The sequence below is a fragment of the Chelonia mydas genome, chromosome 7 (genome assembly GCF_015237465.2).
Source record: "Chelonia mydas isolate rCheMyd1 chromosome 7, rCheMyd1.pri.v2, whole genome shotgun sequence".
NCBI classification, from domain to species: Eukaryota; Metazoa; Chordata; order Testudines; family Cheloniidae; genus Chelonia; species Chelonia mydas.
Window position 1 is genome coordinate 1,808,995 of NC_057853.1, and position 134,771 is coordinate 1,943,765.

The 134,771-nt window shown below is 43.3% G+C and overlaps 4 protein-coding genes and 1 long non-coding RNA gene across 18 annotated transcripts; 3 read left to right on the top strand and 2 right to left on the bottom strand.

The window, feature by feature from the left end:
• Positions 1 to 3,955: 3,955 nt before the first annotated feature.
• PXK (PX domain containing serine/threonine kinase like) lies at positions 3,956 to 57,993 on the top strand. Of its 5 annotated transcripts, none has more exons than XM_037905563.2 (19): positions 3,960 to 4,160; positions 12,674 to 12,724; positions 14,526 to 14,573; positions 23,064 to 23,250; positions 27,167 to 27,244; positions 27,687 to 27,760; positions 28,248 to 28,322; positions 30,887 to 30,991; positions 31,196 to 31,297; positions 33,800 to 33,961; positions 35,299 to 35,416; positions 35,890 to 35,968; positions 39,897 to 39,945; positions 40,971 to 41,048; positions 42,264 to 42,350; positions 43,068 to 43,137; positions 44,518 to 44,577; positions 51,495 to 51,524; positions 56,767 to 56,947. In XM_037905563.2, the coding sequence occupies exons 1-18, from the start codon at positions 4,059 to 4,061 to the stop codon at positions 51,509 to 51,511; spliced, it is 1,542 nt and encodes a 513-aa protein (XP_037761491.1). In that variant the 5' UTR covers positions 3,960 to 4,058; the 3' UTR covers positions 51,512 to 51,524; positions 56,767 to 56,947. The 5 variants fall into 5 exon arrangements, with proteins under 5 accessions (XP_037761489.1, XP_037761491.1, XP_037761490.1 ...); XM_037905562.2 differs by having other exon boundaries at positions 3,961 to 4,160; positions 44,515 to 44,577; XM_037905561.2 differs by lacking the exon at positions 51,495 to 51,524 and having other exon boundaries at positions 3,956 to 4,160; positions 56,767 to 57,993.
• Positions 55,062 to 65,377, bottom strand: PDHB (pyruvate dehydrogenase E1 subunit beta). Its single transcript, XM_037905565.2, has 10 exons — positions 65,244 to 65,377; positions 65,102 to 65,164; positions 64,822 to 64,929; positions 64,674 to 64,736; positions 64,558 to 64,593; positions 64,126 to 64,411; positions 62,466 to 62,576; positions 61,608 to 61,699; positions 60,344 to 60,485; positions 55,062 to 59,691 (listed from the first exon to the last, which is right to left on the bottom strand). The coding sequence occupies exons 1-10, from the start codon at positions 65,295 to 65,297 to the stop codon at positions 59,546 to 59,548; spliced, it is 1,101 nt and encodes a 366-aa protein (XP_037761493.1). The 5' UTR covers positions 65,298 to 65,377; the 3' UTR covers positions 55,062 to 59,545.
• A 5,248-nt stretch (positions 65,378 to 70,625) lies between these two features.
• Positions 70,626 to 79,183, top strand: KCTD6 (potassium channel tetramerization domain containing 6). Of its 10 annotated transcripts, none has more exons than XM_037904598.2 (4): positions 70,648 to 70,734; positions 75,537 to 75,619; positions 76,503 to 76,610; positions 77,781 to 79,183. In XM_037904598.2, the coding sequence occupies exons 3-4, from the start codon at positions 76,584 to 76,586 to the stop codon at positions 78,465 to 78,467; spliced, it is 714 nt and encodes a 237-aa protein (XP_037760526.1). In that variant the 5' UTR covers positions 70,648 to 70,734; positions 75,537 to 75,619; positions 76,503 to 76,583; the 3' UTR covers positions 78,468 to 79,183. The 10 variants fall into 10 exon arrangements, with proteins under 10 accessions (XP_037760530.1, XP_037760526.1, XP_043407968.1 ...); XM_043552033.1 differs by lacking the exons at positions 70,648 to 70,734; positions 75,537 to 75,619 and adding exons at positions 70,896 to 71,680; positions 73,778 to 73,880; XM_037904596.2 differs by lacking the exon at positions 70,648 to 70,734 and adding an exon at positions 70,897 to 75,447.
• Positions 79,184 to 80,535: 1,352 nt separating this feature from the next.
• On the bottom strand, positions 80,536 to 111,876 carry ACOX2 (acyl-CoA oxidase 2). Its single transcript, XM_027828273.3, has 15 exons — positions 111,786 to 111,876; positions 109,841 to 110,009; positions 106,994 to 107,156; positions 103,816 to 103,967; positions 102,819 to 102,926; positions 100,687 to 100,806; positions 99,999 to 100,114; positions 99,026 to 99,198; positions 97,547 to 97,709; positions 96,262 to 96,452; positions 93,359 to 93,520; positions 92,196 to 92,301; positions 88,475 to 88,692; positions 82,910 to 83,042; positions 80,536 to 81,383 (listed from the first exon to the last, which is right to left on the bottom strand). The coding sequence occupies exons 1-15, from the start codon at positions 111,801 to 111,803 to the stop codon at positions 81,321 to 81,323; spliced, it is 2,055 nt and encodes a 684-aa protein (XP_027684074.2). The 5' UTR covers positions 111,804 to 111,876; the 3' UTR covers positions 80,536 to 81,320.
• LOC122466693 lies at positions 107,470 to 117,909 on the top strand. Its single transcript, XR_006292414.1, has 3 exons — positions 107,470 to 107,601; positions 109,730 to 110,065; positions 114,914 to 117,909. It is a non-coding gene; the product is annotated as an uncharacterized LOC122466693 (long non-coding RNA).
• The last annotated feature ends 16,862 nt before the right edge of the window (positions 117,910 to 134,771 follow it).

Sequence of the window (134,771 nt, forward strand, 5' to 3'; positions counted from 1 at the left end):
GACTCTCTCCAATTTGTCCACATCCTTCCTGAAATGTGGTGCCCAGAACTGGTCACAATACTCCAGTTGAGGCCTAATCAGCGCAGAGTAGAGCAAAAGAATTACTTCTCGTGTCTTGCTTACAACACTCCTGGTAATACATCTCAGAAGGATGTTTGCTTTTTTTGAGGTCCACATCTACTAATGTTTTACTCTACATGCTCATTACACTCATTCTATAACAGTGAAATTCATCTCTGTGCAGAGGGACAGAACAAGACCTGTGCACATCTAAGCCTTGTTTTTAAGGTCTTATGTGGGACTCAAGTGGTGGATAGGTCTTGGCCTGACCAGCTGCATAGGACTGAATTTACTGTATATGCATAAAGAGATCTTCCTCTGAGTATATTAGAGATGTTCAATAATTTTATTCTTCTTTCCTACTTCTGGCTCTATGTTCCTCTACCATACTCACCCACGCCAAAAAATACCCCAACACATCCCAAAGTAGTGGATGAGCTGTTTTGATAGTGGATTCATGAGAGCTCCTGGACCGTTCCCCCCTCAAGAATTCAGATGACGTGTGTGTAAACATTACTGTTATCCTCTAGCCATGATTATTTCACCTATTTCAGTGACAAGTAAACACCAATGGCAAAGGACAACTGCTATAAGTTTAACCCGCAGCCGTGCTGAGGGGAAGGATGCTGATACACACTGCGTGATTAATTAGCAGGATTTCCTCACATGATCGACTTCATCACTTCCAGTTGGTATTGCTGCAATAGGCTATTTCCCAAATGTCCTCACTACCTTTGCCCTTTGTAACTTTGTATATAGTGCTGATCACAATCAGCCTCTATGCTAAGCTGGGGAGAGTAAATTATTGGTCTAGAGATGAGGTTTGAAGGTATTAATAAGTAAAATGCATATTGTCTTACAAAATCTAATTGTAAACAAACGACACTCAATGGTGGAATCTGTCTATTAGAACTGGAGGGAGGTGGGTTAGGGAAGGTATCAACAGAGGACCTGTTTGTCTTCAGGCTTGTTTCTTGCCTATTGTCCATAGTGTTTAGGAAGCCTTTTACACCCATGTCATGCAGGTATAAATGACAAGGCAAGGTGCAAAGCAGTGGAGAATCAGGGCCTTAAGGTTTTCTCTATCCGAGATTAATTTACGTTGCTAAACACTGTTTGCTCATCCTAAATTGATTGAAATGTGCCTGGGGTCCAGACCCACCAAGTCTTTGGTTGGTTACTAGTGGTGCTAAGCAAGGTTTCAAACAGATTAGGCTTTTGGGGAGTAAAGAGCAACTGAGCCTGAAGCATTCTAGCCTCCATTGCTTCTTTGCCGGCATGATTAGCGATGCTGTCATGAACCTTTAAAAATTACCTACCAGCACTGGTGCAATGGAGAGTGTCAGGAGAAGAACTACCAGCCCTTCTCCTCAGCTGGTGAATTTTGAATAGTTTGCTGGCTAAAAGTCCTCCGTCCCTGCCCATTATGCTATCTATGCCTTCCATAGTATCTCCCACCTCCTTGGAAATACATTTATTCACAATTAATGTAATTCATTTTGGTGACTATCCTCAACCTCAGAATGTTTTTTATTTTTCACTGTATAAATGCTTCTCCCCAGGCAGTTTAGCAAAACCCCCACGATGGTAACATATTCTGAAGGATAGATTGTCCAGATATGTTTGTGTATATTGTGAAGTGAATGGTGTTTTGTCCTTACAAAGCCGCACTGTAATGCAAAGGTAAACAAAATGAGTTTAACAAAGGAGCGAGGGCTGTAATCTGGCTCCTCAAAACTGGAGGAGGTTGGATGGGGGCAGGTGGGGGTGGACAAAGCCTTTTGTGTATTCAGCGTGATCTCATCTCAGGGGAAATGTTGAAGCTGCTTCATCTCTGCGGCAGGGGGTTTAGACTGGCCACTCCTACCACAGAACCAGCACTGACTGCCCATGACGTTCAGTTTCTTTTCCTCTGTTTGAGGCGCTTCATTTGGTTTCTTTTTTATTAACACCTTGGGCCTAACACAGTCAGCTGATGAGCCTCCTTAACTCCCAGTGAGGAGGAGTCAAGTACACTCAGGACCTCTCAGGCTCAGGCCTTCTCTGTATAACCCTGGGGAAGATTTTCAAAGGCACCCAACTCCAATTCTCCTTTTGACTTTAATTCTTTTTCCTTCTGCCTCCCTTGGTGTGCAAATTCTGTGTCCATTTGATATCATGGGTCAAGTTTGGGGGGGGAGGGTTGTTAGGTCAGAGTGGTGGCGTTGGAACAGTTTTTATAGTGGGGGTGGGTGAAAGCCATTGAACAAAACTGTAAACCCTGGATATGTTGGAAACCACTTCAAGCTAGGCAGTGCTGCTGCACCCCCAGCATTCCTAGTTCCAGCACCCCTGGCTGACAAACAGTGGGTAGTAGTTTGGGGCAGTTACCAAATCTAAATCCAGATGTTGATCGCCATAAACTGTAGGGAGTCTGGGAGCAAAACAGGTATCTCTGAAGCTAGGGTAATGGAGGGCCCTGGGCATGGGATGAAGTGGGCTTGTTCCCTGTGGATCTGGGGTTATAAATAGCAGGAAGAGAGGGGACCATTGTTGGGGTCAAGTTGGACAATGGGAGAGAGTAGGAAGGGAGCAGTGCTGCTTCAAAGAATAGCATGGTGGTGATTATTCTAAGACTATGAAGAATGCAATAACTCTACAGCCACACCTATTCATTTGGTTTTAAATTAGATCGTAAACTCTTGGGAAGAGGAATGGATCATGTCCCTCACTGTGTTTGTACAGTGCCTGGCAGAATGGGGTCGCAATCCTAAGTGGAACTTTTGAGTGCCACTGAAATCAAATAATAAATCATTTTGATGCAGCACCCTACTTAAGGTGGGGTAGTTCAGTTTGGAGCTTTAAACCTTTATAAGAAATCTCACTGCGATGGCAAAAACCAAAACTCAGAATATAAACTCTGAGTGCAGTTTGGATTTTTTTTGTGGTAGTTTGATTAAAAATAATTTGTTACAGAAAGAATAAATAGAATTGAAACCCCCCCTCCCACCCCTTCTAGCAACTTCTCCCTGGATTGTGTTGCTTTTCTTTGTACCCCTTTTGCAAAAAATCTCCAACATTTTGGGACCTGTCCTTTCTCACAGAGTTGCTCCTCGTGCTGATTCCTACAAAAGCAGTTCTACACAAGTAAATGACCTCAATAGCGTTAAGGCGGAATAACTTACCAAATGCATGGACTGGGTGCCAGCGAGGTCTGCTGACCTGTTGCTCTCCTAGCAGGAGATCAGTGTTCAGGCCCTGGGGTAGAGGGCAAGTTGTATGCAATTGGGTACATACTGGGTGGCTGGGTGTGGTGGGGTCCCTGAGGTGAGCCCCCCTGGACTGTGCTGGGTCCCCTGGCTGGGTGTGGGGGGGGGAGGGGGTGGGCCTGGCTGTGGTGGGTCTCCTGGCAGGCTGTGGAGGGGGGGAGGGCCCTGAGGTGAGCCCCCCCCGGCTGTGGTGGGTCTCCTGGCTGGGTGTGGGGTGGGGGCGAGGTGAGCGCCCCCCCCCCGCTGTCAGTTTCCTGGCTGGGTGTGGTGGGGCAGGGGGGCCGGGATGAGCGTCTGCCCTGGGCTGTCAGTCTCCTGGCTCGGTGGGGGGGGGAGGCTGAGGTAAGCGCCCGCCGGGGCTATGGTGCGGCCCCTGAGGAGAGCCCCCGCCCCCCGGGCTGGGTGTCGCGGGGGGGGGGGTCCGGCTGAGGCGCCCCCCCCCGGGCTGGGTGTCGCGGGGGGGGTCCGGCTGAGGCGCCCCCCCCCGGGCTGGGTGTCGCGGGGGGGGGTCCGGCTGAGGCGCCCCCCCCGGGCGGGGTGCCGGCTCTCGTGGCCTGACGGCAGTTCCGGGAAGCGCGGCCGGGCTGCGCGCGGGGCCGGCGGCCTCGGGCTTTAAGACCCGGCGGCGCCCGGCGCCTCCCCCGTGTTGACAGCGGCGGGCGCGGCGCGGGCGCTGCTGCGCGAGGCAGGTCGGCGGCGCGGGCTCGGCGCTCGGCTCCCGGCTCCCGGCGCGGCGCGGCCCGGCCCGGCATGGCCTTCCTGGAGAAGCCGCCGGCGGGCAAGGTGCTGCTGGACGACACGGTGCCGCTGACAGCCGGAATCGAGGCGAGCCAGAGCCTGCACTCGCACACGGTGAGCGCCGGGCCGGGTGTGTGTGTGTGTGTCGGGGGGGGAGCCGTGTGTGTGTGTGTGTGTGTGTCGGGGGGGGAGCCGTGTGTGTGTGTGTGTGTGTCGGGGGGGGAGCCGTGTGTGTGTGTGTGTGTGTGTGTCGGGGGGGGAGCCGTGTGTGTGTGTGTGTGTGTGTGTGTGTGTGTCGGGGGGGGAGCCGTGTGTGTGTGTGTGTCGGGGGGGGAGCCGTGTGTGTGTGTGTGTGTGTGTGTGTGTGTGTCGGGGGGGGAGCCGGGGTGGGGGGAGCGTCGGGGGGGGGAGCTGGGGTGGGATGTGTGTGTGGGGGGGGGTGTTGGGGCGGGGAGCCGGGGTGGGGTGTGTGTTTGGGGGGGGGGGTGTGTCGGGGGGTGGGGAGCCGGGGGTGTGTCGGGGGGAGGTCTGTGAGGGGGGAGGGAGTTTGAGACCTGGGGTATTGGGGTTGGGTGGGAAGAAGCCCCAGGGCAGCTGGCTGGGTTGCTCTGATGGCTCTGTCTCTGGGTTTTGTTTCCTGGCTTTATAGAGTGAGCCCAGTGCTGTGCAGCCCCTTCCCTTCCTCTCTGCTTGATGGATTTGCTCTATGTCATGTGCCATAACTGTACTTCTTGTTACTGTTGGTTACCTGTATTGTGCTGGTCAATAAAGTCACAATGCAAATGCACCCTCTTCTTTGGGCTTGTACATACTACCGCTTGTGTCGGTACAACTGGTGTCACTCCGGTGTGAATAAGCCACCCCACTGAGCAATGTAAGTTACAACCACTTAAGCATGGTGTGGGCAGCACTCTGGCAGACATAGCTACTGCCTCTCACTGAGGTGGTTGTTATGGCGATGGGAGAGAGCTCTGTCCCATTGGCACATCTTCACCAGATGCACGACCCTGTCACAGCTGCACCAATGTAGCTGTGTCACTGTAGCACTTCTAGTGTAGACTAGCCCTCACCCAGACCATCTCCCACTGTGTCTGCACAGTTATGCCTGCTTACTCCAGCGCCAAAGTAAGATTTTAATATTTCTTTGCTTACGTTAGCCTGGCTGATGCATCTCAATGATGGGAGTGGAGCTGGATTCTAATGTAAGTGACAACGTAGGGTTAAATTCTGCCCACACTTCCATCTGTGCAACTCCAGTGAAGACAATGAGGCTGCGCAGGTGTAACTGAGGGCAGAATGTAGCACTCAGATTATGACAAGGGGTGATTATGATGCTTTGCCAGAAAGAACCCAGTTTGACTTTCAGGTGCCAGGCTCATTTTCCTGTGACGTATTTACACCTGACACCATTTTCTTAAAAACTGAGCAGACTTTGTCTGGGGTCACTGATACCCAAGAACAACGGAATTCCATAATGCTATTTTTATAGGCCCTTTCTTGGAGTATAACTGCACTTTTAAAAACTGCGTTTACCATGGTATTATCAAGCAGTACCAAGGTACAGAATCAGAGAAAAGGAGACCTGTAATCAGGTTTCAGAGCTTTACCCACTTAGCAGGGAATGGGGATGTAAGAGATAAGGCCAGGTGTACTTCCACAGCAGCAGGTGCATTGGTAAGAGACTTTGTTTTGAACATTAAGGGGTGTGTCCTTCAGCCTCACTCATTGTTTAGGGGCACGCATATCATGACAGCAGGCTTCTGACTCATTCCTTGTGTCTGGTGAATGTTGTAACAGGAAAGATGGTAGAGGTAGATAGTGCTATATTTATAGTTAATAAGCATGCTATGCCATCAAAATTGTAACAGTACAAATAATCTGTGCTTCTGCAATGCTTTCTGTTCGAGGATCTCAGATTGGTAGTTTAATGAACTAACTTTTGTAAAACAATCTCCCTCTGAACACAGGCTTCTAAAACTATGAGGAATCTTTTAGAAGGCATCAGTGAGTTTAGAAGTTGTGACTAGTGGTTTACAAGCCCAGGGCTCTACATTCTGAGCTGTGGTCAAACTTGCATTATAACCAAAGCTATGTTAGGTATACTTTCTGACAAACCCTTTACCTGTGTCTTAATAAACTGAGATGTGTAAGAGTGTTTAGTTGCATGAGTGATTACCGTATATAATTTGTTTCCCTGTGCTACCGAGCCAGATTCTAGTTTCATTGTGAGTAGTTTCCCCCTCCCCTCATTTAACTGTTTTCAACACCATTTATTACAATCGCTTACAAGTACAAAGATAACAATAGCTTTTTGTGTCTTTTGGTTTGTTGGTTTTTCTGGTTGATTCTCTAGCAGGAACTGACTTAAAAAAAAAAAAGCGAAGAGTTCTGTTGTACAGAAAGCACTTAAAAGCAGTTTTCTATCCCAAATACTCTGTGTGATGCGACTTCCATGTGTGGGATTTCAGTAGCAAGTATTGTGACCCTTTGATCATTTGTCTTTGTACTTCCGTGTTGTTAATTCACACTGAGGAAGATTCTAATGGTAATTAATTCTGCTCTTCACCAGAAATGCACAAAAGGTCAGAATGCAGTAGCACTGTGCTTTTGATTTAAAAGCCGTTTCGGGTGCATGTATTTCTAATAGCTTTTATGGCAGAAGGACTGTCGTTAAGAATTAAAATAAAATGGTCTTGAGGTGTACATAGCACAGATAGTTTACATAGAGGCAGCGTGGGGTAATGGTTAAAACAAAATAGCAGGCACCACAGCAGTCTGGATTTCCTATTTGATGTAAAGCTACTGCCCTGTCATCTCGCATATCTGACCTTATCCCCTCATTTCTGAGCTGGGAAACTGGGTGAGAGCAGGAAGTAACTGATATATAGTGCATCTGATTTGAACTTCTATGGGGAAAATAAATTACAGGAACAGATCCCAAGTGTAGCGGTAGGATTCCCTCCCAGAAGAGGCACTTCCCAAGACATCTTGGGGGGAGGAATAGTTTCATTTTACTGTATTCCTGACATAATGAAGACACAGGGTGGTGGTGATGTTTTATTAATAGGAAGACTGAATGAAATAGGAAGACTAAATGAAAACCCCTTCAGGCTTTCAAAGAAAAGGCCCCAAAAGGAAGAAATCCTGGCTATAAATGTGTTTATCCTGTACAAATACATGGAGAGCAGAAGCTTCATAAATTAGCATTGCCCTATAGCAGACACGAAAAGGGGGCTACAAATAAACCTGTTGTTCATTTGCCAGTGATATCTTCTATCCATAATTTAAGGGGATGTGGCCATGTTAAAAATAATATTAATAGTTAAAATCCTTATCTGTGATACTGATAGCATCTAAGATTATTAAAGCAGAAAATGTGAAAAATCTGATTTTTTTTTTTTTTTTTTTTTTTTACATCTTGCATATGTGTTGGTTTGAACAATGAAAATAGATTGTTTCCTCTTTTGAATCTGAAACTACTAAGTCGCCTAGTGCTATGTCGTAATAGGTGGGCTGCAAACGCTGCGGGGATTGCTTAAAAACTTTCCATTGGATTTATCAAAAATGAAACACCCTCTTCCATAGCTCTTACAAACCAAGATCTGAGTCCAGATTTGATTTAATGTTGTTATTGTCATATGACATCCAGGCTAGGAATACTCCGTAAAGTTGTTATAGGCTCCACAAATAGTCAGAGTTTTGAATAAATCAGTGACTACAAGATAAGGGTGATGAATTGTAGGGGAAAAAATCTCTAAACATGGTAAAATACAAAATTCAAGACAAAATTAGTGATGGGGATACTTAAAATGGACTCTTCTAGTGGATTAGCCTGCTTCTGTTAAATTAGGTCAAATACAACAGTTTGGATAGTATGACATTAAAATATTGGGGAAGTGTAAATTTAATGGCATTGAATAAAATTCTACGTTTGGCAGCAGACTGATTCCTATTTCTTGTAGATGAGGAGGAAACTTCAGCATGAATAACCCACTACATATGTTTGAATTAGTCAGAAACCAAAGTGGGAATGAAATTGGTATTTGAAATATCGGACAAAAGTTTGCAGTTCATGGTAATAAATGTAACTCTCTCACTTGACAGAGAACACACACAAACCTCTTAAACTTGTACCAAGTGTTACTGTCTGTCAGAAAAATAGCTATAAAATCACTATAAAAATGACTCAGTCAGCAGACTGGCTCACCGTGTATCATAGGGTCTTTTGAGTAGATACAGTTCAGTGTCAGGTAGCACTGTGGAGCCAGTACATATGTAGGGTTCTGTTCAGCTTCATGCTGCAGCAACAAAACTGTCAGCTGACTTTTGATTTTTGAATCTTTATTGCTAGTGAAGACTGAGGAGACAGCCCCTGTCTCTCAAACAAAAACAAACCAAAAAAGAGCTTGTTCCCCCCTCCCCCCCTCCCCCCCCAAGTTTCTACACTGAAACAAAATCACAGTACATCTATGTGTAAATTGTTTGGCTTGTGGACTGATAGCACTTGATCTGGAAGTCACTAAGTAAGAATATATATGGAACACCATGATCTAATTTTTAGAGAGCTCTTTTTCTGATTAAACACAATGTAAAAATTCTGGGGTTTTTTAGCATGTATAATTGGACATAGCTAATTCCGTGTCTCAATATTTACCATGTACATATGCTTTAATTTTGAACATCATATCAATTATATTTCATATACATTTCAATGGCACTTCATATAACCCTCTGGGTATAAGGCCTGATCCTGCAACTGGATTTGATTTCATTGGGGCTTTTTAAATTCTATTCTGTGTAGGTTCTTATACCACTCTCATCACTGTAGTATCTGAGTCTCTTCTAATAGTGCATTAACCAGTGTGACTAACATGTCACATAGCTTCCTGTGAGCATAGTGGTCCAGTTGCAAGATCTGCTCTTAGCAAGTCAGACAATACTTGTGTACCAAGAGTGGATCTCATTTCTGTAGCAGGCAAAAATCTTCCTGTCCTTTAATTTCCTTTCAGTTGGAGCAGAATGGTGTCCAATGTGTTTTAAGGTAAAATACTTGTAAAAGAGGCCTAATAACAAGATACCAAGTTCTGATAGCAGAGGCCTTTTCAGCAGAAAGGCTTTAATGTGTTTCAGCTATTTAGACGTTGAGCGTTTTTACATGTCCATCTGTAGATGAGAACTTGTTTCTATAATTTGCTTTTTAAGCCTTAAATGGAAAACTAGTCTCTTTCATGATATTCTCTGCAGATCCGTGCTGCAGTAGTTGCATGCCTGGACCTGCGAGCTGCAGAACTATTTAAAGTAGTAAAACCATTAGGGGGTGTGTATGCATGTCCTCTCTGGAATAAATTCTTTCCCTGCTTGGTGTATTGTACATTGAAATTACAACAGTGAAGTGGAATTTGCCATTCCATTAGTCTGCTGCCTTAAGGTAGTCCAGAAGCTAAAAGCTGAGAGAATTCCTCAAAATATATTTTGAAAGCTTTTCTTTGATTAACAATTAATGGGAACACTGTTTTTAAAGATGTAATCATCCCTTTAGTTCATTTTAATGATTCAGATTTTTTAACTCTCTCTCTAGATCTTTATGTAGTTACAAAATCAGACTACATTTTTCTAAAGCTATAACTTTAGGAAGGGAGAGAATCTCGGTTGTTTAGAAACAGTGGTAGATCCTTGTGCCATTAATTTGGAATGAATTCAGCCTCTTCTCTAGCATTTTCCTTTGCTTTGAAACACACAATGGAATCAGCATTAAAGGTGACCATTAACTAAAAAAACTAAGTTGTGTGTGTTTTGAAGAAAACCTCAAACACAGCCCAACGTAGTATGGTCAGAGCTTAAAAGACAAGATATCTGACTGTTGAACACACAGCTTATTTTAGTGATATCAGCATGAAGGTTTCTAATAGCACTGCTAATCATTATTATTGGTATTACTGTAGCACCCAGAGGTCCCAGTGAGAATGGCAGCCAAATTATGTTGGTTGCTGTACACTCAAAGGAAGAGTCCCTGACCTGAGAGTCTACAGTGTACTTGGACTGTAACTGTTGTATACAGTCTCTGGGATCAATTCTGCAAAGTGCTGAGTTTGTCACTATGCCACTGAAGTCTGTAGGAGTCCAAGGTGCTTGGCATCTTGCCGGATTCTGTATGATCCTGTTCTAAGCACATTCTTTACAGATGTCCTCTAATAAAATTCAAAACACTTTGCATTAAGGCAAGAGAACTAGCCTGTTTGGGAAGAGGGACAGCACCTTTTCTCTGCTCTCTCCAAAGTGGTTTCCTTGTTCAGTAAATTTCAGTGAATTTCAACGTGCGTCTCTAATTTTCTTCTGCTGTGGTCATATTTTTATAAATGTATGGAATGGTGTGTACATTATAATAATAAAGATACAGCTGACATGAGCTGCATTGTTTACACTGCAGGTAGGCATCAGTATCTTAGATGAGGTGGTTTAATGATGAATTGTGTAATAGTAATCATACTTTGCCCCTTATTAAAGGAGGACCCAGGAGTCTAAGCAGCTCTCATGATTACACTGCTACTTTCCATACTAGAAGATTTCTCAAATAAGCATTTAAAAGGGGCTTTTTAGAACCCTTTATTAAAAATAGTCTCAATCCAGTGTTCTTAAACTAGTATTTTGTTGATGGTTGTTGCTTAATTAGGTTTCCAGTTTCGAGCATTAAAAAGCTGGAAGCTAGAAAAGCCTTTTTGTGCCTCTGATAAGCTTTTGGCATGAACTGAAGATGACCTGGATTTCCGTACTTTTGTCGGCTTTTCAAACCTCCTTGGTATTAAACAGATGAGGAGCGAGGAACCTGTGAAGCAGCCTCCCTTTTTTTGAGTCAGAAGTTACTGAATAGTGAGTTCATTGTGGGGATATTTCTGTCTGACCTGGTGGAGTCAGTGGATTGTGGGAGAGCTGATTGCAGTGGAAGAGGAGGCCTGATGATAAAAAAGTAGCTGGATGGGGCAAGGGGCTGTGTAAGATAATTGAGATTTTTGGATCCGAATCGATCCTCTAAGGAATTTTACTGTGGCGATGGGGATAGTGTGTTGGAAGGGAGATAAGGGAAGCTGTGGGATGAAGCTGTGCTGTTGGTATTTTATTCAGGAAAGAACAGTATTGTATTGAAAGCAATTTTATATTTTCCCAAGCAGTAATCAAATGGAAGCTGTGCCTCCATTCTGCCTGCCTGAGAACATTCCTTAGTAGTACAATGATAAGGTCAGTCCCTGTGTAAACAGTGAGCAGTAGAGGAGATTGGGCAATAACTCCACTTCCTTTAAAATACTAGTAAAGATGAATGACCAAACATCAGGAATCATCTTTAGCTGTTTCTCTGAAAGAATGTAAGGGAATGTTCCTCAGAGACTTGCTGAATAAGTGGTTACAACTTTTCCTGTCTGTGTGTATATATAAAGCAGTCTCTTCCCACTTCCTAAGGTACAGATTAGAAATCAGGAAATGGAAAAACCCAACTGTTAGCTGTGAATTAGGCATTTCAAGTGTCTGCTTAATTAATCTCTGTTACACTGGTGTAAATCAGGGTTAACTTTGTTTCCTTTCATTGTACCTGGGTTGGGGATCAGGGCTCTTCTTTGGCTTTGGGGAAAGATAACTGTAGTATAATTGGGTATATTAATAAGAGGAATGAATGGTATGGAAACCATCCCTTATGCTGATTTTATGTGGAGAGATACTGCTTGAATAGAATTCACCCATATGCTTTGCCATGTGGGAGATTTGGGTTTCTCTAGTTTTGAGAAGGGATGAGCAAAATCAGGAGATGGGGATGCACAAAGAAATATAGGTAAATACACTTTATTGTGGGATACTTTTGAAAACATTTTCAGAGACCCTATTTCAAGAGGCACGATGTAAAGATGATTATGGAAATGAAGGGAAAGAGTGACAAGAATTAAGTCCAGGAATTAAGGAATGTAAAGATGGATGGGTAAAAATCAACAATAATCAATAATTAAAATATACATGCATATATTTTGTCTGTAAGCAATGAACATGAGCTATGCATTGGAAATGAAACACTGCATCAGGAGTAATAGAAGTGTGCCAGTTATTCAAACCTATTACGCTGCGTTTAACCCCTTCATCCTCTCACCTAAGCTTGCCATAGTAATTTTTGCATTCAGCAGCAATGAGTGGTAGTAAAGTTGGGAATGATGAGCTGGAGTTCGTTCAGCTATGAAGGTGGCTGTAATTCCAGGAGATGTCTTAAAAGTTAGATCTTTGAGGAACAGATTTTTCTCCAGCTTTTACTGGCTGAGATAACAGGAGGAGACGTATTCACTATTGTCTCTCATTAAAGTAAATGAAAGTGCTTAAATGCTTCAGAAACCTGTACACTCTTAAAATTCTGTTTCATCTTTCAGTGTGTTCTAGAGATGGGTCTGAATGAGACCCCTGATCAAAACACTTTCCAGCTGGGAGGTTCTAAATCTAGATCAGAAATGGTGAAAATTCTGAGCTTTTCCAAATTTCATAGTGGTCAGTTTAAATCCATTATAAAGAGAAGGCTGACTATGCATTCACACTTCTTTGTGAGTCACTAGTTCCGGTTTCTAATAACTCTCTCCCTTCTTTTCCCCTCTCATTTCTAGGAATACATAATTCGTGTGCAGAGAGGGATTTCCATGGAAAACAGTTGGCAGGTAATCGCTCTTTAAATTTTGCGTCACTTAAACAGACAGTCTTCCTAGAGAGAGGCAGATTACAGTTTTGTGGGGCCCAGAGGAAGTGGGGGGCCCCTCCCTAACCCTTCCTCTTGGAGTCATCCCCCGACACCCGGCACTCATGCCGAGGAGTGGGGTCGGGTGCAGGGGCTTCCCCAACTCCCCAGCAGGAGCTTTAGGTGGGCTGGGGAAGTGCGGTCGGGGTGCCCATTTTTCCGGGGCCCCTGGGCACAGGCCCCCTTGGCCCAGTGGCTAATCGGCCGCTGTTCCTAGGAAAAGGCCTGGGTTCATCCTGGCTAGTCTAATTCTAGCTAGAGACCAAATGCTATTTGAGAGTGAGTCAGGAATGTGAAATGCTTGAATGTGTTTGGTCACAAACTGTTGTTTCTAGTGTCAGTATTAATTAGCATGAAGGCTTCATTTCAGTGTATAAGTCTTCCAGATAACCAATACATGTGACCTGCTTTCTTATATCCATATGACCTAAGATACAACACCAAGGCCCATTTTGTGCCAACTCTTACTACTTGTAGGCTACTTGTCCCAACAACAGTGGGCAACTTCCAGGAGTAAAGTTTGGTGAGTCAGTCCTTTAGTTTCTGTAACAGTCCTGCCAGTGGACACAGAATAAAAGTCCTCACGTTGATCTCATACACACTTTCCACTAGCATTCTTTCCTATGTATGTATGTATGTCATCAGTAGATAGAATAACCTAGGATGCTTTACATTGTTTGCTCTAGTTTTGGAAGCAAGTTTTGTTTTTGTTTTTTTTCCTGGAATAAACTTTCTATTTCCATATTTAACCAAAGCTTCTGAAAGTTGTGATTGTTAGAGGAACATTTTTGTCTGACCTCTTCATCTTAGAAGAACGACGTGGCTGTGGTAGTTACAGAAGACCTCATTGTCTTCTGCCATTGTGGATGTTCTAGGCCAAACAAAGAATAATCCTTGCAGTGTGTTCCTATTACATATATATAATATGCAGGTGTTTATAGATGGTATTTGTTTTTAAACCTAAATTATGGGGTCTGAATAGTCTGCCAGAACCTGCCTGGCTAGTAGTGGAACCACTGTCTTGTCCAGGCTGTGCTGTAATAAAAATAAGTAATGATGATGATACCCTGTGAAGAGCTGGTGAGGATCCACTGCTACCAGATAGAGATTTTTCTGGGGAAGGTCAAGTTAAATTTTTCTAAATTTTGAATGTATGATTTTGAAGTAATGTTGCTTCTAGGATGGAAGAATCAGAAGGTGTCTGCAAACACCTTCTGATGAAGCTGCTGCAATATAATGTTACAGCTAGGAAGCTGTATTGGTGGAAGTTGAAGCAAGACCAATTCAGACTGGAAACCAGGTGCACTTTTTTAATAGTGAGAGTAGTTAATCACTGGAATAACTTATTAAGCGTCGTGGTCCATTCTGTATCGTTGGCAGTTTCTAGATTGAGATTGGATGATTTTTCTAAAAGCTCTGGTCTAGGAGTTTTTTGGGGGAAGTTCTGTGGCCTGAGTTATACAGGACGACAGGCTAGATGATCAGTGGTCCCTTCTGGCCTGGGAATCTATGAATCTTGCAAGATTAGACATCACAGAGAGCAACTTCTCTCTCTTCACTTGCTGGCATAGACTCCTAGACAGCAGTGTAAACCCAGCAGTCTTGCATTTGTACAGAGAAGCTTAGTGAAACCAAGATTGCAAGTCGGAATTTTTTCCCTCATACGGTTTAGTTATTACATAAAATCTAGGGTGTTGCTTCAATACTGCTTTTATGTTTTGCAGATTGTGAGAAGATACAGTGACTTTGATTTGCTTAATAGTAGTTTACAGGTAAGATTTTTTCCTCTGATAAATAACTATAATTCTAATTAATATATTATATTGTATTTAAAATTTTCTTCTTTGTATACAACAATGAAGAGAACAGAGAAAGCATCAAACTTACATGGCTGAAAATGAAATTACTTAAATTTTAAAATTATAAACTGACACTTTTGAACAAGGAGAAATGCTGAGCTATTTTAGGTTTTACCCTGGGAAATGTTGGTTGTAATCTCTGTGACCAATTTAAATCTAAAGACAGAGATTGGCAGATACTGAATCTTTCCCTTCAGTGACGTGACTTGTTCTGGCTTGGTGCACTGTTATGACCCCTTCTTTCTTTGACTCCCACAAAACGGAGGCACATACTGACCTTCTTAATTCAGCACAGAAGTGCTATGTATCTCGTTATTTGGCTTCCTCTAAAAGCACTTCCAGATGCTGCTTATCATGTGATGGATTTCTGTATCATGGCAAAGGGTTCCTCAGTTAAACACTGAATTGGCTGGTTTTTTTTCTTTTCTTTTTTTAGGACAGTGGTTTCTTTTAGTTTGCGTAGGAAAAGGCAAAGTGTGTGTGGGATGAGGGGCAGGCAGAGACTAACATTTACAGGAAGGATGCTTGTGGTTCCAGGATTTCTTAGTTTAACACCAGACAAATAACATATGAAGTGAGCTCTATCGGTGTTTTAAGAATAGATTTTATCTGTCACTTTCTTCTCTTTTTTTTTTCCCCCTGTCACATGTAGTGTGACTGCAGGACCTTAAGGCCTTTCTGGTTTTCATTTCCTTGTTGGTTTTAAAAATCCGACTACTTGGTGAAGTCTAGTGAACAAGAACGGGCAAGTATATTGAACTGTGCTCACGATATGAGCATCATTAAATACAGAAGCAGGGATGACATTGTAGAGGGTAGAAGATAGACTTGGGACCAAATTCAGACTCAATTTAAGCAGGTGTAACTTAATTGAATTCTATGGGGTTATCCACTAGGTCTGAATTTGCACTCAAGATTTTGTGTGACCACTATTAATTGACCAACTTTACTTTCTTCTTTGTCTTCTACGGTCCAATCCTGCACTCCTTAATCAGGAAAATCTCCCACTGTTTGATCTAACTGGGAATTTTGCCTGAGTACGGAATCCAAAATTGGGCCCTTAATATACCGATACAGCATACAATGTTCATGACTACTCTGTTAGGTTGTGTATATCTTGGCATGTATTCGCCATGTTCAACCCAAACATGACTTCAGCAGGAGACGACTGGATTCCAGCAGTTTTTCAGAAGAGAATGCATATGTGGGAATGGAGCAATTTTAAAAATAACTCCCATGAGCAGGAAAAGAAAATCCTACTGAATGGACAAACCCTGTGACTTTCCTTTCTGGTCCTCTGTGTAGGTTGATAGTCACTGTTCTTTAAAATGCATACCACTTCCTAGGAGAGCGAAATGGAGCATGCTTGTGACAAAATCGCTATCTACAACACCTCTGACTGGTAAAAAGCTGGTGTAATGCATTCTACAAAACTCTAACTGAATAATTGCATCATGGGTTCACCAGAGGTAAAAAGAAAGTGCTTGTGGGAAGGAACAAGGCTGTTGAGGAATTGTAATTATTTTTTGCATTAGCGGAAACTTGTGGAATTATTATTGTGAGGTGGTGGGCAGATGCCCCAGCCAGGGCAGTCTCAGGTAAGCCCAAATGGCTCGCATTATGTTCAGCTCATCTTTCCTCAGAAGTAGTTTTAGTAAATAACAGAAGACTGCAAAGGATCAAAGTAATAAAAGATGCTTAGCAACAGACATTCCCACTATCTGTAAGCTGGGAGGAGTGAGAACATATACTCTAGGAGGCACAGCATAGAACTTGAAGCACAGCGGGAAGGCGGGCTTCCTTAAAGTGACTTTAAGCCAGTGGTCCTCAATCTTTTTTCATTTGCAGAACCCTAAAAATTTTGAATGGCGGTGCAGACCCCTTTGGATATTTTATATGTAGTCTGTGGGCCTTGATGGGTCCGTGGACAACAGATTGAGAACCATTGCTTTAAGACGTAGATTGGCTGCAGTGCTGTCAGGAATCTCCACAGTGTTGGCTGCTGTGTAGCTCTGCCCCCAACACGTCCCTTTTAGCTCCACTCTCTGTGCCAAGGTTTGAGAGGTGACACGCAGGGAAATGGGGCATGTTAAGGTTATTTTTTCTTTCTCCTGCTGGACTGAGTTATGTAAAATAACTCCAGCATTGCATACACCTGTGTACGCTTTCTGATTCTTTAAGAAGCACAGTCCCTAGTTCCTTCCAAAACTCCCAACAGCACCATCTTGTGTAGAAATGTTCAGGTCCTGTGACTGAACAAGCTTAAACCCCTCCTGTAGATATGGAAGCTAATGCAGAGTAAAATTACCTATGAAACTTTGACCTGTTCCTGGAAGAGAGAAATGAAGCTTCTCTTGGACTTAAAGCCGTAAGCCACCCATGTTCTTTACTGACTCACTTAATTCTTGACCTGCTTATTGCCTGTTTCTTCAGGAAGTTGTGCTTGGATGTCTTGCAGAGCCTGGAATTGTTGTGGATTTTTTTATGTTGTCTGTACTGCCTTGTTACCGGACACCTCTTAAAAAATAATAGTGAGGGCTGAGATTTTCAAAGCTGACTGGACTAGGGGATTTAACCACACTGCTCCCGTTGAAATTAATGGGAGACTTATGGCTAAATCTCCAAACTGCATTTGAAAATCTCAGCCAGAGTCTCCCCAAGTGTACTGGATTAAAAAGCTTCTCGCAATCCATCCTCTTTTTACTTCGAGATTATTTAGTGTAGAAGTGTGGAAATTGTATGTCATGTGATCTCCATTTTGTTGAGAGAACTCCTCAGACCATTCTCTGCTAAGAGAGCAAATGACTTGCTGTAATAAAGGCACTCTGAATTATCAACAGAGATCCCTAAGAAGAACGCTCTAGTTTGAAGATAAGAGTGTTAAAGCATTGGCCCTTCTCTGGCAAAAATCCCATTGGCTGCAGTGGGGGCTTTACTTCTCTGAGTGCTGAATTAGGGCCCAGAATAAGTATTCCCTCAGGCCCTAAAGCACGTGCATAAGCCTTCATAGGGTCAGGGCCTCACTGAGGTGCCTTTCCATAAATATGATCCCAGTCCCCCTGGCAGGTGGGGTTGCAGAAGTCCAAGGTGAAAATACTGGGCTTGCCTTAAATATTCAGATTTGTTTTTCTGAATCAAGGAGTGAAATCTTTCCAGGAGCATTTGGAGAAAGTTTGAAAATGGTCACCTAAACTAGAGCCCCTTCTCTGTAAAGCAGTGGCTAACCCTTAGGGGAAGAGCCTAATCTTAGAATCATAGAATCTCAGGGTGGGAAGGGACCTCAGGAGGTCATCTAGGTAACCCCCTGCTCAAAGCAGGACCAATCCCCAACTAAATCATCCCAGCCAGGGCTTTGTCAAGCCTGACCTTAAAAACCTCTAAGGAAGGCGATTCCACCACCTCCCTAGGTAACCCATTCCAGTGCTTCACCACCTTCCTAGTGAAATAGTGTTTCCGAATATCCAACCTAAACCTCCCGCACTGCAACTTGAGACCATTTCTGCTCGTTCTGTCATCTGCTACCACTGAGAATAGTCTAGATCCATCCTCTTTGGAACCTCCTTTCAGGTAGTTGAAAGTAGCTATCAAATCCCCCCTCATTCTTCTCTTCCGCAGACTAAACAATCCCAGTTCCCTCAGCCTCTCCTTATAAATCATGTGTTCCAGTCCCCTAATCATTTTTGTTGCCCTCCGCTGGACTCTTTCCAATTTTTCCACATCCTTCGTGTAGTGTGGGGCCAAAACTGGACACAGTACTCCAGATGAGGCCTCACCAATGTCGACTGTGATCTGACATGTTTTTCTGTTGATTGATTGCACTTCTAAACAGAAAATGCATCTGATTTCTGAAGCTTTGCTGTAATTCTTTAATCTTGTGCAGATTCTCAGACTGACGTGCTTCTGTCTGTGTTTGTGTTTGCTTAGCCTGCAGGTGAGATTTTTTTCCCCTCAAAGTAGGAGGGTGAGCGTGTGGGGAAATGCACAGTGGTTAGGATGTTTTGCATGCGTTCCAGTAACTTAAGACAGTCACATAACCTTATTTTTCCTACCAACATTTTGTCCACTACTGATTCATAAGAACGGCCAGATTGGGTCAGACCAAAGGTCCATCTAGCCTAACATCCTGTCTTCCAACAGGCCAATGCCAGGAGCCCCAGAGGGAATGAACAGAACAGGGAATCATCAAGTTGCCCATTCCCAGCTTCTGGCAAACAGAGGCTAGGGACACTATCCCTGCCCATCCTGGCTAATAGCCATTGGTGGACCTATACTGCATGAATTTATCTAGTTCTTTTTTGAACCCTGTTATAGTCTTGGCCTTCACAATATCCTCTGGCAAAGAGTTCCACAGATTGACTGCGTTGTGTGAATAAGTACTTTCTTTTGTTAGTTTTAAACCTGCTGCCTTTTAACTTCTTTGAGTGATGCCTGGTCCTTGTGTTATGTGAAGGAGTAAATAACACTTCACACCAGTCATGATTTTTATAGGCCTCTATCATATCCCCCCCCTTAGTCATCTCTTTTCCAAGCTGAAAAGTCCCAATCTTATTAATCTCTCCTCATGTGGAAGCTGTTCCATATCCCTAACCATTTTTGTTGCCCTTTTCTGAACATTTTCCAATTCTAGTATATCTCTTTTGAGATGGTGTAACTGTGCCTCAGAGCGTCACAACTGAGGATGCCAAATTCAGGACAAACTACTGAAAAATAGGGCTGATACACCCCAAGACTGGTGGCTAATCCCCCAAAAGTAAACTTCTGTTTCACCACACTGGCTAACAAGAAGTCATAAAAGTGGTTTCCCTAGGCATTCCAGTCCTTGTATTACCACCGAAAACACTACGCTTAGAGATGAGTGGTTCTTTAAAACCAGCCTCTTCAAATAAAAGGTTCTTCTGATCCCAAAGGACCAGCCACACACCCAGGTCAATATATAACTTAGATCTTACCCAAAAATCACGCCGATACCAATCCTTTAATATCTAAAATCTAATGGTTTATTCATAGAAAGAAAGAAAGAAAGGTGAGAATTAAAATTGGTTGACGGAATCAAATACATACAATAATTGCAAAGTTCTTGGTTCAGGCTTGTAGCAGTGATGAAATAAACTGCTGGCTTAAGTCAAGTCTTTGGCTGCTTCCAAATCATTGAAGGGTCTCAATTCCTTGGTTAGAATGCTTCCATTAATATAAGTTCATAGTCCAGAGGTTGGAGCAGAAAAGAGGCAAAATGGAGGGGTTTCCAGAGTCTTATATCTTCTGCCATGTGGAGGGAAACCCATTGTTTCAAACAAAGCCCCCAGCACAGCTAGTGGAAAATTACAGGTGACAAGATGGTGTTTGGAGTCACATGGGCAAGTCACGTGTCCATGCATGAAGGTTTGGACACCGTAAAAGCCATTACCTATACCCCAAACAGCACGTTTGCAGGACTGTCCATTCAGTGTAGATGGCATCTCCCATGGTTCATTGTCAGTTAAGTGTTTGTTTCTTGATGAGCCACATAATTTGAATAGTCCCTCCAAGATGTGCTGGCTAACTACCTTGTGGGCATTCCCTCAGAGCAAACGTTTGAAATCCAGGTATAGAGCCAATACTTAACTTCAAATACAAAAATGATGCATGCATACAGATAGCACAATCATAACCAGCAAATCATAACCTTTCCATAGACATCTTACATGCCACATTTTCTACAAGATTTGTTGCAAATATACAACAGTGGTTGCAACAATGATCTATATGTCATATTTTAACCAGATAACGTCACAGACGGGTGACCAGATCTGCATGCAGTATTCAAGATGTGGGTGTACCATGGATTTATATAGAGGCAATATGATATTTTCCGTCTTATTATCTATCCCTTTCTTAATGATTCCCAACGTTCTGGTCACTTTTTTGACTCTGCTGCACATTGAGTGGATGTTTTCAAAGAACTATTCACAATGACTGCAAGATCTCTTTTGTGAGTGGTAACAGCTAATTTAGACCCCACCATTTTATATGTATAGTTGGGATTGTTTTTCAATGTGCATTACTTTGCATTTATCAACATTGATAATGCCAGGGATTGGGAAGAGCTCACGTGGGTGTGGAGGGAGGAGCAGGAAAAGGGCAAGGGCATTGCCTCCTCTCTCAAAAAGTGATGGTTTCCTCCAGCTTTTTAAACTGTTCCTACTTTTCCAACTGGTGGAAGTTAGAAGTGGGGATTGTATAACCACCAAATGTTCCCACCTTCTTTCCACTTTCCAGTTTGAGCACTTGGAGGCGGTGTGGGGAAGTGTCCCCCCAGTGCCGGAACTATTTTCTTTAGAAAAGCAGCTATTGTGTACCCACAACTTTCTTTTTCTGCAACGCTGTCATACAGTCTCCTCAAGCCAAAGCGAGCCCTCACTTCGCTTTGCCGGTTAATAGGTGCACCCCAGTCCTTGATACCCCTTGGAGTCTTCCCCTGTGACATCCAGCCTGTCACTGGCTACTCACAGAAATACCAGGTTTACTATCCCCAAGCGCTATCCTTCCTCAGAGAAGGATAGAGGTGTCCTTAGGCTTTCCTTCTCCTTATAACCCCCAAAATTCATTATGTTGTTCCTAAAGTCAGGATGACCCCCTCCGGGGTTTATTCGCTGGTGTGCTGAGTTCATGTTGACTGCGTATGCAAATAGAGCTTCTGCTGTTTGATTTGCAGGTGAACTGAGGCAGACCGTTGAATACACATCCTTTGTCTGATAGAAACCGGTTTGTCAACCCTGCCTTCATTCAGACACTTTTAGGAATATATTTTGAGTGCATGCGCGCATGTCTGCAACTTCTGACACAGTATTTGTACATACATTTCACAACAATATGGATCAGTGTGATCCTGGCTTTCATTTAAGATCTTATGTGAAGTGGGTTATAGCCATGAAAGCTTATGCCCAAATAAATTTGTTAATCTCTAAGGTGCCACAAGGACTCCTCGTTGTTTTTGCGGATACAGACTAATACGCATCAGCTACCCCTCTGATAGGTGTAGTTAGTTTGTCAGGCCTGTTAGGAGTTGCTGTTACAGAACAGGGAACCCTTTGCCAGCTGGCACCATGGGCCTCTGTGACAGACACCCGGTTTCTTAAGGATTTCTCCCATGAAGGCTCAGTAACTGTGAGGCATCTGCTTTGATTTGCTGTACAGGGATGTGTTGGAAAGATGAATAATTCATTGTGTATCAATTCATATGACGCAAGTAGATATAAATACTGTGTTCAACCTACATCTTTGTTTTTCAAACACAATCTTTTGATTTCTTTAAAATAATACCTTGCCTTTCTGCAGCATCTTTCATCTGATGAGCTGTAAGTGCTTCATGAACGTTAACTAACTAAAGCCTCACGACATGTAGGTAAGGGGTATACAGTGATCCACCACTAGAACATAGTGCTTCTGGGCACAAGTGCCAACTATTCCTGGCGACGGAGGGTGCTCGCACCCCCGGCCCCACCCTGACTCCGCCCCTATCCCAGCCCCCATTCCGTCCCCGCCCTAACTCCGCCCCCTCCATGCCCCTATTGGAGCCCTCCCCAAATCCCAGCCCCACTTCCTCCCCTGAGCACGCCGCATTCCCCCTCCTCTCCCCTCCCTCCCATCGCTTGCTGCCATGAAACAGCTGTTCCGTGGTGCAAGTGCTGGGAGCTAGGGTGAGAAGCGGGTCGCGGCAGCGTGCTCAGGGGAGGAGGTGGAGGTGAGCTGGGGAAGGGTGGGGGGGCGGGGAGCTGCCAGTGGGTGCAGAGCACCCACCAATTTTTCCCTGTGGGTGCTCCAGCCCTGGAGCACCCACGGAGTCGGCGCCTGTGCTTCTGCGGTGTACATAACAGCTCTACCTGTATAATGTCACACAGCAAAAATTTTAGAATGGGATGTGAAGAATTATCTCATATAATTGAAACTGCAAGTTAAAAACTGTTACTGCTGGCTTCTTTAAGTCACAATAATGGTAGTGCATGAATTAGAAACTATTATCAATCTGTGCACAAGTTAAATGGGAGAGAAGAGAGTTTGTCAAGAGCAGACACTAGGATGCAATGTTGGTTTGTGCTATGACATAGGTATGCTGAGAAAACACCGTGCTTTATTCTCATTTTGTTAGTGTGGCTCTTGCACTTAAATCTCCTGGCACTTTTGGTGGTGGTACATATACAAATCTCTACATTCTGAGATGAGAGTACATATCAGACTATTTCAGCACTGTACAAACACAGAACTTAAGGCAAAATGCCAATATAGACTTTCTGAATATCCACTTTTTAAAAATTACCTGGTTCTTAGAACAGCGCAAAACTAGTGTTGTATGGCTCAATTATTTACCTCCATGAGATATTAAAAGAGGAAGTTTTTTGATAATATTATCTTTCCGCTCTTTTTAAGATCTCGGCTCTGAGTCTACCTCTACCTCCCAAAAAGTTGATTGGGAATATGGATCGTGAATTCATCGCTGAAAGACAGAAGGGACTTGAGAACTATCTCAACGTCATCACTTCCAATCACATACTGTCCAATTGTGAATTGGTAAAGAAATTTTTGGATCCAAACAACTATTCTGTAAACTATACTGGTAAGTGAAGGATTGTAAAACTGCATTAATAAATGATAGTTGCTGAGTGAAGGGCACAGGAGAAACTTACTTCCTCTTCCAGACACAGAGGACCAGTCTCACCTTATAAATTGTGCATTAATACTATTAAGGAGTGATACTGGGATGTAGAGGAGTGAATTTACTCTGAAGTGCCCACATGCTGTCTGTCATGAAGCAGATCTGTGCATTAATTGTACTGTTACCAAGTTTCCAGTTACAGTACCACAAAGAGTGGCCAGGACCGAGAGAATCAGTAGGAGGAAATGTAAAGAGGGGAGACATAAGACTACCTAGGGGCAGTTTAAACTATTGTAGCTGAGCTAGGGTAGTGAGCCAAGAAACACAGGGAACTAGTTCAGCTTTGCTGAGTACTTTGTGAGGCCCATGGTGCAAACTCTTCATGGTTTCTATAGAGACCCCATATATTACTGTGTACTGCTGTTATAGCTCTCAAATTCCTGCCCACTGCATCATGGGTAGCTGGCACTTTTACACTTAGCATTCTTCATGCCTAGCTTTCAGTGTTATACAGAGGTGGCACTTCTGTAGTGGGGATACTAAGGCAGAGGTTGTGATTTGTCCCAGGTCACATAGTGAGCCATTGGGAATAGAATCTTGGAATCCTGACATCCAGCCCCATGTCTCATTTGCTTTGTTTTTTAAGGTAGTCCTTTTCTAGAGTGCTGTATAGACTTTAACTCATCCTTACAGTAACACGCGGGTGAGACAAGCTTAACCCTCTAAAACTCTTCCCATTTAACCAATAAGGGTGAGTGAATTTACCTGGGGTGTCAACTTCCCTTGCTTTCCTCTTGCAAATTCCTCCTTGAAACCCACCTCCTCCAGTAATCCCTCCTGTCTTCTTCACATTAGTAGTAACTGCTACACCTTCTTTTCCTGGGCTGCTGTCCAATGTCTTGTCCCATGTGTACAGTTTGGCCTTACACATAGAGCCATGGACTGGCATTTGGGAAAAGTGGATTCTATTCTTGGTTTGGCCACTGGCCTGCTGGGTGGTCTTGGGCAGGTCACTGTACCTCTCTGTGCCTCAATTTTCTTACCTATAAACTGGGGATAATGATATTTGCCTCTTGGTAAAGCACTGTGAGATCTACTGATGAAAAGCACTGTAAAAGACTTATGTATTATTGTATTATGATTCTACTTTGATTTTAAATTCTTCAGAGCTGGGAATGTGTCCTGATCTGTGCAAAGCACTGTGTAAATTTGTGGCAATATATAAATAAGCGTGTGATGTGCTTTGATCATGCATCTTGAGAAATGTTGATACGTGCATAGTATAAATTGGGGAGGTGGAAAAATTTAAAGTGTGCATGTGCGTGTAGATTTGTTTTTAATACTAATAATAAATAATTGACCATACTGACTGTCATTCTGGGAGCTCATCCAGCTTGTTAGGAACCAATCCTCCTTCTTCAACATGTACTGCTGCTTCTGGACTTGTATGTTTTCCCCCTTTCTCCATAGTCCAGCATGTAGCAGGCAAGTATGAGAGAAGGAAGAATTTTATGGTACCTGTCCAAACAAGATTTTCCTGTTGGACTTTCTAAATGTTGTCCATACTAAAGCTGCTGGCAGTAGATCCTTTTGTAGGAGACTAGCAATTTTCTTCGGATCTTGTTGACTGAAAACTCTGTTCTTGCAGAAGATACTAAATGCAGAAGATTCTAAAAAACCAATGACAGCAGCTCTCAAACTTGTTCACGGAGCTCTTGCTGATCATCTGTGGAGGAAGCTTGCTAACCAAATGGTTCTCGTTTCTCTCCTTGGTTCAAACTTACGTTTCAGTAAAGAAAGCAGAAAGTAAATTTAAATATGCTCAATATTGCTTCCCCTTGTAACTAGTTGCTGCAGTTAGGTGGCTTTGCAGGGCGATGGGGGAGGTCCTCAGGATTGCAAGTAAGAGGAGAAATGGCTTATGTGATTGCAGCTGGAGGGGAGATGACCCAGAGGCACCCCCTCTGTTGGTGAACCCCAGACCTATAAAATGTGCCAGATTGATGTAAAGTGATAGCCTAATTCACCCCAAAAAGAAGTTTTAAACAAAGGAAGGCATTCTACAATTTATTTCTGTAGCACTAACCACTGGGAAAACCATACCAGAGATGACATATAGTGTCAACTCCCCTATAAACTGTGAAATGCAAACCTTTATGTTCATAAAAGCACAACCTAGCAAAGCAGAAACATACCGTTTACTTTCCATTTGTGTCCACTCCCCCTTTGTGAAATATCCTAGTGCAAGGGTGGCCAAACTGTGGCTCGCAAGCTGTATACAACTCTTTTACAGTTAAAGCGCAGCTCGCAGAGCCCCCTTTCCCCCCACCCCCTGCCTGCTACCCCCTTCTCCATCTATCGGGGGGGGGCGGGGGGGAGGAGAGAGCTCGGAATCTCTGCCTTGCAGCAGGGGGTAGGGTAGTGGCTTCTGCCCAGCGAGGAGGGGAATCTTGGGGCTTCAGCCCTGTGGGGCGCACCTGCTGGGGCTCAGGGCTTCACAGCAGGAGCAGGGCTGAAACCCCGAGCCTCGGCAGACACGTCCCAGCTCTCGAACTTCTGGAGATTGTCATATACAGCTCTGCGGGTCAGTAAGTTTGGCCAGCCCTGTCCTAGTGTCTGCAGTCTCTGCCTACAGTTAACTGTCTTCCCCTAAACATTCTCTGACATTTATGTTAAGCTATGGAGGAGACCTAAAATATAAGTAATACATTAAAATATTAGCTCATCTAGTTACCACTGAACAAACAGTGGTGATCCTGTAAGAAGTATTCTGACATCCATATTAATTCTGAGCAAGTTCATCAAGATTACTGTTACAGCAAGTACCAGGGGAATTAATAATGATTAAGTCACTGCCTATGATCTTGGCAGACCCCATTAATGTGGCATTACTTTAAGTCACTGTTGTACCAATAAACAATGGCTGTTGCACCATTTTCCCCTTCTCCAAGCATGTTTCCACAAATGGTCATAGGCAAATAATACACAACGGGTCAAATAAAATCTAAAACCCTGCATCCTTATTCACTTGCACTATTTGTCCCTGACAAGATCAGTGACATTAGAGAAGTTTCATTGTTTGCCTGAAAAAAGAAAAGGAGGACTTGTGGCACCTTAGAGACTAACAAATTTAATGGAGCATAAGCTTTCGTGAGCTACAGCTCACTTCATCGGATGCATTCAGTGCATTGCCTGCTTTCCCTAATGATCGATTCTAAATCACCTTGTGACTCCTAACAGAGTTGCCTTTCCAGCTGCAGGGGAGCACTGTCTGTCTCCAGTAATCTGGAATGGTTTCATTTTTTCAGAATTGCAAGCTGGAGGCTGCCAGCAGAATGTCGACAGGGGAGTAAGAGCCTTTGCACGAGGCAGCTCTTGCTGCTCAGCAGGAGCAGAGCAGCAAAGAGTGAAATAAATAGATGAATAGTTTGTACATAGTAATGGCAGAATTAAATGTCAATTAAGGTTTTAAAATTTGGCATTAAAGGTGAATGACAAAGAAATGTTCTGTTTGTGAGGCAGACTGGACATGGGGAAATTCAAACCATGAGCTTTGGATCTGGATCTGAACTGTCTCTTGGGGTGGTGTTGGATCTTGTGGCTTAGGCCCATTTCTAGTACAGCAGAAATGTTAGTTCATGAAGTTTGCGTTCCCTAAACCAGCTGATTTACACTGTTCTCTTTGAAGATCTAAACTACTTCAGGTTAAAAGCTCAGACGCTTTTTAGCCATGTTTTGTGACTTAATTTAAAAAAAAGAAACAATTTTGCTGCCTTGTTACGTGTGAAGCAAAGCCTGAATCCCTGCAGTTTGCCTCTAACTCTGACCATTCAGCAATGTGTGTATAATTAACAGACTTTTAAAAATCTCTTTGCAGAAATTGCCTTACAGCATGTTTCGATGTTCTTCCGGTCGGAGCCAAAGTGGGAGGTGGTAGAGCCACTAAAAGATATAGGTAAGAAATTGGCAATTTGGGTCTCTGGTCAAGGAGAGACATGGCTGCCATATTAATGTTCCTTGGGGGGAAATATATTGGTCAATTCTCTCTTCTTAAATGTCTCTCTTTGTGAAGGAGACTTAATTAAAATGAAGAATTATGGTGGCAGTTTGAGCCAAGTTAGAAGAGCACTATCATTATGTATATGGAACTGAATTTGATGAAGGATTTGGAGTCTTACTACTGATAATACTAAGCATTGAAGCCTTAAATTATTTATGTATCTTTCCACACTGACATAATTTTGGTGTATGTTGGTATAATGCCCCACTGATAGAGATCTTTGTAAATATAGAAGAATTTTCTTATTGGAGAAGCATAATAAAGAGTGAGCACATAAACCCTGCTATGATTCAGTAGCTTTTTTAAAAACAAAAATGAAACCTGTGTTTCCTCCTAGGCTGGAGAATCCGTAAGAGGTATTTTTTAATGAAGAGTAAGAATCAACCAAAGGAGCGACTAATGTTAAGTTGGGTATGCTTGCATCTTAAATTTCATCCTACTTTCAGGTTCTTCAAGATAGCTATATAAATGAACTGGTCCAAGCAGCATTATAAAACCCCTCTGTGTGGTTGCCTTCGTCCCCATCTGTGTGGTTGCCTTCGTCCCCAACAAAAGGAATGTTTTGAGTTCATGCTCAAGATCTTATTTTCGTGAAGCCTAGCTTCATAGTGTTTTATCAGATATTGCATGTGAATAACAGAAACATGTAAACTTGGGCGCTTGGGATCCAGCTCTAAGTGACAATGTGAACCAATTGTGAGCTAGTTTAGCTTCTAGAATTTTTCTTTCCATAATGTATAAAGCATTACCTTACATTATATTTTGCCCTCTTTTACTCTAGAGGTAAACTTTGCAGAAGCAGCTGTTTTAGTAACTTGTGAGAAAACTAAATGAAAATCCTTCCATCTTTTTCTGTATATTATTCAGCTGATGACTTACTGTTTGTATTCATTTCTAGGCTGACTTTGGCCCTGATAAATACTTGTCTGATAAAGACTTCCAGTGCGCAGTGAAACTTCTTTCTTCTTGTTCTGTGAGTGTTACCTTGATGACTCTTAAACTGAGCCAACCCAAAACTAACTCTTATGAGGACTAATCCTGAAAAAGTGTATGCAGTCTAATATAAAAATATTGTGTACTTATAAAACTGCTGTCATCTGAAGAGCTCAAAGCCTTTGTCAACACTAGTTAAGCCTCCTAAACCCTGGTGAGGTAATATGTAATCGCCCAAGAAAGTAGTAATGCCAGAAATGTCAAAGTCATGGCTGCTGTGCTTTTTCTCTTCCTATCTTTTCATAATACTTCGAGTTAGCATCAACTTTGATTGTAAATGTCCAAGATTTTCAGGCTGTCAGAATAGTGCTGTCTATAAATTTAATTGTTTAACAAATCATCAGAGATGTCCTGAGGATCTAATGGATATCAGTGAAATGTGTTTTGATTCTCTGTGCTCTGTCTGCAATCAGTCCGTAGCCTGGAGGCAGAGGCTGTGGAAATAATGGAGGCAGTGCTCTGATTTCGTATGTTCCAGGGAACACCACATGGCAGGATCCAGTAGTAGTAACTCTATCTGAATAAGGAATGGTATTTGCTGACTCCAAAGGGAACCCTGTGCGGCCTGTTTCCGCTTTGAGACTCTCACAGCAAAAAGCAAGACACCTTGGGAATAATTCTTACAGCCAAGTTTTAAATGTGTATGGTTGTTTTTTCCAATCCTGCAAGCCAAGTTGTCAGCAGAAAGTAAATAGTGCTCACTTGCACTGAGTTACTCCAGGGAGTGATATTAATTTCTGAAAAGGTTATGAAACTAGTGCTGTGAATTCTTAGCCTTGAACTACCTCATATTGTATTGCAGATCTAGGGCCTGAGCCCACAAAGCCATGAGTAACTTTATCCAGCATAAATAGAGTCACAGTGGGTGAGGTAATATATTTTATTGGACCAACTTCTGTTGGTTAGCGAGACCAGCTTCCGAGTTTACACAGAGCTCTTCTTCAGGTCTGAGAAACTTAGACCTTGTCTCTGCTACAAATTACTTCGTATAACAGATGATTAATCCACACCCCTGAGCAACATAAGTTATACTGACCTGAGCGCCAGTGTAGACAGCGCTATGTTGGCTGGAAAGCTTCTCCCCCCAACATAGCTACCGCTTCTCATGGAGGCAGGAGTCATTAAGCCGACGGGGAGAGCTCTCTCCCGTTGGCTGAGAGCATCTTCACCAGAAGCACTACAGTGGTGCAGGCTGTAAGTGCTCTCATGTAGACATAACCACATTTGGTGTCTCACAGCTAAGCACAAGATGGAACAGATTGTTTAGCATAAATAGTACGTATTTCAAGGGACCACTCAAGGTGACGTGGCCCATTAATACCCCTTTTGTCATAGGAAACATAACAGGCCACTACATCTTAAGACGTATTTCAAGGGACTGTTCAACTACTTATGCTAAACAATCTGTTCCGTCTTGTGAGACGCTTAGCTGTGAGACGCTACGGTCAGGTCTACGGTACAAATTTACGTCAGTGCAGCTGCGCTGCTGTGGAAGCGCGTCTGGTGAAGATGCTCTGAGCCGATGGGAGAGAGCTCTCCTGTCAGTTTAATAGCTCCGCAAGAGGCAGTAGCTGGGTCAGCGGAAGAAGCTGTCCCGCTGTCACAGCGTTGTCTACATGGGGGTTACGGTTGGTATAACTACAGTGCTCAAGGGTGTGGATTTTTCATGCCCCAGAGCGACAGTTATACCAGAGTGTGTAGTGTCAACCAAGTCGGAGTAAGCTTCCCAGATCTGAAGAAGAGCTCTGTGTAAGCTCGGAAGCTTGTTTCTCCCTCCAACAGAAGTGGGTCCAGTAAAAGAGATTACCTCACCCGCCTTGTCTTTCTAATATCTTGGAACTGACACAGTGGCAACAACACTTTAATGTGAGTTTAATGGGACTATGCTGTATAAAGTTACTCACATGCATGAGTGTTTACAGGCCTGGACCCTTAACCTTTTTTAGTCAACAAGCTAGTGACTTTGACTGCAGTGTAAGAGATCAGGAGGAAGAGCACAGGTAATGAGATTTGCAACCTCCTAACTTCCCCTGATGCCCACCAAATTCCCCTACACCCTGTGCTTGGTCACCTCTGGGTTAAGTGCATCTGTTTTATCATGTGTGGGCAGGGGTGTGCACAAGGGGGGGCATGGGCACCCCCCAATAATTGGTGGGGGCAGAGCAAGCTCCTCCAGTCCCAGGGCTGCGGCAGGGGCACAGAACGTGCTCCTTCAAATGCAGTCAAATTTAAATTCCTGCGCACATCCCTGTGTGAGAGTTACTAATTTAGGGCCTGATCCAGCTGTTACTGAAATTGGTATTAAGATTCCTGTCTACTTCAGTGGAAGTTGAATAAAATCCCTGCTTTGTTGGCCCTTGGTTAAGACTAAAATAATGGTCTGTTAAGCAGATGTGACTACAGACTCTGGTTTGTCATTTTGATAAACAAATCATTCAAATGCATGATATTGCTTCAGGACATATGTTCTCTGTTAAATGAATCTAGCATGAATTTACTGTAATCCACATTAAAATGTATGAATCTTCCTTCTTCTTTTGGCAGCATCCCTACATTTACAAAGTCACTTTTGCCACAGCCAATGAATCCTCAGCACTGGTAATTAGACCATTCAATGAGAAGGGAACACTAAAGGACCTGATCTATAAGGTACTGTAGATTGGCACAGATTTTTAGCAAAATGCTCTGCCATGTTTTGTTGTTCTATGGTGTTTAGAGCGTATGTTTATAATAGTAGAAAGTGCTTTTTATGTTTTACTGTTGAGTAAATCGAGTTTTTTCTTTATAATTGCTTAGTATGAACATGGCATTTTAGATGTTCATTAATAGCTGTGGACTTTTTTTTTTTTTAAGGCAAAACCCAAAGACCCATTCCTGAAGAAGTACTGCAATCCCAAAAAAATTCAAGGTCTTGAACTTCAGCAAATAAAAACATTTGGGAGACAAATACTAGAGGTAACTCCTTTTACTGTCTAACATGCATTTGTGACTAAAGGGATAATCTCTTCATAATTAACAGCTAAGATTATTATAATGGAAGGGAGTTAAGAATGTTGTATCCTTTTGCAGTTAGTTTATTTTGTACATTTGGCCACACTTTGTGTGTGTAATCAGTTCAGTGTGGTCCCCTGCATAGTTACGCCTCCATTCTGCAACTGGATCCTTGTGTGCAGACCCTTATGCTTGCATGGAGCCCTCATTGTGATGTAACTGGAGCTCTGCACAGGTGCCAGGGTCTGCCCATATGGATCCAATTGCTGCACTGGGGACTAAGTAACTACCTTTTTTTTCTTGCCGGAAAGACCCATAAATATAGACAGGAGCAGAGATACCCTTATCAGTGCTTTTATGGTAACTTTTTTTTTTTTTGAAAAAATAGGGCTAACGTACTTAAAAGGGTGCTCCATCAGAAACTGGAATTTTTCCAATTTAGTAAATTTTAAAGAAAAAATTAAAGTTAGCGGCGTCCTTTTAAATCTCTCTTACTTGCTGCAGTCTACATCACTAAATGTATTAGTCTTCCAAAAAAAGTTTTAAAACCATATTGTAGACATTTTTTTTGTTCCGTTTGACCCTTTTCTTATTTTTAAGACACAGTAAATAAACCCCTTTTATCAGCCTCTTATTCTGCTCCAAGAACCTTTCAATATTGGTGCTGTTTACATGAAAATGACTTCCAGGTTTATTGTGAGTGTTTGTTTGATCAGTGTCAACTTTCAAGATCTCTTGATTAAGATCATATTATCTATGCTGATAAGATCATAGTACAATATCTCCTCTTCTGATGTTTTCCTTAGTCCAGTCTATTTTATCCCTTTAGCACTTGGTGGTGAGAAATCATGAATCTTGGCACCAATGTTAACCAGAGCCAGAGATCCTTTTATCCAAAAGAACTTTCTCTGCTCTTGATCCTTGGTGTCCTGCCCCATCTATCCCACTGTTTCTGACATGATGCTTTGAAGCAGAGGCTTCCGGGAGTTTTCAGAAGCCCTTTTGGGAGCCCTGTAGAATTGTGGGAGAAGAGGTCAAACTCCCACAGTCTGCTAGGAAACTCCCATGAGTCCATGGGAGAAGAGCAATACAGGTGTGCATCTGTCAAGGTTCCTCCCCCACTCTGAACTCTAGGGTACAGATGTGGGGACCTGCATGAAAAACCTCCTAAGCTTATCTTTACCAGCTTAGGTCAAAACTTCCCCAAGGTACAAAATATTCCACCCTTTGTCCTTGGATTGGCCGCTACCACCACCAAACAAATACTGGTTACTGGGGAAGAGCTGTTTGGACACGTCTTTCCCCCCAAAATACTTCCCAAAACCTTGCACCCCACTTCCTGGACAAGGTTTGGTAAAAAAGCCTCACCAATTTGCCTAGGTGACTACAGACCCAGACCCTTGGATCTTAAAAACAATGAACAATCCTCCCAACACTTGCACCCCCCCGTTTCCAGGGAAATGTTGGATAAAAAGCCTCACCAATTTGCATAGGTGACCACAGACCCAAACCCTTGGATCTGAGAACAATGAAAAAGCATTCAGTTTTCTTACAAGAAGACTTTTAATAGAAATAGAAGTAATTAGAAATAAGAAATCCCCCCTGTAAAATCAGGATGGTAGATACCTTACAGGGTAATTAGATTCAAAACATAGAGAACCCCTCTAGGCAAAACCTTAAGTTACAAAAAAGATACACAGACAGAAATAGTTATTCTATTCAGCACAATTCTTTTCTCAGCCATTTAAAGAAATCATAATCTAACACATACCTAGCTAGATTACTTACTAAAAGTTCTAAGGCTTCATTCCTGGTCTATCCCCGGCAAAGACAAAATATAGACAGACACACATACCCTTTGTTTCTCTCCCTCCTCCCAGCTTTTGAAAGTATCTTGTCTCCTCATTGGTCATTTTGGTCAGGTGCCAGCGAGGTTACCTTTAGCTTCTTAACCCTTTACAGGTGAGAGGAGATTTCCTCTGGCCAGGAGGGATTTTAAAGGGGTTTACCCTTCCCTTTATATTTATGACAGCATCTCACAGGATAGTTCCTTTATGGGGGGAGACAGGATGGTTCAGATTCCAGCTACTTATGTGCAATGTTAAAAGAAACCCAAATGCAGCAGATTCTGATTGAAGTGGCTAGAGGAAACAGTTGTTAGAGAGGAATGTGAGAACGTGAACCTCTAGAGCCTAATGGGTTGGGGAAACCACCAGGTGAGGTGTAGGGATGAGTGCGATCATACATGTGGTGCCAGTCCAGTCTGTGAATGAAGAGCTGTAGAAGATGGCTTGACTCTGACAGTGTGGCTAAAAGGTGGGAGCTGAATGGGGAAAAATGAAAGACCCAGAGTTTGGGGAGCTTATCCATCCACTGTGCATTCTTTTAAGTACACTTCAAACGTTGTCTGACAATCATCCAAACAGATGTCCTCGCAGTGACACTTTTTTCTCTTTGATCTTTCAGGTATTAAAATTCTTGCATGAGAAAGGATTTCCTTATGGGCATCTACATTCCTCCAATGTGGTGTTGGATGGTGATACATGCAGGTTGCTGGATCTAGAGAATTCCTTGCTGGGACTCCCATCCTTTTATCGATCATATTTTTCACAATTTCGGAAAATTAATGTAAGTCACTTAAAATATAAAGCGACAAATAGATATTTCATATGTGAAAATTCATCATAGATGTGATAGTAAAACAATTTGTGCTTGACAATAAAATATTACAATAGTCTGTTAACCATGAAAAGTGACTTTAATGCTGTTGTAGAAAGTATGACTTCTGTAGGCATCTGCTCAAGTTAGACCATATCTCTGGAATGAAATAGAGAATGTTTTCTCTAAGATGAATGGGCTAGAGGCATTATGTAGACGTCTGGCTCTTCAAAACTCATAAACTGGGTGGGAGTTGGTGCAGATTTGCACATCACAGGACACTGTGTCTGCAGAAAAGCTAGACCTAACTTTCCCTCTGTTGGGAAATCTGCCCCGTTGTAGAACTTGCAAGCTTTTAACTGGTATGTTGCCTTGCTCTCAAGTACTCGTAATAAATTACATAAGGTATCACATGGCACAGCTGCTGACCTTGTTCAACAGTTGGACTGAGTTGCCAAAGAAACTTTCAAAAGTTCATGGCTATATTAATTATCCGTGCCATCAAAACTAACTAAAGTCTTAGCCAGTAAGTGCAGCCACATATGTGTGTCTGCTACTAAACCTAAATCTAAAAGCCAGTGAACATCCATCCTCCATTAACACTTAGGTCACTATGCTAAATTAAGCCAAATGCACTAAACTCTCTCTGGTATTTTGTACAAATAGTTCTTTCTTTGAATACTTTCCTTTTTATCTACTTACTGGCTGGTTAGAAATCTGTGATGGTGTGGGCATGTGTACTATTCCTGTTAATACATTTACATATAGTATATTAAACCTCGGTGTTTACTGTTTGAATAATATTAGAAAAATGCGCTAGCTCAAGACTTCCTTTCAGTATTATGATTTTCAAAAACCCTATATTTATTTTGTAGGAATAAGGGTTGTGTGAACAAAAAATAGTTAGGTCAATTATTAAGCTGTATTGTCACCTGCAACTGAAAATGCCAAATTGATCACTTGTGAAGGGGTTACTTTATTAGAGGAGCCATTTGGGCTGGGTGCAGTTTGTGTACATAGTAAGACTGCTCTTCCCCTCCAAATTTAGCATCTAAATAGAAAAGACAGGCAAAGCATGAGAGGATTGGGATTATGTTTATCAATGGGGAACTGAGGCATAGAGAGACAGGGACTTGCCCCAGGTCACACGGTTTGGTGGCAGAACTGGGAATTGAACCTTTATCTCCTGAGTCCCAGTCTTGTGCCCTAATCACAAGCCCATCCTTCTCTAATGGATCATTATAAATCTTGAAACTGAACTGTGCAAAATTGCTTGATTCGAGCAAGTTGGGCTTTTGTCTTCCTAGACTTTAGAAGGTGTTGATGTACATTGCTTTGGTCACTTACTGTATGAAATGACGTATGGAAGACCTCCAGATTCAATCCCAGTGGACGGCTTCCCTCCTGCTCCATCGGCATCAGTCGGTCAGTATACTATTGGGGAGGTATTAGCCTCTGTTTAAAGTAACTTCAGTTGTCAGTCTTTCTTTTAATCAAACTAAAAGGACATATTGGAATACACTAGAAACCTACTTAAAACATCTTGTGGCTTTAGAAGGAGATTTCTGAGGTTGGATAATTATTTGCTAAACTAACTACAATAAAAAAATGTACCATACCTGTACATTTCTATATTGTGAGATTCGTTTTTCCCTGAAGAAATATACACAGCACAGATACACTGAGTTGCTTTGTCATTCTTTCTTTACTACACAGTTTCTGATCACCTAGTAAAAGTAATATTTACTGCTCTTGAACTGTCTTAGTTGAAAGGTTCGTTAGGGAGCGTTACACAACAGTGCCTAATCTTTTGTCCCAAAACAAGGAAAGCAGTGTTAGCAAACGTGTTCCTGCAGTATAAAAATCTGCTCATTCTTTCTTTTCCTTCCTTTTTAAAGTGGCAGTGTTGGAATCCATACTCTCCTGTGAAGCCATAAAGAATGGTATGCCAACTGTCTCCAAGATCTTACAGATGTCGTAAGTTCTCGTTGCCTTGTTTTTTGTAGACTTTGTAGTATTGTTAGCTTTTCTCATATTAATATAATTGTCTCTGTGCTCTCATCATTCATAATAAAGGGTTTTTTGGGGGGAGGAATAATCTCTCCTCAATGAGAGCATTAATGGTCTAACTTTATTTGATGTACGTCACTTGTGAAATATGATTGATGTTCCTTAAACTATTCTGACCCTTGCTACGTTGTAGCACACAATACATTCACCCACTCGGGTGTTTGCGTTTTAATGAAGGACTGCTGATTAAAGTTGAAAACACCTGTAAAACACTGCTTATTTTATTTAAAAAAGAAAAAATTGGCATTTCAAAAAAACCCCCTGGAAATGGTTACTTGTGTCTAAGGGCTTGTCTGTGTGGAGCACTGGGGTGAGATTTCTAAAGCGCACTAATGTGCTGCATGTTAATTGGTCCATGTAGATCCTGCTGATGTACTCTAAATGTTCCCTAGTGCACTTTAACGTAGTGCTGTTTAAAGTAGTTCTACATTAAAGTATGCAAGGGAACATTGCAGGAGATAATTCATTACAGTATATATGACTGTAATGAGTAAATATATAACATTTGCATTCTATACATACTTATTTTAGGGTATACAGAGAGGGCCCTGAAAACCTCTGATTTTGGACCTCTACATAAAACTCAAATTGCTAAAAACAAATCCTGAAAAGTGGAAGGAATTAACACTGAAAAACATAAGCCCGATGTATAGAGCATGTTGCTGTGATTATTTAAAGGGCCCAGCCATCAGTTATGAACACATGCAAAAGTACATGGGGGGATGATAAGAAAACATCTAAGATGCAGAACTTTGTGGGTTGCTGTTCTTTCTAGAAGTGATCCTTAATAGATTTGACTGGTAGCGAGCCTGCGATGTGATTAACAAAGTAGATTTTATTGCTTTGTTCAACATTCGTGGTCAAAATAGGGAGTGGGCAGAAGTGTAATGTTCTGTCCTTTAGAATTGTCGACTAGTCCCACAGTGCGTAGTTTGCCATACATTTTGGGGTGTGCTATGGAGTTCCATATTCTCTGGTGGGAAAGGGTCACTGCAGTCTTGTCTTTTGTCGTCTGTCTTTTTTTATTTGAGGGGGAGCGAGGAAATGAACAGAAATCTGACAACAGGGAAATGGTATCTGTGTAAGAATTTATAAAGGTCATGAGTTAGAGAAGATAATCCATGTCCAGTCTGACCTGATGTGTACATGCAGCACGATTTGGAATGTGTAGGTTCTGGGTTCATGTATATGCCAATACAATAAAAATAAACCTTTCTCTCCTTAAATAAAATACTGTTCTGTAGAAAGAGTCTGTTTAATTTTGGCAAAGGCACATAATTAAAAAGCAGGGGAGGGGAAAAAGAAATGCACAAGTGGGTTTTAAAGGGGCTCTGACAACTTTATCACACCTTTCTCTGAATTTTCTGCCTACTATTGTTCCTGAGTGTTTGGATCTGGGATGAAAAGAAAAGGCGTACTTGTGGCACCTTAGAGACTAACAAATTTATTTGAGCACAAGCTTTCATCATCATGCATCCGATGAAGTGAGCTGTAGCTCACAAAAACTTACGCTCAAATAAATTTGTTAGTCTCTAAGGTGCCACTAGTACTCCTTTTCTTTTTGGGAATACAGACTAACATGGCTGCTACTCTGGATCTGGGATGTTGGATAAGTTCATCACTTGCGTAAACATATGGTAATCTGCAGTAGTGTCAAAATTCTAAACTATCGGTCATGGGGGATTTAACTCTGACATTTCACTGGACAACCTTTCTAGTGTGTTCTCAAAGAAATAGAAAGTAGCTAGAAATGTTATATTTCTAGTTTCAGACTAACATTGCCCTCTAGTGTACTTCCCTTGTGCTCTGAGAAGAGAGGGTTAATCATTTGCATTGTTGCTGCTGTCTAGTGGGATTGAGTGAAACATTTTTCCCTTGTTCAGTTACTTTAACTGGAGGGTTAAAATCCAGGTGGTTGTTCTGAATTTTATGGGTTAGTTATGGCTCGCCACTGATCACATCCGACCAAAAGATTTATAGGTTCTTGTCCAATTCAGACTACAGGGTCCAAGAACTCCGAGCTCTATATCAGGAGAGGACTCTTGGGGTGCTTGGCAAAAAAACTTATACTGAGGACAATACCAAATTGATAAATACTTTATTGAGATTAACAAAAGAATAATAAGTGCTATGAAACTTATGACTGCAAAACGGTAAAAGAATTCCAAAACTCCTGGTAACATTCCTATTATAAGTACCTTAACCTAACATACTCACACCCTTCCTTGAGGACCCGGTAATAGGGGGTGAAGGACTAGCCTTACTCCTGGCATGCCCAATAACACGGTGGTCCCAATAGTTCGGAATGCTGAGTTGTTATACTATACTACACAAGCTGAGCTGATAGCGTGATGGAAGATAGAATGATAGGTAGCTAAAAGGATAGTCTACAGAATATAGGAGAACAAAGAAAAGAAAAAGCTCCCTAAGATGTCCTTACATGGTATTTTATAGGATCCTGACGCTATATACTGACAGGTTTCAGAGTAACAGCCGTGTTAGTCTGTATTCGTAAAAAGAAAAGGAGTACTTGTGGCACCTTAGAGACTAACCAGTTTATTTGAGCATGAGCTTTCGTGAGCTACAGCTCACTTCATCGGTGAAGTGAGCTGTAGCTCACGAAAGCTCATGCTCAAATAAACTGGTTAGTCTCTAAGGTGCCACAAGTACTCCTTTTCTTTTGACGCTATATAATTCAGGCCCAACCTACTATACACAAATCTTGTTTCTGTACCCTAAGAAATGTATGGGTCCCCTTATCCTATATCTTAGCGGATTATGACACTTACTCTCTACATATTAAGGATTGTCTCACTCCAAAAACTGCCCACCTAGGCTCTCTTGGCGACTTCCAGGTTTTCGGTTACCAACCGGTTGCAGACGGTGGATAAATCTATTCAGGGTTGAGTGTAGTTCCTCCCCTTAGGTTCCCCAAAGTTCAGGGACCATTTCTATCTGTGCGAAAGGTTGCCATCTTTTATGCTGACTTACTCTTAACTGATCATACTTTTAGCTATTTAGCTGATCTTTAGGCTTCTTGCATTTCAGCAAAACTTATTCTATGTATAATTATTAGGAAATACCTATCATAGGCCTCAACACATCCTAATTTCATAGGAATTAATACTGATAAAATATAAGAATGATATATGAAATGGATTAATTCAGAAAGAGAAACATATTTGTTACAGCTGGCTGGATTAGTAGGATATAATTAGCAAAATAATCTTATGGGCTACAAGGTAAATGGAAATGTGAAGCTTTACTCCGATGTTTTCCATGCTCTTTAGTGTTTTGAATAATAACATATAATGACTGTACAAAGAGAGCTTCTTGTCAGAAAGAGGAGTGATCTTTTAGATGCAATGTACAAACCCCCACCAAATACCTGACCCCTGTAGTTGTTATGGCATTTTAAGCAAAGGGAGAGTTGGCTTTGGGAGATTCTATTCTGCCTAACTAAAATTACCATGTTTCAACTATCAAAGTGTTTCTCTTGGTCTCCTCCTAAAGCTGTTAGCTAGTCTTGCTATGTTCCACATCAGAGGTGGCTACGTGTCAGGGAGGATTGCTATTTGTACGTTATGACCCTTCTGGATGACAAGCACCATATAAATGCCAGTGCAAAGACCTGAAGAAGAGCTCTGTGTGAGCACGGAAGCTTTTCTCTCTCACCTGCAGAAGTTGGTCCAATAAAAGATATTACCTCACCCACTTTGTTTTAGTGCAAAGAATAAGCAGCAGTGGAGGGAGTGGTGGTAACGCTGCATTCTCTTCTTGATCCTATCTGTCTCCTGGAAATAACACACCAGCTTGAACTTTTCTTTCCTTTCAGATTATTCAGTGATATTCTCCTAACGAATTCCGAGAAACCACAGTTTAAGGTAAAAGTGAACGACGCTGGCGTATCCTGAATTGCTGCTGACTGCGTGGTTATGTGTCTGGCTTTGGGCCTTGGTGCTATCCATCCGAAATGTGGGGTTGGGTGTATGATGTGTGGGGAAGAAGACACTTGGCTGTGTTCAAGGCTGCCAAGACACCAGTGCTGCTGTTTCTTTCAGCAGCACTTCACAAGGGAGCTTGTTCGTTGGATTCCTTCATTGACATGTCCCTGGGAGCACTTGTATTTTTTTTACTCATTAGATTTTCTTAAGGATGATGGCAGTTGCTGTTCCTTACTAGGAACACTGACACAAACGTAAAGCAAACGCAGGGTTTAGGGATGGTGGGGGAGGCTACTTAGCACTGAATTCTGCAGATGCTTCAAACTGTCCCTCAGAAAAGAAGTTACTTGTACATAGTGGACAAGAGAAGTAAACAGCAAAATTTTCTTTGGTGGTTCTTGGTTATAAGATGAACAAATGTGAACTTCATAAAGTTCTGTAGGAGATTCAGGACAAACAATCTCTTCAAAGCACGAGTAACATAATATAGCTCTTGCGCCATGTCTTTTTACCAACTACTTGCCACGTGTGTTTCGACAGCAATGGCGAGAACAGACTCCTGCAGGATTGCATGGGAGAGCAATCTCCTTGCCACTGATCTAGAACCTTCCCATAAGAAATCAACAGAACCACTCTAAACCATCAGTTAGTCCACAGTCCGATCTGAAGCATCTTATATCTGAACGGCTGCTAGATTACATTGGCTTTAACTCCTCCATCATACACCATATTCTTTTCCTGTTGTTGAGGCTTGCAGCCAGGTTTGGAGGGAGCAGTGCTTGCAGAAATCCCATGTGGTCTAGGTGGATACACAGTTATCTTCATTAAACAATCAGTGTTAGAACCTGGGGCCTTATCATAGATCGAAAAATACCTCAGATTAAAAGTGGATGTTTGGCAGTGAAGCTGTGTGTTAATTCTGCTTGGCACATCCCATACCATGATTCTTCCCTTTCCTTTACCAGATTCCCACTAAGTTAAAAGAAGCATTGAAAACTGCCAAGGAGTGCATAGAAAAGAGACTAACTGAAGAACAGAAATTGGTAATATCTGCATTTCTTTATGGTTTTCCCACAGACATTCTTTTCCCTTCATCTTTTAAACCAAAGATTATATGACAAATGGTGAAATGTTAAAGATTTTCATCAGTAGATTTAATAAATCTTACTGAGGTGAAGTGTGCCTGTGAGACTATTGCAGTAGATGTAAGAAACAGTTTTAGAACAGATTCTTTTTAGACTGAATTATATTTGGGTGTCTTAAAGGTACGCTGTACAATGTAAGACAGAACATGAGAGTATTTAAAATCTAAAACAAAAACTTGTTTGTCTTTCTAGTTAACTTTATCATATTTAAAAACTATATAAGCTAAAATGGCTAACTGACAGCATGAAGCCAAACTTCCTGGCTTCTGACACTTTGGCATGAAAGAGACACACATGATAGATTTTTGTGCACTGTATTGGCTTTTGCACGTGCAGATAAATACATGGAAAAACTGGAGGACAATTTGGAAATCTGGCGATTATATTTTCTTATTAGCTTACATTTAAAAATTAAAGTGCAATTGGTGCCCTTAATCGACTGTATTATTTTGGATCCTTGAATATTAATTTAGTAGTCTTCAAAGGGCTGTTGAAATGTATGATTAGTTTGAGTCAGAAAGTCCAGATCTAAAGTTTCTGAAGTTTGGGGTGTCTGAATCAGGGTTCCCCCCCAGTGTGTTATAGGGAAGGAAACCAGGTGTAAAACTTAGGATCGGATCCAAGCTTCCCAAATTTTGGGAATGTTTTTGTCTTAGGTTTTGTTACAGGCCCACTTCTAGCTGAGGAGGAGATCAGCATGAGATGTATGATCTCTGAATGCTTTTTAGAGGAAGACTATCCAGTCCATGTGGTGGACAATAATATTGTTGGAACACAGTTGTTTTTGCAGCACATTTGATGCCCCCTCCACTCCCTAGTAAAGGAGCCATGGCCTGATTGTGCAGCTGTTGTATGCATGGATCTGCCATTGTCTTTAGGGGAATTTCCACAGTGAGTGGCTCCCAAAACGTTCCCTAAACGTTTATAAATCTAACTTTATTTTAACTCTGGTCTTTGGGCCCCAAACCAGTAGCAAAGATCTAAATATTTTTTAAAAATTCAAAGCCACTTGAGTATTTTCTCCAGTGTTTCCCCTTCTCTGAGGTTGCCAGATAAAAGTTTTGTACATTTCATGTGGGCTGTTTTGGTCTCTGTCTCTCTCATATTCTAAAGATTCACCAGCATAGAAGACTGACAAGAGCTCAGTCTCACCATGGTTCGGAGGAAGAGAAAAAGAAAAGAAAAATCTTGGCACGAAAGGTAAATGGGATTGTTTAACACGAGTTTCTGGCATGTAGAGAAGTATGTACATTCCTAGTGTAGTATGTGCTGAGGAAATGAGAGCATAATGGGGATATGCTCTCACCCCCATGACCTACAGGAACACTTCTGAGAGAGAGAGAGAACATCTGTTTTGATTGTTTTCACGTATGCAGACAGGCGATGCGCTGTGCAGCAATGTTTAAATGCTGACCGCTAGTTGATTTGCAGTAACTTTAAATGAGCTAAATAAGAAAAAACGATGAGTGGCTATATGAATGCCTAAAGTGCATAGAACAGCCTGCCCCCTTCGCGCATTCTGCCGGGGGATGGGAAAGCTATCTCCTGCATCTGCAGCGCATTTCCTGCATCTCTGGCTTTTTTTTTTTTTTTTTTTTTTTTTTTTTTTGAGGACCAGTTCCTGACCCTTGTTTTGGTTGGCAGTAGGGCCATATCGCTGCCCAAAGTGGGCAGCTGGGGATATTCCCCAGCAATGGGTGATTCCCTAGCTGCTGCAGAGTTGGCCAATAGGACTGTGACAGCAGGAGTACGCTCCGGGGAAGAGTGGATAAAGCACTGGTGATCCCTGGATGCTATAATAACCCCTTGGGGGCTGATGCAAATCCTCATGTGTCAAAGGCATCTTGGTAAGGGCCGCAGTGAAATAATGGGAAATGCTGTTTATTCCTGTCTTTTCTCTCTCCTTGATTCTTAAAGAAGTCAAAGCTCTCAGCCTTCGAAAGCGGGGAAGAACGCTCGGCAAAATACAGCAATTCAAACAATTCAGGTAACTAACAGGGTCCTTTCAACAGGTTTACAGCGCTCTCTCTTGGATTTAAAAAAAAAAATCAAATTACATGCTCGTTAGAAAACCTAAAATCACTTTGAATTTTCTACTGTATACTAACAGACTATTACAAGCTGATCCTAGTATTGGTTTCAGAGGAGCAGCCGTGTTAGTCTGTATCTGCAAAAAAACCAGGAGGACTTGTGGCACCTTAGAGACTAACAAATTTATTAGAGCATCAGCTTTCATGGGCTACAGCCCACTTCACTGGACGCATTGAATGGAACATATAGTAAGAAGATATGTATATGCATACAGAGAAGGTGGAATTTGCCATACAAACTGTAAGAGGCTAATTAATTAAGATGAGCTATTATCAGCAGGAGAAAAAAAAAATTTTGTAGTGATAATCAAGATGGCCCATTTAGACAGTTGACAAGAAGTTAAATGCTGACCGCTAGTTGATTTGCAGTAACTTTAAATGAGCTAAATAAGAAAAACCGATGAGTGGCTATATGAATGCCTAAAATACATAGAACAGTTATTGGTTATTTCATCATGGTCAAATTGTGGGTTTAAAAACATTGTCACTGGTAGTTATAGTTTTATTAATAGGTGAAAACCTCTCAGTGCTCTGAGCGTTGGATGGAAGGTGTGGGGTTGCTTACAATAGCATTGATCAGTCAATCCATTGGATACTTCGTCCTTCACATGGAAACACTCTTGACATTTATATTTCTTTATAAGAAGTTACTAAAATGAATCAATGAGCTACAGGGAAAAAAAGTTTCTGCGTCTGTGTCCAGTCCTGAAGAGGGCTCTGTGTGGTAAGCTGTCACCTGCTGAACTGTCCAGTAGTGCAGCCAGTTTCTGTTAACTAAAATGACTTGCAAGGGGAAGAAGTGCCCATCTTAAAGGGTGTAACTATTCCAGAAAGCAATTCATTGTGAAATACAGTCAGCTACCAAAGTAACTGGTGAAGCTATAGCAACTGACTAGAAAACTCTCTCCTAGAAGGAGAGATGGGGTCAGAGTCTGCAGGCAGTGGGTGGCATGCACCAAAAGGAGAGCAAAATTTAGTCTCTGAAATCCAACAGCATTTAGTCTAAACAGCCTGCCTGCTATTGAAAAGAAGTGTTCCCCATTGGGGAATTCTGAGTGTGTGTTGAGATGTTTGTCAAGCCTGGTCTGTTCATCCACACTGTGCAGCTCATCAGTTGAGACAGGTTCTGATTCTGTACCCATTCAAGTCCGTGGGAATTAAGCCATTGACTTCAGTGGAAGTAGTCAGTAAAATCAGACTGTTTCCGAAGGCCCATGTTACTGTGTTGAATCCTGAAATCACAGCTGTAGTTACTGGGTTTTTATTTTGTTTAGCAGGCTCTGGGGCCAGTTCCCCTCTGACATCTCCATCGTCCCCTACTCCACCCTCTACAGCAGGTAAGCGAAAGAGCCATTGCAGTGTTGGTCTGTCTTCTGTTGAGTTTTTCTAGGGCGGGAGATGATCTATTCTATCCTTAAGGGTGATAGAGTTTAAAGGACAAGGACTGGCCATAAAAATGTACAGATGACATTTATTTACCTTCTAGTGACAAAAGTTCAGACAGCTGGAGTCTTCTGAGCATCCTAGATAGGCTTGTAACATACAAAGCCTTCTTGTTTAACAAATTTCTCTGTAATACTTCTGTAGATAATCTGTCCACACAGTACAAATGCTTGTGTCTAAATCTGCACTACCCTAATCCTACCTTGATTGGTACTTTCCAGACATCCTCTGGACCTTGCATTATTTCACAAACGTGCTTTGCTTTCTGGTGATCCAGTCTGCTGGCTCTGGAGTGCTCTGTTTTGTGATTCAGCCGTTTTGTATCATCTTTGTACTTCCCAAGTGTTAGCTGCACGTCCAAGTATTAACCCACAATACATCACTGACATTTGAAATGTAAGTGTAAGGCTCACTGAGGAGCAGCATTATTAGAGGGTGCTAATACGATCCGTTTTCAGAAGGAAACATCGATACCGACTACCTGTGCAGTAGTGACTAGCTCACCTGATTTCTGGTCCAAGGAACCTGCTGCATTGAACGGCGTTAGCTTACATCTAGGCTACATTAATTGGTTAGGGAAGTGTGTGTGTGGTTGGTTGGTTGGTTGGTTCGTTCTAACTGACCTTCTAAAAGACACTGTAGTCCACAAACTTCAGTAAAGAGGTTTTTTCCCTGTCAAGTTCAGAATATGTTGAGAATTATTAACTATGTCCTCTCTAAGAAGGACTCGGTCTTCCAGTTCTGCTGGATTGAGGATACTGGGATGCCACTGTATGCTCTGTATTGAAGTAAATGTTGTTGTTATCCTCCAGGTGTGCCAACTTTTATTTTATGTTTTGGTTGGGGTTTTTCCCTCCAAGATTTGAATGCGTTTTTAAAAAAAAAAAAAAAAAAGGAATTAGATGAAAATGCAAGGAACAGTTCTACCTTTCCCAAATGGATAGATGTTTAGAAAATAGTTATCTTTGTTTTGTGAAATGAAGTTAGGTTTTTTTTTACTTAGATTCATGTCTTGACATTGATGTGGATTTAAACTGAAATATGCTTTGTCAGTTTCAGCATGTGTGTTTGGCTTTTGTGTCATCTCCAGTGTGAACACCCTATCATATGCCACTCATCCTTCTGACATTGTGCTCTTGGCTGCTTGATCTAGTCCATAACATATTTGATTCTATGCAAATTGTCCCTGCATTTGTGCTAATCAAAAAGTGCTGTGGCATGCAAATTGTGTTGATACTTCTGATTTGTTTCAGGCATTCTTAGTACTGCCACCATTTAAGAATGTATTTTTTGTAAACTGAATACATACAGGATGGTATAAAAAGACCATCTAATTTTGCATTAATTGGAGTGGTTAAATATAATTTTGGCACTTCAAATATTAGCTATAAAGAAAGTTAGGGGGGCTTGGGTCTCTGATTTTTCACCAGGAATATGCCTTTTCCACTTCTGTGTGCAACCAAACCATTAAATGACCTAATGGGGGGGCGGGAACCTGACACAACTGAAGAACATTGTTTAGAAAGAAGATACATGTTAGAGGCCTTATTCCTTCACCCGCTGACTTTCCTGGTCCTTCTCACATGAACAGAGAGCAACAATACCCAAAGTCCGAAGGTGCAAACAATTCGATGTTTATTGGGGTGAACTTCCAGCAAGCATGATTCCAGTTTCCTTCCTCAGTGTCCCCTTCCCAGGTCTGACACCACAGAGCCTTGCCTGTGTCCCTGTTCCCGTTCCCATTCCCCCCCCCCTTAGCAAAACATGATTCCAGTCGTCTCCCCCCCCACTTCCTGATTTGACTGCAGACTATAGAGTAAAACTTGAGTTCTGCTTTGCTATACCTTAACCAATCATTTTACTGAAATGTAACTAACCAATCCTAACATATTGTAACATGGTTATCTAACCAATTATATCACACCACCTTAATTGGTTTACACCATGGGCGGGCAAACTTTTTGGCCTGAGGGCTGCATTGGGTTTCTGAAATTGTATGGAGGGCTGGTTAGGGGAGTCTGTGCTTCCCCAAACAGCCAGGCATGGCCTGGCCCCCTTCCCCCAGACCCCCTGCCCCTAACTGCCCCTCACCACCCCATTCAACCCCCCTCTCCTTCCTGACTGCTCCCCCACCCCAGGACCCCTGCTTCCATTCAACCCCCCTTTTCCCTGCCCTCTGACCGCCCCAACCCCTATCCATGCCCTTGAACTCCCCTGCCCTCTATTCAACACCCCACTCCCTTACCGCGTGGCTTGGAGCACTGGTGGCTGGCAGCGTGGCTGCACCAGGACAGGCCGCCGCGCAGCACAGAGCACCGGGTCAGGCCGGGCTCTGCAGCCCCGCTGCCCAGAGCATTGTGCCGCGCGGTGGTGTGGCTGAGGGGGAGGGGGGCCAGCCTCCTGGGCCAGGAGCTCAGGGGCCGGGCAGGACAGTCCCATGTGCCGTAGTTTGCCCACATCTGGTTTACAACCAACAGAATTAATTATACAGCAAACAGAAACAATTAGAGAACCAGACAGATTAGCAATAGAAAAGTGGGGGCCATAAAGATAAAACATACAGAAATGAGGGTTTTCACAACCACAACTATTGAGAAGTGATTTCTTACCAGACAGGATGCTATCAAACTAAGTTTCCTTTTACATCTTTTAGGCTCTTCCCTTTATCTGGAGGTGATGGGAATACAATCCTGTCCTGATAATGATGCCTAACAGCCCACTAGCACCTTATTTCAATGTGACTAGTTTGGAATGTGAGTCTGTGGCCGGTTGCTTCCCAGCTTATGGCTGCCTCTGCTGCTTAGCCAAAGGCCTTCACTTAAGAACAAGGCGTTTAGACTATCACAGTGAGAGAAGGCCTATAAACAAGCAGACTGATTTTGATCCTTGTTTTGTACCTCTATAACTAGCTAAGTGATAAGAATACACCTAAATTCTTAGAGTATAGGCCTTTACAGACAGGCCTGAATATCTGTATCCTAACAATACAGGCTACAGAAGCAGCGTTCTGTATTCCCCATTCCCTGATTCTCGACTAAGGACAAAAGTTTCATGGGGGCACTGATTGGTGAGGTGACTGGCAGAGGTGTCAGGCTTTTCTCCTCTAGATTTCTGGTCTGGATCCTGTTCGAGTCAGTGCAGTTGTGTGATAATGTGGCATGTTGTGATGATGAGATATGCCGAGAGGAAGTGAATGGGGATGAGAGGGGAAGTGTGTCAAACATGAACCCCTGTCCCCAACAGGCCCCTTGCCAGCCAAGCAAAAGTACCGTATGTGCACATGTGGAGCTGGGAAGGGAGAGCAGAGGGAGCTGGATCCCAAGGTGTCTGACCTGAGTGAGGGCCTGATCCAAAGCCCATTAAAATCAATGGGAGTCTTTCCACTGACTTCAGTGGGTTTTGGATCAGGCCTTGAGAGGGAACGAGAGGAGTGCAGGAAACCAACACTCCACAAAACCTTTCAGAAAACTGTCCTCCTTTCAAAGCTTTCCTGGGACTCCGGCAGTTCTTTAAGGGATCCTTAAGCAAGGCATTTATTAGAGCACTGCTTGTTATGCAAGGTCTAGTGAATTAAGAGCTGTACTATGTGCCCAATTTATTTTTCTTTTTAGCATCTACATTTTATATTTCGTATCACAGAAGTACAATTCCACACATGTGGAGGAGACCATTAGTTTTATTTATTGTAAATAAGGAGTGTTTTGTTGCACATCTTTGCGAAAGCTGCCTAAAGTGTTCCAAAAACAGACCCACACTGCAGCTGACGGTCCGATCACCTTGCCATGGCTATAGCTGTGGTTGAACTTGGATTCCCTCATGGGCAAAATACAGAGCTCCGTCCTCGGGAGTATTTTCAGCAGGCTAAACTGCTCATTTAGAGAGTTTACTGGTGAATGAGAACGTCGTATAATGGTGCCTATAGTCTGAGTTGCTTTCAGAGTCGGGTCACACAGCACATAAGTTGGTCTCCTACCATTTAACAGTGTTGCCTTCAAGAGCTGCGAGACCTGCAGAACCTTTAAAATGCCACGAAGCCCAATTTCTTTGCCTCTTCATTGATTAATTTTGTGGAGGAAAATAATGATCTGGGTGAGCACTAGGATTAAGAGTCTAAATAGCTAACTCTCTTTAGACATCTCCACATGCTGTGGCTGAAGTCCTGTACTGAACCTTTTGGGGGTAGAAGTTGGTAAGTGACGTTCAGCGCTGTGCTTGGGGAATTAGCCACGTCACCGCACTACGTTAGAGGAAGTAAGGGTAGGTTGCCTTCTGTGGTGCTTTCCCATTAGCAATTAGAACGTGTAGCACTGAGCAGTGGAATGGAAACCTACCGTGTTTTTAAAATGGCCTAATCGAAGTGGCGTGAAGGACCTTGCAGTGGTGCCTAATGTGCAGCCTCTTAACTAGAGGGATTTGAATAACTTTTAATGTATTGCTTACTGAGGGGCCTGATCCTGCAAAGAGCCATATGCCTTCATCTCCCTTCACTTCATTCAGGGTTAAGGCAAATCAGTGCCCAAATATGGAAGTTCAGGCTGGTTTCTGTTTCCTAGTTTTAATATTGCCAGTGCTAAAGCTGCTAGCAAACAATAATGAGTAATGCAAACAAATATCCATGAATATTCCTCAGTGATTTCACTTTGGCTATGTTCATGACCCTTTTGTGTTTGCTTTCCAACACTTCTAGCTCAGAAAGTGAATTTCAAAGACTCATATGTGAGTTTTCACAGAGAAATTTGGACCCATAAATGTGTTTCGGTAGTGCTTGTGTGCATATCCACTCATGGAGCAGAAACCATACTATGTGACTTTAATAAATTACAACAAAGCAAGAAAACTCAAATGTCACATTTGCAATCTGTTCATAGAGCAAAAAGTTCCAAAAGATAAATCAAATAAATCGGAATAACATGTACAGAAATCATGGCTGGCTAACAGACATGCTGCTAAGAGAAGGAGGCTAAACTATTGCAAATTATTCTCTCAGCTTTACTACCAAATCTTTTTGAGATATCTTACTTAGGTGGTGGCAAATGCTGATTCTAATACAGGTTCCTATGGCTCTGAGCTTTTGGGTAGAGTGATTGTCACTTCCCCTTGCATGTTCAGTTTTCTTTTCCGACTGCATTAATTCTGCTCTCACTTAAAAATCCATTCATTTTTTGTGGTCAGAAGTTGTACGTAAAGTACATGGGATGGAGGATGCTGTAAAAGGGAAAGTATAACTCACTCTTCATTGCATGCCTCCTGACCCCAGGAAGCATTAATAAATGAGCAAGCTTCTCTAGGCAGGAAGGTAGGGGCTGAAAGAGGACATCTCTGGTCGATTCCATTTCCCTTATTAATGTGAGTGACCCCAATTGCCTTATGGGTGTTCCTTGTTCCTTAGGAACAAAGAATGTCGGCCACACATACAGGATGGGGGACTCCATCTGGGGAAGCAGTGACTCCGAAAAGGATTTGGGGTCCTTGTGCATAATAAGCTGAACATGAGCTCCCAATGTGGCACTGTGGCCAAAAGAGCTAATGTGATCCTGAGATGCATAAACGGGAATCTCAAGCAGGAATAGAAAGGTTATTTTATCTCTGTATTTGGCAGTGGTGCGACTGCTGCTGGAATACTGTATCCAGCTCTGATGGCCACCATTCAAGAAGGATGTTGAGAAATTGGAGTGGGCTCAGAGAAGAGCCGTGAGAATGATTAAAAGATTAGAAAACTTGCCTTCTAGTGTTAGACTCAAGGAGCTCAATCTATTTAGTTTAACAAAGAGAGAGTTAAGGGGTGACGTGATCAGTCTATATACCTACATGGGGAACAAATATTTAATAATGGGCTTTTCAATCTAGCAGAGAAAAGTATAACACAATCCAATGGCTGGAAGTTGAGGATGAGACAAATTCAGACTTGAATTAGGGTGTAAACTTTTAACAATAGGAGTAATTAGCCTTTGGAACAATTTCCCAACGGTCCTGGTGGATTCTCCATCACTGACCATTTTTAAATCAGGATGGGATGTTTTTCCAAAAGCTCTGGTGTAGGGATTGTTTTGGGGAAGTTCTCTGGCCTGTGTTAAGCAGCACGTCAGAGTTGATCATCATAATGGTCCCTTCTGGCCTTAGAATCTATCAGTCTTGTAAGTGGAGTTGACCCCAGGAGCAGGATTTGGACTTGACTATGGGTGTTTTTTCTTTGGCTTTAAATCCTTCAAGGAGAAAGGTGCCCTGCTGACGGTCATAGTATGCTGGTGTTCTGCCTTTTACATCACCATAAGCCAACTTCACTGCCTTAATTATTCTTCCTTTTTTGAGTGTACAGATCAGATACATTATCTAAATGTTTCAGGGTAGAAAGAAATTATTGGAATGTTACATACAAAATGAATGGATTTTATTTCCTATGGCTGCTTCTCATACAGCTTTATTATTGAATCACTCTAAGTAAGATGTACTTTAGTGTAACTAAAAGTGCTTTCAAGACCCCCCGAGTTTGACGTTTGGCATTTTTCGATGGGTGGATGTGTGTCTGTGTGAGATTACAAACATGATGTTTCATCAGTCGATAAGGATTTTAGTACAGAAAAGTGTAGTTCATTACATTACGTGCACAATTATTTGGCTTTTTTAATATAAAGGGCATTTTAAAACAGTTCAAAATCAATACATTCTAATTCATAGAAAAATGTATGAGTATAACCATTGGGTAACCTAACTAACTGTACAGCTAACAGTGTGACTGAATGACACTAGAACCAGAATAATGACTTGTATCCTCTCTCTCTGTCTCTCTTTCTCTTTCTGCTGTCTTCAATAGAGCTTACATCATTTTGAACATGAATTATCGGTAACGTAAGCTAATGCTGATTTCTCTCTTTAAAGATGTTCTGTTTCTGTATGGGAAAGCTGAACACAGACCTTGAACTTCTCATGGCATAAAAAAGGAACGAAGAAGTAGATCATAAGCTACTTCATTAATTATTTTAATTAAATATAGCATCTTTAAAAACTATCACTACAATGATTTTGTTTGCATCCCATTCTCTTAGCAACCTTTAAACATGTAATTTTCACAATTGCTGTTGCTTTAAACGCATTACTAAGGTTTTTTTTTGTTTCAAGTCAGGCTTCAGCTTTACAGTATCTGATAAACTTTCAATTTCTTGTAACAAACTCTTAACAAAAATGGCACTGTAAAAACCCTTGATAGGTGTTGGGAGTGTTCATTCATAAAATCCTAGGGATAAACAAATGATTCATTGGCCCTGAGCAGCGTCCTCCAACATATCCGTAGGGAAGGCCTCCTGCTCACCAAGCTCTTGCATCAAGTCACTTTCTCCCTGTAAATATTGTAAAGTATTTTCCTGCTGGACAGTAGCTGCAACTGCACCAAAGTATATTTAACTGCAGTGTAGACAGACCCTCACTCACCTAAACACCCATGGCTGGCCCATGTCAACTGACTCATGCTTGTGGGGCTGTAACACTTGCCATGTAGATGTTTGGGCTTGGGCTGGAGCCCAGGCTCTGGGATCCCACAATCTGGGGGGAAGGTCCCAGAGCCCGGGGTCCAGCCCCAAACATCTGCACAGCAATTTTACAGCCCTGCGAGCCTGAGTGATCAGACAAGGGTGTTTTAATTGCGGTGTAGACCTGCTCTAAGGGTAAGTTTACACTGCAGTGTAAGCCGAGCATTAGTAGAACTCAAATTAGCAGACCCTGGTTTGTTAACCTAGGGTTTGAGTGTCTACCCTCAATTATAACCTCAGGTTAGGAATCATTGAACCTCGGATCCCAACCTGGGGCTCCAGCGTCTACACGGCATTGTGTGGGCCCGAGTCCAACCACCCATATCCCTGACTTCTTGGCACCCTCTCCAGAATCCGGCCACTCCCACCCTTGTTTGTGGTGCAGTGTGGGGAAAACTGACTGTCCATCAAACTTGACTGTGCAGAGGACAAAGAAAGTTGGCCCATGGGATTGTGGCCTCCCAGAGCACGAGTCCAATGGGGCTGCATTTACACTGCAACGCAATACAGCTTGGACCCTCCACCAAGTTCTGTGCTGTTTGTATATAAATGGAAGGGTGTTAGGCCTGAGCTGGCATTCAAACCTTGGACTTACGCTGCAGTGCAGACATGCCCACAGGGTCTCCAGTCACCGATTGACTCCATCGCAGGGAGGAAGGACAGAGAGATGACTTGTTGCCTGACACTTTTATAAGATGTGCTGATTGAAATGAAATAACTGTTACATTTTATAAACTAGAGGCCAGGTCCTGCAAACCCTTAGACACCGGTCAGTAGAGACACTCACGTAAGTGTATGACGGAATGGGCCCCAGTGGAACAAATATGATGTTTGTAGGTAGTTCTCCCGCCTGACTTAGACACGGTTTCAATAGCTACATCTGTGTTAAGGCTAAATTCAGATTTAAATTGTCAGATCAACTAAAGTGCCTCCGTAATAGAGAAAAGCTGAGTTTCCCCTTACTGCACATGGGTGCTGGCAGTTCTGTTTCCAGTTCAGTCGTTACATAGTATGTAGCTCTAAGGGCTTTCTAAAAAAGTACAAAAAGTAAACTGATCTCCCCCTCCAAAACAGTAACCAGTCTAGAAACTAGATAACATTAGTGCCCTGGACTGATTTATCAATAGTGATCCATCATTAGATGTATGATGACTTTTCTACCTCTGTTCTCATCAAGTTTACACCTTTTTTTCCTTCTATGTTACTATTATCATTGTCCCTTTACAGAAGTCCAGCCTTTGTTGTTCATATGCAGTATCGGACAACTCATCTTTTTAGCCTCTTTAGTCTGTTATCTTCTCCGTTCTTTGTCTATTGTGTTCCGAGTCTTTCTCTGTCCTATCCTATCAGTTTCTCTGTTTTGTCTCTCTGCAATCTTGTTCCTTACTCAGATGCTCTTGACTCTTTTGTGGCATATCATATTAATGGCTAATTCATTTGATCACAAGTTAAACAATAAGGATGTGGGATGACTTCACCTACCCTTTTGTTCTACTCTGACCACTTCAACCTTAATGCTTACCATCCTGCCTCAGCCTTTGCTGTGGATCACCGTTTGTTCTCCCTTCTGCCATGAATTTTAAGTATCACTCGTCATAATATTGCCCCACACTCTGCTGATCATAAGTGAGCACATTAGTTAGTGAGACTCTAATGGTGGGGATAACTTTCCAATAAATGTTATTAATAAACTTAGATTTTTCAGGTCCAGTTATCTATGCTGGCATAAGGACAAATCAGATAGGCCAGTGAATTACACAGTGATGAATTTGGGCCATCTCTGATTTTCAAATATGTATTAACTTTGCTTCCAGCTCAATTACCAAAGAGAGGGATGGATTTTAAAAAAAATCTCTGCAACAGAGAGGTGGTCCCACTTTGCCCAGTGTGGGAGTCCTTCTTTGAACACTGGCATTTCTACTGGAGAGGAGGAGAGTAAAACAAAGACTTGAAACAGCCACATATTTCCATAGGAACAGGAGGATTTCCCATCAGAGGATTGTCTCCCCCTTCCCCGCCTTCCAGGAGGTGCTGGCTTGTGAGGAAGGGACGCTCTTGTCCAAGTGTCTGAAGTACAATAACCATAGGAATGCAGTGAAGTCACTGGCCAAATAAAATGCTTTTTGTATAAACATTCTCCTTTTTGAGGTAGATTTTTCCACATAGGAACAATCTTTAAAACTGACACAAATTGAAAATGTTTCAAACTAAGGTCCTTTCCTTCTAGAACTCAGCTTGTTTTATTACAGCACTTATTTTTCACCACCACTTACTAGTGCGAGACTAAGCAGCAACAAGGAAGAATGGAACAAGTTGAGAAGGAAGTGATTGCTTCAGCTGCTTTCCTTGTGGCTGAGCATTGAATAACTTTTGAATGTCGTTCTGTGTGACTTAATTTCTTACGTAGTCATTGGGAGTGTTGAGTTAATGGAAATATGGCAGCATGTGGTTCTGCTCTGGTAACTATTGCTTCCCTTAGCCTCTTATCACTTCCGTTCATTGTCCGATAATGGCAGAGTTTTCACCTCTGTGTTCTCCAGATACACTAAACCTGGCATGACTAAGTGCGATGCTGTATCTTTCACATTCCCCTCTTTCCTGTGAGTCTATTGATTAGCTCAAATCACCAAAAAGTACCTGGGTGATGGAGGTAATCAGACCTCCTCCACCCCTTGCAGAATATGTGGTGTGTGTATTGGAAAGAGTCATCCTGTTATCTGGCAGAAGAGGGCATGCTATACATAGGCTTGGCAGAATTCAATCTATATATATTTTTTTAATTTCAACTGATATCCATGTTAATTTTTAAGCATTTAATTCTTAGAGTAAAATTTTCACAGTTGTGCAAAATTATGTGTTTTTTAAGTTCTTATTTTTATTAATTTTAAATTTTCAGTGGCAGGCAAATAGGGGGGTGGCAGATAGTGGGGGAGGTCAGACAATAATTATTTAAGTAATGTTCACATTCAAAAAGTTAAGGCTTTAAACTGTTAACACACACACACACACACACACACACACACACACACACCCCGTCAGCATCACATGTCAAAAATGTAAATACCTTAAACCAAACTAGTTCTCAAGCAGCTTTTTGCCTATATGCAAATTTTGATTATCCATAGAAATATTTTTTCATCTTTGTGTATAGTGAAATTGAAGTTTACCAAGATTTACTGCTAAAAAATCAAATCCTTCCAAGCCTAACTAAATTTCCCAGCTCTGACTTTGTATGGCCATGTGATGTGGGGCTGCAAGGGAGCATATCTGAAACTCTCTGGCTCTTACGTGCCCATGTATTTTTGATGTAAGAGTGTAAAGTTGACACACTGAGTTACAGAAAGTGAAGCATATGTGTGATCTAGACCAGTGGTTCTCAACCAGGGGCCTGGGGCCCCCCATGGGGCTGTGAACAGGTTTCAGGGGGTCCTCCAAGCAGGCCAGCATTAGACTCACTGGGGCCCAGGGCAGAAAGCTGAAGCCCCACCATGTGGGACTGCAGCCCAGGGCCCCGAGCCCCACCACCTGGGGCTGAAGTCAAAGCCTGAGCAACTTAGCTTCATGGTGCCCGCTGTGGTGTGGGGCCTCAGGTGATTGCCCTGCTTGCTACCCCTGAACACCAGCCCTGGCTTTTATATGCAAAAAAACAGTTGTGGCACAGCTGGGTCAGGGAGTTTTTATAGTATATTGCAGGGCCTCAGAAAGAAAAGGATTGAGAACTGATCTAGAACCCAGAATGTAGCAACACAAGTCAAGATTTTTCAGTGCTAAAAGTGCCACTGGCCAGCACTCTGGTCTTTGTGGCCCTCGTAAGAACTTGTGATGCAGTGTAATCTATAAAAGGATGTCACTACTCAATAACTAATTTTAATAGGAACTTGCCTTTTTCTATTTCTTAGAAAATGGGTCTCTTTATACCCCTTATCAATACTTTCATGTATAGCGAATGACCTAAAAACAGAATTTATGGACTGGAAAATCTGGCTAGAGGGAAAAAAACAGACTTTACAGTGTAGCTACACCTGGGACATAGTAAGAGACTTAATGCCACAGCCCAACTATTTTATTTATTGGGTCTGGCTTTGTGAGATGGGGGCAGACTGCTTCACTTGGTGTTAGCACTAAGAAACAAACCGCAGGAATCGGAGATGAGGGGAAAGTCCTGGAAATCATTTAATTTCATCCCTCAGCCAGCGCAAGATTCTTATAATTTGTAGTTGTATGGCCCCTTGAGTCTCCAAGTAACGGGGCATCCAGGGCTTCCCTTCAAAGGTGACTTGGATGATCTCTTAGCAAGGGACTGTATAGCCTGCACTTAGAGGAGGATGGATGTGATCTCCTAGGTCTTTCTCGCATCTAATTTCTATGTCCTCCTTCTCCACAATCTGATACCTATTTGCAATACTCAAGAACTTACATATTTACTTGGGTGAATGACTTCTCTAGTTGATTTATTATTCTAGCAAGGCAGCTGCAATTATTAGATCAGCTTAGTCTCATTTTTGGTCAGCTAATCTTGTGGTGGTGGTTTCTTGTGTAATTACTGTCTCATTTTAACAGGAGTGTCAACTATGCCCCCGCCGCCGCCACCACCACCACCAGCAGCTCCTCCACTTCCTCCTCCAATGGATGGAGCAGTGCATCCTGACCCTTCGCCTGCTACCAGTGCCAGCCGAGAAGCCTTACTTAGCTCCATTCAAAACTTTCAGAAAGGAGCTTTGAAGAAAGCAGACACGTGTGACTACAGTGTTCCCAGGATCAGCTGAAGTTAACTCTTGACAGCAGGATCGGATATTTTTCCCATGAACTAATGTCCTAAGCTGAGGCATGATCAGCCACTTCATGGTGGTCTATTATTTTGCAGCTGTTTGTTCACAGCCATTTCAGCTTTTTCTAGAGAAATTTCTCCTTGTCCTTGAGTAGCAGCACTACATTGTTTGAACTGCATTGCCATATTGTGGTGATAACTCTTGACTTCAGTTATTCCAGTTAAAATGAACTTTAGTTTAGTTAAGTGATTTTTGGGGAGGGAGGGAGGTAAAGCAATATTTTTGCCATCTGAAAATAGGAACAAACATGAGGATACTGACTCAGTACATCTGATTCCACCCTACCCCTTGTTTCAAACACACCTGAAAATCTAATGTTAGTCTGCCCTATTTTCCTACAATTCCTTGTAGTTGGCACATTACATTTTTGCTGCATCAAAAACCAGCCCTTTACTTTAGATAATTTTTTTTAAAAAAAAGCACTTAATCCAAAGTGTAGTACACTGGTGAGGGAACTGTAGATTTAACTCTGTCTCTATGGCATATTCAACAGTGTAGCATGAATGCTTCTCATGCTTATATGTAACTAATGTACTGTTGGAATGACCACCCTAAACATGTAGCTGTTTCTAGTTACCACATGTGCTGGGGAAACAAACAGCCTGTTAATTCAGGCAATAAAATGGGAGTTAATTAGCACTGATTATTCAACACAAGTTCTGGATTGGGGAGTTTTCAACACAGGCAAATTTTGCATCCACATGAAATTAATCTTGTTCTTGGGGAAGTTGCAGAACACTTTGTTTTAAAATGCTGACTGAAAAGATCCTTTTATTCTATGATTTGCTTAAAACCTTAAACAAATTGCACTTTAAAGGATTATAGATAATCCATTTTAAATTCAAGTACACATCAGTGTTTACTATGCAGAGAATGTCATTGTGTATAAAGTTTCATGTAACCTGTGATATATATCAGTCATATTTTTATTAAAATAAATGTCACTGGAATTCCTCCAGTCAGAGAATGAGGGTTACTGCTTTAAAATAAGTTGGGCTGTAAAACAGAGAATCTAATGCAGCAGAAGCTTCTACACCCTGCATTTAAGTGATAAGTACTGAAATGACAGGCTAGTGCTACATCAGCTTCCTGACTGTCCATGCGAAGGGAAGGAATTCAGCTCCTTGGGTAGGTGAGTGAGGCTAATTCAGTTCCCTCCATGAAGATACAGTTTGGTACTGCATCTGACAGTGACTGATACATGGCAACAATGCTGACAGGCTGTTGTGACTATCACTAGCTTCTCCTGAAACCATTGTTCGGAGGTTTACTTACTGTTCTAGAGGGAAGCACTTTTAAAGTAACAGCACTTGTCTAGTTTCTCTAGAATGACTTCACTATTGCCTCCTTTTTTAAAAACAGCACCTTCGCTATCTACTCTCATTTCCTTATTGGGGTTAGGAGTGGTTTTACAACATCCAAACAAGGGTTCCATTATTTCTGACATTAAGACCACTTAGCAATCAAGCTCTCTAACTTCTTAATAGGAGCTGTAGCTCACAAAAGCTTATGCTCAAATAAATTGGTTAGTCTCTAAGATGCTACAAGTCCTCCTTTTCTCTCGAATATATATATTCTTTTTTTAAAAGATGTTTTATTTTACCAGGACTTGATCATGGATTACCCCTGTGGTGAAACTGAGTGGATGAATGAGGAATAATTATTAAAAACTTTTTTTGAACAGGTGCTGCTGTTGATAGTACAGTCAAAGTATTTAAACTGCTAAAAAGGGTTAAGACTCTAAATACTGATCTTCCTCTAAACTTATGTTGAGCACCTTATCTTGGATTAAACAAAAATAGTCCATACTGACTTATTTCCTCTCCACAATCAGTTTCTTATCTGACCAAGGGAAAGCTCTAGTACTGGACACCATAAAGTATGAAAGCACCTGTACAGCACAAGGATTTTCTTGAGACTGATCTTGCACATAGCTGGCAGCTCCACGATCATAATAAATTAGCATTTTTAAAGAAACTGCACCTTGAGTCCTGCAGCTCATTAGTTACAGCTGCCAAGAGCATGGGATTTGTTTTTTCTAAAAACCCACCTACACACATTCTTCTTTCCTCCACCAAACTAGGGCAACCAATGTACTGCAGCCAGCATCTCTCTTCTGTGGAACTTGGGGAGAAGCAACTCAGAGCACAGGTGACCCTTTATTTCTTTTACCATTTGTAAATGGCACAGAGGGAGGCTTATTTAGATACTGTTTTCCTTTCACCTGCTGTAATACCTAAGGCTTTTAATACAGATTCACACTTTACAGACTGAGTCTGGCACCCATACATGTAAGTGTGCTTTACTGCTTAGCTAGGTAGAAGAAAGTAGCTGAGAGGGTGACCCACTAAACACAGATTAACTACATAAATACATTTAAAAGGTCACCTGAACTTTTCCCTCAGTACAAAGAGCTCAATAGAGCTATACAACATTGAGTAAGAGTGTGTAGTCCATTCCATTAATGCTCTTAAGACACACACTTTGGAAGAGCACCATGTATATACAACCTAGATATTTAATATTTTCTTCACTGCAAATATGATATCTTTCACTTGAGGTAAGCAGTTGTCTTCCAAAATCTTTGCATAAGGCATAGGAACATCTGCACCTGTGAGACGCACAGCTGGAGCATCCAAATAGTTAAAGGCAGGTCCTGGAATAGAATAAAAAGGTCTTAGGAAAGGCCAATGTATTTTTAGCTACTCCTTTCTTCAAAGGAGTTAGGGTCGCAAAGTGATCCATGGGCCAATCCCTTTACTCCTGGAGCTGTCCTTTGATGTGTTAACCCTAAACTTAGACATTCTTGCTTAATTCTCACCATCTTCACACATTCATGATGCATCTGATGAAGTGGGTTCTAGCCCACAAAAGCTTATGCCCAAATAAATTTGTTAGTCTCTAAGGTGCCACAAGGATTCCTTGTTTTTGCACCTTCAATGAAAGTTTACAGGGGAGGAGTGGAAGATGTGTGTCCCACATGCCCTTCTAGGGCACATTACCAGGTTGCCTAACTCACTACCACCTACACAGCATCTGCAAGCTCTGGCTCTAGGGGAATAGGCCACAGTAGAATAAAGGGGCAAAGGTTTTCACTGCTATGTGCTTTTGTTAAGTTAAATGGTTAAAAGTCTAACAGAAAACCTGAACCTTGATTTGACTAAAAATTTCCTTCTTTTCCTCCCCCACAAAAACAGTTGTCTGGAGCAGCTAATGTATCATGAGAGTAGTATGTTTAAGGTTAGTGAGCTAACTTTGGAAACATACAATACAAAGTTAAATAAGCTTCAGAAGCTATTCTGACCTACCTTCCATGATCCTAGCACAAATTTCAGCTCCTACTCCAAACTGCGGCCAGCCTCCTTCCACTGTTATAAGATGATTTGTCTTCACAACACTGGCTTCTATACTTTCCACATCCATTGGTCTAATGGTACGGAGGTTTACCACCTTCGAGAGAGCGTTAAGTGTTTTTTTATTTTTGCAAGAGGTCCTTTAAGCCTATCTATAGTTGCATAAGTGAGTACTATAACCTCTAACTTCATCTTATTACTTTGTTCTTATCCTCTCAAGGACAAGTGGCTAAAGAAAGTCAACACTTCAAACTGAGATCTAGGGCTTTTCCTCCAACTGTGTGTATTCGGCAGCCATTATTTTAGCCATCTCTTTCCTCTGCAGAGGTACCTAAATTCTGTATTTCAGCTGTAGTCACACCCACAGAACAAGGAGGAGGAACTACTCACTTTGTTCTAGGATAGGATGCTTCTCCGTGCATGTAGAGGACTAATTTTAGCCACCACATCATGCTACAGACTCCTCTCTTACCCTCCAGCATGTCAGAAGTCTGACTTTCTGGTCATCCCCTCCCTTCATATAGAGGTGTAAGCAATGAGCCTTGCACACACATTCACTTGTGTTTTTCTGCTTTAAGCCTCCTTGGATCAAGGCAAACAATAGCCCTTTCACTGTCTCTACATAGTTTAAAATATGAACACACATACAGAGCACATCCGTTTACCTTAACTAATTGATTTTAAAACCAATTAGTGAAAGGGCTAGATGCTAGAATCAATATAGACTTGACCTATATCAGTATGGCTTATAGCCTGTTCCTAACAAGCTAGATCAATATAAGCCAGACTTATACTGATTTGAATGTCTACACACCCTTTGATTTAACTGAATCAGTTAAAAATAAACCCCACTTTAAACTGCTACAACTGTTTAGACAAACCCCTGGTCACCTTTTAGGAATCCCACTAAATGTCACCCTGCCTAGCTGCAGCACTACTGCCATGCATAAACAGACCATCTCAAACACAAGCTTCCCTTTTGCTTGTGATTTTGACTTACGTACATGGTATTAATTTGGCCCCAGCTCTATGATGGGAAATCAGGGGATGGCAGATACATGTAAGGAACACATTTGTCTCCATCATTGTTTAAATCAGTGATGAAAGAGTACTTCGAAGTGCAAACAGTTTACTAGGCTTAATTTTGCATAGCCTTAGTTCAATTTTAAAAACAGTAAGGAATTTCTTCACTAGAGACTGGAATCCTCCCATAACGCACCTCACACTCCACACCTTCTTTGACAAGTACAGCAGCTGCTTCCAGACAGTGTCCAACAGATCTGGAGTGTGACACTAAAGTAACATGGGTTCCTGAAACACAGAAGCTGGTGATGGATCAAGTTACATACGAGTTAACTACAGAAGTCAGGGTGTGGGAAGATCTAAGTAGCTATAAGTAGCCTTAAGAGGGCTCAAGACACAGTCCAGCTTTGAAACAGTAAGTACATAAGGACTGAACATTGATTTAAATGGACTTTTTTAGTCTATTCAGAAGTGATTTATACATTAGGAATAGCCTGAAATTCAACATCTGAACTCATCCCGAGTTTGCGTATTTGAAGTGTCCAACACTTATACTCTGCATGCAGAATGAGTAGTAGCAACTTGCCATGGTATGGCTATGAAGTTCTCATCACTGCAAACGAACTTATGTATAATAAGAAATTTAACCACTGCAAGCTTGTTCAGCACCTCAAAGGTCACTAAGATTCTAAACAAAAGTGGTTGTCTGAATGCAAGGAAGGAAGAGAAATGTGACAGATTTCACTCAGCAGCACATAGGTCTATTACCTGGTTCATTCCAGTCTTGATCCAGAATTGCACCTTTTTTCTAACAACCAAGATATTGTGACCAAAAGGATGGGACCAAGTGATGTTCTGTTTTATTAACATGAGGTTAGTGCAGTATGTTAGAAGTTGAGTTTGGACTTTAGAGTTCTGTCCCTTTAAATATTTTCCTATTCCACAGGAAGAGAGTGTTTTGTACAGGAAATACACTATTAATTAAAGCGACCCAACAGAGTAGGAGAATTTGAGGATCAGATTATGTGAAGTGTTAAGAGTATTCTGAACTTACCTTGCCTTTCTATTTTGGCTTTTCCAATAGGAACAAGAAAGTCCTTTGACTGAGCTTCTTCTGACATTTCAAAAGGGACTCCGTACATCAATTCATTTTCCAGCATCACAACTGAAAAAACATCAAGTGCTTACTTGGTTAGTTTGATGCACTTCTCCAGATGAAAGCACTATACAGCATCATCCAACCTCTCCTCCTTACTCTACCCTCCCCTCAAATTCCTAAAGCATTAGGGGGCTCCATTATGCTAAACTCAGCTTACTTACAAGAGGGTGAACAATAAATGCAATAAAAGCAGAGTTTAGGTAGCACGTTTGTATCAGCATGAAAAATGACTCAGTTAACCTGAGCAGCTAGTAGTACAGCACTGTTTTAAAAGTTTGACTAAATGATCCTGTTTGTTAACATGGTAAAAAAACAAAAAACCCCCCAAAAACCGTAAGCATTTAAGTTTGGTGATTTGAGATATTCAGTGGTAGGCAGAAGCCTAAGACCTGATCCAACCACCTTTCCTATGAGCAGTCCCATTATTCATGTGGGAAAGAATGCAGGAGACTAGTTCCTTAATAGGGCAATACAGTATTAACTCTCTTTTTCTACTTGGTCACTACAGAAATTAAACATCTGGATCTCCCTATTCTCACTCTAAATTGAATTTAAACAAGAGGAACTAAGGCCAGGAGTTTGTGTAAGATTTCTCCCTTTAAGTTCCTGGAAGTCTGCAAAAAAGAGTCATATCATGTTTTAGGAAGATTTTAAAAAAAGAGAACTTTGACATAATGGAACTCTCAACAATAGTAGTTAAACTCATTTGTATAGGAGACAGAACTTTCCCAGGAGGTGAGTCTAATACTCTGGAATGAATTCCACCAGGAACTAAAATCTATCACAAGCCGTACCGCTTTCTGCTCCAAGTGCCAGGCACATTTCTCTGACTTTGCTTTTTCTAATATAAACACAAAGTAATAGGTATTTATATATTAAAGACATGGTACCAAAACAAGGCACTCCACTGCACATGCTTCTCTCTCTGGGGAGAGGAGGAGAATCACCACCAAGTGATAGGTGCCTGCTAGCATTAAAGCCACTGTATGCAGCATGCACCCTTAAAATTCTCAAGTTCATTGTTATGGTTTTAGTCTTTAAAAATCAATGCATCAAAGGTGCCCGATACTACAGTGATTTGTGCAGTATGGTTAATGGACAGAGTAACTTTGACTTTTCTACTCTATGAATGTAGATTCAACAAGACGGCACTATTGAGTTAGTAACTAGTAATTTATAACTAGGGGAGTTAGAAGCCTGTGTGTGTGTAGTTTGTTTACCTGGGACAGCTCAACTTCAATAGTGTTAATTTTCTGTGAAGTTCTTAACCACGCACTGAAGCTGAGCTGGGAAAGGCACAAATTGATCCTATAACTTGTGTTGAAGTCAGCTGCAGATACTATATGCTAAGAAAAGTGTACAGAAAGACCCTAACTGCTCCTATAAGGGCATGGAGAATCTTTGCAATAAAGCAGTGATTTGAAACAGCCTAGGAGTTAATTAAATAGTTAAACTTGCTTTAAAAAAAAATTCATTCAGAGACTAATTGGAGAATAAGTTTAAGCAGCTAACACTTAATCATTAGATCATGGTATTTATAAAAAGTTCCATTCACCTGGATTGTCATCCCGGACTGATGCTTTAAGTAGACCTTTAGCATCCTCTGAACTCCAAGGGCTGACTACTTTCAGTCCAGGACAATGCCCATACCAAGCAGCAAAGCACTGTGAATGTTGTGCTCCTACTCCAGCTGAGGCACCATTGGGACCTCTGAAGACAACTGGGACAGGCACTATGCCTGCAGACATGTAAAGTGTCTTGGCAGCAGAATTTATAACTTGATCAATTGCTTGCATGGAGAAGTTGAAGGTCATGAATTCACAAATCGGCCTCAACCCAGCCTGTTAAATTAAGACAGCTATATTAGTAGTTAAAACACTAGTTTAACTATCATAATAACAAAGTATTTTGCATTTAACATTTTTCTGTTAAATGAATTAAACCAAGAGAAAACTGATCCCACTTCAAAGTGTCAGAAATTACTTACCATAGCAGCACCTACAGCAATTCCTGTAAAGCCCATCTTAAAAAGAAAAAGAAACGAAGGATGAGTATGACTACAAAAGACGGGGAGGCCGCGGGGGATTTCTAATTTATTCATACCTCTGATATAGGAGTATCTATTATTCTCTTGTCTCCATATTTCTTCCAGAGACCTCGGCTAATCTGCAATTAGCAAAGAAAAGCTGGGTTGCTAAGATTATATTTCCAAACATTAGTTAATTCAGTTAATAAACATGAGTCCACTCACCTTGTACGCACCATCATACTGGGCAACTTCCTCTCCCAACAAAAACACTCTCTCGTCCCTCTCCAGCTCCTCATCTAAGGCCTGATTTAACGCATCGCGGACAGTCACCTGCGGAAGACAGATCAGCCGCTCAGGGCAAGTCCCGGACAGCAGCAAACCCGCGTCTCCCGCGGAAGCTGCGGCGGCCCCGCGTGCGCGGAGAGCGGCCACCGGCGGGAACGGGGGGGGGCTGTTTCGCGGCGGCGCGGGGGGGGCTGCCCCCCCCCCGGTGACCCGTTACCTGGGCGGCGGCCGGCGCGGTCCCGTGAATCCCGCGGCGCAGCTGCAGCAGCCGCCCCAGGCCCTGCGGAGAGACGGGGACACGCGTTAACACGGAGCCGGCAGAGAGGGGGCGGGAGCGGGGGCAGCCGGCCCGGCCCTACCTGCTGGGGCCCGCATCGCACCAGCCTCCTCAGTGCCCCTGCGGCAGCCGCCATCTTGCCCCTGCCCTCTGCCTGTCGGCCCCCTACGTCACTGCGTAACTCCCTGTCTGTCCAATCAAAGCCGGGACCGCCCCGTCACTGCCCGGCAGCCGGGCGCAGGGGGCGGAGCTACTCACTGTTATCGCGAGAAGAGACAGAAGCGGCCGCAGGGGATGTCTTTGCCTCGCTTCCGCCCTTCGGTGCATTAAGCGGGTTCCGCCAACCCGCGGGCCGAACGTCCTCTTGCCCTGCGAGTACGGAGAGCGGCTTGGACCAAAACTAGTACGGAGACGCCATCCTTTACAGCTTTGCCTTCCCCGGAGGGCAGGAGCCCATGGAAGACTTGTTTCCAGCTGCTGATGTTGTCAGACTTCACTGGTTTGGCCTGAGGCTGGCCACGCTGGGTGCTGCTTCCAGCTGGTTGTGGTTATGTTGAGAGAGGGGGAAGGGGATTTCAGCCTGGTGGGTGCGGGGAACACTGCAATCTCTTTGGTCATTGGATTACAGACCTAAAAGTGACAGGTTTCAGAGTAACAGCCGTGTTAGTCTGTATTTGCAAAAAGAAAAGGAGGACTTGTGGCACCTTAGAGACAAACCAATTTATTTGAGCATAAGCTTTCGTGAGCTACAGCTCACTTCATCGGATGCCTACTGTGGAAATCGCAGAAGACATTATATACACAGACACCATGAAACAATACCTCCTCCCACCCCACTCTCCTGCTGGTAATAGCTTATCTAAAGTGATCATCAAGATGGGCCATTTCCAGCACAAATCCAGGTTTTCTCACCCTCTGCCCCCCCAGAGACAAACTCACTCTCTTGCTGGTAATAGCCCATCCAAAGTGACCACTCTCTTCACAATGTGTATGATAATCAAGGTGGGCCATTTCCTGCAGGAATCCAGGTTCTCTCACCCCCTCACCCCCCTCCAAAAACCACACACACAAACTCACTCTCCTGCTGGTAATAGCCTATCCAAAGTGACCACTCTCCTTACAACAGGTTTCAGAGTAACAGCCGTGTTAGTCTGTATTCGTAAAAAGAAAAGGTAGCTCACGAAAGCTCATGCTCAAATAAACTGGTTAGTCTCTAAGGTGCCACAAGTACTCCTTTTCTCCTTACAACCTGCATGAAAATCAAAGTGGGCCATTTCCAGCACAAATCCAGGTTTTCTCACTCCCCCACCCCCATACACACACAAACTCACTCTCCTGCTGGTAGTAGCTCATCCGAAGTGACCACTCTCCCTACAATGAGCATGATAATCAAGGTGGGCCATTTCCAGCACAAATCCAGGTTTTCTCACCCCCTCCCCCACAAACTCACTCTCCTGCTGGCAATAGCTCATCCAAACTGACCACTCTCCCCACACTGTGCATGACAATCAAGGTGGGCCACTTCCAGCATAAATCCAAGTTTAACCAGAACGTTTGGGGGGAGGGAGGGGGAGGAAAAAACAAGGGGAAATAGGCTACCTTGCATAATGACTTAGCCACTCCCAGTCTCTATTTAAGCCTAAATTAATAGTATCCAATTTGCAAATGAATTCCAATTCAGCAGTTTCTCGCTGGACTCTGGATTTGAAGTTTTTTTGTTGTAAGATAGCGACCTTCATGTCTCTGATTACGTGACCAGAGAGATTGAAGTGTTCTCCGACTGGTTTATGAATGTTATAATTCTTGACATCTGATTTGTGTCCATTTATTCTTTTACGTAGAGACTGTCCAGTTTGACCAATGTACATGGCAGAGGGGCATTGCTGGCACATGATGGCATATATCACATTGGTGGATGTGCAGGTGAACAAGCCTCTGATAGTGTGGCTGATGTTATTAGGCCCTGTGATGGTGTCCCCTGAATAGATATGTGGGCACAGTTGGCAACGGGCTTTGTTGCAAGGATAGGTTACTGGGTTAGTGGTTCTGTTGTGTGGTATGTGGTTGCTGGTGAGTATTTGCTTCAGGTTGGGGGGCTGTCTGTAGGCAAGGACTGGCCTGTCTCCCAAGATTTGTGAGAGTGTTGGGTCATCCTTCAGGATAGGTTGTAGATCCTTAATAATGCGTTGGAGGGGTTTTAGTTGGGGGCTGAAGGTGACGGCTAGTGGCGTTCTGTTATTTTCTTTGTTAGGCCTGTCCTGTAGTAGGTGACTTCTGGGAACTCTTCTGGCTCTATCAATCTGTTTCTTCACTTCCGCAGGTGGGTATTGTAGTTGTAAGAATGCTTGATCTTGTAGGTGTTTGTCTCTGTCTGAGGGGTTGGAGCAAATGCGGTTGTATCGCAGAGCTTGGCTGTAGACGATGGATCGTGTGGTGTGGTCAGGGTGAAAGCTGGAGGCATGTAGGTAGGAATAGCGGTCAGTAGGTTTCCGGTATAGGGTGGTGTTTATGTGACCATTGTTTATTAGCACTGTAGTGTCCAGGACCTAAAAGTGGCAATTCTTCAACAAAAAAAATTCAAAAACAGACTGCTGAATTGGAATTAATTTGCAAACTGGGTACAATTAACTTAGATTTGAATAGAGACTGGGAGTGGATGGGTCATTACACAAAGTAAAACTATTTCCCCATGTTTATTCCCCCCCCCCATTGTTCCTCATGTTCTTGTCAACTGCTGGAAATTGCCCACCTTGATTATCACTACAAAAGGTTCCCTCCCTCCCCGCTCTCCTGCTCGTAATAGCTCACCTTTCCTGATCACTCTTGTTACAGTGTGTATGGTAACACCCATTGTTATTTGTGCTGGAAATGGCCCAACTTGATTATCATACACATTGTAAGGAGAGTGATCACTTTAGATAAGCTATTACCAGTAGGAGAGTGGGGTGGGGGGAGGTATTTTTTCATGCTTTGTGTGTATAAAAAGATCTTCTACACTTTCCACAGTATGCATCCGATGAAGTGAGCTGTAGCTCACGAAAGCTTATGCTCAAATAAATTGGTTAGTCTCTAAGGTGCCACAAGTACTCCTGTTCTTTTTGGGGAAAAGTTGTTATCTTTGACCACGTAAAAAAATTAGAGTCAGTGTTTTTTGTTCAGAGATGTCATGCGCCCGTGCCTCGGCACAGGGATTTGAAACTTAGCAGGGTGGTTGCCGTAGCATCAGGGATGTGCCTGTGAAAATCTGCCCAAATCTGGCCACGTTATACACCTCTGTGGTTATGATAGGGACTGCAGGTTGAAAAAGTGATCTTGGCACTTGGAGTGAAAGGGACTGAGGTTTGGGATGGTCCTTACTGTCTGTGGGCACTTGTTCCACACTCTGCTGGCTCTTGAGAAAGTGCTGAGTCCTGCCCATGGGCTTCGTTCCATTAGCCTAAAGGAGCAGAGCTGCAGGCCACAGGTCTCGCCCCAGAAGATGAGAGCAGCACTTGCATCCCACTGCCCAAGGTTCAGCTGGTACTGGGGAGACTTTGGTAGTTGCCTTGCACGATTCTGGCTGCTGTGCTGTGTCCCAGTGTTTGAGTGTGGTGTCAGACAGTGAAGTCACAAGCCCACAACACTTGCACCAACACATTAATGGGGTTTCCAGACACCACCCTGGAGCCTGAAGTGGCGCCCCTGGGACTGGGCTCTGCACAGCCAGGGTGTGTCTTCTCTGTCACACAGCGCCCATGCTGCTCCACGGGGACACTGACTCCCTGTGATGTAGCCATGATGGCCCCAGAGCGCCTTGTGTCTATCTGAAAGTGAAGTTAATGAGATGGGACAGATCCATCAAAATGGGGCTGGATCGGTGTATCCAAAGCAGGGGTCAGACTAGAAAAATCAGTGCTGGCACCACTCTTTAGGTGGAGCCTGTACAGGAAGGGTGGGCTCCACCTCAACCAACATGGAACCAGACTGCTGGCACTTCACAGTGGAAGTGTTGTAGAGCAGTTTTTAAACTAATGGCTGGCAGGCACACAGATGAACATAATTTGTTGGGGAAGAGTCAGCATGGTTTCTGTAAGGGGAAATCATGCCTCACCAATCTACTAGAATTCTTTGAGGGGGTCAATAAGCATGTAGACAAGGGGGATCCAGTGGACATAGTGTACTTAGGTATTCAGAAAGCCTTTAACAAGGTCCATTGCCAAAGGCTCTTAAGCAAAGTAAGCTGTCATGGGATAAGAGGGACGGTACCTCTCATGGATTGGTAACTCAGTTAAAAGATAGGAAACACAGAGTAGGAATAAATGGTCAGTTTTCAGAATGGAGAAAGGTAAATAGTGGTGTCCCCCAGGGGTCTGTACTGGGACCATTGCTGTTCAACATATTCATAAATGATCTGGAAAAGAGGGTAAACAGTGAGGTGGCAAAATTTGCAAATGATACAAAACTACTCAAAACAGTTAAATCCCAGGCAGACTGCGAAGAGCTACAAAAGGATCTCTCAAAACTGGATAACAAAATGGCAGATGAAATTCAATGTTGATAAAGTAATGCACATTGGAAAACATAATCCCAACTATACATATAAAATGATGGGGTCTAAATTAGCTGTTACCACTGAAAAAAGAGATCTTGGAGTCATTGTGGATAGTTCTCTGATAACAAGACAGAAAATATCTGTTGCATCTATAGAAATCCATGATACACCCACATCTTGAATGCTGCCTGCAGATGTGCTCGCCCAGTCTCAAAAAAGATCTATTGGAATTGGAAAAGGTTCAGTAAACGGCAACAAAACTGAGGAGGGGTATGCAACAGCTTCTGTATGAGGAGAGATAATAAATCTGGGACTTTTCAGCTTGGAAAAGAGACGACTAAGGGGGGATATGATTGAGGTCTATAAAATCATGCCTGGTGTGGAGAAAGTAAATAAGGAAGTGTTATTTACGCCTTCTCCTAACACAGGAACTAGGGGGCACCCAATGAAATTAAGAGGCAGCAGGCTGAAAACAAACACAAGGCAGTCTTCCTTCGCACAAGGCACTGTCAACCCGTGGAACTCCTTGCCAGAGGCTGTTGAGCAGAAACCCAGCGGTGCCATACGAATTGCTGCAGGCGGGAGAGGGGCTGGCACCGGGGGGCGGGGGCGGCTGCCGCTGCACCCCCGGGCTTGAGGCGGCCCCTCACACACTTTGGGCCAGGGGCTCTCCGCACCCCCACGCGACGCCCTGCTCCGGCCCCCAGGGGCGAGCCAGCCTCTTTGCAGGGGGGATTTGACGGGACCGGAGGACGCGCGGCCGCGCCGGCTCCCCGCGTGCCTTGCGAGCGGCGGGGGAAGCGCGCAGCCCGGCGGGGCCAGGGGCGGCGAAGGCGGCAGCGGGTCGAGGCTCCAGACCCGCCCCGCGGAGCCGAGTTCCGCCGGGCCCCGGCAGCGGGGGCGGGGCCGGGGGCGGGGCCCGGGCGCGGGGCGGGGCCGGGGGCGGAGTCAGGGCCGCGCGGCAGGAACGGGGGGTTCGCGCTCGGTTGTCCCCGCTGCGGTCGCCGGCCTCTCCGCAGCCCGGGAGCCGCGAGCGCAGCCGGTGAGTGGGGCCGGACGCCTGGGTCCCGTCCCCGGCGCGGGGGAGGGGCCGGACGCCTGGGTCCCGTCCCCGGCGCTGGGAGGGGCCGGACGCCTGGGTCCCGTCCCCGGCGCTGGGGCGCGGGGGAGGGGCCGGACGCCTGGGTCCCGTCCCCGGCGCTGGGAGGGGCCGGACGCCTGGGTCCCGTCCCCGGCGCGGGGGCGCGGGAGAGGGGCCGGACGCCTGCTGGGCGGCCCCGGGAGGCTTGTGTCGCAGAGCTCGGGAGAAGCGCCGGGGGCAGGTGTCGGTTTTACCCTGGGGGGGGGGGGGCTCGTCCCTGCGCCCCGCGGGGGGAAAAGCTCCCAGCCGCGCCCCTGGGCAGCCCGGGTCTCCCTGGGCCCCAGGGGAAGCCAGGGCTACTTCTCGCAGGCTGCCCCCCCCCCCCCCCCGGGGGAGGCCTGATTTCCCTTTCCAGGCGGCCCCTTCCCCAGCAAATCGTGTTCGCCCCTGGGTCCGATCAGTCTGTTCTTTGCTGCGGTTTCAAGGGGTCGGCTGACTGGCCTGTAATTGCCAGGATCGCCCCTGGAGCCTCTTTTAAAAACTGGTGTGGCCTTAGCTCTGTCCTCCAGCCATCTGGCACAGGAGCTGATGTAAATGATAGGCTGGGGAGAGTGCAGTTCGTCCTTCTGCAGCTTCACATTTGACTTCCTTCAGAATCCCATCTCCTCCTGGTGACTTTTTACTGTTCAGTTTATCCATTGGTTCCCAGACCTCCTCTAATAACACCTTTTTGAAATGGAAAATTTTGTAGCTAAAAGAAAAGGTCTGAACGCAGCCTTTGGTTTTTTTTTTTTTTTTTTTTGACAAAAAATGTTTCATAAAGCTCTCTCCGTCAAGAGTTGAGGGTGCTGTAAATTGTAATAAAGCAATTAAGCATGCAGAGATGAAAACATTAAGACCACCTATTGTGTGTGAATTTTGTTTTCTTGTTTAAAGTTAAATAGCAAGAAAGAGAAATATTGATGGTCTGTAACCCTATTTTAGAAAAAAAATTGGTTCTGGAAATGTATAAACCATGATTCATTGTGGAGTAAAGCAAAGCAGCTGAGTTACAACCCTTGAAGGGGGTTGAATTAAGGAAAAAGTCAAGTCATCAATATTCTAGTTAAGAATAATGCTGTGCTATGATTACATTTCCATTGTGTTTGCAAATGTAGCTACTTCTTGTGCCAGCTTGGTTTTTTTTAATTCAAGTGACTGCCTTAAATTTCTTCCATCCATTTTCTATGAAAATATTATCTCTCAAACTCTGTTCTCAGCTGAGGAGCAGAGCAATTCAGGACAAGTGTAACTATCTATACTTGGAGCTAGGACATTTGTTTCATCTATATATGTCTGAATGCCAAAGACAGTGACCTATCTTAAGTGGCTCTCTGGGAGCAGCTTGAATAGCGAAATGTGTTTAACCGTGTAGTGGGAGTGCGAGCTTTGCAACCTTTGATTTTTAAACCACCATCTTTAAGATGTCTATAAATTCTTGAATGATCTAGAAAGGCAAGGTACCTACCGAAGGCACACAGCCAAGATTAATATTTTGATACTGGAGTAACCGTTAAAGACTGGAACTAGGAGTGACTTTTAGTTGATTTATTGGAGAGAAATGAGTAAGCTGTAGGCTCCAAAGCAGTTGTCTGGGGACAGTTGGTCTGCAGACAGCTGGCAGGTCACATGGTGCTGGCTGTCCTCTAGTCTAGCTGATAAATTGCAGGAAAAGATAGCTAAAGATAAGAAACGCTTTCCTAACATTGTATTATTGGGGTGAAGTTGGAACAGGGCACACTCTCTTCTAAAATGGGATCCACACAGTGAGAAAGCTTGAGAACCCTACTGGGTCAAATCTCTTCCAATCTGGCTTGAACCTTCATCCACAGTGTGGATGGTACACATGAGAATGCTCAGATGGCTCGGATTATAATTTGTACTGTCTCTACCTCCCTGCCCCCCAGCTCCATTGAAGTAATGGGACTAATGACTGTAATAAGCGCTATGCCTGATAGTAAGGTAGTATAGTAGATCTCTAGAGTCATGAAATATTAAACAACATTTACAGAAGCTGCACTGATATAAATGGGATCACACAGATTTGATATACTGGGATCACTGATCATTCATCAAACGGCCACTTGTCATCAGTCACTTGCTTTCTACTATTCGTTTGGGTTTTTTTTGTTTTGTTTTTTTGACATTGCTGAGGTAAAATGGCAAGCGTGCTTAACTGTTCTAGTGCTGTATATCTTCCCCAAAAAAGCTTATTGAGGACAGTTTTCTTTAGATGCCCTAAAATCAGCCTCAAAATGATGGCGCTCAATTAACGTTTTATTATGTGGTCAACATTCTGCACAAGAGTGGGGGAAATGGCTGTGGGCTAAATAGGGCTTAAGTGGAGTCTTATGCTAGCTTGCTGATTTTAACCCCGAGAGAATATTCATTCTCTTTAGTTGTAGATAAGTTAACCACAGAATCTTTTAAGATAAATCCCTTTAACTAAAATAATTCAATGCATTGGTTGAAAGGCAGAGCTGTCAAAGGCTTCCCTCTCCATTCTAGTCTGCCTCTAGATATTCATGATGCTTGAGTTGTACCTGACCAGAATAAATAATTAGTATACACACAGCTGCCTAAAAGAGGAACCTAGAAACTTCCAGGCTAATTCTGATAGGGAAAGTTAATTGTTTCTGAAGCACGTGGCATTTGAACTTACAATGTGATGCAGTTTTAGTACTGCATTCGAGTATTTCTAATGTGCTCCTCACTTTAATATTATCTTTGCCTAAGCAGATTTCTGTATGTCTGGTGACTTTCAAATACTACACAAAATCAATGTAGCTTATTGGATGCCCTTTATTTAATTATTTATTTGACACGTGGGCTTGTCTGAGCTAATTGCTTTCATACATTATTCACCCTGGTGTTACATAGCAGTGCTGTGATCAAGTGAAGCCTTTTACCATGGTACAGACAGGAATATGTAATCTATTTCTTTCCCTTTATGATCACCCAAAAGGGTAGCTTTTACTTGATTTAATCAATTCCCAGGGTTTGGAAGGTTGCAGTTGACTGGCATTGGCTACGTAATGAAAATTTGAAAAAGAAAATCTATTATGTCGGTGAGCATGTACTGTCTTCCTCTTCCTTTTTAAAATGTTAGTGCGGCTTCACACCTACTTCGGAGACAGGAGGATCTCTTTTCCCGTTGTTTGTTGTGCAGTTTAAGTAGCCAGCTGGCCTTGATGCTCACTGTTACCACAAGTCTGAGTGCTGCTCCTCTCCAGCGTTGTTAATGGGGAATTGATCAGAAACCCTCCCCGCTCTTTCTCCCTGTTGTAATGCAGCTGCGTGTTGCACTGTGTGCTCAGGTTGAAGGTTCTTAACAGCAAATAAAAGCTGTGAAGGCTTGTCTTCTGGACCACTAATTCCTTTACTGTGGATAAAATGCATTCTAGTATATGGCAGTCAAGGTGGTGTTCTAAGGTTGTTCCCACCTTTTAGATCAGCATTCATTTGCTACTACGCTACCCTGCGGTGCTCTCCCCCTGCACTGTGTCACTATGGGACTCCGATGTGATTAGTCATATTTAACCGGCTTGCTTTTCATAATGTGCAAAAGGTGCTAGTACCTTGTCAGCCACTTTGGTCGGGGGGAGGGAGGGAGCAGTCTCTCTACGCCCAAGTCCGTGTTCTAAACCCTTCTGTAGTTTGCCCAAAGGCCTGAGTCCATCTACTTCCCCTTGCTGATTAGGGTAGTGCAGCCTAGCAGCCGGAGTCCATACAATGCACCCCTAGGGTAGTGCAGCCCAATCGCCAGAGTCAACCTAATTCCTCTCCCCTAGTGGGGTAATGCCACCTAGTGGCCAGAGTCCATATAACTCACTGTGTGGGGCCAGCTCCTCTCAAAGGAGGGTGGCCCAGGTAGGGGGACCCGGGCCCACCCATTCCACTGGGTCCCAACCCAGGGCCCTGCAAGTGTCGAGTTCTCCTCACCAGTGGTCCGGTGGGGATCCTCCCAAAACACGCCGGCCTGAACGGTCTCAGCACCATTCCCCTTTAAGAACTCCCTGGGTCACTTCCCACCATATTCTCGGCATCTGGCCTTTGCGTCTCAGGGTGCAAGCCTCTTTTCTGCTGGAGAGAGCAACAAGCCTCCTTCCCCTCTGGTGATCCACCCTGACTGAGCAGCTCTGCATGCTTTTATACCTGACTTCCACGTGGAGCATGCCTGGGCATGGCTTCCTCCGCTAGGAGGGAAGGATTAACCACCGCTGTACCAGTGTGGGGCCAGTCCTCCCCGTCATAGTGCCGAGTTGGACACTGAAGCTCTTTCATTCTGAGATGCAGTGCGTGCTGTGGCTATATCACAGTTCTCCACGTGCCTGGCTGACCTTTTGAGAGAGAGCCATTGTGCTCTGCTACTGGGCCTATTTTGAGCAGAAAGCATTGAACGATTCCACATTCTTCTGAAGTGGGTGATATGGACCTCCTGTTTGCGAGGGAGTAAAGAGAAGAGGAGATTCTTTTTGGGTCTGAGTTGGAAGAGGTACAGAAGAATGTAGGGTTTTGTCTCAGCCAGAGCTTTGTGATTTCATTTGCTGGGTGATCGTCGATTGGAGTGCAGTAAGGAGACTGAATACTGCAGCAGATCTTATTTGCTAACAACGGGGCTTGTAAAACATGTCTGTATGTATTTGTTTTTAAAAAGCTCTCATAGGATTATTTTTGTACCAAACTGCTTATAGATTATAGAGTTTTGTTTTTGTTTTTTTAAGGCCAGAAGGGATCTCATGCAAATTCAAGGCACTAGGCTTTCACCCATCATTCCTGGAGTGGAGGCAGTCATTTCCCTGGCTGTGTGAGTGAACGCTGTTGAGGATATCTCTTAGAAAGTTATGGTTAAAACTTTTTTTCAAGCCATTCTTGTTGGAATATTGTTGAAAATGTATTCTGATTTATTTATAAAAATGCATTGAAAAGTAAAGTGCTTTGCAAGTTTCTATGGCAGCTGCGAAATCAGCTTGGGCTCTGACTTCACACTTTGTGGTTCACACTCTTGCAGCCAAGTTGCAGTCCCCTCTAATGAAGCATTAACTCCAGTGAGATTCTCACTGTTTTTTAAACACAGTGACGCCTCGTGGGTTTGTGTTTCTGTACAATTTTATGCAGAATGGCTGATTAATACCATTGAAATTATAATTATATATCTGTGTGTGTATGTACCTATAGATATAGAAGACGACCCCATATTTCACTTGGGCAAAAGAGACATGGTTTAATAAGTAGTCCCAGTTACATGAATCAGAAACTTTATTTACCCACCTATTTGGCTGAAAGTCCATCTCAATACGTGGGTAAATAAAGTTTCTGATTCATGTAACTGGGACTACTTATTAAACCATGTCTCTTTTGCCCAAGTCAAATATGTGGTCGTCTTCTCCGTTTCAATCATCTTCAAAGACAGACTTATTGTTTAACAAAACAGGAATGCTTAGGACAGCCTACAAAGTGATTACCAGTTGCTTCTAGAGACAGCAGTCTGTTGAGTAACAGTGAAGGATATGCTGGAAGGTTCAGATAGGGAAGTTCTCCTTTGTTAGATACCTGTACTGGCTTGGTTTTGTAGTTGAATGCAAGAGACCAGTTTATGGCACAAGTCTGTCTTTGATTAGAAATACTCTGCTCTGTTCTTGTAAGTACTTACAGTCTGCCACACTTTTTGCTTTTTTCCCAACCTGCAGGGGGAAATAGGAGGTGAATTGTGTGTCCTCCTAGCAGTCTTCAATTAAACTCAGACTGCCATAGATCAAACAACAGAACAGATGGATAATGGAGACTGGGGATATATGGTAAGTGATCCAATATAAAGATGTGTGCATGCTGAAAAATAGAATTGGGCTTTCCAGATTTTTAGGTCGAATCTCTTGGCCTTGTGTATAGACCCAGAGTTTAATGTTGAGTGAAGAAAATGAATTTAGTAAAAATAATATAAGCAGATAGGTTTGTTTTTAATGTTTCATTTCATATTGTGTGTTGGGACAGTTCATGTTCTTAATCTTCAGCCACATAGTAGTAATTATTGAACACAACAGCAAGAAGAGGGCTATATTGCTCCTAAAAAGATACAATTTGACACTGGGCTCGAAAGCCACCTTTCTGGTATACAAAGTTGAAAAAAATATGTTCTCCCTTCCTGCTCCTTTAATTACTTTGCTGTCATTTTATTTGGAAAAATATTCTTGCTTCTTAAACTTCATCTTTCATCACAAAACTAGACACACACCTCTTATTTTCCCTTCTCTCTTCTTTCTCTAAACATCCTGTTCCCTTCTGTCTGTCTGCCTATCCGGCTGGCCCTCTGCCGTCAGTCAGAATCAGTGCCCAGGATCGTGCCCTATCCTTTTTCTCCCCTGCCTTTTTTGGTGCGATCTGGCTGCTGTAGCTGCAGGCTAGCTCTACTGCTCTGGCCTCTCCTCTACACAGCAGTACTGTTTGCCTGATAGAGTTTTCTTTATGATGTCCCCTAGCTGCACCTTGAATGGAAGCTCTTGGTCCTAGATCTAAAATTACATTACATCCTTTCATTTTTTCTGGAAAGAGGTTTTGTACCTGCTAAACTAGTTCCTTCTCGAGTAAAAGGGATATTGTGAAGGCAAGGAGCCAGAGGTGGAATTCTGACTCGTACCTTCGGGAAATCACTTACGCTGTGCATCAGTCTCTTCATCTGTAAAATGGAGAAAATATTTACTTTGCAGAAGATGAAATAGTTATTTGACAGTGAGCTCTGGGCTTTAGTTAATACTTGTAAAGCACTTTGAAAATATGCTTTCTAAGTTGCCAGGTGTGGATTATGACTAGGTTTCTTGAATTTATTCCTGTATAACACCATTGGTAGGTTTCAAGCTGAACAGTTGCAATTCTTTCTAGAGCCAGCAGCTTTCTCACAGCAACTGCCATGTGTTGGTGATAAGAAATCTCTTGTGGTAGTTTGATAAACTCTGGAATTTCTTTCTTTCTAGATGACTGATCCAGTCACAATAAATGTGGGTGGACACTTGTATACAACATCCCTCACCACTCTAACGAGATATCCCGATTCAATGCTTGGGGCTATGTTTGGGGGAGACTTCCCCACTGCCAGGGACTCTCAGGGCAATTACTTCATTGACCGAGATGGACCACTTTTCCGGTATGTTCTTAACTTTTTAAGGACTTCAGAGTTGACTTTGCCACTGGACTTCAAGGAATTTGACTTGCTTCGAAAAGAAGCAGATTTTTATCAAATTGAACCCCTAATCCAGTGTCTTAATGACCCCAAGCCTTTGTATCCTGTGGATACCTTTGAGGAAGTAGTGGAGCTGTCCAGCACACGGAAACTTTCCAAGTACTCCAATCCAGTGGCAGTAATCATAACACAGTTAACCATCACAACTAAGGTCCATTCATTACTGGAAGGCATTTCAAACCACTTTACCAAGTGGAATAAGCACATGATGGACACAAGAGACTGCCAAGTTTCCTTTACTTTTGGGCCATGTGATTACCACCAGGAAGTTTCCCTCAGAGTCCATCTGATGGAGTACATTACAAAACAAGGTTTCTCTATCAGAAATACAAGAGTTCACCATATGAGCGAGCGGGCCAATGAAAATACAGTGGAGCACAACTGGACTTTCTGTAGACTGGCTCGGAAAACGGATGACTGATGTATGACTCCACAGATGTCATTTCAGTGGTTACACACAACTTCCTGGAACAGCATACCTGAGAGAATCTGGTTTTGACTAAAGCAACAGCATGGGCTTTTTTATGAGACTATTTATTAATAAGCATTAAGGACTGGAGAAGTTACATGCTCTAGCAAATCTGTTTTTTGTCTTGTCCAGAAAAAGATATGCATGTGCCTGTTCACACTGTTAAGACACTTCTTTTTTTTTTTTTTTTTTTTTAAAAGGGGGTCTTAAATATCAGTATGGTAGGACATTTTATGTCAGCTCTTTCAACCTAAAGTGCTAACTTCACCTATTTAAATGGTCTCTAATCCATTTAATGCTAAAACACTCAGAGTAAAGAACAAACAGGATTTAAGGTGCAGATGGGGGAAAGGCTAGCATCATGTAAACTAACCTAGTTTCTAAATCAATAAACAGTATTGTAATATTTTAGGAAAACAAATCCTACCCTTCTAAAGTACTTGTTAAGTATGGCTTTTTACAGTTATGACAACTGTTTTTCTATGCATATAAATCAAGCAACCAAATATCTGTAGCCATGAAAATGTGATTAGAAATATTTATACTGGATTCTGAATGCAAAATATCCCTGTGGTAGAATTCATACTTTTAATGCCTGGTGCAATATTATTCCCAAGTGTAATGCCTGCCAGCAAGAAGCTAATAAAAATGTCAAATATGGAAATAAAGCTTGTATTTTTTGTCTTCTCCTACTAATTTATTCTGGGAAAAAGAGGGGAGTAAGGTATATCAATACAGGAAAGTGAAACTGGACAGGCTACTACTTTCCCTATTCTGGTGCATAGGAATATTAGCTCACTCTTAACATTCAATTTAGTGGACCTTGTATCATCATATTTCCATAGGGATAATTTCCAAATTGAAAATTAAGAGGGGAAGTTATATATTTTGACTAATGGGAAGTTGGAAAGGACTAATGCTAGTTAAAGGATGCTAATCCAGGGTACATCTAGAGTCTGAATAACTATAACCTCGTGGGAAACATTATCCGGTTTCAAAATATTCATCAAATCAATTGCCAGCACGTCTCAGAGCTCTCATCACCCTGCACAGGGCTGCTTTTGTTGAAGTGAATGGGACTCTGGCTCCGCATTCTTATCTCCCAGTTCCCTAGACAGTGCTCCTGCCTCTTTTATGCATTCTGTAGAATTATGCATAAAAGATACTAACAAACAGGAATCAAAGTTAGAAGACACTGAAATAAATAAACTTGGTTTCTGCTTTGAGTGACTAGGCCAATGCAATTCTGCTTACTCCTCTTTCTAGGTTGTAATGTTTCTGTCTGCCTTAAATAATTCATGATCATCTCTAGGTATATAAACTTCCTATTTACCTGGTCTAACTGCTCTGGCCAGTATGGACCCCAGCATCCCGAGGATGGTCAGAGAGAGCCTGGGCTTTGCAGCCTGGGCTACCACTTTAGCAACTTTTTGGTTGGGCTTAGGGTATGTCTACACTGCAATAAAACACCCACAGCTGGTCCATGTCAGCTGACTCACAGGGCTTGGGCTGTGGGGCTACAAAATTGCTGTGTAGATGTCCATGCTTGGGCTCTGTGATACTGCAAAGGGAGGGAGCCCAGGCTGCAGACTGAGCCTGAACGTCTACGCTGCAGTCTTATAGCCCCGCAAACCCGAGTCAGCTGACATGGGGCAGTTACAGGTGTTTTATTGCAGTGTAACTATACCCTTAGAGTTCATGGACTTGGCAGTGGGTATGCACTTCTTATTCAGCTTGGCTCATTCACAATTCTCTGACCGTGGAGACCTTTCTCAGTGCCATGTTTTTCTTTGGTCCTATCTTCACCTCCCTTCTTATTGGTGCTTAGGGGATGGGTTTTTTTGTTTTGTTTGTTAGCATGAAGTGATTTTTATTTTATTCAGATAGGAAAAGGCTGCTCTTAGGGTGAACTGAGGAAGCTCCAGCAAGCAGTTTCTGTTTCTTGCCAGGCAAACCACAATATATGACCCCTGTAAAATAGTTTGTTTGCAACAGTACAAGAAAATCGTGAAATAAGTAGTTCACAACATTTCTTCATTTATTTGCAATGTAATGCTTGGTTTAATCCCCGAATAGAAGATATCTGTTCTTTTTACTTGATAACCATAGACCCATTTAATAAGCAAACCCTAAATCACACACCCCTGTTGGAGGCTGAAGTTTACAGAAAGGGTATCGGCAACTTTCATCATAATAGATCATTTTCACAAGTTGAAGCTGGCACATACTGTGTGAGTTTCGATTGGTTATTTAAGTGCAGATAGTGCTCACTGCTCAACAAGATACAAGGAGGAATTCTGTCCCCTGGCCCAAAGAGTTTACATTTTAACAGCGCTTTTAATCTAAGCAGCTGGTTTCAGAACCTATGGCTGTGACTTTACATTACTTTTGTTAACTTAAGTTCCTTGATTCTGTGCAATGCATTTTATGGGCTCAACAAACTTATGTCCCAGGCAGCAAGAAAGTAATTATTTTTAACCTGAATGTAATAAAACATTGAGAATCGGACTGCTAAATATGGCAGCTTATGCAGCTACTGTGAACATATTTAAAAAAAAAATAAATAAAATAGGTAAGTTCCTAATGGAACTCTGTATAACCACAGACATAGCTGAAACCTGTTTGGCTTTCTTCCATTCTTAAATGTAAATGACTAAGAATTCCAGTTGATCTTTGCAGACAGTACAGTGAACTGTTCTGTGTTACTCTTTATGATTATTTATAAAACACTGGCAGTGTGCTAACTAGTGCACCATACATGGAACCAAAGAAGATGTTGTCTGTGTCCCAAGCAGCTGTTGATCTTTATAGTTTTGATGGAGCACTCTGAAAAAGTGGTTTCAGGTAACTTGCATAGGCCCGGCTCACCTGTGGAAGAGGGAGCGTATAGGAAGGTATCAGCAGTGACTAAGGAGAAACAGTGATTTCTCAATAACTCAGAATGATCTTTGAAGTGTAATTTTTTAAAAATATGCTACAGTAGTGTGTAATGCCCCCCAACCCGGTACCTGGGATCCCCCAACATTGTTAATATGCAATGCTGCTCATCGAAATGAGGATGCAAAGCATTTAATTTTGGAAAGCACATTTTTAACTTGAATATTCACCAAAGGCAAACTGCAAATTGTGCATTCATTTGTAAAATTTGCTAGTGGTACCTGGTTTGCTGGGAAAAATACTAAGGTAAAATCTTGTTTAAGTAGGTGAGCTGTGTTTTTAAATTAAAAAAGAAACCCCAATGTAGCATGAACAGTGATGTTAACTCACCGTTAATGTGATGTTAGAAATGAAGGCAGTGTGCTAAGAATACAGTGTGTGGGTGGGGGAAGAGGGAGGTTACCTTGTTTAAAACTTATACCCTCTACTGCTTAAACATAAACATACTTATTGATAAGTAGTGATAAAAGTACCTGTGAATATGCAGCCTGTTAATACAGAGTGTGTAACTATCATATCTTTCCATGGTGTTAAATTGTACATATATAGATTTTGTGCATGTTGTTTGCCTTTTCACAGTGGTAGTTCAGAGCTATAAATAAAAAATAATGTTCCAGCCAGAGAGCTGGACAGCTCTGGCTACTGTAATAGGAGATAGAGCCCCAGACCTCTAGATTGCCTGTTCAGATCCGGTCCTGGTCACCAGTGACTGAAAGACCATCTGATGGGTTTTAGGGTGGTCTTGTTGCAGCAGGGCTCATGACAAGACACCTTTTTAAATGGTACTCGTAGGCCTCTGCTGAGACTGCCAAGGAATGAAAGGGCCTGGCCAAACCCGGTCCCCACTTACAGGGCATTTCCTTCAGAAAAGGGCAGTGGCAGACTGGCACAGTAGTATGGAGAATTATGCAGTGGCGCTACTATGCTGTACCTATTATGTGCTTAAACTGGATTTCAGGCTCTAGCAGTGTCAGGCCAATGCCTTCTGCGAACGGTGAATTCACTGAACAAACAGTGCACAGGCAGGTCTAAACTTATAAGGTTCCGATTACTGCACCAGAACCAAACCATGCTTCTTACTGGTTGTTCTGCTCATGGAACAAGGGCAGATGTGGCTCTGATGTCCTGCTTGAGCAGCTCTTTATAGACGGACGTGTGGCTGTGCAGTGCCCAACTGATGTCAGTACAGATCCATCCACGTGGAGTTGATTGCTTGAGCAGAGCCTCAGTCATTAAACTCTCAGATTCTGAGCCATGCATGTAATTGGCACAAGTCAATACTCCGTTCCAAGGAACACACTGTTGTTTTTAGCTTCTGGCCTCAAAATTCCAACCTGTCAGTCCACTTGCTTTCTCCTGGCTGTTTTCCATTTTTCAGCCTTGAATGTTATATGTCTAAATAATGTGTGCCTAAGCTAATGTGTGGGTGCCGGTAGTTTGTAGGCCACTGTCCTTACCTGTTGGTTGGTTGGGGATTTTTGAGCCCACTCGTAAAGCCGTTGGTAGATATGTCCGTCATAACAGCCAAGCGCAGAATTTAAACTTTCGTCAGTGAAGTCGAAAGCATCCACTAGTGGGACTGCATCACTCCTAGGGAAGCAAATGGGCCACACTCACTGCAGGGTTAACGAAATCCTTCCCACTTTGCAGGGGCCGAATGGGGGAAAACAATTTCATATTTGCTGATGGGTATTTACTGTAGTGTGAAGAAACCTGGTGATTTAGGAACTAATGTTCCTGGTTTGGGGGAGAGATTATTGGCCAATATACCTTAATTTGTGAGAGGCAGATTGTCCATTGTGCCGAGCCTTCTCCCCATCCGTTGGGGTCAATGGCAGTTGAAGGTGCTTGGCACCTCCGTGGATTGGTCCCTGACTCAGGATTGAATCTTATGTGATGCACTTAAGCAGCAGGCCCTGCAGCTTGTGCCTTAAGGTGGCCTGATGGGCTTAAGTGGTTCCCAGACTTGTGCTGGCCCTCAGCACAGGGGTATGTTTCACTTCTAGATGGTATTTTACATGGCAATCGCATCTTGCCCCCACACAATTAAAAGCAGTGACACTGCCATTTTAATGAAATGCAAATCTTAATCATTGTATTAGAAATTCACTGCTTGATACTGCTGCCACTGGTAAAATAGTTATCTAAGAGATTTAATCTTACAAAGCTTTTAAACAGCATTACTAATTGAAAAAAGAATTTGATAAGAGGATTTATTTTTTAAAATTACAATGTTTATTTCCCTCACAAAATGATGAAGTTCTGGTTTTAGTGCCTTTGAAAAATAAATGGAGGAAATTAAAGTGGAATTACAATAATATGCCTCCAAATTATATTTACTTGTTAGAAAAGCTGCTTAAAAAATAGGATCTCAACAAGCGATGGATAATGCTGTTAAGGAAAAGTTAGCACATGTGACTCCATTTTGGTTTGGGGCCCACCATTGTTTAAATGCCAGCACATCATACACCAGGAGGAGTGATCCTTAGATACTGAATCCCTGTGAAAATCCTCCTCCTTGTCTCCAGCCTGCCTTGATTCCCAGTATCTGGTTTTTGTCAGTCTCTGACTCCCTGTCTCTTGGCCTTGATGTGAGGCCTCCCATCCTGATAATAAAAGTTACTGATGCATGGCTTTAGGACCATGCTGTGTAATTAACATACTGGTATAGCACAAGGAATGCACCAAGCAGGGATAGGTGGTAGATAAGACAAGGGTTTGTTTATTGGCTAAGGTTTCCGATGCACGAGGGCAACATGCTTTGCTAAAAGGTATATAACCTTTGTATAATCTGCATTCAGGGTCCCCTCCTGGCTAGCAGGGGGGCACCACGCTCGAGCGTAATAAACTTAGTGTCTTTTGGGAACTCTGCAGTTGTGGAATTTATTTCTGTGCCTCAGCCTAGATTCGAACTGTGCGTGACCTATCAGGTATAATTCGTAGCACTTGTGTGCGTGTCCTACCAGGTGTAATTCGTAACAATGCCATCATATAAACAAAGAACTAAGCAATGGGTCAAATACCATGTTGGTTTCAAAATGTCTGTAAATCTACACGTGTTAAGACTTCCTCAGGGACACAGAGCTTTCAGTATATTGAGATAAACGTAATATATCGAATGGCTCATCCAGTATCCTAGCTCTGGCCCCGATTCAGAGAAGCATTTAAGTATATGCTTGACTTTAAGCACCTGAGTAGTGACTAGTGATGAGGTGCTTAAATACTTTGCTGGATCTTGGCCTCTGACAATAGCCAGTACCAGCTGCAGGAAATGCTGTACTAGGTAATTCTGAAATAACCTGTGTGACGCTACATCCCCATATTTTTCATAGAAATATTGTTATGATGTGATTATTACATAACTAAGATGTATTTTAAGCAAGATGGGTCATGTGAGATACCATTGGAAAGGTTATGATTTACTGAATATGATAATCCTATTTGCATGTTTGTATCATTTTTGTATCTGAAGTTAGGAATATTGTCTGTGCAGCTATTACAAATGTGCGTACACCTGGGGAATGCGCACTAGACAGAATGCAATCAGTCTAGATTGCTGGCTGGAAAGGACCATTAGGAAGAACAATAGGCCTTAGAAGAATCCATCTTTGAATACCAGTGTTTTGTCACTGACTGGCGTGGGAACTAAGTTTAGAAACTAAGTTTTGCTATATGCAAAAGCTATTTAAGGCAGGGGAGTGACCTCAATGTGGTTCGTTCTTCACTGTCTCCCTACCCAAGTTCACTGCCAAAAAAAACACCTAAGACTGAACTGGGGAAGAAAGGACTGAACCCAGGCTAGAAGGTGTCTGGCCTGTGGAAGAAACACCTGGAGTTTTAAGCTGCAAGCAAGAGCAGCTGGCCTTCAAGAACCTCTGCAATCTGCCTAAAACAACATTTAGGGTGAGAATTTGCTAGTTTTAACCAGTTTCTTTAGTATATTAACCTTAGCTTGCGTGTTTGTTTCATTTGCTACGTAATCTACTTTGATCTGTTTGCTATCCCTTATAATCACTTAAAATCTACCTTTTGTAGTTAATAAACTTGTTTTGTTTTGTCTTAACCCAGTGTGTGGAATTCATAACTGGGCGGGGGGGGAGGGAAGCTGTTGCATATCTCTCTCCACATTGAGGGAGGGAGTGAATTTCATGAGCTTACGCTGTACAGTTCTCTGTGCAGCGCAAGATGGTGTATTTTGGGTTTGCGCTCCGATGGGTGGGGGGAGGTTCACTTGAGTATCTGGGCAGTTCCTTAGCTGAAGCCATCCCATGCAGGGGCTAGTCAGAAAGCCTGTTTGCATGTTACAACAGCTGGATGTGTCCCTACCTCTATGTATGCTGGTGAAAGAGTGAGACTGGGAGTGGGTCTGCAGCTTGTCACAGCAGTACAGTTAGTTAAAGGGAGCCCAGTCTGGTGTGTCAGGTGGGCTCAGTGGTACCCGACCTCCAGTGGCACCCTGAGCGAAACCTGTCACAACCCGCTCATATGGGAAGTTTCTTCCGAGCCCCTGTCAATGAGATTGTCTCATGTCCCAAAGCTGGAGTGTTTGTATCTCTTTCAAACTCTTGGTTGTTTTAATTTTAATCCTAAATATTGACTCCATGCATGTTTTCATTATCCCATAGAAATGGGCACTCCTTTCTTGAGTCCTGTTAAATTCTTGACCTCAGCAGTATCTCTGACTATGAGTTCCACGGGCTAAGGTCTTCTGAAAATTCGGTTTAGGTTTGCTACCTTTTGAATCCTGGTTTAGAAATTCCAATAAAAACGCGTGCGGCCTCAATTGCAATTTTCTAGTCCACCGTGAAGGGTGTACTTTTACTATTGCGTGCAAAATCCCAGTTACCTCACTTGGTCAACAACTTCCTCTAAAGTCCCAATGAAACTGAATATCTAAATTGCTGTGCTGTATCATGGAAAGTAAATCCTATGTGAAAACAACTTTTTAAACGTTGAAAGGGATTAATTTACTATGCTATCTGAGAAATGACTCAGTGGCTAATTCTGTTTTTGTTTAAAGGTCATGGCTGAAAAACTTTTCATCTTTTCTGATTATATCCAAACATGACTTTGAAACAAACTAAGAAATCTTGTAAAATGGCAGAAAGCATTCAGTGTGTCAAGGGTTATTTCATTTATAGGGTTAGCATGTACTACTGGATGTTTAAAAGCTACAAGACACTCTGCATGGTTGCTATTTAACTTCCTAGTTTAAATAGATCGTTTTTCTCTAAATGGTGTAATAATTTAAAGCCACAGTCAGGGTAAAATTATACTTAAAAAATTCTTGCTTGTGTTGCTAATAACCTCTTAGATTTTAGAAATGGTTGCAATTGTAATAATCTAACTTTTCATAGATACTAAGGTCAGAAGGGACCATTATGATCATCTAGTCTGACCTCCTGCACAACGCAGGCCACAGAATCTCACCCACCCACTCCTGCGAAAAACCTCTCACCTATGTCTGAGCTATTGAAGTCCTCAAATCGTGGTTTAAAGACTTCAAGGAGCAGAGAATCCTCCAGCAAGTGACCCATGCCCCATGCTACAGAGGAAGGCGAAAAACCTCCAGGGCCTCTTCCAATCTGCCCTGGAGGAAAATTCCTTCCCGACCCCAAATATGGCGATCAGCTAAACCCTGAGCATATGGGCAAGATTCACCAGCCAGATACCCAGAAAAGAATTTTCTGTAGTAACTCAGATCCCACCCCATCTAACATCCCATCACAGGCCATTGGGCCTATTTACTATGAATATTTAAAGATCAATTAATTACCAAAATCATGTTATCCCATCATACCATCTCCTCCATAAACTTATCGAGTTTAATCTTAAAGCCAGATAGGTCTTTTGCCCACTGCTTCCTTGGAAGGCTTCCAAAAGTTCACTCCTCTGATGGTTGGAAACCTTCATCTAATTTCAAGTCTAAACTTCCCAATGACCAGTTTATATCCATTTGTTATTGTGTCCACATTGGTACTGAGCTTAAATAATTCCTCTCCCTCGCCGGTATTTATTCCTCTGATATATTTATAGAGAGCAATCATATCTCCCCTCAGCCTTCTTTTAGTTAGGCTAAACAAGCCAAGCTCCTTGAGTCTCCTTTCATAAGACAGGTTTTCCATTCCTCGGATCATCCTAGTAGCCCTTCTCTGTACCTGTTCCAGTTTGAATTCGTCCTTCTTAAACATGGGAGACTAGAACTGCACACAGTATTCCAGGTGAGGTCTCACCAGTGCCTTGTATAACGGTACTAAAACCTCTTTATCTCTCCTGGAAATACCTCGCCTGATGCATCCCCAGGCCCCACTAGCTTTTTTCACGGCCACATCACATTGGCGGCTCATAGTCATCCTGTGATCAACCAATACTCCAAGGTCCTTTTCCTCCATTACTTCTAATTGATGCGTCCCCAGCTTATAACTAAAATTCTTGTTATTAATCCCTAAATGCATGACCTTGCACTTTTCACAATTAAATTTCATCCTATTACTATTACTCCAGTTTACAAGGTCATCCAAATCTTCCTGTATGATATCCCGGTCATGAAGTCAATGAATTACATTTTGCACTGTCACCTGTAGTTGGTTTAATTTTTATTTTATTTTGTGCTTCTCATGCATTAGCCCAATGCCACATTGACTGTTGTGTGTGTGAGAAAAGTCTTATGTGCATGCAACTCTTTTTAAACTGAAATGCTGAGTTTAAAGTACCTGAGACGGTACCTTTAATTGGTAGTAACGTTTTAATTATAAAAAATAAGATATTTTAAAAGCGGGCAATTTATGAAATCCCGAGAACTTTTTTTTTTCCTTCAGACCTCTAAGGGTTTAAATCTGTGTAACTGTAAAAATAAAGCTTGCATATAGACCTTGTGTACAAATGTAAACCTGACATCCCATCAAGCTTGGTGATGGTGACACACTTAACCATGCTTAACAATTATTTAACATAATTTCCCCCCTCTTGTGGGACGTGGGGGGGAAGCTGCTGTTTAACTTTCTTATGTTATCATAGCTTACCGAATGACAGCGAGTAGGTCCAGGTAAGATGCAGTCACCATGTCCATTTGGTCCCCAGATATGTACCCAGCATGCAGGAAATCTCCCGTGTTTGAGAAGATACCATGTAATGCAAAAAGGTCACAAAGGTGTTTCACAATCTTCTGGATTTCAGCCTCGTTTTTAAGTTTCTCCACTGTGTCTATGAAGTTTTTCACAACGATGTAGTGGCAGTGAGCCTAGAAAAGAGTTACATTCAACTATGAATGCATCCTCATAAATGTCTCCAGTGATGAGGGCTATGCTGAGTGACCTAAACATTCTAGCAAAGGGTATAAAACCTTTCACTTTCACTGGCCATTTTCTGCCAGTTTTTATTCTGGTTAGGCCATTCACATTCATGTTTGACTTCTACAGCATGCAAGAGAAGGGGGGACAGTAATAATCACCACCGGGATACTGATAAGCAGGGGGTCTCAAACTTCATTGCACCGCGAACCCCTTCTGACTATGAAAATTACTACAGGACCACAGGATTGGGGACCGAAGCCTGAGCCCATCTGAGCCCCACTGTCCTGGGCGGGGGGTCCAAAGCCGAAGCCCAAAGATTTCAGCCCCCGGTGGGGGGGCCTGTAACCTGAGCCCCACTTCCCAGGGCTAAAGCCTTTGGGCTTTGGCCCCAGCCCTGAGTGGTGGGGCTCGGGCTTTGGCCTCAGCAAGTCTAATGCCAGCCCTGGCAACCCCATTAAAACGGGGTCACAACCCACCGTTTGAGAACCACTGTGATAAAGATTAGAAAAATCCTTCTGGACTTGATTTACTCTTATTCAAAATATTGTCAGCGAGCATTCCAGGCAATCTGAATGGCAGAAACGCACTGAAACCCATTGCACTGAATCCCCACAAGGCTGTTTGATTATGTGTGGACTGAGAGGGGAAAACAAATCCATTCAACTGAAGATGTCGCACTGGAGCAGCATGCAGCACTCAACCTTCCCAGGAGCTCAGAACTAAGGAGACTTCAGTCTTTCTTCAGGGAGTGACAAATGAATGCGCATCTTTCCAATTAATTATTATTGATTATTCACATTACTACAGTGCCTTGGAGCTCTAGTCCTGGGCCAGGACCCTGTTGTGCTTGGTTCTGTACAAACAGAACAAAAGAAGTCCCTGCCCCAAGGAGCTTACAATGCTTTTGTTGTTTGAGGTAATTGATGGAAGTCCTTTTGGCTGCTGACCCAAAGCAAAAGAAATGATCCCTGCTAACGGGCATAGTTAGCTGAACATTTGAACTCCGAAGTGAAATACGCAAACTGAGTTAATCCTAGACTTCTGTGCTTAATGATTCACCCGAGCAGTCTATGTGGGAGTAGTGGAGAGGGTGAATTCTGCCCAGAAATAATACAAATAATATCTTTTTCTCCCTCTGAAATCCTTTTGGTATTTTCTAGTGTGCTAAAGATGTCACAGAATGATGCGTGTTCAGGGCTGTCTTCAGTGAACCAGGAAGTGTGGTGGGAAAAGTTACAAATGACCATGCTTTGTGTTCTAATTCCATTCCTGGGTTGGGTGGGTCACACGCACGCGTGTATGTACCTGGGGAATTCAGCACAGAACTCAAGCTTCACTTCGTTTTCACTCTTGCTCTGCCATTCTCTTTTACTCAACACTGTGTTTTCCTTTGATAAACACCTGATACAATCAGTATTTTGTTTATTTACAAATCCTGGTCAGATTCTGTCTGTCACTGTCTCCACTGACTGACCTTCTATTCCACAGTTGATAGGGCATTCCTGGCCCTTATTTATCCTAGTCTTGTGATGCATGGGCCATTTCTCCCATCCCTGCCTGCCCGCCCCCAAGATCATGGACTATGGAAGTCAATGGGGAGGGGTGGGGTTCAGTCCTTGATTTGAATGAGTGCAGGGTCAAGCCTGCATTCCAGATTTTTGCACAGAGAAGGCTGAATGAAAATGTTTTGTTTATTGGCCTTGTCCCTTTCTCTGGGGTCAGGAGAGGAGAGGGCAGGCTCCAAAATGGATGCTTTTATTTCAATTTCTTTCCATTTGAAATGTATCTAATTGATTCATTGGACAATTTTGGGGAAAACTTCTAACTAAAAAAATCTTTGTTCCATTCAAACTGTTTCACAGAAGAGAATTCCAGTTTTTCAGTCATCCCCAATAATAAATGCTGCACTTTTTTTTTTTTTTTTACTTATCCATGCTGAATACCCTGCTCTACGGAGGCTGCCTGCAGCTCTTCCATCTACCAGAAAGGGTGAAAACAAACATGCTGGGCAGCTGGCTGGCCTGTAATGCCATTAGAGAGAGCCATTATTGCTCAAAGTGGATTTAGTTACTTCTGCTTTTGAAAGATTACATTGACCTGGAAGACCATAGAGCACTGTTTCTTTTGAAAGTGCTATTAGTCTGAGAGGAATAACCGCTCTAATGTTTTCGAAGGCATGGGGCAGTATTTTCCTGGTGGGAATCACTTGCACTTTTGTTGTGAACTTTGGCTGCTGGATTAAGCACATTGGGTGCAGTTTCCTGTTTAAGGGGACATCTAAGCAATGCTGCTGCAGTTAAGTGGTCAGTTTCCTTTATACACCGCCCATGTGAGGGATCTATACTTTGTCCGGTTTAATTTGGACAGTCTCACACTGATGCTGAGCATACAAGCACACATTTCAGAAGAAATTAGATTTTAAAACTTTTTAATTTTAGTAAAACAAATGACCTATAGATCTTTATTTTCAAAAATGTTCTCCTTTAGATAAAAAGGGTGCAAGAGGATAACTTTATTTTTAACATAGTTGCAGCAAAATTTGAAACTTTGCAGAGAACTTATCTTGATCTGTTGCCTACTAGAGACGTAATGAAATTCCAAGTGTTTTAATTTCCCCCTTGAATGAGATTTCTGTAATGGTTCCCCTGGTGTGCTCCATTTAAGAGCTGAAGTGTAGAGAGTGTTAACTCGGCTGTCTCGGCACATTTCAGTGTGGGGAATGTATATTTTGCCTGCCTGAATTCTCACATCAGTTTCATCAGGATATCCGGTCATTTTCAGGTCTCGCTAAATTGATCTTATTTATTCCTTTGCCTTCTTTTAAGGTGGAAATTACAGTATCAGACTTATCACTGTTCCTGTTTTTTGGGAGGAGAAATACTTTTTAAAGCTAAAAAGGAAATAATAGGCCTAATTCACCCTGGGTGTTACTCTAAGAGACTTCAACACACTTACGTTGGGGGTAAATTTTGCCCCAGTGACCCTACAACTTTTTCTGATTCCAGCACTGAAGTCAAAAGGAAACGAATGAACATTTTCAATGGCAATTGAGTTAAATGGTGATTTGTGACAGCGCGTTCCAGTGCAGAGAGAACGGAACTGGGAGCCAGTTCCTCTGCTACGGGCTGATGTGTGACCATGGGTGAGTCACTTCACCTCTCTCTGGATTCTGTTTCCCCTCCTGCCTCTTGTTTTCTCGACTGTAACCCCTTTGGGACAGGAAGTGTCTTTCACTCTGTTTGTACTGTACCTAGCACAAGGGGGCACTGATCTCAGCTGGGAGCTCTAGGTATAAGCTGTATGGAATAGAATACAATAGAATAGGTGCTTCTGTCATACGAACAGTAAATAATTGGGAATATGACTAAATCTGTTTAAGCTGACCACGGGTTCCTTTTGTCTGTTGTTAGCCACACCTAGTAGGGCTAATGAATACTGGATTTGTACTAACCTTCGCAGCCTGTACAAGCTGTATTGTGCACTTGTTCCAGGCCTCATACTGTTCTGCTCCTGACTGAACCAAAGCCTGTAGTTTGGTTGCTGCATTTCCGAGGAGCCTGGGAAGAAAATTATTTGTATTGTACGTGTCTGTAAACACACTCTATATTCACCACTCTACATACCCACCATGTCAAAAAGACATGTCTGAAGTGACTGGTTTAAATGAATTTCATTTTACATACCCTGAAGGCAAAGATCTTTGGCCATGGAAACTGAAACCATCTAACCACAAGTCAGAGAAAAACACTCAGGCAACTCATCCACTAAAGTAGCTCACATCTCTGTTTAGCTGGGACCATGTGCGTTTTCTTTAGCTCTTGAATGAGGTGAGAGAGAGCGCAATAGAGTTAAAGAAATTGTGACAGAATATTTATAACTGATTGTCCCTGACACTGCTGCCTTCAGTACGCGAGCCAGACACTGTTCTAATGTACTACAGTATAAATCTACAGTGACTTCAGGGGAGGTACTCTGCGTTTACATTGATGTAAACAAGAAGAGGATTTGGCTTGCTGTGTTTTCCTGAGTTCCAGAGACCCGCAACGTCACTTGATCTGTAAATGTGTATAACCTATTATTAATTTGCTGTAGTACTCAATGGCTAGAATCCGAGTTGGAGCGCCGTTGTGCAAGGTGCTGGACAGACCATTTGAAGAAGGAATTAGTTTCTTAAGCATCTGATATTTTATTTTTCTTGGCAACATTTAGAATGGCACAGAGTTGAATCGCCCAGCAATCTCTCTGGATGGCAGAGATTCCATTTGGTGACTTGTATTTCTACTGATCTTTCTTTTTATTTTAAAACCCAACGCTGCTCAGAATACGTTGTCTGTTATGCATGGCTTTAAAAACCCTACTATTCTGCATCAGATGTTTAATATTAATAGGGTCTGGAGCAGAGAAAACTGCCTCACTTGCAAGGGGGAGGGGCGGAACCGTCATCTCTGCGAAAACGGCATGACGAGGTTTTGCTGAATTTAAACTGCCGCCTCCTTTTCTTAAGCTAAGAAGCCGATTTAGGTGGTTTTCTTATTTGTGATGAAGTGTTTGAATTCAAGGACTGCTTGGGTGTTAACCTTGGAAAAGTTCCTCCTCCGGCCCCTTTTGACTCACCTGGTAGCTCTGTGTCGATAGGCCTCTGCGTAAACGTCTGGTTTGAGAAAGTCCGTCTTGGTCCAGGCCTTACACTTTCCCGAGCCCACTGAAGACAGATAGGCGGCGGAGGCAGGGATGGACTGGCCGGAGTGAGCTGCTGCAAGGCACTTTACCAGAAACCTGACAGCAGGGGGACAGAATGGGTCCTCAGCTCGGTATGGTTCCAAAATTGCAGCATGTCCTGAAAGTGACCCCTGTTGAGGAGACCTGAGGCTTCTTGAGCTGAAGCCAGATGCAAACCCTGGGAAGTGTATTTGAATACATATTGGGTCATGGTTTGGAAACCTGGGGAGTTACTGTCAAAATGTAGGACCCTTTTCCCTCTGGTATGAGGTGGGGAAAGAGGTTCCTCATTTCCCTGTCACAAGCTCCTGTCTCCTCCTGTGTATCTCCCCCTGGACTGCATCACATTTGACATCCAGCTAGCCAAGCAGGGCTGGACGGGTCCTACACCACGTGTTAAGCAATAACTCCTTTTGGCTGCTTAGTAACCCAAGCTGCTCCCCACTCCTCTATGGGAGCCAAGCACTCTACCTCCATGGGGCACAGAGCCTGGGGAAAGAACATGGCTTTGCGAGTCGGGCTTAACTAGTGGACTTCAAACCCGGGTTGAATTTTAGTTTAGTTTTCATGTTAGGACATGCATCCTTAAAGAATCTGTTCGTTGCAGATGCAATAGGCTGCACTGAACCTGTTTGTTCTGTGCAAACTACTGCAAGGTGTCATGAGCCTCTCTGTGTGGTGAGGGAGGAGCAGTGAGTTCCTATGACCCGTCAAAAGTCTAAAACCCACCAATCAGTTAACAGGGATTTTGTTTTCTGTGTGCTGTTTGCAGCAACCTGATGTGATGGGCCTGGCTTTCCACAGGGTCTGTCTAATGTTTCTGTCCTGATGAATGTCTAGAATTGGTGTTGATATTGCTGTTAACAGGATTCCATCTGTGTGATAATTAGATAGTTCTCTTTAAAACTGCATGAGCCACAAAACTAGGAAAGTTAAAGGCAATTTGTGTTTGGTGCATTTATCCCCTTAAAAAAAAACCTGCATAAGCATGAAAGATGTTGACATGAGAGCCCCAAATACTGAATCCAGGGGTGAAAGTAAGTTAAAGGACTTACTGGTACACTGGAGTCCTGAGCAGGGGGCGTGGCCTCAACCGGAAGAGGCGGGGACTTAAATCCCTTAAATTTTGAGAGGGTAATCTTGTTCCACTTAGCCCAGGCTGTGGCCTGTTCCAGTGATGTTGTTTTCCTTTGGATACATAGTCTGCTAATTATCTGCAGCGGATAAAACGCAGGAAAGGTGCAGTGCTAACATCTAGTTGGAGTAATAAATCATGCACTTAGCTAAAATGGGAAAACTCTAGTCCATGTCCCGAGAGAGCGAGAGCGCGAGAGCGCGATCCACCCCACACCTCCACCACTACCCACCCACAGCAATGCCACAGACAGGGCGGACGGTCATCTGGATTTCAAGGGCTGGGGCTCCAGCTGCGGTAGTGGTGGCTGGGAACCTGGGGCCCTTTAAACCACCCCTGAGCTACCAGCTGCAGAGGTGGCTGGGAGCCCTGGGGCTCGGGGGCGATTTAAAGGGCCCAGAGCTCTAGCTACCGCTGCAGAGCCCCAGGCCCTTTAAATCACTGAGGAGCCCTGGGGGCTCCCGGCTGCCACGGCTACGCCGGGGCTCGGGGCTCTGGCAGACCTTTAAAGGGCCTGGGACTCTGCTGTGGTAGCAGCTGCCAGAGCCCCGAGCCCGTTAAATCCCCGCCGGAGCCCTGCTGCCCGAGCCCTGGGGTAGAGGTGGGGGGGCTCTGGAGGGGATTTAAAGGGCCCCAGGGCTCCAGCCGCCGCTACTGCCCCGGCCCTTTAAATCTCCTCCAGAGCCACACCACCGCTACCCCAGGGCTTCGGCAGCAGGGCTCCGGCGGGGATTTAAATGGCCCCGGGGCGGTAGTGGGGGCTGGAGCTCCGGGGCCCATTAAATCCCCGCCGGAGCCACGCCGCAACTTACCCCAGGGCTTTAAATTGCTGTCTGGGAAAGCCGGTCCAGGTACGGCGCATCGGCTTGCTTTCACCTCTGACTGAATCTCTTTTTCCGCGCACAGGGAGGCAGACAGAAGCAGTGTGAGCTTCACCACCAAGTCCCATTGACGTGACTCAGCCTTGAGCTGGATGGACCATCTCCAGAAGCAATAGTCTACAGTACAGAGGTCATCTCTGAGTCCGTCCTGTCTGTGGCATTGCTGTGGGTGGGTAGTGGTGGAGGTGTGGGGTGGATCTCGCTCTCGCTCTCTCTCGGGACATGGACTAGAGTTTTCCCATTTTAGCTAAGTGCATGTTTTATTACTCCAATTAGATGTTAGCACTGCACCTTTCCTGCGTTTTATCCGCTGCAGATAATTAGCAGACTATGTATCCAAAGGAAAACAACATCACTGGAACAGGCCACAGCCTGGGCTAAGTGGAACAAGTTTACCTTCTCAAAATTTAAGCTTAATTTAAAATTACCTTAAAAGGCAACAAATTCCATTGAAAACTCTTTCCCTAACTGTTATTGTGTGGAGGGGTATTTTCACTTCACCTCCCAGTGACAAGATCTTGAGGTAGGTACAACGTAGCCAATCTGTTTACAAACCACCATCACCATGGAATCTCAAGACCCGGAGCAGTAGGGATGGACAGTGACTGTTCCCCCTCCTTTCCTGCCTGTGGTCGTGAAAACTGAATCATTTGTGAAATGGGTTTGATTTGGGCATGCATTATAGGAAAGCTGTTGAGGTCCTTAACTGCTTTGGAGAAGATGCTGTAGGGAGTGAGAGGACTCGGAGGCAGATTATTACACAAATAGGAATGAATAGTTACCTGGCTGTCTGCAGGAACAGAACTGTGTTTTCCCCTTCGTAAATACAAGAAGCGACTAATTTAGTATACAAAAAAGGGAGTCCACTCAGCGCAGAGTAACCATGTCCTCCACAGGCTCTGAGACAGACCTCCGCCCCAGCCGTGCAGTAGTCTGTAATTATGGCTTTAAGACCTGAAGTAAGTGCATGAAGCTGTATAAAGCAGACACATTGTTAACAGTGAAGGAGTTTGGCCTTTGGCCACACAATTTCTGTGATGAAGGCCATTAAAATTTTATAAAAAGCTAAAGTACGTTATTCTCTGGTAAGTCTGGTAAGTTAGTGTGGGTCCTCTGGCTGCAGGCAAACTCAAGGGCCTGATTTTTGTCCACTTGTGTCCTTGCAAATTTGCACATGCTCACACCATGTACGCTTTTTCTAAACCATGCTGCCTGGTGATTCATAGGCTATGTCTACGTGGCCCCACAGTTTGGACTATGGGCATGTGACTTGCAGCATTCCTACACTGTAACTCTCCCACGTGGAACGAAAAGGTAGCTAGTTTGCATTAACTTAGTCCTGTTTGAAGAGGAGTGCGTTGATATGAACTAGATCCCTTTTAGTTCATGCTGCAGCATTCATATGGGAGAGTCTCAGGCTCCGGCTTCCTTATTTCTCTGGGGGTGCTTAACCTCTGCCCCTTTTCCCCAAGGCCCCATGCCTGGTCTGCCTCTTTCCGCTCCGCCCCCACCTCAGCTCTTCACACATTGTTCCCCCTACCCTGAGCGCACTCCTCGCCCCAATTTACAGGCACTCACTGGTTTTCCCCCAAAGTTACATACTGGTTCTCAGCCCAGAATAGGTTTGCCAACCCTCCAGGATTGTCCTGGCGTCTCCAGGAATTAAAGATTGATCTTTAATTAAAGACTGTCATGTGATTAAACGTCCAGGAATATGGGCAACCAAAATTGGCAATCCTAGCCCAGAAGTTAATTTTTTGAGAGTGTGGAAAGACTGAAGTAAATCTGAGCCACGTTGATCTGTCGGACCATTAAAACAATGTTTTCTCAAGCTGAAAAAACCTTTCAAATGCTGTCTCTTCCATGCAGATAACTCTGGATGTCCAGATCTGAGTTGTAGTCTCTCTGTGGGCCTTGGGCAAATAATTTAAGATCCTAGTGGTTCAGTTTCCCATCTGTCTAGTGGGGTGCTTTGTAAATTATTTGTGAGATCTAGGGATTAAAATGCACAGTGTGTGCAAATAATAAAATGGTAATGATTATTTTATTATTTTTGTTGCAAATTACCTCAGGTAGTGAATCAAAATTCCCCTGTTTGATCTCGGTGTATCCTTTGTTGTAGAACTCATTCACGAAGGCATTCATGAAATGAAAGGCATAGGCTGTTGCGAGCAGAGGTAGTAGCTTCTGTTGCTGAGTCTGGTAGTCTAGGATTTTTGCCTCTGGGTCACTGTAGGAAGATGATTTCTGATTATAAAGTATGGAAGGCTGTGGACAGCAATTATTATTAGTTTAGTTTGAAATGCCTTTGTAATCTAAGGAGCCCAGAGTATTTTTGCTTTGCAAGCATGCTCCTCTGGTCTGAAAGCAGCTCACAAACTGACCAACTCCCGCCAATGTTTCTGTAATAAAGGCACAGAAGGTTAAAGGTGCTTTAGCAACATTTCTTCTTCAACTGGGGGAAAGAATAATCGAAAATAGAAGTGGAAAAGCCCTAGCAACAGCAACAACTTCATTACACAGAGACACACACTTACAGATTGTCTGGTGTTATCATCAGTATTAATAGTCCAATCCAAATGGTCAAACTTCAAAAGCTCTCTTGAATACAGAATGTGTATTTTTTAATGTGCACTGTTAGATTAAAGATTATAAAAGTATATGATACCTATCCTTTGGGTCAAACCCTGCATTTCTTATGAAAATATTTGGACCTTACCGCTTTTTTTAATAGTCTAATTTATTCTTCACTTTTTTCTGTGTTTAGTTTTTGCCCAAAATTGAGCTTGCCCGTGAAACTAGTCAGCTTCCTATTAGCAAACTGGTGCAGTGTTTGAGTTGCACATTTGAAGGAGACTTTGTTTTCACTGGAATCTAAAATAAATCAATCAATCATGAAAGTATTTAAAGTTTTGGGTCTAAGTCAATTGAACAATAGCCATCTAACACAGTCATTACACAGGGACTTATAATGCTAATAAAAATTCTACACTGTACAATGTAGCTATTCACTAGGGACAAAGTGGGTGAGGTAATATCTTTTATTGGACCAACTGTTGGTGAAAAAGAGAAGCTTTCGAGCTACACAGAGCTCTTCTTCAGGTTTGGGAGTGACATGGCTACACCAACACTGCATTCGCTAGCGAATCAGTTTAATGTCTCATCCACTAATAGAATGGGACTGAAGAAGAATTCTCTACCCCATCAGTGTTTTTTTCAAGATTCTGCTGGATTATGTAATCATGAAGGAAGGCCAATCAGGGAGAAGATAACAAGTGATCTTTCCTGGCTGTTGGAGTATATAAAGCTTGGGTCTTATCTCAGACAGTAATTGTGAATGGGGTCTCCTGGGATCTGGCTGAAAAGTTGTTAGTGTGAATAGCGATGGAAGATGTTAATTTCCTTCCTCAAATAGAAAGGTGAATAAACTGATGACACGGTGATGAGATCACGTGTGAAAGGAGACAGGAATAAAAGCATAAAATAGAGAAGGGGGGCACAGTGTGACACTGCACCTGTCCCCCTTGTTTATCTGCATGCCATTACCTAGGGTTCAACTTGGACTGCCGGCGAACCACAGAATATCTGATGGCGATGGTGCAGGCCCTCAACAGCATGGGTATAACTTCAGTCCAAAGCATCTGAACACGTGTCACGATCATGGTCAAGTAGTTAATCTTATCAGACCCTTGTTTCACGTAGGTGCCATCCGGTAGAACCTAGACTTTGAAATACAGAGTAATAAAACAGCACCCATGGAGGGCAATAGTTGTCTTCAGTAAAATAGATGGTTCTGGGGTCATTTTGTGTTGAGCAAAATGAACATGGAGCTAAATATTCCAGTATTTAAGGGATAAAGTACCCATTTTAAGATACACATGCTCTTTCTTCTGCTGACACCAATATATTTTGCCTGCATCATAATCTTTATCACAGCAGTTCCCAAACTGTGGGTTGTGACCCCAAAGCGGGGTCACTCCATCAGCGGATGAGGTTGCAGCAATCCTGCATGTGTGGAGGATACCATTTTACAAAATGGTGTTCTCCACATGGCACAGCCATATGTGTGAGGTCATGCTGCATGGAAGATGCTATTTTGCTCTACAAAATGGCACCTTCCATGCAGCATGACTTGTCACACTGTGCAAAGGATGCCCTTTTGTGAAGCAACATGGCATCCTCCACGCAGCATGACCTTGCGTGTAGGGTGTGTGCAAGATCAGGCTGCAGGGAGGCTGCCATTTTTAAATGGCGCCCTCCATCCTGTCTGGGGCTGCGGGAAGCAACACATCTGAAAATGGGGTCATGCAGGGCACATGTTTGGGAGCCGCTGCCTTAACCGCTAACTTGTAACTCCTGATGTACAGAGTACATTTAGGATACAGGTAAATTCCACCCTCATCTACAATTCCCAGGGAGTTCAACTGAAGTTGCATGCATATCTGAGGATAAAATTTTTCCATAACTCTAGATGTTTTTGGATCTGCTTGAAGTGTTTGTGATTTAATGCATCACGTACCTGAGAGAATCTGCTCAGCATGTTTTCTCTGGGAATATTAATGTTCTGCAGCATGAGATAGCCATTGTCAATGTGTTCAAAATTCATTTTGGGACCGATGTCTCCCACAATGACCCCTAAGGAATGGGAAGATGGATCCTGTTTATTTCCATTGGAACTTTGTTTTTCTTAGTACTTCAATAGGTTTGTAGATCTAGCACAAGGTAAAATTCAACTCCCTGACCCTTCCCTTGAAGAAAACTTTTCCCAGGGTGCGAGGGAGGTAACTGAGTCTCAAAGGGCTGTCTGCCTACCTTACCTATCTACTGATTTATAGGTGCTGCCTGGGGACCAGGGTTCAAATGTTAATACCAAAAATGGATACAGCAGCACAGCTAGGAGCCTTGACATTTCACAACTGAAAGTAGATTTAGGCTGAAGCTGCCAAAGGGCATTACCAATGATTCTTCAGTTAAAGGGCTTGGGGGAATTATAGCTATGCTGGGCCAATGTCTGACAATTGTTAACACTGCTTGTGACTCCCCTGAAACTTCAGGAATATCTTTATAAGTACTTGGTGTTACATTGGGACAGTTGTCAGGTGTCCATGTAGGACTATTCAAAATTCCGGCCCAGTGTTTAGAAAATATGTTGAGAGTGAACTAGACAAGGTAACTGAAGCATCACTGTAGGATCTGGAGTAAATTACCTGGCGCAGGTGAATGGTCACAAAGGCTGCGGATCTGCAGGATGAAGGCATGCAAACCATAGCACTTTCCTTTAATATACAACTGCGCAAAAACCACAGCATGGGTTGCTGATCTGCCCACTAGAAGGAGAAAGAATACCAGGTTTCTCTAAGATTAGATACAAAAAATGCTTTTATAGTTCAATGCAGCAGACATTGGTTCTGTTTGACGTAACACATGTAGTAGTCGGTAGTGAATGGTTCCTCGAGGAAGATGTGATCTAGTGGATTGAGCAGGGACCTTGGGAGCCAGGAAGTCCCTGAGTAGTTCTCCTAGCATTGTTCATTTTCTGGATTATCTTGTGCAAATCACTTAATCCTCCTGCCTCAGTTTCCCTTTGAAATGAGGAGACTCATCTACGTAAATAGTTAATGCTCATACAGGTCCTAGAAAATTTAAGATGCTATTGAAGTGTGAAGTATTTTGTAGTAATTGCCTTGGGTTCTGCAGTTGTATGTGGAACGTGCCATCCTCAAACCAAGGGGAACCTGAGATACTGGCTTGTGAGTATAGGTTCTGATACTCTGCACTTCTGTAACTTTCCCGACATTAGTGAATTTGTCCTCTCAACATCCTGCACAGGCGGTACTGTGTGTGTTATCCCAGTGTTACAGATAAGGAAACTAGCACAAGAAATGAATGCCCTGATCCCATGGCTCCTGGTTCCATCCTTCTCTGTAATCAGAAAACTATTCCTTCCTTCCTTCCACATGCAGACTGAGGGGACAAAACCCAGTCCTTTCGCTGGTTTCTAATTTCTAAAGGTACTTTGGGAAAGCCTGCCACCTGCTGGTAGCAAACTGATCGCAGGGTTAATTGTGATCTGTGAGTACCTACGCAGGGAGAAGACATCTGCCACTTGTGATATTGGGGACTGTGGCTTTTAGGGCTGAGCTTCTCAGACAGATGCTGGTTGGGGTGTGGTGAAGCTCTTGTTAAACACAGTCAGTTGGAACTGGACACAGAATAAAGCAGAGCTCTTGCAAGCACCTTAAGCACTGAGTGATCACTGCACACCACAGGAGGGAGCCCTTTGCTACAGCAGGCAAAGAGTCTGTATTTCCCCAGGTTTCAGAGTAGCAGCCGTGTTAGTCTGTATTCGCAAAAAGAAAAGGAGGACTTGTGGCACCTTAGAGACTAACCAATTTATTTGAGCATAAGCTTTCGTGAGCTACAGTTCACTTCATCGGATCCGATGAAGTGAGCTGTAAACTCACGAAAGCTCATCCTCAAATAAATTGGTTAGTCTCTAAGGTGCCACAAGTCCTCCTTTTCTTTTTGTATTTCCACACTGCATTTGGAGGTGTGCTTGCAGCATGTGTAGATGTACACGAGCTAGCTTCACTCGAGCTAGCAAGAGTATCAACAGCAGTGAAACCAGGGTACCGCGGAGTAGCCAACCGCGTGAGTACCCAGGGTCCCAGGCAGGATTGAACTGCCCATGCTGCAGCCCATGTTACTGCAGCGTCACTGCTCTGCTACCCAAGTGTGCGAGGTTAAAGCTATCTGAGGTGTGTCTATACATGCTGCAATCACATCTCCAGTTGCCATGTCGACTTACCCAAAGGCTTAACAAGATCCAGTTGCTGGAAATTGAAGCTAGAAATTTTTAATTGGAGTTAGGGTGAAATGTTTAACAGTGGGGGATAATTAACCTCTGGAACAACTTACCAAAGGGGGTGATAAATTCACTATCACTTGAGTCTTTAAACTGAGACTGGAAGTAACTCCAAGATCTGTTTTAGTTCAACCACAAGTCACTGGGCACACAGTGTCACTTGGAGTAGAGAAGAAGGATTCCCTGCAGAGCAGGAGTCACTGGGTGGATCTCTCTGGCCTGTGCTGTGCTGGAGGTCAGTCTAGATGATCATAATGGTCCCTTTTGACTTTTAAATACATGAATAAATATTTACAACAAGTGGCTCACCCAGTCACAAAGCTCAGCTTTAAAATGTAATCCTAATATGTTTTAGGGAGTAAGCAAAGGCAGCTTTGACACCCACATGCCAAGTTAAGTCGGGGAGCGGGAGGGAGAGTGACTGAATGGTGCAGACTAGGAACACTAGAGTGTAATTCTGAGTTTGGTACTTACAGTCTCCAGGCCACCACTTCATTGCAGAGATCTTTGGTGTATTCAGTGTAAATTCCTGAGTGGAAATGTCAAAAACCGCTGTTGTCTCCAAACCCCGAAGAAATGTCCCTGCACAAAGATAAATGGACATAATCCCTCAGTATGTCAGAAGGGTCATCTGAGAGACAGACACCACATCCTTGAGGCCTCACTGAAGAAAAGTGACAGGGGACCTGTGGTAGATCGTTAGCTCTCCCTTCCTACTAGGCCCCTTCCTCTCAGAGAAGGATCTGCCAGAGACTGTGCATTCAGCGCAGGCCCTTGCAGCTGTCTCCATAGGATATTTAAGGCTGGGCCTAACCTGTTGGCTTCTAGAGTCTTTTTACACTACCATTTTTTCCCTGAGTTAACTTGCAGTCATTACACCTTTTTGGAAGCTAGTATGGACACTCCCCAAATGTTGTGGTTTACTCTCTGGCTTGGAACCCAGCCTGGTGAGTGCTACCCTAAAACCCATCTCCCAAGCGCATCTACCCTAGATGTAACCTGGCAAATCCCTCTCCCAGGAATAGAAAACGTATAACCAAATATATCCCCCCAACCAACTCCTAGGATGAGGGTGACCCTCTTGGATCCCTGTTTTCTGGCATCCAACTCCAAGTCTTCCCCTTCCACCACCTGAACTTTTCAGAATCAAAAAGCAAAGCTCAGCTTCCAGTGGACTTTCTCTGACACTAATTGTTTTCCTGCCGGCTCTATAAAGCGAGAAAGGCTTTTTCTCTTCCTTTGGGACTCTCGTGCAATCCACAGCTGAACATCTCCACAGCCTCTCAACTCAAGTCTCTGAAATTTGTTAGGTGGGAGCAGCGGATTGCCCCAAAGGGCGTCTCATGTTGTAAACAATCTTTGGCCATATCCTAAGATGAAGTCCATGAGGCTGAGCCAATTTACACCAATTGAGCATCTGGGCCAGTGTTTTTCTTCCTAAGGAAAAGCTACATTTTCTCTGTAGACTTACCATGTCCCAATTCAGTTTGAGCATAGGTTCCTATAATGTGGTATTTGTCAGCAAGTGGGATCCACTTGGCAATCTGTTCATCTGTTCCCAGGGCCAAGATACTGTTCTTAAAGACTCTGTGGATGTTAAATGCTAGGTCTCCTCCAAGTGCCCTGGAAGGAACGTACGGACAGTATTCTGCATGAGTGCTAGTTCCAAGAATATGGTTAATGCAACCGTCCCAATGCATAAGGCATTTTTAAAAAAACTTCAGCACCTACCAGTTCTGAGTTCCCATTGTTACTGATCTTTTGAATTAATTTTGTAACAGAATGCATCTACACAGGAAGTGCGAGAAAAATAATCCTTCAAAGCTGGTTCTGTTTTGTCTTTAATAGCATACCTTGCTTGAGAGTTATTTGTTTGATGATTACACCTCCCTTGTCTTTTAATTGGCAATGTGGAAAGGTGTTCTCTCTTTTCGGATCAGCTTAGTAGTATTGAACTGAGATTCTAAAAAACACCATCCAGCCCCTAAACTTTCTTTGATTTTTATTAACCCTTTCTTCTCTTTTCCCCCTTTCATCTTTCCTCTTCCTTCTATTTAAATCACAACCAAAAATACTGAATATCACTGATTTCAGCTGGAACGGACTGAGCTGCATCTGCTGTCACTCAGGACTTAGACAACTTTGAACTTACCTAACTTTTTTTTAAAATGTCTAGTCAGTTCCTCTGACAACATGCCAGCCGGCTCAACTGCATGGTGCCGTCCCAGAATGGTGCATTCTGAGATTCCGCAGCCCATAGGAACTTACTTAATCTCATTTCAGTAGCACATGGTGAAAATTTCTCTTTTGTAAAATATTTAATTATTTTGAAAAAATAGAAACAGTGAGAAGAAGTAGAAGGAGTCTGAAGTACCTTCCTTCTGGAGTTTCTCCTTCTGCACAGAGGGGAGCTCATGTTTTGTCACATGTGGAAATCTTTGCTCAGTGGAGCTGATTAATCTGTCTCCTGAGATTATTTGCAACCCCTTGTTTTACTGCAGTGCCACCACAGGCACCTCTGTTAGAAACTGATGGACGCCTGTTCTCTTTAATAAAAGATCATCCCCTTCCTGTTATACAGGACCTTGGAGAGCTTCAAGATCATCTAGGGTGGGGCGGAAGAAATGTGTGTAAGGGAATGCCTGAAGGAAGATTGCACTGCACAGCAGCGATACACTCTTTAGCTAGCTAGCTAGGAATATACATTATTAAAAATGAATTTTCAAAACAGTTTGTAGAGATACTTGCCTCTGTTTCACTATCTCTGTCATAAACATACAGCTAAGGGTAGCATAAAATCCCTCCTTTACCTGTACGGGGTTAAGAAGCTCAAATAACCTGGTTGGCACCTGACCAAAAGGACCAATAAGGGAAGAAGATCCTTTCAAATCTGTGGGGGGAGGTTTTTGTTTGTGCCCTCTTTGTTGTTCTCTCTCGGACAGAGAGGGACCAGGGCAAGAAAAAAACATCTCCTAAAACTCTACCTGAAATAAGCATCTAAGATTACAAAAATTGTCAGTAATAGCAAGGAAATGCGTTAGATTATCTTTTGTTTTAGCTTGTGAATTTTTCCTATGCTAAGAGGGAGGTTTATTCCTGCTTTTTGTAACTTTGAAGTTGAGCCTAGAGGGGAATCCTCTGTGTTTTAAATCTTATTACCCTGTAAAATTACCTTCCATCCTGATTTTATAGAAGTGCTTCTTTTACTTTTTTCTTTATAATAAAGTTCTTCTTTTAAGAACCTGATTGGTTTTTAGTGTCATAAAAACTCAAGGGTCTGGTCTGTGCTTACTTGGTTAACCTGTTGGTTGGTATATTATTCTCAAGCCTCTCCAGGAAAGGGGGTGTAGAGGTTTGGGGGGATATTTTGGGGAAACAGGAACTCCAAGTGGTCCTTTTCCTGAATCTTTGTCTAACTCACTTGGTGGTGGCAGCAATACTGTCCAAGGACAAGGAAGGATTTGTGCCTTGGGGAAGTTTTTAACCTAAGCTGGTAGAAATAAGCTTATGGGGTCTTTCATGCACATCTGTACCCCAGAGTTCAGAGTGGGGAGGGAACCCTGACAATCTCCAACACTGTGAGGCCCTTTGAAGAACTTGCCATGTGATTATATATGAGATGCAGGCTAGGGACTCGGTCCTCCTGCAAGGTACTCAGCCCTGTTTCAACAAAGCACTTATGCACACACTTAACTGGAAGCACATGACTAGTCCCATTGATGTCAATGGGGAAAGGGGCCTGATGAAAGCAGATGTGGTGGGTTATCATCAGGGTGCTGATTGGTTATTTTCTTATTTTCTGGTTGGGGAAAGCCGCTGGTTATTTTGTCATTGCATTTAAAAATTCTATCAAAGGAGCCCAGAGCCCAGGATAGCAGCTTTCCTCCTTTATGCATATAGCTAAATAAATACACGAACCAAACATTTTTTTATTAAAAAAATGGAACTTATCCAACAACTTTGTAAATTCCCTGCCTTTTTCATGAATTCAAAAGCTGAGCTGCAGTGACTGTTTGCAAACCACGCTGTCAGATTGTCGTACTAGTGACCTTTCACTGGAGCAGCGTTTTATCCGACGGAAGAGCCTTAAAAAGTCAGTTGGGACGGCATTCTCTGGCTTCAGCTGTGGGGATGAGCACCTTTCATGGGGAATCGGAGTTATCAGTCCAGGCCTCATGCCACCACCTCGCGGGTAAATGCTGACCTTCCACTCGCACATTTCAACTCGGAATTTTTAATGTGTTTCTGGTTGTTCTTGTGGATTGTTTAAAAGGATCGTGTGAGTTGGGAGCCCGGCCTGAGTTCTTCCAGGCCACATTTGTCTTCACAAGCAGCACCCGTGGGAAGGGAGTGTGAAAGGACAGTGCGAGGAAGCTGGATCTGCTGCCATTTCCAGTATGCTGAGTCACCTTTATTACTCTGCAGGAGCAGCTGTATGCTACTTCTTGAGTGGTTCCCTTGGAGTTTTATACCAATGTTTTTCTTTTCTCTGAGGCAGAGTGCTAAAGTAAAAATCTGTAGCATGCTTGTGGGGGAACCCCTGTTAATCTGTCCATTAACAGTTGCAGCCTCCAGCCTCTTAACTGGGGTGTGTGTGATTTAAGCAGATTTTTTTTAAAGAAAAATAATAACAATATTAAAGCCATTACCTGTAGCAGTACTTAATTTCAGGCCTGTTTTCAGTCCATCCCATTTGATGCATCTTCTCCTTGAGGTGGACAGACTTTCTGACTGCTGCTTCATACCTCTCATTCTGGCTCTGAAAGTACTGGTTTTCTCTGCTAAAGCCGGGGTCACTGTGGATAACTGCCTCTGTAAAACAGAACAGGAGAGCTCACTCTGCGGTAATACAGCTTGGGGTGCCTCTGCCCCAATATGATTAGTCTCTCAGCAAACCCTGAGCTGTGTTTGAAAGCAAGCTGCAGCCATGGAAAGCTTTACCACGGTGTTGGCTGCTCACAGGGAAAGCCTCACCTGGCAGAGCTCTCTGCAGACAGCCCTGGTCCCAGCATCTATTTCAGGTGAGGCAGAGCTATGTGATCTACACAGGCAAGGATTCGACCTGATCAAACTCACAGAATCCCCCTCTTCCCTTCACAGCTTAATTTTAGTGATCTGTTTTCCAGCCCTCCTTTGCATGACAAGGCCAGAAACCTCCTCCAGACCACACATGCTCCCGCTCTGGCCCCCTCCTTGGCATTGGCACGGCTGTAGGCTTTGTTTGCAGCCAGGCTACCTCCAGAGTCCTGTCTGCATGGTGAGTACAAGCGGTATGGTAACCTGGTCATGACACGCTCGTTTGACACGGCTACCACACCACATTGTATTGTGTCCACACAGCCGGTGTTTCGTAACACAACCCTGTATCCAACTGTGTTTGCCTGCCCACCCATACCATGCTGCATCACTGTCTTTGAGCCAGTGCATCCTGGGACTACCCTGGCCACTGTCCCATACTGCCTCAGCTGGGGGACAGTGCCCAGGGGACATGTGCATCATGTGGAGCAATGCACTCTGGGATCCCAGCTCTCTATACAGCAGGGTAGGAAGGACCAGTCAAATCAGTTGCCTACTTGTAGTTAGGGAGTGTGACAGTCAGGGTCCAGACACCCCTAGGGGAGAACAGGGATGTCAAGGTTCCTTCCCCACTCTGAATTCTAGGGTACAGATGTGGGGACCCGCATGAAAGACCCCCTAAGCTTATTCTTACCAGCTTAGGTTAAAAACTTCCCCAAGGTACAAACTTTGCCTTGTCCTTAAGAACCGTATGCTGCCACAACCAAGCGTTTTAAATAAAGACCAGGGAAAGAGACCACTTGGAGACGTCTTCCCCAAAAATATCCCCCCAAGCCCTACACCCCCTTTCCTGGGGAAGGCTTGATAAGAATCCTCACCAATTTGTACAGGTGAACACAGATCCAAACCCTTGGATCTTAAGAACAATGAAAAATCAATCAGGTTCTTAAAAGAAGAATTTTAATTAAAGAAAAGGTAAAAGAATCACCTCTGTAAAATCAGGATGGTAAATACCTTACAGGGTAATCAGATTCAAAACATAGAGAATCCCTCTAGGCAAAAACTTAAGTTACAAAAAGACACAAAAACAGGAATATACATACCATCCAGCACAGCTTATTTTACCACCCATTAAACAAAAGGAAATCTAACGCATTTCTAGCTAGATTACTTATTAACTTAACAGGAGTTGTAAGGCTGCATTCCTGATCTGTTCCCGGCAGAATCATCACACAGACAAACCCTTTGTTCCCCCCACTCCAGATTTGCAAGTATCTTGTCCTCTCATTGGTCATTTTGGGTCAGGTGCCAGGGAGGTTATCTTAGCTTCTTAACCCTTTACAGGTGAAAGGGTTTTGCCTCTGGCCAGGAGGGATTTTATAGCACTGTATGCAGAAAGGTGGTTACCCTTCCCTTTAGATTTATGACAAGGGGTCTGAACCCCAAAGAATAAGCAATTGAATCAACTGGTTGCATACAATGTTGTGTATCACAATATGTTGAGTACGGTCCTTTATGAAAGCTTGTAATGTTCTGAACTTGATGGTCATTGTGAAATATGTATACAGACCGGGGTTTTGAATCTGTGACCTTTAGTACAATTTCAGATGCACCTCCCAGCCTAAAAAACTGCAGAGCGGAGCCAGCTAGAGACTTGATCCAGTCGGAGCAGCTACAGAAGCAGCTAAAGCAGGGATCTTTTGCCCTTAAGATAACTATCGGCCATTTTGACTGGACTGTCTCTGCTCTGTGCTGACTGGCTGTTTGCTCCAACCTGCTCCCTCGGGATCGCTGCATCTCAGCTTTCCCTCCGCAGCTGCCCCTTCTACCCTGCCCTCTCTTCCCCTTCTCTTCTCTTTCCATTTAGTTTATCCCTAACCAACCCTAGCACTCTTTCTCCCAAAAATCATGGAACAACCCTGCTCCCTGGCTGCTGGGGAGGAGGCGGGGGGATCCCTGGAGCTCTGAGCCCCCACGGGTGGTGGGGGCTCCAGAGCTGCCAGCCACCCCACAGCTGCCCAGCCCCTTCCCTTTTTGTCATGGGTATTTTTAGTAAAAGTCAGGGACAGGTCACAGCTTCTGTGAATTTTTCTTTGTTGCTTGTGACCTGTCCCTGACTTTTACTAAAAATACTCATGACAAAATCTTAGCCTCAGTTATATGTTTGCCTAATTTATTGCACCCTACGAAGTCACCCAGAGATTTGGAGGAAGAAAAGTGGGGCGAAAAGTTTGGTGTAAATTTGTGTAGCTCCAGTGGCGTTAGACTGACTTACACCAGCTGAGAATCCTGGCCTCAAGCCTCTCTCTTTCTTAAAGCCCCTTATGACATTTTCTTTGCTTTAATTTTTTATTGCTTGATCTGAGGAGACAGTTCCTCCCTGGGTATAAGGAGTCACCACTGCAGAGAAGCAGACATAACAGGGACATGGAAATGTCTCTCTCATCCAGAAAGCATCAAGTCTTTTAAAGGCCACTCACCTACTGCCCTCCGTGTCCTGGTGTTGTCAGCACCTCCATCCAATATGGTAGTGAGCCTCTCCACACTGAAGGAGGCAGTCTGCCTTTCAGCTTCAAGGTCGGGATTCACATCTCTGCTACCAGAGCTCCTGAAATAGCCACTCCTGTTCCACTGGGCCATCTGAGATTGCTGGACTCCCAGAGAACAGATGGTATGAATTAGTCTGTCAGCCCTCGAAAACCCAGGTGAGCATCCCCTATGGCAGCATTTTCATTACCTACTTGCAAGTCTAGAGCTGGTCTTACAACGAGGATGAATTATGCTTAGTTCAGTTCAGAGGACTGAGCAACTGTTTTGCTGGATTTTTCTGATAATGTGGTGTCTTGTGCAACCAAAAGAACTGAACTGTAAAGACACCAGCTGATTGGCCAAAAGAACTGTAAAGGCACCAGCTGATTGGCTTCCACTAAGCAGATACTAACTCAGCCTGGCAAAATCCTATGTGTGCAGGGCAGGCACTTTCTTTTCCCCCTGTGAACTGGCAAATAGAATACTGTATGTTTTCTGTCACTGGCATCCATCATCAACACAAAAGGTGCAGGAGTAGATATTGTCCCCAGGCAGGTAAATTATCATGAGAATTTAATAGAATATGCGGATCTGCATGACTGTTTAAACCCCACCATATGGCAGCATGGAATGATGATGTTTAGGACACTTGATGGCACATGGTCATCTTGGATTAGGACTCAAAATATAAGAGTTTAAGGAAAGAGATTCCTGTTACGTTTTACTTTAAAAATTCCTATCAAAACTACCCTTCCTTCCCCATCCCCCATTCTAAATGTCTCTGGTAGTGTTTGCACACCAAACATTGCAACATTGCGGGGAATACATAGGCATGTGTGAACACAAGCAAGTGACCTGACTTCAACTGCTCCCAGAGATCCAGTTGCAGGACTGCAGCTATAGTGCATACACTGTATAGCTCCCTTTACACGACCACAACATATCTGGAGCAGACTCACAATTCCTCCATTACATGTTGAACGGAAAAAAGGGCCATAAACAGTCTCTTACCCTTAAAACAGAAGTTCTTCCCTTAAAACTATCCCACTCTTCTTTCTGGAGAAAGTCAGGGGGAGAAAAGGTCACTAGGTTCTGGTTTTTACCTGGTTAATGTCCCCTATCCAACATGTTGCTTATTAACCCTGGCAGGTAATGACTGAGCAAGAAGTAGGCTTCCTGACTACTTAACACAATTAAGCACAGTTGTAGCTGGGACACTTTTGTTTTGTTTTTTAATGAGATGCATGTGTTGATAGTACTTTAATTTAGGATTGAGATTAAGCTGTTTAGAAGAGTTGCTGAAAAATAAGGATTTAATGACTGCAGAATCATTTAATTCAAGGGAAAGGAAAGGAAAATCGAATACGCTCTTTCAATTAATTGCAGTTATGCTCTCAGACACTCTCTGATACTCTCTAGTTCAACCACATGTTACTGATGCAGGAATCACTCGGTGAAATTCTGTATCCTGTGCATCCTAATGGTCCCATCTGGCTTTAAAATCTGTCTACATGTAACTGTAATTCTACCCAAACGTACAATTCTATTGCTGAGTAAAAGGATCCCCAGTTCAGCCGGAGTTGATGAGAGGCTGTCTGGCTTCATAAACCTATCTGTCATTCCGAGACATTGCAATTTTCGAATCCCTGAGCAAGATGGATCTTAACACCTGGCATGATCTTAAGGCATTGAATTCAGGGTCCGCCTGTTATCCTCTAGGCATAGAAACGTCGCTCAAACCAGAGCTTCCCAATAAAACAAATGTAATCGCCTGCCCTTGCTGTACAGTGAAAAGCAAACGTGGCAGCTTAGAGGTCACCAGTAACCATCAGCTTCATGTTCCTACTTTGGTTTAGCTGCCTTTCATTCACCATGCAAACACGCACACTCACCTACCTTCCCCTTGGCAGCCATTAGAGGGAAAGTTGCATCTCCAGTCCAGTCCCAACTTCCTCAGCAGCTGACTGCAAACTCCCTTCCCCAGGACGCTCGGTGTCAGGCTTTGTCATTAACTCCTTGTTGTGCGGTACACACTGGCTGCTGTGCACCGCCAGTGACCTCTAGTGGGTGGCACCTCACAGCTGCTCCAGGGGTGTCAGACCACCACTGCAGTGAGCAGAAGGGCTGACCCCAAGCACTCACAACACAGGCCTCTCCCCCCAAAACACCAGGCGGTCGATTTTTAAAAATCGTTTTGTTTTTGGTCGGCCCGCTGACTATTCACCCCTTTGGGGACACCCCAGCCCTGCAACGTGTGTGGGTGTGAGATCGTTTTGGGGTGGAAGTTCAACGTAAATGCACACACACAAACACCGGCCTGCTCCTTAGCCGCGTGGCGGGGGCTCGTGTCCCTTCCCCTAGCCTGGGGGTGGCAGAGCTGTCTCTCTGTCCCCTTCCATGCCCCCCCAACCCCGTCACTCTCTCCTTCCTCCAGCCTCAAGCTCCTGCCCCATCACCCCCTTCTGGCTCCCTCCATCTCAGACCCTCACCTGCTCCCTGGCCCTCCCACTCATATTCCCTTTTCCCTCTGGCTTCTGCCACATCACCATCTCCCTCCCGCTCCCTCTCTGCCCCCCAGTATCTCTCCCTGTCCTGCTCAATTCTTCCACCTTCCACGGTTCACAGATTGTAAGGCCAGGGGGGACCATTACGATTGTGCAGCAGAACACAGGCCTGCACCCCAGGGTGCTTCCCCCAGGTACTCTCTATCCCTGCCCCTTCCCAACCACATTTTCCCTTTGCATCACCTCACAGGGCCGCCCTGCCTCCCGGCAGCATAGGGGCTAGCCATGTTTGCTGAGGGCCGGCAGATACACGCTCTCTCAACCCACCGACTTTGGTTGGCATATGTTGCCCTCGGGGTCTCTCTGACACACTGGCATATGACAGCTCTGGGGGCCCGAGCATGCTGCAGGCCGTGGCAGCGTGCAGCCGGTGAGGGGAAGGGAACTGTCTCTGAAGCAGTGTCACGCTCCCTACTGTGCTAGGTGTCTGAGTCTTCTCCCATGCAGGCTCTGTGTCGCAGCCACCTCGATCGTGGGCTTCTGGGTGTGGTAACAATGTGGGGCAGGTGCTAGAAAATTAGCGGCATCATTAGTGAGAGCAGGAAGGCCAGACACTGTTTCAATGCCCCTGCCCCCAGTTACGTGTGCAGCAAAGGCAAAGTCGGGATTGAAGGTGGGCAACAGAGCTTCGTTGAAGGGCCTCTTGCCAGTGAGAAGTTGTCCCCACTTCAGATCTCCATTGCCCCGCCCAGAAGTGGGTAGACAGGAAAGGAGGTGACAGGAAATATTGAGGGGTCACTATTTGTTTCACAAAAGCAAAAGCATAAAGTTTTGGTTTGAACTGCATGGCAGACACGGAGATTCAGCGGTGAACCATTGTTTAATGCAACAGGAGACTGTCTGAGAGCAAAGATCTGTGTGTGACTGAAGGACCCTGGAAGGCAGATTTACTCTGACAATAGAACACTTAATATTTGCTTTATCCCTCACTGTCAATAATTCACTTTAGAGTAAGGCAATTCCTAACAGAAGCAAAACAGGTTTTGATACTTTTATAGTATGCACTTGTGAAAATCCCCTTAGGCATGAAGAGTGCATTTGGGAAGACACTCAAAGGAGATTTTTGTTCAGTCCCCCTCAGACAGATCCTAAAGGCAATGCTTCTTCGGATACCTCTTTAAAAATGGGTGTGGGCCAGGAGCTGTGTGGGTGCTTTTGCTAATTTCATTTAAAATGTTTCAGTCTTTTCAGTGAAAATGAAAACTTGCCATTTTCATGATAAAAATGTAAAAAGTTTCTCTGCAGAAATGGTGACATTTTGTCTGGGTCCTTCCTTTTCTTTCTGTATGCCTTGGTATCTGTGGGAGTCTGAAAACTTGACTATTGGTTTCCTGAAAGCAATGGTGCCCTTGACATAGTTTGCTAAATTCATGGGAAAATCTGTTTCTTCATTTGAAAACTGAGAGTTACAAACAGCCCCAGGAATCTGTTACATGGATGCCTACAGGCTGAAGATAACAATGAAGTTTAGTTCTCTGCATCTTGTTCTGATTGTAACAATTACAAGAGAGATTGTAGATGTATATGTTGGTGTCAAAAAAAGACTGAAACTGAGCATAGCTACAGAAATTACTCCCCCCCCCCCCCCCCCCCCGCAAAGACTTGACTCCTAAAGATCAGGTTCATGTATAGATCTTATTTTATTTTTTGTTTGTTTTCTTGTTGTTTTATTTTTGCCCAAATATGGTGGAATTTAGACCAAGTCAGCATTCAAATTCAAAATGGCCTCATTCCTAATAATACCCAAGACCCTAGGTATAGTTGTTATTTGTGATTATTATTACAATTGCGAAGGTTAAGGGTTTCTGATTCTGTTTACACAACAGTTTTGAGATGCTGTAAGTGTGGCAAGTTTTTGAAATAACTGTATTTTAAAAATTTGCTTATAACTTAAATATATTCAAGACTTAAAGTGAATTAAAAATTGCTACCATTACAAATGACTGCTATTTAGACATTCTGTATGGAGTTTTGTGAAATGTGAAACACTGATGACTTGACTGTTTGGTTAAGTAATCAGAGAGCAGTCTTCAGGAGAGATAAACCATGCAGAATCCCTGCTCTTCCCCTCAGCTCCCATACACAACCAGAAGATTTTGGTGTCACTCAAAAGTAATTTGAAATAAACATGACAGTGTATAGGTAAAGTTTTTAAAAGATGCTTATCATCCCTTTTAGTGTAAAGAAGGGGTTAGTTTTGACAGCTCTGCTATGCATTTACATACTGAAGAAACATTAGTACAGTAATTTGCCAAGCTGTACCCTAACATGATTAGAGCAAGAGTGGTTAATCCGCTGTGTTTAAGACCCAGTAGCCTGTGAATCTGCAGAAGTTCAAATCCCTCATCCAGCAATTTACCGCCATTAATAATTTTTCATTAAAAATCTAGGATTTTGTTTAAAACTTTTAAAAATATTTGTTACTGGATCCTCAAACTGGGTTTTATGCATGTTATTTAGCAGAGGCATCATACGCTATCTACCAAGATACCCAACAACAGCAAGAAGAAGAAAGCTCTCGCGAACCAGCTTCAAAAGAGCAAAGAGAACTGCGGCTTTAGAAAAATTGCCCAAGAACAGCTGTTTTGGGGGGTAGCCAGGCCATGGGTAAGTGACAGCCACACTACAAACGGTCTATAAGTGGAAGCTGAAAATGGCAACAATTTTTGTGTTAGCATTGTAATGTTTAAAGTCGAAAAGGTTTTTAGCATAATTTCCACCGAAGGCATCATTATCTGCAAATCCAGTAACGAGCTGCTTGGGTGACTGCCCCAGAAAGAGATTTTCCTGGTTACTGATGTGACTGCTGGCTGGAATATTAAATACTGTCATCCCCAGTCAGTCCCCAGGGCGCTTTGCGTTGGCTGTCATTCGAGCCTCTGCATGTCCCCAAAGGACCCCTGGAGCCGCTTTCAGACGATCCAGAAAGAGAGTCGCGGCACTAAATATGCACTTTATAATTCTGACCGGCATTCCCACTCGTGAGGCAAAAAGTGTCTTCGCTACGTGTGAGTTTAATTTTCACATCCACACTGTTCAGCAGCATTTTTTCTTGAAAAATGAAATTGCGGAGTAAACCCCCTGCTACCCACACCAGCCAGGTGGTGTTCTCGTGTGTTCCCTCTGTGTCTTCCTGAAACCCTCTGGGGGACACCTGCGTAGAGAAGATTTCATTGTGGTAGTTTAAAATCAATTCTATAAAGGCTTGGTAAGGGTAAGCATTGTTGTCTGGCTGACAGCCAGCTGGTACAAAGGGTGGCAATGGGGCGATCCTGGCATTGTCATCAATGTCTGAACCGTCTTCTTTTGCTGTCTTGCAGCATATGCACTGCAAAGTGTTGCTGAGGTCTAAGTAATGATCCCTGTGTCCTGAAACAAAATGTTCTCGAGGGGCATTCACCGTTAAAGCAGCCGAGGTCGCACCTCACCAGAAAAGTGATTCTCAATACTGGTTAGATTAGGGGCTATTTGAAATAAATCTAGCTGGGATTCAGCACATTCTTCAGGACCGCCATGAATTAAAGCTGTGTTGTGTTTTCAGACAGGGGTTCTCAAGCTTTTACTTTCTGGGGCCCCTCCAACATGCTATAAAAACTCCACGGCCCACCTGTACCACCATAACTGCTTTTCTGCATCTAAAAGCCAGGGCCAGCGTTAGGGGGTAGCAAGCAGGGCAATTTTCTGGGGCCTGCACAGGCTTCAGCTTCAGCCCCAGGTGGTGGGGTTCAGTGCCCCAGGCTTCATCCCCATGCAGTGGGGCTTCGGCTTTCTACCCTGGGCTCCAGTGAGACGAATTCTGGCCTGCTTGGCAGCCCTCCGAAAACCTGCTCGTGGCCCCCCCAGGGAGTCTATATCCCCTTTATCATGATCTATGGTCTTCTTCTTCGGACGGCTTTCACATTTGTCTGCGATGGCTTTAGGCAGCTTTCCTTTTAAAGGGCATGGGAGGGCCTGTAAATGGACGCACAACGCTGCTCTTTTTCTCCTAATCACTACTAGACCAGAGCCTCCCTGTTGCATGTATGTGCCTTCCTTGTGTGTAATGGCACTAGATATGTGGGTCACTACATTTTTGGTTATATGTTTTGCATCCATTTTCATGTGAGTCTTAATAATTTCTAGCCCCTGTCTCAGAATCAGCCCAGCTTTTCTAAAAAGACTGTGGAATATCCAGTCTAACTCAGCCCCCTACATAACAGGTAATCCCTGATTATCCTAATAGAGCATAACCAGCCTGGGCCTTTTAGTAGTTCTTAAACAAAGAGGGGTCCCCATCATTTTTTATAGTCAACTTTCCCAAAGTGCAGATGACATTGAACGATCACCTTTCCGAACGAAATGAAATGTTTTTATTCTGGTCTGTCTTTATTTCCGTAGTGATGTGCTGCTTACTCCAAGGAACATAATGCAGTTTGCCATGTATGATAGTGATACATTCATTGTTGCTGCCACAGATGTGAAAGCAACAGCGGACATAGCAGTCCCCAATTAACTGATGCCCCTTATGATTCAGGTACTCTTAGGACGTGATCTTAAAAAGAGATTGTGTTAACTTTATTTTAAAACTGCCCGTCTAGAGCGTTTTCCACGCAGCCAGCGCGTTAGAACTGTTAACATCGGTCGGTCGCCCGCTGTGGTAACTTCGGTTGTAACTCTGTATAAAAGCCTGCATCATGTCGCGGTACCAATGGGTGCTGTGGGATGTAAAGTACCTCCACATCTTTCGTTTTAAAGTGCTGTTAACCCTCTCCACGACCCCCACTTTAACTTCATTATTGATAACAAAACAGTATGTGCCCGGTTGTGTTAACCAATTCTTTAAAGCTTTGTTTACAAATTCTTTTCCACAGTCCATCTATAATTTTTGACTTGATTGAAAATAGTTTTAAATGCCCTCGTCACCTCTTTCTTGGTCTTATCCTTTAGGGCTTCCACCCAGGTGTATTTAGACAGGATGTCTTTCATCATTAAAATGTACTTACTACCATCATTGTGTTTAGAGCAGGGAGCTGTATTAACCAGATCAGCCTGCTATTGTGTGTCCACATTAGACACAACCATTTTATTTCTTTTAAACTTGATTATGGCTGGTTTATGCAGGGTGCAAGCATCTTAATGTATAAACCAGGCTGCAAGCTGCTTTCTGCTCAGAGTTTTACCTTGCTTTTTAGCAGCCTGGAATGAGGGTATCATGACTCCAACACTCCCAACCTCTCCGGGACAATAATGTATTTTCTTTAACAGCCTTGTCATTTCTGACCAATGTAACTCTAGGAGTCCTGTATAGTTGGTGTTTTTTAAATACAGAGCAAGGCAGAATATTTTACATTAATATACAGAGTTTTAAAAGCAAAGTAAATAAACGGTAATTTGTGGTATCTATAAACAGCTGTTGACACTCTTTGTGTTCCTTACATTGCACTTTTATTCTTAGTTCTGAAATAAAAGGTGTTTAAATTCTAATCAATATTCAGCTTTATTGTTTCTGAACCTTTAGGTCTAGGTTCTGTCTTACCTGTTTTGTGCATCACCTCTGACAGTTAAACCTGAGAAATGCATTTCTGGGTACTTGTTTTTATACATATGCAGCTAGAATGCAAGTAGCTTGGGGTCTGGGAGGAGGGAGTAGCCTGGTGTCTTTTTTTCTGTATTATCTGAGTCAGGGAGTGATGTGTTTCATCGTTATTTGCATGCTTTTATTAATCAGAGTTAATACAGACAAGACAACTTCCAAGTAGCCAATTTCTGCTACTTTTTCTTCTACTTGTGGAAGAGAGATGACTGAATGTTCCTTGGGTTTCTTCTGACCACAAATGGGCATTCACCGGTGAATCCATCCCCTTGATCCAGCTGGGCATCAATCAAAGAGATGAGTCGTCAGGTGGAACAGATGATGGTGAAGACTCCTGCAAATTAATGAAATGAATGGAAACCTCCAGGCTTTGAAGAGTCAGACCTTCACTTTGCACTTGACTAGTTGTATATTTGGCCAGATAGTTAACCCAAGCAGAGTTACATTTATTTTTTGTGGTAAAAGGTTGTGTATCTGACCTGTCTACAGGAGCTGGGTATTGTACTGGTGGAACACATATGGATAATTATGTCAGTGGAAGCCGTGAAATCCTGTGGTTTAGAATAAGAGAGGAAGGAGAATGAAGAATTGAGTCTATTGACTCCTCACTCATTGCTGAGTGAATAACAGATTTTTTTTGGTTTGGTTGCAAACCAAAGAATTGGGGGGGAAATTGTTTTGGTCAAACTGAAATGAAAGTTTTTCAGTTTTTCTTGCTTGGAAAAAATAATTTCAGGTAGAATGAAATGTTTTGTTCAGTTGTCAGGTGTGTTTTTCCCATAAATTTTTTTTACAAACGTCAAAATGTTTCATTTTGAAAATATCAAAACAAAACATTTCTATTCTTTAAAAAAATTCAGGTTTTTTTAAAATCAAAATTAGTAGCCAAATGTAACTTGAATTCAATAAACCCAAAATGACAGGGTTTGCAAATAAGCTATTCATCCAAAAAAATTCTCCCAGTTCTAGCTGTAGAACAGACATTTGAATGGCTGCGGTGTGAGAGAGGGGCAAGCTGAAAAATGAAAATTATTATTTAATATTACACTTAGGCTTGGAAGAATTCAATTTTTATTTTTTTTATAATTTTGACAGATAATATTGGTTTATTTTTATTGATGTAAATATTCACAGTTGTGCAAAATTATGGAGGTTAAGTATTTTTTTGTCAATTTAAATTTTACAGTTGCAGGCAGTTATGGGGGGCAGACAGTAATTATTTAATGACTGTAGACACTGAGATTCAAAAAGCTCAAGCTTTATAGCCATCAAAACATGAACTGTCAACATCACATGTCAAAATATACAAAGTAAATATCTTTAAATCAAACTCTAATAAGGTCTTAAGAAGCATTTTTCTTACTTTGCCTGTCTGCAAATTTCAATTATCAATGGAGATATTTTTCATCAGTTTGTGCGTGTCTGGTGAAATCAACATTTATTGACATTTACTGATAAAAATCTAATCCTTCCAAGCCTAATTACACTGCAGTAAAGTAATTACACTGTAGTAAGATCTCAAAGCCACAACCAGGGTAGGCTTTATAGTGCTAGGCATTGTATAAGGGTATAAATGTCTGTCCCCACCCTGAAAGAGTTTACCATCTTAAAGAAAAGGTGTAACAGGTGGACGAGACAAACAAGTGGGCTGGGGCTGGAGTGGGGTAATAGAGAAACAAATAAATATAGCCCACCAGAGGTAGTGATCGTAAGCAGTGGGGGTGACAAGTTTTGTGGCCTGGTGTTTGCAGGAGATTGTAATTACTGAGGGAGAGAGAGAGAGATATGATCACCCTTAAAACTTGCTAACTTTGCCTTAGGTACACAGATTATGCTAGTTCTGACCTGCCAACATTCCCTGTGCTGACTGGAAGAACTACCACGGGGACACTGCTAATGCTGAGGTAACTAATCTGGGTATCTAGGGCAAAGCTAGCGATGGTAGTTGTTAAGGTTGACGGCTGTCTCTCTCTCTCTCTCTCTCTCTGGTTAAAATCTCCCATGAGCACCCGCGTATGAGATTTGTCATCTGCTTTACAAGTGGTTCATCTTTGCCCTCCTCTGCCTTGGCTTGATGAGTCTGTAGACCACAGCAGCTTTTAATTCTCCTTCCTCATCAAAGACTTCTCTGAACTGTGCTCCTGAGAGTGCTTCTGGGTCAAAGCTATCCAGCGAGCCAAACAGCAAAGTACCTGTGGCGTCATGGTGGGCTCCGGTGGAGACTCCGTCACTGGGTGGAACTGAGTCTGAAAGTGTTGGGCAGGGAAGAAAGAAAATTGGCGATGCTGCATTTCCCCACCCATCACCTGCTGCGTTCCCAGGAGTGGCTTCACCCTGCCCCTCTCTCACACCGCAGCCATTCAAATGCCCAACCTTACCATTCATTCCTATTACTCTTCTCATTTCCCACAACCCTTCTCGTCTTTGCTCTTCAGTTTCCCTCCCCCTCCCATAATTCCTCCCTCTGCCCCGCTGCAACGCTGACTGCCCCACAGTCCCCCTGACTCTTCAGTTTTTATAAGAGAGGTAAAACAAATACAGTAAAGACAAAAAGTCCTGGCATTAATATGACGTGCCCACCCTCACCCCATCCTTCTGCTTGTTGGTTGCATCCCTTTGCCCACCCTTTGTCTGGTGTTTATCTCTTTGCATTGTAGGCTTTTAGACGTGTGATCTCTGTCTTCCTTTCTCTCAGTATAGCACCCAGCACACTTAGACCTCAGGGCCTGACTGGGGCTTCTTGGTTCTATCACAATATAAATATTAGTCATAGTTAGGGTCTGTGTTAAACATTTGGCTGAAGATGAATTGGTCCGTTTTCCAGTTGAATGCGTGATACCCAGATGGCCTGGAAATGGGGGCTGTAGAAGAATGCAAATCAATACATTATTGTGGATGATGTGAACTGGAGATTTTAATTTATTTGAATATCAGCCTGGAAAACTGGCACAGAGGACTGTGGTTCAAACACGAGTCACTGGGCTCGCTACAGGAATTGTTGGATGAAATTTTACAGCCAGTGCTATGCAGGAGATGAGAGTAGATGACCATTATGGATGGTCCCATTTGGCCTTAAATCCATGAAAATGGTTGATAGTTAATAGCTTTTATTGGACTCACTGCTGTTGGCAAGAATGACGAGCTTCTGATCAGAAGATGAGCTCTGTGTGGCTCAAAAGCTCATCTCTCTCACGAGCAGAAGTTGCTCCAATAGAAGCTATTATCTCACCCATCTTGTGTTGCTAATAGCCTGGGAGCAACCTGGCTACAGCATCACTGCCTATGATAGTTAATAGGTCAGACTTGGTAGAAGAAATGCAAAATAACCTATTTCATTCTTTAAAATGTAGATCTAGGTATAAATATCTAGATACCTGATATTTCCCAGAGTAGTGAAGGCGTTGTAACAAGCTCCTAAAGAGATAAAAATTCAAGAACTCTTCCTTGGGAAACAAAAAGAGAGACATTTTTTTAGGTTTCAGAGTAGCAGCCGTGTTAGTCTGTATCAGCAAAAAGAAAAGGAGTACTTGTGGCACCTTAGAGACTAACAAATTTATTTGAGCATAAGCTTTCGTGGGCTAAAGCCCACTTCATCAGATGCATGCAGTGGAAAATACAGTAGGAAGATATATATATACACAGAGAACATGAAAAAATGGGGATTGCTGTACCAACTCTAATGAGACTAATCAATTAAGGTGGGCTATTATCAGCAGGAGAAAAAAAACTTTTGTAGTGATAATCAGGATGGCCCATTTCAAACAATTGACAAGAAGGCGTGAGTAGCAGTAGGGGAAAAATTAGCATGGGGAATAGTTTTTAGTTTGTGTAATGAGTCATCATGAGTCTGCTCAGATAAATTTGTTATTCTCTAAGGTGCCCCAAGTACTCCTCGTTCTTTTTACATTTTTTTAGGTTGCTCTAGTACATATGTCAACCTGGGTGAAAATGGGCAAACTTACAGCCAAGTTTACATAACAGGTCCCAACCCAAAAGGTTCACCAGAGTGGAATCCGAGGGGAGGGGGACGTGGTCACGGGAGGGGCCGTGGAACTGGATTTTCGGGTTTTGGGGGTGTTTGTAATTACTGTAAACAACCCGGACATTGGAAAAACGAGTGTCCGTGCCAGCCTAATAGCTCTGTAAACAACCAGCTAGACCCCCTGTCTGCACAGCCCGACAGTCCCCAGACTTACTTTGTCCCACACCAATGACAGAACACCAGGGAACCTCAGGAAATTTTAGCTCCTTTACTACCTCTCACTCCCACGGGTGAATGTGTTTTGACTATTAATGATCTTTCTCTCCCTTTCCTTGTTGATACGGGAGCTTCGCTCTCTGCAGTTCGTACTGCCGACCTGCCTGACGTTCCCCGCTCCGAAAAAACCATATCCGCTGTGGGCATTACGGGAGTCCCAACCCCTTATCCCCTTTCAAAGCCTCTACCTGTCCAGGTTGGTCCCCTTTCCGAGGACCATGCATTCCTCCTCTCGGATTCCACTCCGGTGAACCTTTTGAGTCAGGACCTGTTATGTAAACTTGGTTGTACCATCTACTGTTCCCGGGATGGTGTCTACTTACAAATCCCCCAGTCCTCTCTGAGTGATTCTGTAGCCTCCCTGCTGTCTGAAACTCCCCTTTCCACTCCGGTCCCCTGCTGCCCATTGGTCCCGTCCCTTGAACACCTAATTTCGCAGGTCCCATCCTCTTTGTGGCCAACCCACCCATCTGAAGTGGGCCGTTTACATACTGACCCCGTCTGCATTATTGTTGATTCCTCCAAACCTCTGCCTCGCCTGTCTCAATACCCTTTAAACCCCAAAGCAGAGGCTGGAATTGCTCCATCCCCTGCTCCAGCCACTGTAACACCCCTATCCTCCCAGTTCGAAAAGCTGATGGTAAATCGTGGCGGTTTGTTCAGGATCTTCGGGCCATTAACCACATTGTCATACCTGCCTTTCCCGTTGTCCCTAACCCAGCGACGATTCTGGCTTGTATCCCACCAGATGCAACTCATTTTACTGTTGTTGATTTGTGCTCTGCTTTCTTTTCTGTCCCGGTTCACCCTGACTCCCAGTTCCTGTTTGCCTTTTCTTACAAGGGGCAACAGTACACATGGACCACACTGCCCCAGGAGTCATATTTTTCCTAAGCATTAGCCTGAGACCTTGCTGACCTTGTTTTCCCATCCAGGTCCACACTAGTCCAATATGTAGATGATCTACTCCTCTGTTCCCCTTCATTGTCTGCCTCTGAAACTGACTCTTTAGTGCTCCTTACTGCCCTAGCAAATAAGGGTCAAAGCTTCTCGCTCTAAACTACATCTCTGTCAAGCTTCTGTCACATACCTTGGCTTTCTCCTCTCCCAGGGTTCCTGTGCACTTTCTCCCACCCACATCCAAGCTATCCTTAGCTTTCCCCGACCCTGCTTCCCATGGCAGGTCCGGAAGTTTTTAGGCATGGCTGGATTTTGCAGACAATGGATTCCCCAATATGCCTCCCTTGCAAAACCTCTCCAGGACCTCACTCGATTCTCTGTGCCTGACCCCATGCCATGGCCCCCTGAGGCCAATTCTGCCTTTGTTTCCCTCAAACAGGGTTTGGCTTCTGCCCCTGCCTTAGGGCTGCCTGACTATTCTAAGCCTTTTACCCTTTTCTGCCACGAACAATCGGGGTGTGCACTTGGAGTTCTCACTCAGATGCACGGAGAAAAGAACTGCCCAGTGGCTTATTTCTCTGCCACTTTAGACCCTGTTGCCCAAGGCTTACCCCCCTGCCTGCGTGCTGTGGCTGCTGCAGTGCGCCTAGTAAAAATGTCTGATTCCCTTGTTCTCCGCTCTCCTCTTACCCTCCTGGTCCCTCACTGACCTCACCCTGCTCCAAGACTCTGCCCCAGAAACCAAGAGAGAATCCTGGGTTGCCCAGGGTTGCTCTCTACATCCCGATTCCTTTTGGCGCTCGCCTGCTGGCACCTTTGTAGCCCCCTTTTCACTCTACCCATCTCTGGCCGCCCTGCTACACGGTGTTTCGCATGTCAGAAAGGAGGGGATGGTCTCTGCTGTAACTGAGACAGGATGGTGGGCCCCCCATTTTAGCTCTTTTGCAGCCCGCCACTGTGCAGCCTGTACCATTTGCCAAAGCCATAATATTTACAGGTAAACCTGCAAAAGTGGTCCAGGGGTTCCGGGGCCTGCCTCACGCACCGTTCCTGCACAAATGCCTAAGTGTCAACAATATGAATTTATATTGGTTATGGTATGTTTATTCTCCGGTTGGATGGAAGCCTTTCCTTGTCACAAGGCTGACTCACTGTCTGTTGCCAAATGTTTGTTAAATCATATTATGCCTGCCAAGGGAATTCCTGCTACTCTGTCCAGTGATCGGGGTACACATTTTGTTGGACAACTTGTTCAACACCTGGACCGTATATTGCATATCAAACACCTGTTGCACTGTCCCTACCACCCACAGAATGTAGGGGCAGTTGAAAGACGAAATGGAGTACTTAAGAATAAGCTTGCTAAAATTTGTGACTCTACAGGATTAAGCTGGCCAGTAGCCTTACCATTAGCCCTTATGGACATGAGATCCACTCCATCCCAAAGGCATAAATTAAGTCCCTTTGAAATTGTTATGGGACACCCTATGCGAGCTATGACGACCATTACTCCCGTTCCAGATTTGAACTTGACTCACAGTGCGCTCCTTCAGTATTGCAAGGGACTAATGCAAGCTGTAAGTCACTTCCATTCAAAGGTTCGAGCCGCCTGGCCCACGGAACCCACCTCCGACGCTTGCCACAACCTCGAGCCAGGTGATTGGGTCTACGTATGGCGCCATCATCGAAAGCACACCTTGGAGCCCCGGTGGAAGGGTCCTCATCAGGGACTGCTTACTACACAGACGGCTGTTAAACTATCTGGCATCGCAGCGTGGATACATGCTTCACAGTGTAAGAAGGCACCATCCCCAGAGAACCAGTCATCACCTCAGGACAACGCAGAGTCAATTTTGACTCCAGAAGACGACGTAGAGGAACAGTCTGCAATACCTTACAATCTACACTCTCGTAAGGGTTGCCAGAAGCAGACAATGAACAAAAAAAAGCAGTAGCGAGCCTAGCGCCTACTGCCTGATGTGGGTAAAACCGTGACTGCGGTTCCCTCAGTTGAGGTTGTCAGAACCAGAAGAGCCTTGCCTCCAACATGCGCCTCTGCCTGTTCCTTGGCTGCTAGTATCTTACAGTCTGGGGAGACCACGATGACAATTCTTTTATCCAGCAGCAGGTGTGGATAGCTCAGACCCTTAATATTTCTAATTGCTGGGTCTGCAGCCACATCCCAGCCCACTCTCAAACTGGTGTTCCTGTCCTGGCTATCCCACTTAAGTCCCCAGACCTCACTGGAGGGCCTCGTCCGTTTAACCAAATATGGAACAGCAATGACACTTGGGAAGCGGTGGGAATAAATGCATCTCAATGGATAAGTGTGGTGGAGGGAAAAGGTCATTGGTGTTGGGTGTGTAATGGGACAGGGCTGGATCTGGGGAAAAGCCGTTGCCTTCAGCATATTGTGGCCAATGGTGTATGGGATTATTCAAACAAAACTAAAAAGTGGCGGGCTGGTATGGAGATATGAATTTTTTCTCAACCTGGGATCAAATAGAGAAATCAATCTCATGTTCCCCCTATAGTAACCTTAGTGAAAACAATACAATCTTTCAATGTCATGCAAATAACACCACTCCTCGTAAGGAGAATTACCCTGTACCCTTTGGGGGATACTCCTCCTCCTTTGCAAACACCTATATGACAAATGGGTGCAACCGACCCTTCCCGGCCTTAATAGGCCGCCACTGGGTGTGTGGGACCAGAGCTTATACCGCACTACCAGCTAATTGGTCAGGAATCTGTTATCCCGCCCGACTCTTCCCACAATTCCGAGGGCTAGGACCCTTCCCTCGAGAACGCCTCCGCAATTTCAGGCATAAAAGAAGGGACTTAACAGATGCCCAATGGTATGTAAATAACATAAGCCCCTTAACCTGGAAAGAGGCCATTGGCGGTTCCTTCATACCATTAGGGGGAGTAATACACCATGCAAAAAGGCTCCTAAGGTTATAAGCAGTAGTTGAAATAATGGCAAATGAAACCGGAGAAAGTTTAAGAGCCCTGGCCAAAGAAACAGGGGCAATCCGACAGATGGCCCTCCAAAACCGTCAGGCACTGGACATAGTGCTGGCGGCAAAAGGAGGGACTTGTGCTCTCATTGGAAAAGACTGCTGTGTGTATATACCAGACAACACCAATGAGGTAATAGATCGTGCTAGCCACTTAGAACAAATCGCATATCTTCCCCACGAAGAGCCAAGTTCTTTATGGAAGTGGCTAAGTAACCTTTTCAATTTCTTTGGCATAGGAAACTGGTTGTTTCAGGGAGCCCTAACTCTCCTGTTTGGAATCCTAATAATTTTTGTATGTTTTCAGTTACTCTCCTGTTGTATCCAAAATTGTGTCAGGCATGCTACACAGATAGCTGCCCCAAACCAGAGTGCTAATTTGATGATTTTAAATATCACTGATGAACAAAGAGATAAAGAACGATTGATATGTGGAACCCAGTAATTGTTGGTCATTGCGTCGCTTGACCAAAAGGAGGGATTGTGAAAGTAGAATGAATTATATTGAAATTATAATTCATTAAAGAAATGCTGCTTGAAGGGTTTGTTGAAATATAGTTGTCAGGAAGAGAAACATTAAGGAGTGTGAGACAATGGGTCCTCAAACTAATTAACTTAGAGCGCCTACTGAGCTAGGAGATTGGTAAACGTTAGTATGCAAATAAGATATGTATGTATATTTGTCAGTTTCTGCTTCCTTTTGTTTCTTATGTTAAATTGGCTTTCCCTTATCTGTTTAAATAAGTTAGCTTGAGCCTTTGCAGGAGGCTCACATATCTGGGTGCATTGGCAAAGCGCTTTACTAATAAACAGAGTGGTCTGACAAATTTTGTGAGTCTTGAATCTGACTTTGACAGTTGCTTTTCCCCCAAAATATTTTTCCATAGGGACAGTTGCCACATCAGTTGCCCTTCCTCATAAACTAGTCAGTAGCGATCCCTTTACCACAAGAGAAATAATATATTGTGCCTTTACTTTGTTAGTGAATATTGAATCCTAATTGGAGTATGGTGCAGTGGTGATCATTGGACCAGGGCAAGAACATGATTCACTGGGGTGAAGTTTAGAGAGCTCGTACCAGGACTTGAACACTGCTGTTGCCCTGGAGGTTTAAGCGGGCCTTATGTTTTGCCTACGTCTTTGTACAGGCCGTCTGCACCAGGGTGACTTTCATCACTGCAGATTATGCAATGTACCAGGATGATACAAGGTCTTAATCTAAGGTCGTTATAGGGTATGTCTGCACTGCAAAAAATAGGTTGGACAGACAATGGTCAGGGATGGTCTCGGTTTACTTGGTCCTGGCTCAGCACTGGGGGCTGGACTAGATGCTCTCTTGAGGTCCCTTCCAGCCCTGCATTTCTATGATTACATTTTTCTAGCCCTACATGAATTAAGGCAAATGAAGGACTATAGTGACCCTTAATGGAACAAATGAAGTCATCCCATATTACTCTGGTAATGTGATTCAAGCCCTCCAGCTTCCCATGCAGCATGCCATCTACTAACCCCAAAGCTTGTATCATCAAAACCATCATTGTCTTCTTCAAAGGTGCATCTCCCATCAGCACAGCCTCCATCCACATCACGGCGCTTGCGGATTTTGCCCAAGAACTCAAGAGCATCTGATTTCTTCAAGAAGGCTATGAAGGGACAAATCATTGTAACACGTTAATGGAGAGTCAGAAAAGATAGGAGCGTGCAGCATCATGCCGGGAAATCTCCTGTTTACTACAAAGAGCCATCAGCCTACAGCTACAGGGGGTCAAGATCCCACAGAAACGCCATTGGAAACTGTTGTATCTAGCTGTAATACTTCAAAAAAAGTTCAGAGCATGATGTTCACAGTGCTTATCATGCTTCAAAGTGATGCCTAGCATCCCTTTCTGCTTCCTATAGCACCCACTTCTGAAGGTGAGATCAAGTTGATTCTCAGGTATAACACCACCCTGCTATTGTGCTTGCCTTGGGTTTGCTTTCTCTCTAACTGTAAGATCCTGAAGATTATTTTTTAAAGATGACATATGTCTAGCAGAGAGCTTCCTTCCAGCAATCTGCTCTGTCTGGTTACCGGCTTTTCCGCAGCTTGGCCAACACTAGGAACACCGCTGCACCTTCCCAGAAAGCAGTGGTGGCTGTTGTGATGTGTACAGTATACGGAAACAACCCATCATAAATACTGGAACCGGGTTGCTGATACCTATCCAACTGCAGGCCTGCCATAAAGATGCCAAGACACATTTTGTGCACAGTGCCTGGTGACATTAAGCATGTAACTTCCATTTTCATTCAAAACAGCTGAGTTCAGTTACAAGTGGAAAGCGATGAAGGTGCGGTTGGTCTGCAGGGGGATGGTAAGCGCAGAGACTTCTATTTCTCTCTGTCTGCACCAATGGGAAAAGCAATTGTGATGTTTTGGGGATCACCCACGCCAGTAAGGGGTTCTGGACGTGCCTGCTCTGTCACCTTGCGGAGCCTCAATGCTGGCTGTGATGGCTCAAAGCCCTCCCACCGGTAACCAGCCCACACACATGAGGGAGTCATGCTGGCTTCCACCAGCCAAGTTACTCCAGTGACCCCAACAGCCCTTCTGGTCCCGCGTCTCCCCAGATCTATCTTTCCTGAGCTCTGAACTACCAGACACTTGGGTTTCTCCCCTCTAGTTCTTCACCCCCAGGATAATGAAACCAGCTCCCCAGATAACTGGTCACTTTGGCATGCACACTCCACATAGCCTGCACAACAGACACCGGCCTGGGGGCACAAGAAAGAAAAAGTTTATTTAATAGAAAAAAAACACTGAGTCAGAGACGGAATAGCAAGGGAATGCCACACAGCCAAGTGACCCAGAAAATAAACAGAAGGGCACAACTTCAGGTGTTCCACATCTATATTAGATAAATCCCCTCTTCTAATGCAAGTTATCTGTTGCCATTGGACAAGTTCCCAATGTGTCCCCTCCCACCCATGGAGGGGATCCAGCATTTCACAGACAGTACCAACCAAGCGACTGCCCTTCAGCTGGATGTCAGTCTCAAGCCTCCTTTTTAAAAAGAGTTTTTTTCTTTTCTTTTTGTCTCTAGCATGGTGACTCATGGTTATTCAGGGTGGGGAAATGCTGGCTGAGTTGTCTGACTGTTTCGATGGCCCCCCATTTGTCTTTTCCTGGGTTGTGCACCACGAGCTGCTTGGAGCTGGTCTCCCCTGGTTGAGGAGGGAGCCCCTTGGAGTTGAATGTTGCAGCACAAATTCTGAGCACAGTTTTCTGTATATGACAATAGGTAAATTCCTCATCCCAGTCTGTATACATAGCTCATAATGCCCATCCTGTTCAGAGCATGAAAAACCGGAATGACTCTGTAGTTCAAACCTTAGTGAACACTTCTGTTGATGATGCACAAAACGGAGAGAAAAGAATCCAGCACTCTTTCTCTTATCTGCATGGCTGAGAAGCATTACATCTATAAGTAATTGTGACTAGGAAAACACTCAAGGACTAGATCTGTTGAGCAAGAAATTGTTGTTTTTACATAGTCACTTTTCAAGAGTTGAGCTGCACTTGAATTGTCCTAGCTAAGACATTCCAAGCAAAAGTTCAAAAAGAAATGTACCTGACTTCTTACCTGAATCTGTTGCACCAAAGAGAATAAGTAATGTTGCAAATAAGGAGATAACAAATACTAACTTCATTTCTCCTTATTCTCAAATGTGTGTCCTTTAAGGCCCTTATAATACTCTACCTGCCGAAAGACACACCCTCCAGCATCTTCAGAGGAAGGCAAGCCACGGCTGGCATTAAGCCTGTGATTTCGGGTTTCACTCCACTTATTAAAAATGCCTTTCAGGAGGTGAGTGTTTTCTGATGACAGATGAAACTGAGTTAAATAGGGTTTAATGCAGCCAGGATCTCAAGTTCTCACTCAGAGATGTCGTTTCACTGGACTGAAAGCCATATGTATATTCAACAAAGAGCTGGCTGTTAACTGTGTATTTTTCCACTGCTTTCTATTGGCTGGAATCAGAAGGGCTCAGCAGTGTGTGTAATATATTCGCTCTTGCTAACAGCGAGCTTCCTACAGCTCAGGTAGTTCGGCCCTTGTGAAGCCGGGGTATCGGAATTCTAACCCCACTGTCACTTTCATATTGGGAAATTCTATAGTGCCATGGTATGCAGCGTAATTACAAACACAGAGTTCATGGCTTTGTTTTAACGCTAGAGTCAACAGACCCCTCGAGAATATATTGCGTAGTATTCGAACTAGAGCGATGTGAAACTCAACGCCTTTCATTTACAGAGGTTCATACAAACATTTTAGTCCACTCAGAATTCCTACTGGTTTCATGTTAAAACCATGAGCTTCACATGATCTCTCTGTATGATCAAAGATCGGCCCTAGGGTCACTGAGAAGGTGTGTGAATCCCAGGCTATGGCTACGCCAGAGAGCTTACAGCGGTACAGCTGTAATGACTCCAGCCCCTGCGTAATGACTCCAGCCCCTGTGAGCGGCGGTAGCTATGTTGGTGGGAGAAGCTCTCCTGCTGACATAGCACTGTCCACTTAAATTGGCATAAATTATGTCGCTCAGGGTGGTGGCTAATTCACCCCCGGTGCAGTGCTTAATTTGTAATGAAAGAGATGCCGGGGCTCAAGCAATTTTTTTACATAGCCGGGGCTATGAACTGCTGAGCCTAGAGCCCACCCGGGGGCTCAGCCTTGGCCCAAATTAAGCACTGCCCCTGGGTGACATAGCTTATGTTGACTTAAGCTGTAGTGTAGCCATAGTCAGTGAATGTCTTCACCGTATCTGGGATGAGGCTCAATTGCAAAATCTAAAGCCAGGAGAGTTTTGGGTTTCATTGCATTTCATCCAGCTCAGTTCAGAACAAGGCACAAAAGCATTCACTGTAGGTTTAACTATTTTGTTTAATTTTTTCTATGCCGTGTAGGTGTTAAGACATATTAGGACGTGGAGGGCACTCAGCACATTGCAGAATGGAGCTCTCAGTTAAAGCCCTCTCTCTTAGGGTTGCCTTTTGCAAGGTAGTTTAATGTTCAACGTGTTCGTGCTGCAGAAAAGGGAAAGCTTAAGCTGCGGTAGAACATGATCACGCGCAGACGTCCCAAAGCCATTTCACAGCACAATGAAAAAAAAATCTCTTTGTTCACAGTTACCAAATTACTTGGCGGTGAGTGAAAATGAGTGCACCATAAGCATGGGCTTAAGCATGGCAAGACTATTACTAATTTCAATAATTTATGAGCTCCACAAAGTACGGTCATGAGAGTTAAAAAGAGAGACCATCTAAAATGACACATATCGGTACTAACGATTCTAGGAAATCCACCGCAGGGGAGCAAGAGAACAAAGGTGAAGTTCTGAGAAGTTACTTGGTCCCTTGTTCTAAGGAGCTCTACAAAGCAGGCCAAGAGCCATATAACAGCAATTCGAAACCTGGTTGGAATTTGTAACTACAGTCGGCAAAACAAATAGGCCTAAGTCTTTTTGTCCTTGCTGTCTATGTCAGTTGCAGCCATCTTGCTATATCCGTTGCAAGAGGCCAACAATTAATGCAGTGACCAGTTTGGACAGTCAAAGGTAAGCTTGCTCTAAACAGCAGTCTTGTGAGCTCTCTCTTAAGGAGCGTGGGCCAAATGGAACAATTCCTCGTATTTTACCTTTAATAATTCCTCTCATGCCAGAAGATTGGAGTTGGGATTTTGCATTTTTTCCAAACTCTCCATTATGCCAACGGGCTTCCATATGCTGGGAGATTCCTGGTTGTTATGAAGGTTGGGGGAAGACAGAGCTCTTCCTTCCACATGTTTTGGTGCCCTCAGTAGTGCAAATGTGAGTGATATCATCAGGGCCAACACCAAGGATTAATCAGTGACCTCCAAAGGTAAAAGCATGAGTCTCTGCAACTTGAGCTAAAGAGACAGTCTTTCTAGAGAAGCCCTGTAACAGACTGACAAGCTTTGTGGATGGGGCAGAGAGAAGGATGCGTAACACACATTGAGCAGCAGGCTCCAGGGATTCAATCAGTTCGCTTTGTGGTGTCCCAGCTTTACCGTTTCTTGTCTGGGCACGTAGCTGCTGCCGTTTCCAGCACAGCGTGCTCTATTGTGGTTGCTACAGACTTTTGCCATCTGTTTAATTTGGGACTGGTAAGGACCTCAAGCTGAACACAGATCCAGACGTTCTCTCTTAATGTAGTAGTTTCCTAGATCTAAAACAATGTGGTTTTGGTGGATGTGACTAATAGACAATTGGAGCTCAGAGGGCTCTACTGTAGAGGAACATCTGTAAAATCCTAAAATCACATGTGCAAGAGAGAGACAAGGTGGGTGAAGTCATATTTTTTGTATTGGACCAACTTCAGAAGCTATTACCTCACCCTTCTTGTCTCTAATATCCTGGGACCTACAAGGCTACAACACCACTGCGTACCACATTACAATAGAAACACATTGTAGAAATGCAGAATGTCACCGAAGGTTTGTGGGTGGTTTATTTCCATCCTGCCACTAGGGTGCAGCATGTCAGCCATTTCATTATTAGTACACAGATGTAGTTGCAATTCACCAGGGCACAAAGGGCTGTCTGTGAAATCCCAGTTTATACACACGGTTTATACCCACGCACAGTAGTGTGTTCTACCTAAATCAGGTACCCCAGTTAAACAGGTACAACTCCCATGGGAGTCACAACCATGCATGTGGGGTGGGCAGGTAGCCCTTTGTAAGCAGCTGGAGAATAAATATAAGAAAACGTTTTCAAAGTTGACAGGAAGGAGACACGTCATGGTCTTATATTTATTATTCTGGGCACAATTTTTCCTATCGGCAAAAGTGCTAGGGGTGTAGATAGGAAACCCTCTGAACAGAATTTGACATAATTTAATATTTGACTCACTGGAACAATTGACGCCACGTTATATTTGAGCAGAGAGTTCAATAAAAAGTGTTTCTTTGTATCGACTCTATTTCAGTATATTTCTAATATATGATGGTCTTGCCTTGTATTTCAACTATTATAAACCTGGTCACCTTTGTGATATTTTAAAAATCATTTTATAAATGATAGGTTTCAGAGTAACAGCCGTGTTAGTCTGTATTCGTAAAAAGAAAAGGAGTACTTGTGGCACCTTAGAGACTAACCAGTTTATTTGAGCATGAGCTTTCGTGAGCTACAGCTCACTTCATCGGATGCATCCGATGAAGTGAGCTGTAGCTCACGAAAGCTCATGCTCAAATAAACTGGTTAGTCTCTAAGGTGCCACAAGTACTCCTTTTCTTTTTATAAATGATCCAAATCCAGAATATTGTCCAGGGTACAATTTAGTATTATCTTAATTTTTTGCTTTTCTCAGGGTAGACTAGACTGTGCATCCAACATGTCTGTAATGTTTTGGGTGGGATTGTTAGTTTCCATGCTTTAATTTTAAAATAAAGCATAAAGAAGGTAAAAACCAGCCTGTGTGAGATTTTATTGGGGTGGAGTTTTTTTCTCATCTGATATGCATGCACAGCTGCAAATCACTGACCCAGTGGTTCTCATATCAAGGCTTATGGTGCGTAGGGGACATGCTGATAAACAGGCTGCTGACGGAAAAGATACTGCCGCCGTGGCTCTCTGAAACAGGTATCGGGTTTTGTGTAATTGTGTCTGAGTTAACGTACTGACGCTCAATGAGCAGCACATTTGCAATGACAAATAGGGGTTATCAATCCATAGTGGTCTGGCACCTGAGCAACGAACATTTCTGGGAATGAGTCAGTCAGCATCTTCTCTGACACGTGTAGCTGTGAATTTCCTGTCGAGGGAAGCAGCTTGCTTATTGGTGAGGCCGGGGGGCGGGGGGTCTGACAGGTGGACCTCCTAGACGCAGTTCTAGGCTCTGATGCTGGTTTGCTGGGTGGTGGCTTTTCAGAGGAGCTCAGTACATCTCCAGGTTTCAGTATTCCTCACTCACCTGCTCTGTTCCTCAGTTTCCCCACCTGTAAAATGGAGGTATTAATACTGCCTTGTAGGGATGCTTCAGGACTTATTTAATTAATTTAAGGATTTAACTGCAGTCCTTGAGGCCCTAGAAGGGCAAAGAATTATTATCGATTGTTTTAGCCAATTTTTCCTTCTAAATTAACTCTTTTCAATAGACTCCTTAAATATTTGTTTGCAGCATCCAAAGCAAAATGGCTTCACAGTAAAAGTTTTTTCATCTTGCCACAGTTCTTATTTCCACACCTTCCCCTTATGTTTCTTTATCACAGACTTTGTCCAGTTATTTTAATCCAAAGAAAGATCTCAGTTCCATGCTGGAGCTAAGAATGAGACCTGTTCTTGCTAACACTCGTATGCAGGCATTCAACCCAGGCCATGCGAGGCGTCTGCTGCTCACTGTGATAATACACATCGCAGCATGACCAGGTTAGAGGAGTAACTATTACTAGTTATTGATTTATAAATGTGTGCAGCTTACTGAATGGAAAGAAAGGCAAAAGCAGTTGGTGGTAAAATGTATTCTGTGTCTCTGTAGAGAGGAATTTGGACCCCGATAAACCACTC

Coding starts and splice junctions, on each gene's coding strand:
- PXK (XM_037905560.2), top strand. CDS start 4,059: ATGGCCTTCCTGGAGAAGCCGCCGGCGGGCAAGGTGCTGCTGGACGAC. Junction 14,574..23,063: donor TGCTTAATAGTAGTTTACAG/GTAAGATTTTTT, acceptor GCTCTTTTTAAG/ATCTCGGCTCTGAGTCTACC. Junction 35,417..35,889: donor TGCTCCATCGGCATCAGTCG/GTCAGTATACTA, acceptor TCCTTTTTAAAG/TGGCAGTGTTGGAATCCATA.
- PDHB (XM_037905565.2), bottom strand. CDS start 65,297: ATGGCGGCTGCCGCAGGGGCACTGAGGAGGCTGGTGCGATGCGGGCCC. Junction 64,737..64,821: donor AGTATGATGGTGCGTACAAG/GTGAGTGGACTC, acceptor TGCTAATTGCAG/ATTAGCCGAGGTCTCTGGAA. Junction 64,412..64,557: donor TTGCTGTAGGTGCTGCTATG/GTAAGTAATTTC, acceptor TTAATTTAACAG/GCTGGGTTGAGGCCGATTTG.
- KCTD6 (XM_037904602.2), top strand. CDS start 76,584: ATGGATAATGGAGACTGGGGATATATG. Junction 76,611..77,780: donor ATGGAGACTGGGGATATATG/GTAAGTGATCCA, acceptor CTTTCTTTCTAG/ATGACTGATCCAGTCACAAT.
- ACOX2 (XM_027828273.3), bottom strand. Junction 102,927..103,815: donor TCAAACTGAATTGGGACATG/GTAAGTCTACAG, acceptor ATCTTTGTGCAG/GGACATTTCTTCGGGGTTTG. Junction 92,302..93,358: donor TATCGACACAGAGCTACCAG/GTGAGTCAAAAG, acceptor TTTTCTTCCCAG/GCTCCTCGGAAATGCAGCAA.